This window comes from Lepisosteus platostomus, chromosome 15 (assembly GCF_059453375.1).
Source record: "Lepisosteus platostomus isolate fLepPlt1 chromosome 15, fLepPlt1.hap1, whole genome shotgun sequence".
In the NCBI taxonomy this organism is placed as follows: domain Eukaryota; kingdom Metazoa; phylum Chordata; class Actinopteri; order Semionotiformes; family Lepisosteidae; genus Lepisosteus; species Lepisosteus platostomus.
This window is the reverse complement of record NC_142625.1, coordinates 1,492,911-1,634,775: the sequence shown is the minus strand read 5'-3', so window position 1 is coordinate 1,634,775 and position 141,865 is coordinate 1,492,911. Positions and strand designations below refer to the sequence as shown.

General features: G+C 52.5%; 20 non-coding genes and 4 pseudogenes across 20 annotated transcripts; all 24 read right to left on the bottom strand.

Annotated features, from left to right (window-relative positions):
* Positions 1-1,757: 1,757 nt before the first annotated feature.
* LOC148647608 (U2 spliceosomal RNA) lies at positions 1,758-1,944 on the bottom strand. The gene has a single exon (XR_015926887.1). It is a non-coding gene; the product is annotated as a U2 spliceosomal RNA (small nuclear RNA).
* Positions 1,945-15,598: 13,654 nt separating this feature from the next.
* Positions 15,599-15,782, bottom strand: LOC148647607 (U2 spliceosomal RNA). The gene has a single exon (XR_015927065.1). It is a non-coding gene; the product is annotated as a U2 spliceosomal RNA (small nuclear RNA).
* Positions 15,783-22,093: 6,311 nt separating this feature from the next.
* On the bottom strand, positions 22,094-22,282 carry LOC148647606 (U2 spliceosomal RNA). Its single transcript, XR_015926893.1, has one exon. It is a non-coding gene; the product is annotated as a U2 spliceosomal RNA (small nuclear RNA).
* A 6,026-nt stretch (positions 22,283-28,308) lies between these two features.
* LOC148647605 (U2 spliceosomal RNA) lies at positions 28,309-28,496 on the bottom strand. The gene has a single exon (XR_015926837.1). It is a non-coding gene; the product is annotated as a U2 spliceosomal RNA (small nuclear RNA).
* Positions 28,497-31,627: 3,131 nt separating this feature from the next.
* On the bottom strand, positions 31,628-31,811 carry LOC148647604 (U2 spliceosomal RNA). Its single transcript, XR_015927110.1, has one exon. It is a non-coding gene; the product is annotated as a U2 spliceosomal RNA (small nuclear RNA).
* Positions 31,812-35,870: 4,059 nt separating this feature from the next.
* LOC148647603 (U2 spliceosomal RNA) lies at positions 35,871-36,048 on the bottom strand (annotated as a pseudogene).
* Positions 36,049-42,089: 6,041 nt separating this feature from the next.
* Positions 42,090-42,225, bottom strand: LOC148647602 (U2 spliceosomal RNA; annotated as a pseudogene).
* A 6,088-nt stretch (positions 42,226-48,313) lies between these two features.
* Positions 48,314-48,506, bottom strand: LOC148647601 (U2 spliceosomal RNA). Its single transcript, XR_015926900.1, has one exon. It is a non-coding gene; the product is annotated as a U2 spliceosomal RNA (small nuclear RNA).
* Positions 48,507-54,677: 6,171 nt separating this feature from the next.
* On the bottom strand, positions 54,678-54,865 carry LOC148647600 (U2 spliceosomal RNA). Its single transcript, XR_015926969.1, has one exon. It is a non-coding gene; the product is annotated as a U2 spliceosomal RNA (small nuclear RNA).
* A 6,145-nt stretch (positions 54,866-61,010) lies between these two features.
* On the bottom strand, positions 61,011-61,204 carry LOC148647599 (U2 spliceosomal RNA). The gene has a single exon (XR_015926845.1). It is a non-coding gene; the product is annotated as a U2 spliceosomal RNA (small nuclear RNA).
* A 6,299-nt stretch (positions 61,205-67,503) lies between these two features.
* LOC148647598 (U2 spliceosomal RNA) lies at positions 67,504-67,693 on the bottom strand. The gene has a single exon (XR_015926898.1). It is a non-coding gene; the product is annotated as a U2 spliceosomal RNA (small nuclear RNA).
* A 6,319-nt stretch (positions 67,694-74,012) lies between these two features.
* On the bottom strand, positions 74,013-74,218 carry LOC148647597 (U2 spliceosomal RNA; annotated as a pseudogene).
* Positions 74,219-80,694: 6,476 nt separating this feature from the next.
* LOC148647596 (U2 spliceosomal RNA) lies at positions 80,695-80,887 on the bottom strand. The gene has a single exon (XR_015926832.1). It is a non-coding gene; the product is annotated as a U2 spliceosomal RNA (small nuclear RNA).
* Positions 80,888-84,185: 3,298 nt separating this feature from the next.
* LOC148647595 (U2 spliceosomal RNA) lies at positions 84,186-84,386 on the bottom strand (annotated as a pseudogene).
* Positions 84,387-91,039: 6,653 nt separating this feature from the next.
* LOC148647594 (U2 spliceosomal RNA) lies at positions 91,040-91,223 on the bottom strand. The gene has a single exon (XR_015926895.1). It is a non-coding gene; the product is annotated as a U2 spliceosomal RNA (small nuclear RNA).
* Positions 91,224-97,471: 6,248 nt separating this feature from the next.
* On the bottom strand, positions 97,472-97,659 carry LOC148647593 (U2 spliceosomal RNA). Its single transcript, XR_015927077.1, has one exon. It is a non-coding gene; the product is annotated as a U2 spliceosomal RNA (small nuclear RNA).
* A 6,190-nt stretch (positions 97,660-103,849) lies between these two features.
* LOC148647592 (U2 spliceosomal RNA) lies at positions 103,850-104,040 on the bottom strand. Its single transcript, XR_015926829.1, has one exon. It is a non-coding gene; the product is annotated as a U2 spliceosomal RNA (small nuclear RNA).
* Positions 104,041-110,543: 6,503 nt separating this feature from the next.
* On the bottom strand, positions 110,544-110,736 carry LOC148647591 (U2 spliceosomal RNA). Its single transcript, XR_015927060.1, has one exon. It is a non-coding gene; the product is annotated as a U2 spliceosomal RNA (small nuclear RNA).
* A 6,346-nt stretch (positions 110,737-117,082) lies between these two features.
* LOC148647590 (U2 spliceosomal RNA) lies at positions 117,083-117,273 on the bottom strand. The gene has a single exon (XR_015926928.1). It is a non-coding gene; the product is annotated as a U2 spliceosomal RNA (small nuclear RNA).
* A 6,638-nt stretch (positions 117,274-123,911) lies between these two features.
* LOC148647589 (U2 spliceosomal RNA) lies at positions 123,912-124,106 on the bottom strand. The gene has a single exon (XR_015926892.1). It is a non-coding gene; the product is annotated as a U2 spliceosomal RNA (small nuclear RNA).
* Positions 124,107-127,424: 3,318 nt separating this feature from the next.
* On the bottom strand, positions 127,425-127,617 carry LOC148647588 (U2 spliceosomal RNA). The gene has a single exon (XR_015926903.1). It is a non-coding gene; the product is annotated as a U2 spliceosomal RNA (small nuclear RNA).
* Positions 127,618-130,852: 3,235 nt separating this feature from the next.
* On the bottom strand, positions 130,853-131,040 carry LOC148647587 (U2 spliceosomal RNA). Its single transcript, XR_015926951.1, has one exon. It is a non-coding gene; the product is annotated as a U2 spliceosomal RNA (small nuclear RNA).
* A 6,477-nt stretch (positions 131,041-137,517) lies between these two features.
* Positions 137,518-137,709, bottom strand: LOC148647586 (U2 spliceosomal RNA). Its single transcript, XR_015926997.1, has one exon. It is a non-coding gene; the product is annotated as a U2 spliceosomal RNA (small nuclear RNA).
* Positions 137,710-140,424: 2,715 nt separating this feature from the next.
* Positions 140,425-140,614, bottom strand: LOC148647585 (U2 spliceosomal RNA). The gene has a single exon (XR_015926880.1). It is a non-coding gene; the product is annotated as a U2 spliceosomal RNA (small nuclear RNA).
* Positions 140,615-141,865: the final 1,251 nt, after the last annotated feature.

Sequence of the window (141,865 nt, the reverse complement as noted above, 5' to 3'; positions counted from 1 at the left end):
CCCGCACCTCCTACAGGCTACTTCCCTGCATTCAGACTGAAAAGGTCCATGCCCACCACAGTTCCTACATGTTAATGGTTGACCAGGGTAGTACATATAGCCGCGGTTTGCCCCGATGGAGAAAAAGGCGGGCGGATGCAATAGTCCCCCTTCTGCCCCGGGGTTAGACCTCAGGCGAACTGCATATGATCTTTTCCCTGTCCAGTATCCTTCTGCGTCGATTATCTTCCTGCCTGCACCCTGCACGTCAACAAACCGCCTCAAAAACGTAATAATGTCCTCCTCCAGCACACGAGGATTATACAAATGCACAGTCAGAGTGTGTAGCTCTCTTGCAAACAACGGTTCGATGTGAAACTTATCGAGAGGCACCTGATCTTTTAAACTTTGGGTCTTGGCCAAAAACTCATCACAGAGGTTACTGGAATGCAGAGTGATTTCGTACGTGCCCTTCCAATAAAAGTCCTGCAGGCATAAAATGTTTTCCTTCTTGACGCCCAAGATTTTACCCAAAATGGCTTTCTCAAAGACACTCCTAACCATCCAACCTTCTCTGTCTCCTTCCTCTTTCAGGACAAACCGCATTGTGTCCTTCATCTGTCCCTCACGGGACAATGAAGGTCCGGCCGCCATCCCCGACGCCATCCTACCGGTTCCAGATGTCATCTGGGAGCCCCACCTTCACCCCCTGGGCTCAACCAAGAGCGATGCCAGTGGTGGCTCGACGATGTTCCCCCGCAGATGTTCCTCCAAAGGACTGGACTCCTCCACCGGTAGCATCTCCTTCCCTCCAAGTCGTCTCCCCAGCAACCGTCCACCGCTCCGCCGCCGCCGCCCTTCCCGTACTTTTGGCAAGCCGTCAGACCGCGGTCAAGCCACGTATCCTCAGATCTTGGCCAAAAGGCCGAGAAGCGATGCCCACAAAGGCGCGGACCGACGCGCGGGCGTTCCGCTGGCGCACAGTGCCGCAGGCCGACTCCTCTGGAGCCCAGGACCCGCGCAGCTGCCGGCCTCCCTGCAGCCAGAGGCCTGCCGCGGGACTCTGCTCCCCCTCTCTCTTGCCTGCCTGCCTGCCTTCCTGCCAGTCCCGGGCGGGGGCCCTGCTCTTTGATCTTCTGTCAACGGCCCGACAACGACCGCAGCCGCAGGGGGCGCCAGCCGCCCGGCCTCCTTAGCTTAGGCCCCTCCCACCGGCAGCAGCTGCGCCCAACCGGCTGCAAGCGAAAGCCGAGCACCAGCACCTGCGGGCAGAGGCAAGGGGCAGCTCTCTCTCGGGAGGGAGGGACGGGGACGCGCGCGCGTGCACGCACACACGCCTGGCTGCCTGCCTGCCTGCCTGCCTGCCGAAAAAAAAGAAAGAAAAGGTGGATATACTAAGTTTTTTGGAGGGAAAACGCCCAGCTGTCGAAAGGGGCCCGCCTGCAGGGACGGGGACGGACACACACACACACACGCAAGCAAGCAAGCAAGCCACGCCTGGCTCCCTGGGAAAAGGCTGAAAAAACTAAGTTTTTTGGAGGGAAAACCCACGGGAGCCGAAAAGGGGGCCGGCCTGCTTGCCCAGAGAGTCGAGACGCGGGAAAGCGCACAGAGGGAGCACGGGAACGGAGAGGGCGAGAGAGAGACAGACACAGAGACACACAGATGGACGAGGGACGAGAGACGAGAGACGAGACCCGAGAAGAAGGAGCTCCAGTCCACTTCGCTTGCTTGCTCGCTCGCTAGCTAGCTACGTCTGTCTTTTCACCGCTGAGAGAAGGTGGTGCACCACTCCCGGAGGCGCTGCAATACCGGGCCGATGCGTGGAGAGGACGGAGCAAGCTCCTGATCCAGCTCCCTGTTCCAAAAATCCGTTTAATATGTGGTCCCCCGATGGGGGACGTATCAGATATTAAACTGATAAGAACAGATTTTTTTTTTATTACAAAATTACAAAAAATACATAATACATACAGACACAGTTACCTACAACCCCGACAATACACAGAAATTAACCTAAAGAAAAGAAACCCTTCCAACGTTCCTTTGCTGCTGAAAAACCCCACCGTGAGATATCCCATTTAACCTTTCTCCCAATATCGTGCTGAACTTTCCAAATTATTGTATCTGGTGAATCACCCTTCCCGTGCTCTACTAAGTCTTTACGTGACACCCACAAAAACCATTTAACTAAACTGATGAAAAGCCACAAAAGGAATCCACAGTTCCACTTACGTGGTCCCGGAACCCCTTTCAACACTGTCTGTCCGGTCAAGTTAAAATCCGCACTCACTCTCGCCAGCAACCATTCACTCTTCTTCCATACCTTTTGTGAAAAAGTGCACCCCCAGAAAACATGCATGACTGTCTCGATCTCCGAGCAATCCGGGCGGGGACACCGGTTTTGTCTTGAGAGACCGTGACTATGCAGTGTCTCCCGGACCGGCATGCGACTCCATCTGGCCAGCCAATTGAGGTCTTTTAACCTGTTGTCAAGACCAACAGGCTGGATTTGCCGCCAGCCTTCTTCCGAGACCCCAACCACTGCCGGGCCGGCCTTTGCGACCACTGTCCTGTATAAGGCCTTGTGGTCTAAGGACGCCCGCCCCTCCCTGGCTGCAGGGTATTTCTTCAGCCACTTTACGGCGTGCCTGTAGTGCGGGGGCAGCCTTTCGGCCTTAGGCGTCCTATTGGACCAGGCCACAAGGTGCCTCATCATGACAGCTAACCACAGCTTTACGTAGCACACGCACAGGTGGTCAGGGTCCTCATGGAGGATCTTACACAGGCCGGACACAAACAGGGTATCCAGTTTGGCCGGCAAATCTGGAACGTCCCTTCCCCCATCCTCTACCGGTCTACACATGTGCACTCGGGCGATGTACTCATAACCCGCACCCCAGATGAACCGGAAGACTGCTCTAACGAGATCCCTCCTCATGCTGGCAGGTAAGGGAAACACCCTGGCCAGATGCACTAGCAATGGCAGGATGTCCTCCTTGATTACTAGGACCTTTCCTGTATAGGAAAGTGTCCTATCCTGCCACATACCCAACCTCTGGTTTACCCGCCGTAGCTTGTCTTCCCAATTCAATCTCGCGGAATCGCCCGAGTGAAATCGGATGCCCAAGATCTTTAATGGGCCCGGCTCCAGGGGGAGGCCCGCGACCTCGTCTCTCCTATCCTTCCACTTGCCAAAGTACTTAATGGCACACTTGTCCCTGTTTAGACAGGACCCGGTGCCTGCTGAGAGGTCCTCCATCAACTCAAGTACACGGTACATACTCCTTTCGGATGTAAGGAACAGTGAGATGTCGTCAGCATAAGCCGCGACTTTTACCTGCTCACCCCCACTGCCTGGAACCACCATGCCCTCAATCAGGGGATCCTTGTGAATTGCTAGGAGGAGGGGCTCGGTGTACAGGACGTAAAGGAGGGGAGACAGGGGACAACCCTGCCTCACCCCACAACCGACCGGCACTCCCGCTCCCAACCTCCCGTTGATGCACACACGAGATACCGCACCATTATACAGTGTCCTGATCCACCTGATGAAGGCGTGGCTCAAGCCCAGCCGCGCCAGTACCTCCCAGAGGAAGGCATGATGAACCCTATCAAAAGCCTTACTCTGGTCGAGGCTGACCAGCATGAGCTCTAGGTTCCGATCTTCTACCCAGGCAACTGTGTCTCTGATGAGGTGGAGATTCCAAGCTATTTTCCGGCCCTCTACACTGCAAGTCTGGTCCTTACTAACCAGATCTGGCATAACCTTCCTCAGCCTCCTACCCAGTACTCTTGCCAAGATCTTATAGTCGGTGCAGAGTAACTGGATCGGCCTCCAGTTTTCCAGATCTGCCTTATCACCCTTTTTGAAGATAAGAGACATGACTCCTACCTTCATTGTTGTTCCCATCTCGCCGACTTGCAGTATTTCCCGGAAGACCCCCATGAGCATGGGCTGTAGCGTGTCTCAAAAGGCAACATAGAAATCTATGGGCAGGCCATCGACGCCGGGGGCGGTTCCCTGACGCAGGCCGGCCATGGCCTCCTTCACCTCCGCGGCCGTTAGATCCCCGTCCAAACTCAGAGGAACCTTGGCTCGCCCGTCTAGGCCCGTCAACCACTTCTCCCAACGGCCCGCGTCCACGGGTTTTTCCGCAAACAAGGACCTGTAAAACTCCGAGGCGCACTCCTCCATTTCTAGCCCATCCTGTGTTACTGAGCCGTCCACCTTACGTAGCGCCTCGAAGCTGGTCCTTGCCTGCCGTGCACGGACCGCGCCGAAGAAGTGGGACGAGCACTTCTCATGGCTTTCCAAAAGCTCACCCTTGAGCCTGAACAGGAACTCTCTGGCTCGCGAGGACCAGGTCTCGCTCAAGGCGTGCCTGATTTCTGTGGCTTTTGCTGCGTCGAAGGAACCACCCTCATTAAACGCCACGTATAGGCCTTCTATCTCTTTTTGTAAGTTAGCTAGCGCCACCTTACCCACAGACCTCCTGTGCCTACAGTAGCTCACGAAGGCCTTGGCGATGGCCTTTTTGCAGGCCTCCCACCAGAGGACCGCCTTTGGAAACCTCCACCGTTTCCTCTGGAAGCTGCACAGCAGGTCCACTATCTGAGTAAGATATTTCTCCTCAGACAGGACCTGAGTGTTCAGCTTCCAGTGCTGTGGTCTTGTCCGGAAACCATCAGAGGTCACCGTTGCCGACAGTAAGAGGTGGTCAGAGAACCATACCGGAACCACCTGCCTGGCCCGAGTCACCCCCTTTAGGGTGGTGAATACATAATCTAGCCTTCGGAATATCCCTTGCCCGTTACTCCAGGTATAAGGCTTGGAGGTCGGGCCGAAATCATCAAAACAGTCATGCAGTTTGAAACGTTGTGCAATCTCACGCAGACCACTCACTCCGGAACCACTCACATCACCGAGATCGATGTTAAAATCTCCTCCCATCAGTACCACTCTATTTGTATAGAGGAGAGGCTCTAACTCTCTCAGGAAGGCCCCCTGAAGGCGCCTATCCGCTGGCGCATACACACCAATCACACGCACACGCATACACTCCCACACACCATCCACTACTAACAGCCTCCCTGGAACTACCGAGACAACCTCGCTAGGAGAGAAATTAGGAGTCCCGCAGAGGATCCCCACCCCCGAGGAATGCACACCCCCCACGCTCCACCAAGAGTCCCCAGTACGCCAGTCCTTCCTGAATTCGGACACGTCTCTCTCTGATCCGAGGTGGACTTCTTGTAGGAAACGGAAAGAAAAACGCCTTTCAGCCAGAAATTCAAAGACGCTGTAACGTTTGATCTTATCTCTGAGTCCCCTGGTGTTAATGGAGCAGAGGATGCACTCTGCCTCGGGAGGGGGGGAGGTTCCCATTTTTCTCTCTCACCTTCAGTACGGTGAATCCAGAATGCCCTCCAGGGCATCTTCCAACCCGACTACATTTGGCGACATTGCGTCACTGAGAGAAGGTCGGGGGAGATTCTTCCAGAACCTCCTGAGCCGTTACACCGCTGAGGGGCAGTGAGGCGTGTAAGGCGTGTAAGGCAGTGAGGCGTCCGAGTCCGAATCGGGGGATTTCTCAGGCTGTAGGCAAAGATCGGAGCCAATCGCCACGTCCCCGGGCAGTGCGTCCCGGGGGCGTGCGACAGAATCGAGTATGGTTTCTGCCCCCCCGGCTTCACCTGTGAATTGGGGGGGTTCTCTCTCCACCTCTTCCCCTTCATCTACCGGGCCTGGGTCCTTTGGAGAGTCGTTGTCCTCCTCTTCCGCAGGACTCCCCACTGCCTCTCCCTCAACGCTGGAGTCTTCCTCCATTTCCCGGCTCTCGTCTGGGTTATAGTCTCCCTCCTTTTGGGACTGCGCCTCGGAATCAGTGTAGTCCTCATCCTCCATGCTAGCCTCTTCCTCTGACGGAATGTCGGTCTCTTTGTACTTTGTACTTTTTCTGTGCCACCCCCGTGCTGTCCTCGTCCGAAGCGGTTCTCTCCCTCTTCTTTGACCTTTTTCCCTTCCTTTTTTGTTTCGTCCAGGCAGGTTCTGGGAGTTCTCTTCTCTCTCCGGGTTCCTCATTCACTCCCGTCTCTGGTAGGTCGGTGAAGAGGATCTGCATTTCCGGTCTGAACGCCTGGGGCTCCGAGTCCGAAACCTGCGCCAGAATATTAACATCGGCCTCCTGGAGGGCATGATCTAAGTTCAGGTGAGTGTCCTGTCATGGAAATTTAACTATCAAGGAAGCCACAAGAGAGAGTTCTCACCTGAGTAAGGTCTTTATTTCAATATTGCAATATTGGGAGCCCTGCTGCCACTTCGCAAAGTGCAACCAGAGACTCAATTTGTTACAAGCAGTACAGGGTTTTTATAAGACATTGCGCTGTAAAAAAGTTCAGCACTTGGTCCCTTCTAAAACTTCCCCTTTCTCTAAAAGAAAACAAATTACATCATAGAGCGAGAGAAGAAAAACTAGATTTGTTATTCAAAGCTTATCAGTTACTTTCAGCTAATTCTAATGACCCAGACAGCATATATTGTTTTGGTACATTGTCTTCTAAACTAACCTAAACAGTGTACTTTGTTGACGAACTGTTTTCTAAAATTCTGCACGTACTGTAGCATAGCAGTTATATCCTTGAAATATTATCTAAAAGCACCAATATATTTTTTTGTAAAGCTCTCTACATTTTTAAGAATCAATTAACTCATTAGATTTCCACTACAATTCCCTCCTTTTTATTCTTGAAAATGATTAAAAGTTAGATTCTTCATATGGACTCCCAGGAGGCTCCCATACTTCAGATTCTTCAGTTTTTATCAGAACATACTGATGCGCAAACATATTCATTATCATATTTCGAAGCATTGGAATAATACAAGTCGAACAGCAACACAAAAACAGAAAGACAAGTATCACAGCTACTATAATCGGTGTTAGTAACTTAAAGAAAAATATTCCCCCTGGCCCAAACAGTGATTCTAACCAGGAGAGAAATGGGTGAGGCTGTAGAATGAGGCATTAAAGCACATACATAACAAGATGCATTACATTTCTTTAACTTTACAGTATGATTTATAAATTTGTACCACAAATTACTCATATCCCCCTCATTATCAGTTTCATTCAGCCAGTTTGTATACAAAGAGGCTTCGCGTTTAGATTCTTCCTCTTTCTGGGTGGTGACAGGCTTCCACATAAAAAGGAAAAAGGCTGTGCACATCAGTCCCAAGCATGTGATCCCCATCTATCCCTGTGGAGACATCACTCCTGCTCTTTGCTCAGTTCGTTTGTGACCTTTTTACAGTGGGAAGCATGAATTCAGGGCACCTGGCACGGCCCCCTCCACCTGAGCGAACACCACCTCTTTTTCCTGTCTTTCACCAGAATCCAGTCTCCTTATTCACGCATTAGTTCTTACAGCACAGGTAAATCCCTGTGGGCTGGAGCCCAGCATTTTTCTTAGGGTTTTTTTTACAAGATTGGTCAACAGCTGGGTAATAACTCTTAGAAAAACCTACACATTGTTCCACTGCCTCAGCTGTGCCGTTTTGCAGAACAATTTTAGCTGAAGTTGTAAAATTTCTCTTTGGTCCATTCCTGCAAAACATCTTATTATAAACAAACAAACCATAATAATAATGTGCATCTATGGGAATCACTCCCAAGGGTAACCCCCCTTAAAACTATATTGTTCTACCCATCAGGTTCTGCCACAAGATAAGAGAACCTTTCCCATGAAATCATTTTTTGACCTTCATGATCCCTTCAGGGCGTACAATTAGCACAGAAGCAGCAGCTTTAGTCCACATGTTTTTCAAGCAGGATATTAACAGTATGATCATAACGAATAATACCAGGAACACAAATATGTATTGAACCAGAGACCCTCTCCAGGTTCCTAGCACAGACTGTAGCCATGCACCAATGCCCCAATTATCTGGATTATAATTATGATATATATTTTTCTTCATCATAGATGTGCTTTGCTAAGTCATTCATTTGCTAATAATTGTCTAGAATACAAGTACTGTTTAGTCTTTGCTCACCTAAACAGCTGTCTATCACCCTAATAGAGAATGGCCTAAAACTGTGATTATAGCGAGGAGCATACAGTTATTTCCATTTTAATATATCTGAGTTACACTCAGACTAAAAGCAGGGCTATTTACCCATGCCAATAAACCTAAATAATCACCTCTATCAAAGGGGATTACTCCCATGAGCATCTTCTATAGCAATACAATCCCAACATGAGCTCTGATTATTATTTGTGGCTGACTGATAAAGTATTGATTCCATATCCCCATTTTATCAAAGTAAAACTCATTACACTTAACAGGTACACTGTCGCCCCCCCTCAGGAAGCTCAACAAACACAGAAACAGTTACAATATAATAATTAATGTTCACTCAGTCTCTGGTGCAGTGGTTCGGTGTCGGCGCAATGCGTAGATCCAGCGATCTCGTCCTGTCACTCAGATGGCAGAGTCGGTAGTCAGTTGCACTTGATATGGTCCTTCCCAGCAGGGTTGCAACATCTGGCAGGGTATATCTTCCTCACCACACCCACTCGCCAGGTATCAGGTCGTGTCTTCCCTCTACTGGAGGTCTCCAAGTGTCCAGCACCTGTTCACCAGCCCCATGCACCACTTCAATTAACAACCTACAATACTACAATAGAGAATTAGCAAATTCAACAATCCATTAGCCAAATTCATCCCTCCAGGAAGTTTTGTTGATTGGCTTGTGATGATATCAAACAGGCTCTATTACACAGTTCTGTTTGATCCAGCCCGCATTCCATGGCGTTCCTTCAGTCTGATGTCTAGTCGATCTTTTAGAGTTCTGTTCCTTCATTCCACTGTTCCAGCAGACTGAGGGTGATCTCAGTCCATCTCACCCCGAATAATCCAGCCACAGCCTGTCCCTTGATCATAATACAAGCGGTAGGTCAGTGCCCACAGAGGGCTTATCTCCATCATCAAGTGTTTGGTAGACACAGAGGCAGTGACAGCAACCCACTGGGAAAACAGATTATAAGAGCCAAGGTTTCCCTTTACAAATGTAAATTATAAACATTTGCTACTGCATTAAAGGTTTCTCAGGAGCAGGCCTTTTGAGCTGTAGCACCTGCACCTGAACTGTAGTTGAGTTCCTTTGATAAGCATCACATTGAGATACCAAATAAGTGGCTACTGCTTCAAACACGGTCCCCACCCAGGTGTCCGACAGAGTGCATTTGTCGAGCTATAAAGGGCATTAGGCTGTGAGGGCATGCAGAGCGTCCAGTGTGCTGGCAGCACCACACTCTTTTCTAACCATGTCCTTTTCTCTGCTTTAAAGGCCTCAGCCTGAATATCCTGTAGCTGTCCCCTTTTCACCAACAGAGGTCTCACAGGGGTCTCAGACTCCTGTTCTACAAGTACTGCTCACCTGACAGCTACATCTGCAAAGTTGTTCCCTCGAGTTACTGGAAACATTTCTTTATTATGTGATTTACACTTTACCACAGCTACTTCAGTCAGCAGCTGCAAAGCTTCTAACAGTTCAGAGACAAACCCAGCATTCTTAACTGGAGTCCCTGCCATGTTGGGGAAATCCCTATTCCTTCACTGCCATCCAAAATTGTGGCATTCACCAAATGTATATATACAGTCTATATAAAATTGCTACAATTTTCCATTTAGCATATTTACAAGTTTCAATTAAATCTTTTCATTCGGTCTGCTAGTTCTACACCAGATTATTCACAGTTTATACAGCCAGGCAGGTAGCCTGCACAACACATAAACACGGCCCCTTGGCCACCGCATCAAGGGGTCCTGAATAATAATAACCCACCAGACGATGCCTATCTCCATGCCTCCTGCACCAGCACAACAGCTCACGACCCATTTCTTTCACTTACATACAGATTACATACAGATGATCCGTCTGAGGGAATCCAGTCCAGGGCCAGTGCCTGCAAGAAAGCTTGTTTCAAAACATCAAAAACGGTTTCTGCTGCAGGGGTCAAGGCAATTTTGTCTTTAGACTGCACTACCCCCCTTAAACCAATACGTCACCAGATAAGCTCGTTCTGAGAAGGCATTCACCCTGGCTTTATCATGTAATTGGTTTTATACTCCTTTTTTTTCCTCTCAAGATCCAATACTTGGAGTAGCCCGGCCTTATGGATTCCCTCATTAGGTAAAACAATCACAATATCACATAACTCTAATGAGTTAGTTTACATAAATGCTATTTCATGCAGTAATTCCTTATAAAATGCTGCAGTCTGGGCCTAAAATAGGTCTGGGGTGTCCCCCACCCACATCAGTAGTTGAAACTGTACATCTTTACCCAAGCAGACTGTGACAGCTTATATTTGCTTTAAACACAACCCTTGCACTCCTTCTCCTGTAGCCTCCTGTTACCCGTTAGAAAACGTTATATCACATCTTTATGCTGTTTTAGTCTAAAAACAGGACAGCTGTGCTCCTGTGCCCCACAGTTACTGCACACTGTAAGATTATTTCACTTTTATTTAAATCCTGAGATAAATTTAGGAAGGCTACAGAGGGGTTTACTAGATTAAAACTGTTAGTTCACACACGGCTCTCGTTTCAGCTTCTGACAAATCTTTAATTGTGAAATCAAGCCTCTTTCTTACAATTTCTCCAAAAAACACTTTTTTTTTTAGTAACTGCACACCAGCTTATTAGTAGTTTTGTCTTTGAGGTTTTATATCTTGGTATAGCATTAAAGTCGCACAATAATTTCGACAAACTGGCGGCTCCCTTTTCTCCTCCTTGGGAGTCTTTTTACCTCCCATTTGCAGCGCTCGCACTTCTGCATGCATGCTTCGCGAGTTATTAAATCACATCTGTCTCTGTTCGTAATATCAGGAAAGCATAGTTGCACTATAGTTGGCAACATCAGGTTTTAACCCACTCAAGTAAATTTGTTTTATTACTGTGGAAGTATCTTCATTCACTTCCTTCTCATCGGCTAACCCCGAGTATACTATCCATAAAGCTATAAACCTTTCTGTAAAATCTGAAAACATCCTCACTTCCTTCTGCTGACATGGTGTTACTTTTCTCTAATCAGTTTTCGGTGGGTAATGCTCTTTCAAAAATCTCCACACTAATTCCCACCCTTCTCCCAGATTCTCTCTTAAGGCGTTCTATTTCTTCTTTTGCTTTTTCTTTTTCTACATATACAACTTCGTTTCGTTCAGCCATTGCTTTTAGCTTTTCCATCAGGGATTTTTCCGTCTTATCTATGATATTCTGTTGAATTCTCAAATATTCCTCTAAATATTTTTATCCAAAGGTTCATACACTTTTCTACATTCCTGTTCAGCCTAAATTCCGTCTGACAGTCAATATTTCTTTTAAGTTACACTTTGGATTAATCAAACTTTTTTTTCCCTTCACACCAAACCATTTTCACGTCTCCCACGCGCCCCGCGGAATCCCCCAGTCGAGACAAACTGACGAACTATCACAATATGGGAACACGGACCAGGTTCCAAATCCTGGTTTTAAACACACAGTTGAATCGAGTTACCATTTTCGGCTCTTCTGCGAGTACAGTTCTAGTTACTACCTTCAGCCGTACTGCAGTCGTGTACCAGGATGCAACACCTGGATTTTTTCGCACGGGCAGGGCGAGATGCTATTCCTTCAGCAATCCCTCCTTTTCTACCCCACCTTCACAAAACAGGCATCTAAAACACATACACCATTAACTCATTTTTCTGTTGTACTCGTTTCAGCTTCAGGAAAACCCTGAACCCACCACAGCAACATGGAGAGGACAAGGGACTTTTTAGAAAAGAGGAGTCCTTACCTCTTTTTAGAAGCGGCCGCCTAACTTTTCCTCTCCATGTCCGTGTGGTTTAATTTAGATGGATACTTCTTCATCATTTGGGTCACGTATCCGCCAATCTGCCTCATCCTTTTTTGAGGACGTTGTAAACCTTTAGGAACAATATGATCTAGCAACAAGGTTATGTCACTGTAATTAGGCTTAAGACAATCAAGAACAAGGCGCTTGCCTTTCTTCTAAATTCTTTACGATCATCAGGCAATTAAGGAAAAGACTTAACTAATGCAAATAATTCACTAGGAGACCAATGTCAATGTACATATGCTGGAGTTCCTTCTGGACCTGGAAAAGTGCACATTGGTATTTCACAAACAAGTGGCTCCGGACCGCTTTCTAATTTCGGTGGAGACTTTTTCTTTTTAGTACGCATGGCCATGACTTTAGCTGCAGCTTGCTGTTCTTTAGTTTCAAGACTAGTCTTTTTTTAAGCTTCCCATTATTTCTGTGATTCCTCTTTCCATTAAATAAGTTTTCCAATTCAATTTCTTTCATTTCTTCTCCTTCTCTTCTAAGTTTCCCCTTCTTCAGGAAACTTCTTTTTCCTAATTCAACTTTCCTCTGTCCATTCTGATTCACTTACAAAGATCCTTCATAGTTATGGGCCCCTAATTATCATATATAAATTATGTGCAAGTTCCCTTACACCTATTACCCTAGCTTTACAGTTCATGAACATAATTTTTTTCCCTAACCCAGGCTATAATTGTTTCTCCGAATTTGTCGTACATGTACTTTTGCTGGACTGCTCGGTCCCATTTTCGTCTTTGAATTTTAATTTCCCATTTTTACCGATCGGTGCCTTACTTAGAACCTTATCACATTAACTACTCCGCAGAGCAAAAACCACACGTCTGTGTTAAGATAAGTTCTTTATATGAGTCCCAGACTCATCAAACCCGCGTGAGAACACCCCTGTGGCTCGCTTCTCAAACTATTAATTTTTAAGGATCACTTACTGACGTCAGACAGCTGCCAATTCTCCAGACGCGTCTCTGGAAGGATAAACAGTTTATCCTCCGAGGTTCGTCCAATTTGCTAAAATTGTCCGGGTCCGGATGGAGTTTCAGCAGCCGTTCGCGTTCAGGTTTGTGATCCCGGACGAGCCCCCAAACTGTCATGGAAATTTAACTATCAAGGAAGCCACAAGAGAGAGTTCTCACCTGAGTAAGGTCTTTATTTCAATATTGCAATATTGGGAGCCCTGCTGCCACTTCGCAAAGTGCAACCAGAGACTCAATTTGTTACAAGCAGTACAGGGTTTTTATAAGACATTGCGCTGTAAAAAAGTTCAGCACTTGGTCCCTTCTAAAACTTCCCCTTTCTCTAAAAGAAAACAAATTACATCATAGAGCGAGAGAAGAAAAACTAGATTTGTTATTCAAAGCTTATCAGTTACTTTCAGCTAATTCTAATGACCCAGACAGCATATATTGTTTTGGTACATTGTCTTCTAAACTAACCTAAACAGTGTACTTTGTTGACGAACTGTTTTCTAAAATTCTGCACGTACTGTAGCATAGCAGTTATATCCTTGAAATATTATCTAAAAGCACCAATATATTTTTTTGTAAAGCTCTCTACATTTTTAAGAATCAATTAACTCATTAGATTTCCACTACAGTCCTATTCGTCGTTCCTCCTTGTTCTCGCCGATGGTCCGGCTTGATCCTCTCCCCTGTCTGCAACGACGGACGCAAAGGTCTTGATTTTCTTCGGGCAAGCCCTATACATGTGGCCTTGTTCCCCACACAGGTTGCACGCTGTGGCCTCACGGCAGGACACTGCCAAGTGCCCGACCTGACCGCAGCGCCTACAAAGCTGTTCCGTGCAGTCTGCTACCACATGTCCTTCCTGGCCACACTTCCTACAAGTTTTAGGCTGCCCAGCGTAACTCAGATATCCCTTGTTTGGCCCAATGTAAAAGGATGCCGGAGGGTGTAGCACCCCCCCAGGGGAGGTCTTACACGGCCGGAACCTTGCCATAAACCGTCTCTTAAAAGTCCATATATCTTCCTCGTCCAAGACTTTCTTCCCCTCCCCTTGGATATCAAGGTACCTTCTTAGGAAGATGGCTATATCTATCTCAGGCACGTGGGGGTTAAACATATGCACAATTACGGGTCTCAATTCCCGGGCGAACAGAGGTTCAATAATAAATTTTGCAAGAGGGTCGGTTTCCTTCAAGTCATTAGCCTTATTCAACACCCTTCGGCATTCGTAGTTTGTAGTCAACGTGACATCATAGGTATTCTTAACCTGAAAATCCTGAACTCCCAAAATACTAATCTTCTTAATGTCTAACACATCGAACAAAATCTTCCTCTCAAACTGTCTCCTGACCATCCATAGTCCCGCATCCTCTTTCTTCTTTAAGATAAAGCGCACCGTGCACCTCATCTGTCCCTCACGGGACAGAGGGTTCACGGTCGCTAAAAAAGGATCCCACTCACCCGCAGCCGTCATCTGGGAGCCCCACCTTCACCCCCTGGGCTCAACCCAGAGCGATTCCAGTGGTGGCTCGTGAAACCATTCCCCAAGGTCTTGGTCCGATGACTTCTTCCCAGTCGACTGTGCCTTCGTAGGTTCCTTCCGTGTGGATTCCGCCCTCTCTCCTCTGCCGCCCTTCTCGTCTCTTTTGAAATCGTCCAGCCGCGGTCAGGCCACGCGCCTTCTGATCTTGGCCAAAAGGCCGAGAAGCGATGCCCACAAAGGCGCGGACCGACGCGCGGGCGTTCCGCTGGCGCACAGTGGCGCAGGCCGACTCCTCTGGAGCCCGGGACCCGCGCAGCTGCCGGCCTCCCTGCAGCCAGAGGCCTGCCGCGGGACTCTGCTCCCCCTCTCTCTTGCCTGCCTGCCTGCCTTCCTGCCAGTCCCGGGCGGGGGCCCTGCTCTTTGATCTTCTGTCAACGGCCAGACAACGACCGCAGCTGCAGGGGGCGCCAGCCGCCCGGCCTCCTTAGCTTAGGCCCCTCCCACCGGCAGCAGCTGCGCCCAACCGGCTGCAAGCGAAAGCCGAGCGCCAGCACCTGCGGGCAGAGGCAAGGGGCAGCTCTCTCTCGGGAGGGAGGGACGGGGACGCGCGCGCGCACGCACACACGCCTGCCTGCCTGCCTGCCGAAAAAAAAGAAAGAAAAGGTGGATATACTAAGTTTTTTGGAGGGAAAACGCCCAGCTGTCGAAAGGGGCCCGCCTGCAGGGACGGGGACGGACACACACACACACACACACACACACACACACACACACACACACACACACACACACACACACACACACACACACACACACACACACACACACACACACACACACACACACACACACACACACACACACACACACACACACACACACACACACACACACACACACACACACACACACACACACACACACACACACACACACGCGAGCAAGCGAGCAAGCAAGCAAGCAAGCAAGCCAGCCACGCCTGCCTCCCTGGGAAAAGGCTGAAAAACCTAAGTTTTTTGGAGGGAAAACGCACGGGAGCCGAAAAGGGGGCCGGCCTGCTTGCCTAGAGAGTCGAGACGCGGGAAAGCGCACAGAGGGAGCACGGGAACGGAGAGGGCGAGAGAGAGACGGACACAGAGACACACAGATGGACGAGGGACGAGAGACGGGACCCGAGAAGAAGGAGCTCCAGTCCACTTCACTCGCTTGCTTGCTCGCTAGCTAGCTAGCTAGCTACCTACGTCTGTCTTTTCACCGCTGAGAGAAGGTGGTGCACCGCTCCTGGAGGCGCTGCAATACCGGGCCGATGCGTGGAGAGGACGGAGCAAGCTCCTGATCCAGCTCCCTGTTCCAAAAATCCGTTTAATATGTGGTCCCCTGATGGGGGACGTATCAGATATTAAACTGATAAGAACAGATTTTTTTTTTTATTAGAAACATAAAAAACATCAACAGCACAAATTACCCATCACGCAAAACCATCCCACATATATTACTCAACAAAAACAGAGACGACATTCAAAAACCAACCCCAAACAATTTCCCTAAACCCACCTCAAATGTAAATCCAAAGCCCGCCCCTACCTCCGAAAACACCCAAACAATTACCCAAACAAAAAATACCAACTTTTACTTATACAAACTCTAACACCCTGATAATATCACACCAATGAAAATAACCCCTTCCACCTCTCTTTGGCCGCAGCGAAACCCCACCTCAAAATGTCCCATTTTACCCGACATGCTATATCATATTTCACTTTATGAACAACCGCTGCTGGTGCTCCGCTGACCCCGCGCTCAGTGAGGTCTTTGCGAGAAGTCCAAAGATGGAATTTTACAAAACTAATTACAAACCATAACAAAAAATTGCACCCCCATCTGCGTGTCTTTGGGATTCCCCGCAATATAACTTGTCTGGACACCACAAAATCCGATTTCACCTGCGTTAGGAAACCCCCACACTGGTCCCATACCCTCCGTGCAAACCTGCAATCCCATAAGACATGTGTGATTGACTCTGTTTCTTGACAGTCAGTGCGTGGGCACTTGTCCTGTCTGGAGAGACCGTGTCTGTATAAAGTCTCTCTAACTGGGAGTCTGTCCCATACCACCAACCAATTTAGGTCCTTTAACTTATTCTCCAACCCTACCGATTGCGTTTGCCTCCACACATCCTCTGAAACTCCCACGATCGCCGACTCCTCCTTTGCTGTAACCAGCTGGTATAGTGCCTTATGGTTCAACAAAACTGTACCTTCCTTGACGCCAGGGTGCTTTTTTAGCCATTGTACAGCGTGCTTGTAATGCCAAGGTAATTTTTCGGCTTTGGGCGTTGTGTTTGTCCAAACCACTAGATGCTTCACTGCAGAGGCAAACCACAAGTGTGCAAAGGGGACGCACAGATGTTCCGGACCCTCATGCAGAAGTCTGCACAGCCCTGAGATAAAGAGTGAGTCCAGTTTCACCGGCAGATCCGGCACTGCCCTACCTCCTTCCTCCACTGGCCTGTGCATATCCGCTCTCCTGATGTACTCGTATCCTCCGCCCCAAATGAAGCGGAAGATGGCCCTCACCAGGTCTCTACGAAACCTGGGAGGCAGCGGAAAAACACAAGCCAGATGGATGAGCAACGGCAATATATCCACCTTCACCACCAGAATTTTCCCAATGAGTGTCAAATGTCTTCTCTGCCACAAACCTAACTTCTGATTAACCTTTGCGATCTTACACTTCCAGTTAATTGTGGCAGAGTCACCGGCCTGAAAACAGACCCCCAAGATCTTAACGGGCCCTGTTTCTAATTTGAGGCCTCCCACCACATCCTGCCTGTTTTTCCATCTACCAAAATATTTAACGGTGCACTTGCTACGATTTAGCAGAGCACCTGTTCCTACCGCCATAGTGTCAGCTATCTGCAAAACCCGACAGAGAGACCTGTCAGTGGTAAGGAACAAAGTTACGTCGTCCGCGTAAGCCATCAACTTTGCCTGTGCTCCTCCGCTACCCGAGACTAGTACACCCTCTACCCAGGGGTCGCTCCGTATTTGTTGTAAAAAGGGCTCCAGGTAAAGAACGTAGAGTAAAGGGGACAAGGGACACCCCTGCCTCACCCCACGACTCACCGCGAACCCCATCCCCAAACTTCCGTTCACACAAACCCTGGAGATGACCCCGTTGTATAAAATCCTAAGCCAGCGGATAAAATTTCCACCAATCCCTAATCTCTTTAACACCTCCCAGAGGAAGGGATGACATACTCTGTCAAAGGCTTTACTTTGATCCAGATTTACCATTATTAGCTCCAGGCCCCTTTCCTCTACCCATTCTATAATGTCTCTTGCTAGCTGGAGATTCCAGACTAGTTTCCTGCCTTCTACGCTGCACGTCTGGTCCTTACACACTATGCCCGGCATCACCTTCCTCAGCCTTCTACTCAACACCCTGGCCAAGATCTTATAATCTGTGCAAAGTAGTTGAATAGGCCTCCAGTTTTCCAGGTCCTCTTTATTTCCTTTCTTGTAGATCAAAGACAGAACTCCAGTTTTCATAGTTCCCGGCAATTCCCCAGACTCTAAAATCTCGTGAAAGACTTCTAGCAGCATAGGCTGTAGTTTATCCCAAAACACCACATAAAAATCAATGGGTAAGCCATCAATTCCTGGAGCCGTACCCCTCCGCATCCCCGCCATCGCTTCCTTTAGTTCCTCACCTGATAACTCTCCCTCCAGCTCAGGCATACCATCCGTTTCCTTTGCTATTCCCACTAGCCACTCCTCCCACAAAGCAGTCTCTACTGGATTCCCCGTGAACAGTTCCCTATAAAATTCCGAAGCACGCCTTACCATACCTGCTGTGTCAGAGGTGACAGAACCGTCTTTCTGTTTTAGCCCTTCCACCAAGGTTCTGGCTTGTCTGTTACGCACCGGACTAAAAAACAAGGCAGAACATTTTTCGTCCTTCTCTCTCCAATTTCCTTTTACTCTAAATAGGAAATCGTGCCACCCACCACTCTTTCATCTGGAGCCTGATCTCTGCTGCCCTCGGTGCATCAAAGGAGCCTCCCCGTTAAATTCCTCATAAAGGGTCTGTAATTCCTGTTGGAGCTGATCCACTTCCTCTCTCTCTTTCCTTCTCCTGTCTCTGCAATATTTAATTGATTCCTTACATATTGCTCTTTTACACGTCTCCCACCAATTCAACGCGGACAGATATTTCCATCTCCGACTACAAAAGTTCTCAACTAGGCCAATTATCCTACTTCTATACTCGACCTCAGACAACACCTTTATATTAAGCCTCCAGTAACCTGATCTGGGGCCAGGGTCATCTGAGTTCCAGCAGGCAGACAGCAACATGTGGTCGGAGAACCATACCGTCGCGACTTGTCCTACCATAGGTAATCCATTCAGGGTGGTGAAGATGTAATCCAGTCGCCTGAAAATATCCTTGCCGTTACTCCACGTAAACTGTTTGGAGGCAGAACCCGAGTTGTTCAAGCCATCCTGCAATTTGAAACGACTCACCAACTCTCTCAGGGCTCGTGCCCCTGCCCTATTTGTGTCACCGATATCCACATTAAAATCTCCTCCCATCACCACCGCCCTGTTAGTGAATAAGAGTGGCTCAATCTTTTTTATAAAATCTACCTGAAGGCGCCTTTCCGCCGGTCCGTACACCGCAATCAGGCGCACTTTCAGGCTGTCCCACACCCCATCCACCACTAATAGGCGCCCCGGAACCACCACACAAACCTCTCCTCCCACAAAACTTGTCACCCCACATAAAATCCCAATTCCTGACGAGTGTACCCCCCCTATACTCCACCAAGACTCCCCTTTTTTCCATTCTTTCTTAAATTCAACCACATCTTTCTGTGACCCTAGATGTACTTCCTGAACAAAACAAAAGCCGAACTGGCGACTTGCTAGGTCTTTGAAGACGCCAGCCCGCTTTACTGGGTTTCTCAAACCCCTCACATTTATTGTACAAATCTTACGACTCATGGCGGGTCGTTAAGAGTCTGTACCCTCATCTCATCTTCCTGGCTAGTATCTGAATTGTCTGATTCAGCTGTTACCGAATCACTCTCCTCCTCACCGGAGTGCTGCAGGCTCCCCTCCCCCGAGGAAGATAGATCACTCTCGGGATCCTTGGAGACTTGCGGGTGAGCAGGCTGTTCTATCTCTTTTAGACCCCCTGGCTCAATCTCACTCCCCTCACTAGCCACTACCGGCTCACCTTGTCCTGGAGGAATAGGTTCCTCGCTCACCTCCACCTCCTCCGGTTCCTCGGGGGTGACTGAAATAGCAGAAATATTACTGCCCTCTACCTCCAATCCCTCCCCCGACCTTCTCCCTCTTGCTTTCGCCCTCCCAGCCACTTCTTTACCTTTCTTTCCCGTCGTTCCCCCAGCACTCTCCTTTCCTTCGAGAGCAGCCTCGACCGATTTTCCAGATGCTACCACTTCCCTGCCACTCTCTTCCTCCACTCCATCCGAATCGCTGCCTAACCTCTCGATAGGCAGTCCCTGGAAACGATTTTGCACACTTAACCTGGCGCGGCGCAAATCAGGACCCTTCGACCCTCTCCCTCCCTTTCTCTTTGTAGACCTACTTAATACCGGGGACCAGCTCGGGGACTCTGGTCGTCCCTCTGGGACCATATCGGCCCAGGACCTGGATTTAGGGTGTCCGTCACCCGTTCCGCCCGCCCCCTCTGCTATTTGCCCTGGACCACCCTTGTCTCCCTCCTTGGATTTCCCCACTGTCCCGTAAAAAATCACCGGACCGCCGGAGGGTCCCGGTAAGTCCTGTTTCGGATCCTTAGTAGGAGCCTTCACAATCTCCGCAAAGCTCTTCTGCCTTCGGGGACACGAGCGATATACATGATCCATTGACCCACACAGGTCGCACGTCAGTACCTGTCCGCAGTCTTTCGCCTCGTGTCCCTCCGCGCCGCACCTCCTGCAGAAGCCTCCCGGGCAGTTCGCTGCGATGTGTCCCTGTTGTAAACACTTTTTACAAGTCAGGGGTTGCCCTGGGTAGAGAAGGTAACCCCTGTTTGACCCGATATTAAAATAGGCGGGGGGATGCAAAACCCCCTCTTCTCCAGACGGTTTAGGTCGTAGCCTGACCAGATACCTCCTTCTCCCAGTCCAGACACCCGCCTCATCCACCACCTTGCTCCCAGCCCCTTGTATATCCACGAATCTGGCTAAGAACATCACCACATCTCGCTCCAGTAGGAGCGTATTAAATACATGGACTGTAAGCGTCCGCAATTCCCTCGCAAAAAGCGGCTCCGTCAGAAACACGCTCATCGGAAAAAAGTTTTTCCCAAATTGGGCCTTCTGCCAAACAGTCTCACATAATTTGTCCGACTCCATGGTTAGGTCAAAAATACCTTTATTCGGGAAATCCTGCAAACTACTAATGTCCTTTACCTTGATTCCAAGTGCTTGAAACAAAATGTCCCTTTCGAATTTGTCCCTCTTCATCCAGATGCCCTTATCCTCCGCCTTCTTGACCACAAAGCGCACTGTGCGCCGCATCTGTCCCTCACGGGACAGAGGGTGCCCAGCCGCCCAGTCGCGGGTCCACTCACCCGCCGCCGCCGTCGCTGCCGCCGCCATCCGGAAGCCCCACTTCGCCCCCTGGGCTCAACCCAGAGCGACTACCCGTGGTGGCTTAGGATCCTCGGCCTCCTTCCTCCTCCGGTGGGTTGCTCCTCCTTCCACTGGTTGGTTCTCGATCTCCCTCCTCGCCGCCGCCGCCGCCGCCGTCTTCTCCGTCGTCGTCTTCACGCCCCCCAGCCAAGTCATCAAGCCGCGGGCATGCCACGTACTTTCCGATCTTGGCCAAAAGGCAGAGAAGCGATGCCCACAAAGGCGCGGACCGACGCGCGGACGTTCCGCTGGCGCACAGTGGCGCAGGCCGACTCCTCTGGAGCCCGGGACCCGCGCAGCTGCCGGCCTCCCTGCAGCCAGAGGCCTGCCGCTGGACTCTGCTCCCCCTCTCTCTTGCCTGCCTGCCTGCCTGCCTTCCTGCCAGTCCCGGGCGGGGGCCCTGCTCTTTGATCTTCTGTCAACGGCCCGACAACGACCGCAGCCGCAGGGGGCGCCAGCCGCCCGGCTCCTTAGCTTAGGCCCCTCCCACCGGCAGCAGCTGCGCCCAACCGGCTGCAAGCGAAAGCCGAGCGCCAGCACCTGCGGGCAGAGGCAAGGGGCAGTTCTCTCTCGGGAGGGAGGGACGGGGACGCGCGCACGCACGCACACACGCCTGCCTGCCTGCCTGCCTGCCAAAAAAAAAGAAAGAAAAGGTGGATATACTAAGTTTTTTGGAGGGAAAACGCCCAGCTGTCGAAAGGGGCCCGCCTGCAGGGACGGGGACGGACACACACACACACACACACACACGCAAGCAAGCAAGCAAGCAAGCAAGCAAGCAAGCAAGCAAGCAAGCAAGCAAGCAAGCCACGCCTGCCTCCCTGGGAAAAGGCTGAAAAATCTAAGTTTTTTGGAGGGAAAACGCACGGGAGCCGAAAAGGGGGCCGGCCTGCTTGCCCAGAGTCGAGACGCGGGAAAGCGCACAGAGGGAGCACGGGATCGGAGAGGGCGAGAGAGAGACGGACACAGAGACACACAGATGGACGAGGGACGAGAGACGGGACCCGAGAAGAAGCAGCTCCAGTCCACTTCGCTCGCTTGCTTGCTCGCTAGCTAGCTAGCTACCTACGTCTGTCTTTTCACCGCTGAGAGAAGGTGGTGCACCGCTCCCGGAGGCGCTGCAATACCGGGCCGATGCGTGGAGAGGACGGAGCAAGCTCCTGATCCAGCTCCCTGTTCCAAAAATCCGTTTAATATGTGGTCCCCCGATGGGGGACGTATCAGATATTAAACTGATAAGAACAGATTTTTTATGTTTTATTAGAAATCGGTAAAAAACAGTGCTTTAAAAGTTTACTCTACCCTCCACCTTTACACCCATGTGATCAAGTCCTTCCATCGTTCACGTGCCGCGGCGAATCCCCATCGGAGGACATCCCACCGGATCCTCCGTGAGACGTCCCTCTTAACTTTCTTTAAGATGGCCGGCACTGATCTCTCTACTCCATGTTTGACCAGCTCAGATCTTGCGTCCCAGACGTGGAGCTTGGTCAGGCTGATAAGGAGCCATAGCAGAAATGCCCCATTCCATCTTCGGGAACCAGCCACACCCTTCATTACCATGTTCAGCGTCAGGAGGGACCCCAGACCTACCTGTGCGTACAGGTGCTGGCTGGACCTCCACACCCTCTGCACGAACCCGCACTCCCAAAAGACGTGGTTGACGGTTTCTTCCCCTGTGCAGCCGTGCCTCGGGCACTGGCTCTTCTTTGACAGTCCGTGCGAGTACATGACGGCCCTGACCGCCATTCGACCCCACACACCAAGCCAGTTCAGATCTTTAAGTCTGTTGTCCAGGCCCTTTGGTTGGGCCTGCTGCCAGATGTCACTGGGCACACCCAGGAGCGCTGGCCTGTCCAGTGCTGTGACCACCAGATACATCCTCCTATGGCTCAGCGCTATGTCCTTGTCCCGTACCTCTGGATGTGCCCGCAGCCACTGCACTGCGTGGCGGTAGTGCAGTGGGAGCCGCTCAGCCTTCGGGGTCGTGTTCTTCCAGGCGGCCAGGTGTCTCATACTCGCTGCCAGCCAGAGGCTCACGAACCGGCCGCACAGGTGGGGCGGGTTACCGTGCAGGATGACGCACAGGTTGGCGACCAAGACGCAGTCCAGCTTCACTGGGAAGTTCGGGATCCCTCTGCCTCCTTCCACGATAGGTCTGCACATGTCTATCCGGCGGATCCGTTCGTATGAGTGGCCCCACACGAAGGTAAACACTGTCCTCACCAGTTCCTTCCTCCTCCTTGCGGGTAGGGGGTACACTACTGCCAGGTGGAGAAGCAAGGGCAGGATCTCCACCTTCAGCACCAGCGCCTTCCCTATCCACGTCAGGGATCGTTGCTGCCAAAGGCCCAGCTTCTGCTTGATCTTCCGGAACCTGGCCTCCCAGTTCAGTCCTGAGGGGTCCAAGGTGTGAAATAGGACCCCCAGGATTTTCACCGGGTCCGTTGTTTGTTTCAGTCCTCCGGCGATCTCCGGTACGGCCAGGTTCCAAAAAGCTTCACCAGGCTCTTGGCGCGATTCAGTTAGGCGCCGGTGCCTCTGGAGTAGGCCTCCACGATTTCCAACACTCTCCCCAGACTCCTGTCAGAGCTGAGGAAGAGCGTCACGTCGTCCGCGTAGGCCGCGATTTTAGCTTCCTGCCCACCTCCACCTGGCACTTTAATTCCCTCCACTCCAGGGTCCTTCCGTAAAGGGTCCAGTAGCAGCTCGAGGTAGATAACGTACAGCAGGGGCGAGAGTGGACATCCCTGTCGCACACCACACCTTACCGGAATCCTCCTCCCTACTGCTCCGTTGACTCTTACCCGGGACGCAGCGCCGTTGTAGAGCACTTCTATCCACCTGACGAAACCGTCAGGCAGACCCTTCTTCCTCAGGAGTGCCCACAGGATCCCGTGATGGACCCGGTCGAACGCCTTCGCTTGATCTAGGCTCACCAGCATGAGCGGCAGGCCTCTGTCCTCCACCCAGGCAATAACGTCCCGGATCAGCTGCAGGGTCCAGCTGATCTTCCGGCCTGCCACGCCACATGTCTGGTCCGCCCCGACCAGCGCCGGCATCACCGTTCTCAGACGGCCGCCCAGAACCCTGGCCAAGATCTTATAATCGGTGCACAGGATCTGGATCGGCCTCCAGTTTCCCAGGTCCGCCTTGTCTCCTCCCTTGTAGATCAGAGTCACGACGCCGGTCTTCATAGAGAGGCCCAGTTCATTACTGTCCAGGGCCTCATTGAAGACCTGCACCAGAAAAGGCTCTAGTTGGTCCCAGAAGGTCCGGTAGAATTCCGCTGGTAGGCCGTCGACTCCGGGGACGGTCCCCTTCTTTAATCCGAACAATGCTGTTTTTATTTCCGCCCCCGTCACAGGCCCAACCAGCGAGGCGGGATCGTCTACCGCCTTCTCCACACCCTCCAGGAGCCTCTCCTTGATGCTGGCGTCGATCTCCTTCTCCTGAAACAAGGCTGTATAGAACCCTGTGGCACACTCCAGCATCCCGGGTAAGTCCGTGACTGCAGTCCCATCCTCGCGCCGTATACTTTCGAAGCAGCAGCGCTCCTGCTGCTTTCTCACGGCGCTGAAGAATTGGGGTGAGCACTGTTCTTCTCCCTCCTTCCAAACTCCCCGCAGCCTGAAAAGAAAGTTCTTTGCTCTCTGCAGCCACTTTTCCCTAAGCAGGCTCCTGACGTTGGCGATCTTCTCGCCATTGAAGGCGCCCCCCTGGTTCAGCTGCTCATACAGTGCTTCCAGCTCTTCTTGGAGCTGGGCGCACTGGCGTTCCTCCAGACTCCGCCGGATCCAGCAGTATCGCCTGGTGACCGTTGCGAGAGTCTGTTTGCACGATTCCCACCAGTGCACCGCAGAGCTATAGAGCTCCCTTTTCTTTTCCAGGTCTTTCAGCACTGTCTCGATCTTCCTTCGGTATCTCTCCTCGTGAAGAACTTGTTTGTTCAGCTTCCAGTACCCAGCCTGGAAGCGCGGGTCCTCAACACCGAAGGAGACCGTGAGCAGCCGATGGTCCGAGAACCAGGTAGGGGTCACTTGCCTGCTTAGCGTTGTCCACTTCACAGTAGAGAGGATGTAGTCGAGGCGTCGAAAACTCCCTCTTCCATTGTCCCAGGTGTGGTGTGCAACGTTCTTAAACCCGTCTCGAAGGCCGAAATCCGCGATCAAGGACCTCAACAGATGAACTCCCTGGCCGTGCGGGTCTCCCAGGTCGATGTTGAAGTCGCCGCCTACAATCAGCTCTCTGTTGGTGTACAGCACGGGCTCCAGGTCTTTCAAAAAGGAGCCCTGCTGCCTTCTGTCTGCTGGGGCGTACACGTTTACCAGCCTTATCTTCACTCCCCTCCAGGTTCCGTCCACCACCAGCAGACGTCCGGGAATTACTGAGCTGACTGTTTGGGCGGCGAACCCTGGCAAGCCGCACAAGATACCCACACCAGAGGAGTTCACCCCTCCGACGCTCCACCACGAAGGACCCCTCCTCCACTCCCTCTGAAGGGTCCTCACGTCGTCGAGGTCCTTGAGATGGACTTCCTGCAGAAAGGTCACATCCAGATACCTTCGAGACAGGTAGGAAAACACTGCCACTCTTTTTTCCTGCTTCCTCAGACCCCTCACGTTAGCTGTTGCAACTGTGAGGGTCATGGTGGGTCTTGAGGGAGGCTGTCACTCTCCATTCCTTCCGATCGGCTGGAATCGGGTGAGCTCGCCGTCCCTGCTGTACTCTCCGAGCTGCCATCCTCCGTGTCCATAAACTGGACCAAGCGGCTGTCCGGGGACTCTCGTTCCGGAGTTGGCGTTTCAGGCAGGCAGGCGACTATGGGGCTTCCATCGTCCGTTACGTTGGCCGACACTGAATAGACGGCCAGCATTGCCGCCCCTGACCCCTGCCCTGGGGGGAGAGATTCCGAGGTGCTTTCGGCCTCGGAGTCACTCGAGGCCGACAAAACTCCCTCCTCCTCTTCCATCCCCTCAGAGTCTGCGAAGTCTCCCGGGTCTTCCTCCTGGCCTTCCTCCTCGGCCGTCCTCTTCTTCTTCTCCTGCGTCTCCTGTTGACGCCTTTCCGCCCTCTGCCTCTTCGACCTCCTCTTCTTTCCTGCGCCCTGCAGGATTACCATCCCCTCCTCCTCTGTTGGCGTCGGTGCCGGTGTCGCAGTTCTTCCCCCGCCCTTCAGGGGGCGCCCCTTCTTCACCACCTCCGCCCAGGTTCCGGCCCCTCCGTCTGCTCCTCGTGATGTTCCAGGACGTTCACCGTCCTCTCCCTGCGCTGTCTCCAGTTGCTCCACGTCGGAGCCCCACGACGTTCCTGGCCGCTCTCCGTCCTCTTCTCCCTGGCGCTCCTCTCTCTCCCGTCTTCCTCCCTTCTTCTTCCCCTTACCGGGGGGCCTGCTACCCGTCGGTCGGCCTTCCCCCTCACTGTCTTCATCTGCCTGCCTGACCCATTCTCTGACCGCCTCCTCCATGCTCACCTTCTCCGTGGCCGCCTTCTCCGTGGCCGCCTTCTCCGTGGCCGCCTCCTCCATGGCCGTGCCCCTCTTGTTGCACTGCCGGAACAGGTGGCCTCTATCCCCGCACAAGGAGCACTCTTTCACCTTGCACTCTCGGGTTTGGTGTCCCTGGCAGCCGCACTTCCCACATTTCTCCGCCGTGCATGCCCCCTCTCTGTGCCCGAAGGTCCGGCACCTCCTGCAAAAGTCAGGCTGGTCCCAATAAAACATGTACCCCCTACCTCCTCCTATGGCGAATGTGCCTGGTGGGTGGCTGTATCCGTCCTTTGATGTTTTGTCCTGCCGCAACTCCACCAGATACCGACGTTTTCCCGTCCACACAGTACGTGTGTCCTTGAGCCCCAAGGGACCCGTCTTCACATCCACGTACCTGCTTAGGAAGGTAGTCACGTCTTTCACAAACGGATCAAACATGTGCAAAACCACCCACCTCTTGCTGTCGCTCTGCAGTCCCCCACACTCATACTCCGGAAATCCGCCGTTCTTAATGATCTCGTTGCATTTCCCTACCATTCTCTTGTGGATATCGGCGCTGATAAAGGTGGTGTCGATGAATTTCTGTGGCTGGTTCCCCTGCACACACAAGATCTCTGCTGCCTTCAGCCCCAAAGCTCCAAACAGGACGTCATCCTCAAACTTTTCCCTTCCAGGTGGTGCTGTCTCCGGTTTCCAGCGGAAGCGGAGAGTCCACTTAATGCTGGGGTCCTTCCCAGCCCTCCTCGCCTCTCCAGGCTCTGCAGCCATGGTTGGAGCAGCCTTTCGGCCGCAAAAACAGCCACGAAATGCAAAGCCGGGTGAAAATTCAAAGGTCCGACGTCCAAACGCAAAAAATCGTAGTCCAAAAGCAATCCGGGTCCAAAATCCAGGCAATCCAAACGTGTCTCCGCAAAACGCTGTCCTCTTGATCCTCTCTCCCTCGACCTCTGACCTTAGCCAAAAGGCCGAGAAGCGATGCCCACAAAGGCGCGGACCGACGCGCGGGCGTTCCGCTGGCGCACAGTGGCGCAGGCCGACTCCTCTGGAGCCCGGGACCCACGCAGCTGCCGGCCTCCCTGCAGCCAGAGGCCTGCCGCGGGACTCTGCTCCTCCTCTCTCTTGCCTGCCTGCCTGCCTTCCTGCCAGTCCCGGGCGGGGGCCCTGCTCTTTGATCTTCTGTCAACGGCCCGACAACGACCGCAGCCGCAGGGGGCGCCAGCCGCCCGGCCTCCTTAGCTTAGGCCCCTCCCACCGGCAGCAGCTGTGCCCAACCGGCTGCAAGCGAAAGCCGAGCGCCAGCACCTGCGGGCAGAGGCAAGGGGCAGCTCTCTCTCGGGAGGGAGGGACGGGGACGCGCGCGCGCACGCACACACGCCTGCCTGCCTGCCTGCCTGCCTGCCGAAAAAAAAGAAAGAAAAGGTGGATATACTAAGTTTTTTGGAGGGAAAACACCCAGCTGTCGAAAGGGGCCCGCCTGCAGGGACGGGGACGGACACACACACACGCAAGCAAGCAAGCAAGCAAGCCACGCCTGCCTCCCTGGGAAAAGGCTGAAAAACCTAAGTTTTTTGGAGGGAAAACGCACGGGAGCCGAAAAGGGGGCCGGCCTGCTTGCCCAGAGAGTCGAGACGCGGGAAAGCGCACAGAGGGAGCACGGGAACGGAGAGGGCGAGAGAGAGACGGACACAGAGACACACAGATGGACGAGGGACGAGGGACGAGAGACGGGGACCGAGAAGAAGGAGCTCCAGTCCACTTCGCTCGCTTGCTTGCTCGCTAGCTAGCTAGCTACCTACGTCTGTCTTTTCACCGCTGAGAGAAGGTGGTGCACCGCTCCCGGAGGCGCTGCAATACCGGGCCGATGCGTGGAGAGGACGGAGCAAGCTCCTGATCCAGCTCCCTGTTCCAAAAATCCGTTTAATATGTGGTCCCCCGATGGGGGACGTATCAGATATTAAACTGATAAGAACAGATTTTTTTTTTTTATTATACAAAATACAAAAGAAATTCCAAAAACTCCAAAGAACAAAACACAATCCCAAATACACAATAGTCACAATAACAACCAAAGTCATCTCAACCCATAATTCTGTTAAACACAAAATTCCATTCAGTAGTCAACTAACAAAAACTTCTAAATACTAACAACACTTCTCATTCAATTCCCAACAAATTATTACACAGCAAAATCCATACAAAACACAAATCTGTCTAAATCTATTACATAATCTCAAACCCCACTAATCTCCATAGCCCCGCCCTTTATGCAAATAAAACCAAAACCCCATCCCCAAACTTACAGTACATTCATTCCCTTAACCCCATTATATACAGTCTGCGTCCCATCACAGTTTACAAAACACTTCCCCACCAACATCATCTCATTTACATCCCACCCCATATATAAATTATCTACACAATCCAGTTCCCCTACAAACACACCCCCATCAAACCCACTTAAAACAGAACACATCCACTTAGTCAAAAACAAACATAGCACAAAAGCATCCTAAATACAACTAAACACAGTCATCATCTTCACACAACAGGTTAACAAATTTCTCAGCAGCAGCTTTACACTCCCCTTTAGTTTTCCCCAACACACGAAACCCTTCAAGCATTCTTTTTTCCAGAAACGAGTACTCCAAAAGTAGCTGCGGATATTTCTTTTCCACATACCGTGACACAACCATTACCCGTTTCCTATCAACACTCTCCACAATAATATCCCCCACTTCTGTATCCACCCTCCCTCGAAACCCCCTTTTAATTCTTTTCAAGGCCAGACAGAGAAAATACGACCCTCTCTTTCCTCCCTCCACTGCTTCCACTCAATGTCTCCATCCCAAAAATCCGTCCCACCCTCTACTAACTCTTTCCCTCCCATCTGCACCTCCCCCTTTGGGATCTCGCCCTCCACCTCCAACCCCCTTGAATCATCTTCCTCCTCAGAATCAACATCTTCAGTTAGAACAGCAAAGGGGTTTGCACTCTCCACTGCCTGCCCACCTACTTCCACCTTTTGTCTAACAACACCCTTCCCTTTCCCTTTCCCCTTCTGAACCACTGACCAATCAATACCCTCACCCCCCTCCCACACTTGACCAGGCCCACTTGGATCGTCGTCCTCCACCTCCTCAGGGTCACCAACTGCCGCTTTCTTCCGACGAGGGACTCCCCTCTCCGCCACTTGACCTGTTCCACTTGAGTCGCTGACGCCCTTCACCTCCTCAGGATCACGATCCGCCACCCTCTTCCGACAAGGAACTCCTGAAACAGACATCCCCTGGCTCCCCGAAGGCCCCTCATCACCGTCCATTTCAATGTCAGGCACACTCTCCGCCCATAATACCCTTCCTGAATCTTCAGCCAACGCCTTCACCATTTCGGTAACCTCCTCCAGACCCTCTCCCTGCTCAGGAAACACCAAACCTCCATCCTTCTCCACCTCACCTCCAGCCGCCACCATAGCCTCCGTCTCCTCAGACCTCCGTTCTCCTGAAGCTGCTCCCGTCATTCTTGCAAAGGACTCTCCAGCAGTCGACCGGGCACGAGCTGCACCTGCATAGCTCCTTGATCTTTGAAAACAGTTCCTATACACATGGCTCGCTTCACCACACAGATTACAAGATAAGGGCTTGGCACACTTCTCTGCCCTGTGCCCTTTTTCACCACACCTTCTACAACATAGAACAGAGCATTAAGCCGCCACGTGACCCTCAGCTGCACAATTCCGACATACAAACGGCTGCCCCGGGTAATTCAGGTGACCTCCATTAGAACCGATCATAAAGAAAGCTGGCGGGTGAACATACCCACCTTTCTCAGTCCCCATAGTCCTTAGGCGCACCATGTATCTTCTTTTCCCCGTCCAGAAATTCCGAGAGTCCTTAACCTTTACACCATTCCCCTGAATGTCCACAAATCTTCTCAAAAAACATACAAGCTCAGATTCTGGCACATACGGATTATGCATATGAACAGTCAAAGGCCTTAGCTCTCTGGCAAACAATGGTTCTATAACAAAATTAACAAAAGGCAAATTCTCCTTCTGAGCTTGTAAAACGTTCCACTTCTCCATACAAACTTTCTCAGAAATAAAAGAAACATCAAAAATACCTTTCCCAGGAAAATCTTGAAAGCAAAAGACATCCGAAACCTCCACTCCCAATGCTTGGAACAGCACGATGTCAGAAAAATCTTCCCTCTTCATCCTTTCGGCTCCCGGTCTCTCCTTCCATACGAAACGAACAGAATTCCGCATCCGTCCCTCTCTTCCCAACCGCTCTCCATCTGCCGAAGCCGCAACTCCGCCAATCGCCGCCATCGCTCCATCCTCCGTCCTCCGGCTGACTCTGTCTCCAACAGCCGCCTCCACCGACGTCTCTTCCCCGCCCTCCCGACCCCCCGCGACTAAGACCTCGGAACTGCGGGCATGCCACTTGAACCTTGATCTTAGCCAAAAGGCCGAGAAGCGATGCCCGACGCCGGCCTTGGGCGGGCGCGCGGGCGTCCGGCTGGCACGCAGCGGCGCAGGCCGACGCCTCGGGAGCCCGGTCCGCACGCGGCTGCCGGCCGCCCGGACTCCGCTCTCCCCCTCTCTTGCCTGCCTGCTCGCTCGCCTGCCTGCCTGCCAGTCCCGGGCGGGGGCCCTGCTCTTGGATCTCCTGTCAACGGCCCGACAACGACCGCAGCCGCAGGGGGGCGCCAGCCGGCCGGCCTCCTTAGCTTAGGCCCGTCCCACCAGCAGCAGCTGTGCCGAGCGAGCTGCAAGCTAAAGCGGACCGTCGGCACCTGCGGGCAGAGGCAAGGGGCAGCGCTCTCTCGGGAGGGACGGGGACACACACACACACACACACACACACACACACACACACAAAAGCCACGCCTGCCTCCCTGGGAAAAGGCTGAAAAAACTAAGTTTTTTGGAGGGAAAACGCACGGGAGCCGAAAAGGGGGCCGGCCTGCTTGCCCAGAGAGTCGAGACGCGGGAAAGTGCACAGAGGGAGCACGGGAACGGAGACGGGGAGGGGGAGGGGGAGAGAGAGACACACAGATGGACGAGAGACGAGACCCGAGAAGAAGGAGCTCCAGTCCACCTCGCTAGCTACCTACGTCTGTCTTTTCACCGCTGAGAGAAGGTGGTGCACCGCTCCCGGAGGTGCTGCAATACCGGGCTGATGCGTGGAGAGGACGGAGCAAGCTCCTGATCCAGCTCCCTGTTCCAAAAATCCGTTTAATATGTGGTCCCCCGATGGGGGACGTATCAGATATTAAACTGATAAGAACATATTTTTTTTTTTTATTAAAGTACAAAAGAAACAAGTTAACACAAATCTTCACAACACAAAACAACACCAAACAGCACAGAAACCAAAACCAACGAAGACCAACCCTTCTTCAGTCTAACTCCAAAAGAGTCTTCCACCGCTCTTTAGCCGCATGGAAACCCCATCTCCTATAATCATGTCCCTGTAATTTACACAATTCGTGCCTACTCCGCCCACTTATCCCCTTTACACCCACATCAGCCCCGTATTTCACCAGATGGTTTCTGCAGTCCCATAAGACCATTTTAATTAAACACACCAAAAACCATAGCAAAAAGTTTGTTCGCTCTCTCATACCACATTAACTATCTCCTCCATGTTGTCTGTGTTTGTGACTTCCTCTTGGAAGCAAACTTCATAATACCGCTCCGCAGCCGCCACCATACCTTCTGAAGACTTGACGACAGTATCCGGACTCACCCGGATACCCTCAAAAATCCTCCGCCCTTGCTTTGCCCTCACTGACCGAAACAACTGGCCAGTCACCTCTTCCGACGGTTCCATAACCCTGTCCCTTACACGGAACAGAAAATCCCGTGCCTTTTTAACATAAATCCCCTTTAGTTTAACCTTCAACTCCTGAGCTGCCTGGAAGTCGAAAGCCAGACCGCTGTTCCCGTGCTCATAAATCTTCTGCAGCGCACTCTGCAAAAGCCATACCTCCCTGTTCTCTCTATGCGCACGTAAAGAACAATACTGCTGCGAAACTATTTTAAGCCTGCGCTTTAGGCCTTCCCACCAATCAATCAAGGCTGGCCGAGTACTCTTTTGGGCTAACCATAGCTGCAGCTTGCCTCTAATTAACAAGAGATAATCATACTCCCTCAGAACAGCTGTGTTTAGCTTCCACACACCTTTCCCATAGCAAGCACTCACATCACCCATCTCTACTTGAATACTAACATGGTCCGAAAACCAAACCGGGGTCACCGTGACCTTTCGAACCGGGATGCCTAAAGACACAAACACGTAGTCCAGTCTCCTTCCCACACCCCTAGTATTCCTCCACGTAACCGGAAAGGCAGTGAAGTGCCCTATAAAACTATCCCGTAGCTCAAAATCACGCAACAAATGGCTTATTTCAATTGCCCCCGTGGTCCGGGACAAAATATCCTCGTTGAAATCACCCCCCAAAATAACGCGCCGGTTTGTGGTACACCAGGGTGCCAAGTCAGAAAAGAAGCCTCTTCTTGCACTACGTTCTGCTGGTGCATAAACACAAATCAAACGAACCTTAGTGCCCGCCCATACCCCATCCACCACAATCACTCTCCCTGGACGCACAACAAAGAACTCAGTCTCTTCCACCACTGTGCTCCCAAAAACAATGCCCACCCCTGCCGAATACACTCCCCCCACACTCCACCTCGATTTCAGATTGCCCCAGTCCTTTGTAAAGCGCCGCATGTCTCCTTCTCCCGCCAAGTGCACTTCCTGTAGGAAGCACACATCAAACCTTTGTTCTTTTAGGAACTTAAAGACGGCAGTCCTCTTTACACTGTCCTTTAAGCCTCTCACATTGATCGTTCGAACGAGAAGGCTCATGGCGGATCAAGATCTGTCTCTCTCTCCGAGCCATCGGACTGGCTGGAGGTGGAACTTCCCGAAATGTCTGATACAGGTGAATATCCACCCGTAGTGGGACAGTGCGGAATATCCTCCCCAGAAGTCGACTCAGCAACGTCCGGGGCCACCGACATGGCCCTCAAAGAAGCCCTGCCCCTCCTCCTTACCAGAGCCGGCGACTCCTCCCCAAACGTGTCACCTGACCCTTCCACTTCCATCTCTGGCAGCCGCTGTTCCTCCCTGTCCTCCTCCAGAAACTCCTCCAACGGATCTTCCCTCACCTTCTTCTCCTCCACCGCCCCGGAATCACTCTCGACCTCCTCGTGCCGTTGTTTGGCCAGTACTTTCCCCTGCTCCTGCTCACTTTCCGCCGTCTCCGGAACTGTCGCAATTTCCTCTTCCGTCCCCTGGTCAGCCGGACCTTGCTCCACTTCCTGCGGAAGCACAGCCTCCTGTACATCCACAGTAGCTGGAGCTACTTCCATCTCCCCGCCGGCCACTTCTTCCTCATTCACTGGAGCAGCTTCCTCCTCCTCCTCTCCATCCACCCTCAATGTACCTTCATCATACTCTCTCGCCCTTCGCACATCCCTCCACACACAGTTCTTGAATAAATGTCCTTCCGCCTCACACAAGGTCCACACTTTCTTCCGGCACTCCCTTGCCACGTGCCCGACCGCTCCACACACTGTGCACTCATTCACCCGACACTCAGCTACTTGATGCCCAAAATTCCGGCACCGTCTACAAAACTTGGGCTGGTTCTGATAGTAGAGATACGCCCTACTGGCTCCAAACGAAAAGGATGCCGGTGGGTGATGAAAACCCCCTGCCCCACGTGCGTCTGACTGAAGCTTCACCCTGTACTTCCTTTTCCCGGCCCAGACGTTTCGACTATCAATAATTTTCTCCGGTGGGCTGAGGACCGAGACGTGCCTCAGCAAAAAGGCTGTCACATCATCATCACTCAAGAACGGGTCATACAGATGCACTATCACAACTCTAAAGTTGTCATAATAACAGCCCAGCACTTCAAAATCCCTTAGAAATTGCTCTTCCTTCTTCTCTGCGTACCGTGCAGACACCCTCTTATAGATCTCCTCATCCCTGAAGGTAACATCCATATACTTTAGCGGTCTATTCCCTTGTGCACATAGAATATCTTCCGCTTGTAGGCCCAAACACCCAAACAAGACATAATCTTCAAACTCACGTCTGCCGGGCGGTTCTCCCCCTCGCATCCAGCGAAAACGCAGAGTCCATTTCAGTCTGGGAGCCTCCCCGGGCCGGTCGAAGGAGCCAAACCCTTCCGCCATCCTGGAGGAGGCCTCCAGGCCAGCTCCTCGAAGCGTCCCCTCCGGTCCAAACACAAGGAAAATCCAAGGCAATCCACACGATCAAAACAATCCAAAAGTCAAGATGTAGTCCACAGGCAAATCCTGATCCGCAAGGTCGTCGCTCCGGTCGTAATCCTCCTCCCGATCTTCGCCAAAAGGCCGAGAAGCGATGCCCGACGCCGGCCTTGGGCGGGCGCGCGGGCGTCCGGCTGGCGCGCAGCGGCGCAGGCCGACGCCTCGGGAGCCCGGTCCACACGCGGCTGCCGGCCGCCCGGACTCCGCTCTCCCCCTCTCTTGCCTGCCTGCTCGCTCGCCTGCCTGCCCGCCAGTCCCGGGCGGGGGCCCTGCTCTTGGATCTCCTGTCAACGGCCCGACAACGACCGCAGCCGCAGGGGGGCGCCAGCCGGCCGGCCTCCTTAGCTTAGGCCCCTCCCACCAGCAGCAGCTGTGCCGAGCGAGCTGCAAGCGAAAGCGGACCGTCGGCACCTGCGGGCAGAGGCAAGGGGCAGCGCTCTCTTGGGAGGGACGGACGGACGGACGGACGGACACACACACACACACACACACAGACGCACGCGCCTGCCTGCCTGCCGGAAAAAAAGGAAGAAAAGGTGTATATACTAAGTTTTTTGGAGGGAAACCGCCCCGGCTGTCGAAAGGGGCCCGCCTGCGAGGACGGGGACACACACACACACACACACACACACACACACACACACACACACACACACACACACACACACACACACACACACACACACACACACACACACACACACACACACACACACACACACACACACACACACACACACACACACACACACACACACACACACACACACACACACACACACACACACACACACAAAAGCCACGCCTGCCTCCCTGGGAAAAGGCTGAAAAAACTAAGTTTTTTGGAGGGAAAACGCACGGGAGCCGAAAAGGGGGCCGGCCTGCTTGCCCAGAGAGTCGAGACGCGGGAAAGTGCACAGAGGGAGCACGGGAACGGAGACGGGGAGGGGGAGAGAGAGACACACAGATGGACGAGAGACGAGACCCGAGAAGAAGGAGCTCCAGTCCACCTCGCTTGCTTGCTCGCTCGCTCGCTCGCTCGCTTGCTACGTCTGTCTTTTCACTGCTGAGAGAAGGTGGTGCACCGCTCCCGGAGGCGCTGCAATACCGGGCCGATGCGTGGAGAGGACGGAGCAAGCTCCTGATCCAGCTCCCTGTTCCAAAAATCCGTTTAATATGTGGTCCCCCGATGGGGGACGTATCAGATATTAAACTGATAAGAACAGATTTTTTATTTTTAAATAAAATCTATTTGTTAATCAAAGCCCAATCATACCACACTCACGCTACCCTACACCTAACTCACATCCCTAACACAAACAACTCCTTCCATCGTTCTCTCGCAGCAGCAAACCCCCACTTCTGCACGTCCCACTTCACTCTGTTCGCAATATCGTTTCTCACTCGCCACACCACCATACCCACCGTACCATGCACACCATGTTTCACTAACTCACTCCTGTCTTGCCAAACATACACTTTAACTAAGCTAATCAACAGCCATGCCAAAAACCTTCCATTCCAGCCTTTAGCACCCTTCATCCCCCTTAACACCGTGACATAAGTTAAACGTTCTGTTGTGAAAAAAGAAAGCATCCACCTTGTGCACTCCCCCCACACCTTTTGCGTAAAGTCGCATTCCCAAAACACATGCTTCACCGATTCTTCCGTATTGCACTGCAGACGGGGACAATTCTTTTGCTTTGACAGACCATGCTTATATAAAACCTCCCTAACAGCCATCCTGCCCCAAACACACAGCCAATTCAGATCACACAGTCTGTTATCAAGGTTCTTCGGCTGTATGGACAGCCAGGTCTCCCGGGACACTCCCACCACTGCCACGCTGTTGTCACTCTTCAACATTTTATACATCAGCCGATGGTCCAAAGTGGAGAGTCCCTCCTTAACTTCCGGGTGCACCTTCAGCCAATGCACCGCATGCCTGTAGTGCCATGGCAACTTTTCAGCCTTTGGCGTGGTGTTAGTCCATTTTACCAAGTGTCTCATCGTATGCGAGAACCACAAATGAACAAAAAAAACGCACATATGCACCGGGCCTCCATGTAGCACTGTGTATAAACTGGCAAGAAAAACACAATCCATTTTTACCGGTAGATCTGGAACCCCTCTACCCCCTTCCTCAACTGGCCTGTACATATCAGTTCTCTTTATGTACTCGTATTTTTGCCCCCACACAAAGGCAAACACAGTACGGACCAGTTCCTTCCGCATTCTTGCCGGCAAAGGGTACACCACAGCCAGATGGAGTAGTAGTGACATAACTTCGGTCTTTAGAATCATGACCTTCCCAAGAAAGGATAATGTACGATGTTGCCACAACCCTAATTTTTGCGTCACTTTCTTCATTTTCCTTTCCCAATTTAGACGCGCAGCCTCCTCAGGATGAAACAGTACACCCAAAATCTTGATCGGGTCCTGCACCACTGTCAAGCCACCGATGGCCTCCCTCTTATTCCTCCAACTGCCCCAGTACTTAATGGAGCTCTTGTTCCTATTCAGTATAGCCCCTAATCCCTTTTCGAACTCTTGGGCTATATTCAACACCTGCACCAAGCTGTCCTCCGTGCTTAGGAACAACGTAATGTCATCGGCATACGCAATCACCTTTGCCTGTTTGCCCTTACTTCCAGGTACCAGGATGCCTTCCACTCGCGGGTCTCCTCGAATGCGATCCAGAAAGGGCTCCACATACAAAACGTAAAGCAAAGGGGACAGGGGGCACCCTTGCCTCACGCCACACGTCACCGGGATACCACCTCCTACCCATCCATTAATACTGACTCTTGTCTCCACATTCCTGTACAGTGTTCGGATCCATTCGATGGTCTTCACATTAACACCCATTCTTGCCAGTATCTCCCACAGGGCAGCGTGGTGGACCCTGTCAAAGGCCTTATTCTGATCTAAGTTCACCATCATCAAAGGCAATCGCCTGTCACTCACCCACTCCGTGACATCTCTGATCAGCTGTAGGTTCCAGGCCAGCCTCCTGCCAGCCACTGCACACGTTTGCTCCTCTCGCACCAACAGGCCCATGATGTTCCTAAGCCTCTTACTCACCAATCTAGCAAGAATCTTATAATCCGTGCACAGCAACTGCAAAGGTCTCCAATTGTCGAGACTGGCCTTGTCACCCTTCTTTTTGTATATTAATGTCAGGAGCCCCGTCCTCATTGAGGAACTCATCTCGCCATGTTCTAAAATCTCAACATACACTTGTAATAAAAAGGGTTCCAACTGTGTCCAGAAGATGATATAAAACTCAACAGGCAGGCCATCGATTCCGGGAACAGTCCCCTTCCTCAGGCCTAACATAGCCTCCTTAATTTCCAGAGCTGTAATGGGGCTGTCCAATCCTAGCTCTACTGCGTCCCGGAAACTTACCTGAGCCATTAGTCTACTTCGTACCTCCTTGTTCACTGTTTTTTCCGAAAAAAGGTCTTTATAGTAATCAGTAGCACATTCGAGCAAGTCCGAAATGTCCTCAGCCACATTCCCATTCTTCATCACTAATTTCTCTATGTAGGTCCTTTCCTGCTGTGATCTAACAATACCAAAAAACTGTGACGTACACTGCTCATCCTCCTCCATCTTAGTGCCCCTTAATCTAAATAAAAAATCTTTGGCCCGTTGTAACCATTTAGCCCGCAGCCGTGCACGCACCCTATTGGCAGCCTTCAGGTCGAATGATCTTCCGTGGTTCGCCTCCTCGTAAATGCGCTCCAACTCCATCTGGAGTCGGGTCAGGTCCTCGCGCTCCACTTGACGTCTGAGCAAGCAATAAGCCGTTGACACCTTAGCAATAGCACGTTTGCTATGTTCCCACCACTCAACAGCTGACGGAAACCTACCACGCATCCGTGAAAGGTGTCCTAGCAAACGAAGAATCCTCACGTGATACTCCTTGTCCCCCAGAACCGCTCTGTTTAACTTCCAGTATCCCGGTTTGAAGCCTCTCTGTTTCACTTTAAAGGATACTGTTACCATAGAATGGTCTGAGAACCACGTCGGCTTAACTGACCTGCTTTGGATCACCGATGACAAGGTATAAAAAATGTAGTCCAATCTTCTCAAAACACCTTGATGATTATCCCATGTGTGAATTTTATCCTCTGCAAAACCATCCTTTAATTTAAAATCCTTAATAATTTTTAAAAGAACACTAACCCCACCACCCTGTGTTTCCTCTAAGTCAATATTAAAATCACCACCCACCACCAACCCTCTATTAGTGAAAAGCACTGACTCTAAGTCTTTAAGAAATTCACACTGCATTCTCCTATCTGCTGGCACATACACCCCCACTACCCTCAAGGGCATATCACCCCATCTTCCGTCAACCACTAGGATTCTTCCTGGAACTATCGCCCTAACCTCTTGCGACACAAAAACCGAGGACCCACAAAGAATACCAATCCCAGAAGAATGTATCCCTCCGGCACTCCACCAAGATCTTCCAGCCTTCCATTCTTTCTGAAATGCGGCAGCATCCATGTGTCCCCCTAAATGCACCTCCTGAAGAATACAAAAATCTAACCTGCTGTTTGCTATGTCCTCAAACACAGCAAACCTTTTTCTCTTGTTCCTCAAGCCTCTTACATTAATTGTTCCTACAGAGAGGGTCATGACGCGCTAGATGAGCCCTCACTGTCCATGTCGATTTCCGAGGCAGCCGTCGATGAACTAATGGTCCCAGCAGCGTCTTCTTGCTCCATCCTTGTGTCAGAAGACCTGCCAGGTGTAACCGGCAAGCATACTGCACAAGGGCTCTCACCTTCCGCATCTCCTTCTAAAACCGATATCTTGCCGTAGGACAGAGATGACCGCACCTGCTGCCCCGGGGGCAAGGATCCTTCTGTTCCTTCAGAATCTTCCGGGTCTCCCGGACCTGGGTCCAGAGCTTCCGGATAATCCGCCTCATTCTCGTCACTATCCCCGCTCATCCGTTCACGTAACTCCCCTTCTTTTATTTTAGCTTTCTTACCCTCCAGTCTGGCCCTCTCATCACTATCCACCCGCTGTCTTTTGGGGTGAGATTTTTCCCTTTTCTCGTCCACATTTCCACCCTCCTGACTTCCCTCAGATGTACCTTCCTGTTCCATTTCATCAGTCTCCTCTACTATCATCGCCGATTGTACCTCCGCCTGCTCCTCCACCTGCTCCTCCGCCTGCTCCTCCGCCTGCTCCCGCGATGCACCTGCTGTAGATACTCCTTGAGCTTCCCCACCATCCTCCTTCCTTACCTGCCCCCCGGTCACTGTTGCCTCCTGTGCCTTCAGACCCTGTCTGCGCTTCTTCCTTCTCAGCTTCCGGGCCTCCGCCCTCCCCACCTTCCAGTCAGACTCCTCTTCCTCCTCTACCTCTTCCTCCTCCTCCTCCACCGCGTCCGGAAACGCCCCCTTCTCTGCCGCCACAAAGGTCAAATCTCTTTTTAAACAGGCCCTATATAGATGGTTATCTGCCCCGCACAATGAACACACTTTGATCTTGCATGTCCTCTTGGTGTGACCCTCCTCCCCACATCTTGTGCAACTTGTTGTCCTACAATCCTTTTCCACATGCCCGATCTCGTGACATTTCCTACAAAATGGGGGTTGATCACGATAAAATAGATACCCCCGACTTCCCCCAAGTGCAAATAGTGCCGGGGGGTGCGCAAAACCCCCTTCGTAATTCTTGTTCACTTTTAAAGTTACTTCATATTGTCTTCTCCCGGTCCAATAACCAAACCTATCATAAATTCTCTTAGGTGCACTGGCTGACTCAACGTGCATTTCTAAGAAGGCAGTAATGTCATCATCAGACAGGAACGGGTCATACATATTCACGATAACCCAACGGGTGTCATCTGAAGCCAGACCTAACAGCTCAAATTCCTTCATGAACTCCTCATCCCGATGCTTCACACACACTTCAGACGCCTTTCTATAAATGTGCTCGTTACGGAGTGAGACGTCAAAATACTTCTCTGGCCAGTTCCCCTGCACACATTGCACCTCAAGAGGTCCTACCTTCAAAGTCTTCATCAGTATATGTTCCACGAACAGCTCCCTACCAGGCATCTCGGTATTCCTCCTCCATCCAAAGCATATTGTCCATTTTACGCTCGGCCCTCTCCGCGGCCTCTCCGCAAGGCCCGTCGCCCCGGCCATCCTGAGGGCGACCCGGGCCGGACGCCTCTGCCGCTCTCCGCTCCTCTGCAAAAAGAAAACAAAAATCAAAATCTCCTTCCGTCCGCCGCTCTCCGTTCTCCAAAAAGTTGGAAGATGCGCTCCGCTCCTCTCTCCAGCCGCTCCTCCGTCGCTCTTCTCGTCCCCTGACAAAAGTCTTACAGCTGCGGTCAGGCCACACACTGTAAGATCTTAGGCCAAAAGGCCGAGAAGCGATGCCCGACGCCGGCCTTGGGCGGGCGCGCGGGCGTCCGGCTGGCGCGCAGCGGCGCAGGCCGACGCCTCGGGAGCCCGGTCCGCACGCGGCTGCCGGCCGCCCGGACTCCGCTCTCCCCCTCTCTTGCCTGCCTGCTCGCTCGCCTGCCTGCCCACCAGTCCCGGGCGGGGGCCCTGCTCTTGGATCTCCTGTCAACGGCCCGACAACAACCGCAGCCGCAGGGGGGCGCCAGCCGGCCGGCCTCCTTAGCTTAGGCCCCTCCCACCAGCAGCAGCTGTGCCGAGCGAGCTGCAAGCGAAAGCGGACCGTCGGCACCTGCGGGCAGAGGCAAGGGGCAGCGCTCTCTCGGGAGGGATGGACACACACACACGGACACACACGGACACACACACACACACACACACGCGCCTGCCTGCCTGCCTGCCTGCCTGCCGGAAAAAAAGGAAGAGAAGGTGTATATACTAAGTTTTTTGGAGGGAAACCGCCCCGGCTGTCGAAAGGGGCCCGCCTGCGAGGACGGGGACACACACACACACACACACACACACACACACACACACACACACACACACACACACACACACACACACACACACACACACACACACAAAAGCCACGCCTGCCTCCCTGGGAAAAGGCTGAAAAAACTAAGTTTTTTGGAGGGAAATCGCACGGGAGCCGAAAAGGGGGCCGGCCTGCTTGCCCAGAGAGTCGAGACGCGGGAAAGTGCACAGAGGGAGCACGGGAATGGAGACGGGGAGGGGGAGGGGGAGAGAGAGACACACAGATGGACGAGAGACGAGACCCGAGAAGAAGGAGCTCCAGTCCACCTCGCTTGCTTGCTTGCTTGCTTGCTACGTCTGTCTTTTCACCGCTGAGAGAAGGTGGTGCACCGCTCCCGGAGGCGCTGCAATACCGGGCCGATGCGTGGAGAGGACGGAGCAAGCTCCTGATCCAGCTCCCTGTTCCAAAAATCCGTTTAATATGTTTAATAAATATACAAAACCCAAACAGCAATCAACACCGAAACCCGAGTTATCTCACGACAGCTAAAATAACCCCTTCCATCTTTCTTTCGCAGCGGCAAAACCCCACCTCAGAATGTCCCATTTGACTCTGCAAGATATGTCGTGTTTCACTTTAAATACAACAGTAGATGGCGCCCCACATACTCCATGGTCAGTAAGGTCCTTACGGGAGGCCCAGAGGTGATACTTCACCATACTGATTAAAAACCACAGAAGAAAACTCTGTCCCCATCTTCGAGGCCTTGGGATCCCACGCAGAATCACTTGGCTAGTTGCAATAAAGTCCGGTTTCACACGTGTTAGTATCCCCCCACACAAGTCCCAGACCCTCTTTGCAAAGCCACAATTCCAAAACACATGGTGAATAGATTCAACCTCGCCACACTCGGAGCGAGGACATTTATCTTGTCTCTTCAAACTGTGACGGTGTAACGTCTCCCTAACTGGGAGCCTCTTCCACAAAATTAGCCAATTCAAGTCCTTAAATTTATTCTCCAACCCCACAGGTTGGATCTGTCTCCATACTTCTTCTGTTGTACCCACTACAGCTGGTTCATCTTTAGCAGTTGCTAGCTGGTATAAAGCTTTATGGTTCAAAGACACCAACCCTTCTTTGGCCCCAGGATGCTTCTTTAGCCACAGCACTGCATGCCTGTACCACCCCGGCAAATTCTCTGCTTTAGGAGTCACGTTTGTCCAGACCACCAAGTGCTTCACTACTGGTGAAAACCATAGGTGTGCAAAGTGAACGCACAGGTGGTCCGGACTCTCGTGCAAAAGCCTACACAACCCCGAGACGAAGAGGGAGTCCAATTTTGCGGGCAGATCAGGCACCGCCCGTCCCCCCTCTTCCACTGGCCTGCACATGTCGACTCTCCGAATATATTCGTAACCCCCGCCCCAAATGAAGCGGAAGATTGTCCTCACTAGCTCTTTGCGGAGTCTAGGAGGAAGCGGAAAAACCCAGGCCAGATGGAGGAGCAACGGCAAGACATCCACTTTTATCACTAGTACTTTCCCTATATACGTCAAATGCCTGTTCTGCCACAAACCCAGTTTTTGTTTGACTTTTACTATCTTCTTTTCCCAATTTGTTATGGCAGAACCACTGGACAAAAAATTGACTCCAAGAATCTTAATGGGCCCGGATTCCAAAGTGAGGCCTCCGACCACATCCCGTCTGTCTTTCCATCTACCAAAGAATTTAACGTTGCACTTACTTTTGTTTAGAAGTGCCCCTGTTCCCGCTGTCATTTTGTCTGCTATCTCCAGAACCTGTAGGAGACTCCTGTCCGAAGAGAGGAGCAACGTTACGTCGTCCGCGTAGGCTGTGACTTTTGCTTGCGCCCCCCCGCTACCTGGAACAACCACTCCTTCCACCGCGGGGTCGCTCCGGATCCGGTGCAAAAAAGGCTCCAAATATAAAACATATAATAAAGGGGACAGAGGGCACCCCTGCCTCACACCACAACTCACCACAAACCCCGTCCCCATCTTCCCATTTATGCAGACCCGGGAAACAACCCCGTTATACAGGATTTTAATCCATTGGATGAAGGTCCTGCTAAGACCTAGCCTCTTAAGGACCTCCCACAAAAAGGGGTGATGAACCCTATCAAACGCTTTACTTTGATCTAAGTTGACCAGCATCAACTCCAGACCTCTCTCCTCAACCCATTGGATGGTGTCCCTAACTAACTGGAGGTTCCAGGATAACTTTCTCCCCTCAACACTGCAGGTCTGTTCCCTACCGACCAAGCCTGGCATCACCTTCCTCAGCCGCCTGCTCAGCACTCTGGCCAGGATCTTATATTCAGTGCAGAGCAGCTGAATCGGCCTCCAGTTCTCCAGGTCTTCTTTGTTCCCTTTCTTGTACACCAAGGTCAGGACCCCCGTTTTCATGGTCCCGGCCATTTCCCCTGTTTCCAAGATCTCGTTAAAGACCGCTAGGAGCATAGGCTGCAAATAAACCCAGAAAACCAAGTAAAAATCTATAGACAGACCGTCAATGCCCGGAGCTGTACCCTTACGTAATCCCTCCATTGCCGCTTTTAACTCCTCTCCCGACAAAGCGCCATCCAGCTCATCCAAATTCCCTGCTTTCCCTGTGACCCCTGACAGCAACTCCTCCCATAGAGCCGTTTCTACCGGTTTTTCAGTAAACAACTCCCTGTAGAAACCTGAGGCACACGTCACCATTTCAGACGGGTCAGTAGTAACGGAGCCGTCTTTCCGTCTTAAGCCTTCAATAAGAGTCCGGGCTTGTCTAGAGCGCACCGAACCGAAAAAAAGAGCGGAGCACTTCTCATTCCTTTCCTGCAGCTCCCCCTTGGCTCTGAAAAGGAAGTCTCTTGCTTTTGCCTGCCAGACTTCCTTCATTCTAAGTCTGAGTTCTGCCGCTTTTACACCATCAAAAGACCTGCCCCGGTTGAAATCTTCGTAAAGGCCCTGCAGCTCACATTGCAGCTGCTCCGCCTCTCTCCTTCCTTGATCTTTCCTATGATGACAATATTTTATTGACTCTTTTGCCACCGCTCTTTTGCAAGCCTCCCACCACCGTACAGCAGATGAAAACCTCCACCTACTGTTAAGGTACTTCTCTAATAACTCCGTTATCCGACTCCTATAGTCAGCCTCCGACAACACTTGAGTGTTTAGTCTCCAGAAGCAGGATCTGGTTCCAGAGTTATCCGAAGACATACTGACTGACAACATCATGTGGTCGGAGAACCACACCGGAATTGTCTGTCCGACCTGTGTCACTCCCCTCAGGGTGGTGAAGATATAGTCTAACCTCCGAAAGCGATCCTTGCCGTTGCTCCAGGTGTATTTTTTGGAGATTGGGCCAGAATTACTAAACCCGTCCTGTAACTTAAAATGAGCCACCAAATCTCTTAGGACTCGCGCCCCAGCTCCGTTAGTGTCACTGACATCGACGTTGAAATCCCCGCCCATAATCACAACTCTATTAGTGAAGAGTAAGGGCTCTATTTGTTTAACAAAGTCTGCTTGTAAGCGTCTTTCCGCAGGCCCGTACACTGCAATTAGACGCACTTTTAAACCACCCCACACCCCGTCAACCACCAACAATCGCCCCGGAACAACCGACAAAACCTCACCACACACAAAATTGGATATAGCACACAAAATCCCCACACCTGATGAGTGCACTCCCCCTATGCTCCACCAAGACTGACCGTTCTTCCATTCCTTCCTAAACCCAGAAATATCCTCCTGCGATCCTAAATGGACCTCCTGGAGGAAACAAAAGCCGAACTGATGTCTCGCGAGGTCTTCGAAGACACCAGTCCGCTTCACAGGGCTCCTCAAACCCCGAACATTTACCGAACAAACTATGCGGTTCATGTCGGGTCGTGGGGAGTATGAACCCTTCCCTTGCCATCCTGACTCACCTCAGGATTTTCTATCTCCCCTGATGTCACATCACTCTCTTCCCCACCAGACTGCTGCAAACTCCCCTCCCCCGAGGAAGATAACTCACTCACGGGATCCTTGGAGACTTGCAGGTGAGCAGATTTAACCATCTCCGCTGTACTCCCTGGCTCTGCTTCACTTTCCTCGCTAGTGGCCGGCGGCTCACCTTGTCCTGGAGGGATGGGTTCCTCGCTGACCACCATGTCTTCTGGTCCCTCAGGAGGGGCTGATGTTACCGGTGGTTCACCGCTCCCCACCTCAAGTACCCCCTCAGGGCCCCTCCCTCTAGCAGTTAACCTCCCAACTGCCTTCTTACTTTTCCGCCCTGCCGACCTTCCGGCACCTTCCTGTCGTTCCCCTACTAACACCAGGGGGTCGTCAGTTGCAACCACCTCCTTTCTACCCTCTTCCTCCGCCCCCTCTGAATCGCTGCCTAGTGTTTCTACCGGCAGCCCCTGAAAACGGTTCAGCATGCTTAGCCTAGCACGACGCAGGGTAGGACTCTTCGACCCCCTCCCTCCCTTCCTCTTAGCGGACCTGCTCAATACAGGGGACCAGCTTGGGGACTCGAGACCCCCCTCTGGAACCATATCGGCCCAGGACCTAGCTTCAGGTTGAGCAGTAACCGCCCCACCCGGCACCTCCCCATCTAACTCTGGTTTACCCTTATCTCCCTTTTTTGAAGACGCCTTAGTCCCAAAGAACATTACTGGACCTACAGATGGGCCCGGTACGTCCCGTTTTGGGACCTCTGAAGTGCCCTTCACAATAGCAGCAAAACTCTTCTGCCTCCTTGGGCACGAACGGTACACGTGGTCCATCGACCCGCACAGGTCACAGGTCAAAATCTGACCGCAGGTCTTGGCCTCATGTCCCGCTGCACCACACCTCCTGCACACTCCCCCTGGACAGTTTGCCGCTATATGCCCCACTTGTAGGCACTTTTTACAGGTCAAAGGTTGTCCTGGGTAGAACAAATAACCCCTATTAGATCCAATAGAAAAATAGGCTGGAGGGTGCAAAACGCCCTCTTCCCCCGATGGCTTAGGCCGAAGCCTAACCATATACCTCCTTCTCCCAGTACAGACATTCACAGAGTCTATCTCCTTACTCCCGGCGCCTTGAATGTCCACAAACCTAGATAGGAACGTCACCACATCACGTTCCGGCAACAGAGTATTAAATACGTGAATGGTGAGGGATCGTAACTCTCTCACAAACAAGGGCTCAGTGTAGAAACTGTTCAGAGGGGCATAGTTTTTTCCAAATTGGATCTTCTGCCATACAGACTCACAAAGTTTGTCTGATTCCATTGTCAAATCAAATATTCCTTTAGCAGGAAAGTCTTGTAGACTAGTAATCTCTTTTACTTGGATTCCCAGGGCACGAAACAAGACCTCCTTCTCGAACTTGTCACGGTTCTTCCAACTGGCCTTGTCTTCCGCCGTCTTCGCTACAAAGCGCACTGTACGCCGCATCTGACCCTCACGGGACAGAGGACGTCCAGCCGCCGAGTCGCGGGTCCACTCACCCGCCGCCGCCGTCGCCATCGCCGCCGCCGCCGCCATCCGGAAGCCCCACTTCGCCCTCTGGGCTCAACCCAGAGCGACTACCCGTGGTAGCTTTTGGATCCCCGGCCTCCTTCCTCCTCCGGTAAGGTTCTCCTCCGTCTCTCGGCTGGCTCTCCTTCTCCCTCCTCGCCGTCACCGCCCTCGTCTTCTTCCCCGCCGTCGTCCTCTCTTCCCCTGGCTTAGTCCTCTAGCCGCGGGCATGCCACGTGCTATTAGATCTAAGCCAAAAGGCCGAGAAGCGATGCCCACAAAGGCGCGGACCGACGCGCGGGCGTTCCGCTGGCGCACAGTGGCGCAGGCCGACTCCTCTGGAGCCCGGGACCCGCGCAGCTGCCGGCCTCCCTGCAGCCAGAGGCCTGCCGCGGGACTCTGCTCCCCCTCTCTCTTGCCTGCCTGCCTGCCTGCCTGCCTGCCTTCCTGCCAGTCCCGGGCGGGGGCCCTGCTCTTTGATCTTCTGTCAACGGCCCGACAACGACCGTAGCCGCAGGGGGCGCCAGCCGCCCGGCCTCCTTAGCTTAGGCCCCTCCCACCGGCAGCAGCTGCGCCCAACCGGCTGCAAGCGAAAGCCGAGCGCCAGCACCTGCGGGCAGAGGCAAGGGGCAGCTCTCTCTCGGGAGGGAGGGACGGGGACGCGCGCGCGCCTGCCTGCCTGCCTGCCGAAAAAAAAGAAAGAAAAGGTGGATATACTAAGTTTTTTGGAGGGAAAACGGCCAGCTGTCGAAAGGGGCCCGCCTGCAGGGACAGGGACGGACACGCAAGCAAGCAAGCAAGCAAGCAAGCAAGCAAGCAAGCAAGCAAGCCACGCCTGCCTCCCTGGGAAAAGGCTGAAAAACCTAAGTTTTTTGGAGGGAAAACGCACGGGAGCCGAAAAGGGGGCCGGCCTGCTTGCCCAGAGAGTCGAGACGCGGGAAAGCGCACAGAGGGAGCACGGGAACGGAGACGGGGAGGGGGAGGGGGAGAGAGAGACACACAGATGGACGAGAGACGAGACCCGATAAGAAGGAGCTCCAGTCCACTTCGCTTGCTTGCTCGCTCGCTAGCTAGCTACGTCTGTCTTTTCACCGCTGAGAGAAGGTGGTGCACCGCTCCCGGAGGCGCTGCAATACCGGGCCGATGCGTGGAGAGGACGGAGCAAGCTCCTGATCCAGCTCCCTGTTCCAAAAATCCGTTTAATATGTGGTCCCCCGATGGGGGACGTATCAGATATTAAACTGATAAGAACAGATTTTTTTTTTTTTTTTTTATTACAAAAGTACAAAAGTCAACAGAACAATGAACAGTACAAAATCACAACCCCAAAAGAAACAAACCCTTCCATCTCTCCTTGGCTTCAGCGAAACCCCACCTTGAGATATCCCATTTCACCCGTCTTGTTATATCAAACACAACTTTCCAAATAATAGAATCTGCTGTAACCTCCCTCCCATGTTCAACAAGTTCTTTCCGTGATGCCCAAATTTGAAACTTAACCAAACTAATCAATAACAAAAGTAAAAAATTACAGTTCCATTTCTTTGGCTTCGACACTCCTTTCATGACTGCCTTGCTTGTTGGCTTGAAAGTGTCTAAAACCCGGGCCCCCAACCATTCGCACCGTCCCCACACCTCCTGTGCAAACCAGCACCCCCAAAAGACATGCAGGACTGTTTCTGTTTCTGTACAGCTCGAGCGGGGACACTTGTCTTGCCTGGTCAAACCATGGCTGTGCAGGATCTCCCTCACTGGCAGGCGATTCCAGACGACCATCCAGTTAAGATCTTTGAGTCTGTTGTCGAGGCCTGCGGGCTGGATTTGTCTCCATGCTTCCTCGGTAACCCCGACCACTGCCGAATTCCCTTTCTCCGTTGCCAGCCTGTGTAGGGCCTTATGATCTAGCAACATTTGTCCCTCCCTGGCCTCTGGATGTTTCCTGATCCATTTGCATGCATGCGCGTAGTGTACGGGCAGTCGTTCCGCCTTAGGCGTTGTGTTAGACCATGGCACTAAATGTCTAATTGATGCCGCGAGCCAGAGCCTCATGAAATATACACAAGGATGGTCCGGATCACTACACAGTGTTTTGCACAGTCCTGCCACAAAAAGGGCATCCAGCTTGGCTGGCAGGTTAGGAACTGCCCTTCCGCCTTCTGTTATAGGCCTATACATATCCACACGGGAAATATACTCGTATCTCCCGCCCCAAATGAAGCGGAAGACGGCTCGCACCAAGTCCTGTCGAAGGCAAACTGGTAGTGGGAATACCCCTGCCAGGTGAAGTAACAGGGGTAACACGTCCACCTTAATGACCAGGACCTTTCCCGTATAGGAAAGGGACCTGGTCTGCCACAGTCCTAACTTCTGATTTACCTTCGACAGCTTGTGTTCCCAATTGGCCATAGCCGAATCACCCGTGTGGAAATGAACCCCCAAGATCTTTAAAGGGCCAGTTTCTAGAGGGAGGTCGCCGACTACATCTCGCCTGTCCTTCAAGTTCCCAAAGTATTTCACCGTGCACTTGGTCCTGTTTAAATAGGACCCCGTGCCGGTGGCCAGTTCTTCCAGGATCTGTAATACTCTGTGTAAACTTCTATCCGTGGTCAAAAACAGGGAAATGTCGTCAGCGTAGGCTGCGACCTTCACTTGTTCGCCCTTGCTGCCTGGGACTATTACTCCCTCAATGAGGGGGTCTGTGCGGATGGCGTGTAAGAGGGGCTCGGTGTACAGGACGTACAACAGGGGAGACAGGGGACACCCCTGCCTCACTCCGCGACCGACCGGTACCCCGGGGCCCAGATTCCCATTCACGCGCACCCTCGTTACAACGCCAGTATACAAGATCCTTATCCACCTCACAAACCCCTCACTCACTCCCAGGCTCCTCAGCACTTCCCATAGGAAAGCGTGGTGGACCCTGTCGAAGGCCTTACTTTGGTCGAGGCTTACCAGCATGAATTCCAGCCCTCGGTCCTCTACCCAGGCTATCGTGTCTCTGACGAGGTGGAGATTCCACGATATTCTTCGGCCGACAACACTGGACGTTTGGTCTCTACAGACCAGATCTGGCATAACCTTCCTCAGCCTCATGCCCAGTGCCCTGGCGAGGATCTTATAGTCTTATAGTATATACAGAGCAACTGGATCGGCCTCCAGTTTTCCAGATCTGCCTTGTCCCCTTTCTTATGGATTAGGGACAACACCCCGGTCTTCATTGTTGTCCCTAGTTCTCCGACCTGCAAAATTTCCTCGTAGACAACCATGAGCATAGGCCATAACTGATCCCAAAACACAACAAAGAAGTCTATGGGCAAACCATCAATGCCAGGGGCGGTCCCCCTTCGTAGCCCGACCATAGCCTCCTTCAGTTCTTGGGCCGTCAGAACCCCGTCCAGACCTTGGGCAAACTTGGCTCTTCCCTCAATGCCCTTCAACCAGACCTTCCATCGGCTCGAGTCCACTGGTGTTCACGCGAACAAAGACCTGTAGAAGTCGGAAGCGCACTCCACCATTTCAGGTACATCCGAGGTCACTGAACCATCAGCCCGGCGCAACGCTTCGAAACAGGTCTTAGACTGTCGCGCGCGAACCGAGCCGAAGAAGCGGGATGAGCATTTTTCATCGGTCTCGATAAGTTCACCCTTCAGTCTGAACAGGAAATCTTTGGCCCGTGCAGCCCAGATTTCTTGGAGACTATGCTTGATTTCTGCAGCCCGCTCTGCATTAAAGGTGCCGCCCCTGTTGAAAGCCACGTACAGGCCTTCTAGTTCTTTTTGTAGCCCTTCCAAAGCCTCTCTACCCCTAGACTTCTTCTGTTGACTATAGCTCATGGAGGCCCGAGCTACGGCCTTTTTGCAGGCCTCCCACCAGTGCACGGCCGACGGGAAACTCCACCTGTCCCTTTGGAAACGCTCCAGAACACTCGCTATCCGGGCTCGATATTCGGCCTCGGACAGGATTTGGGTATTAAGTTTCCAATTACTTGGTCTGAAACGGGATCCACCTAGAGACACGGTAGCCGACAACACCAGATGGTCTGAATACCAAACAGGAACCACCTGCCTCGACCGGGTCACCCCTCTTAGGGTGGTGAATATGTAATCGAGTCGCCTGAAGGAGTCCCGCCCATTGCTCCAAGTGTATGCCTTGGAGGCCGGCCCCGCTCCTTCGAAACAGTCCTGCAATTTGAAGTCCTTAATTAGCCCTTTCAGCACACGCACACCCGATCCTCTCACATCACGCACATCTATATTAAAATACCCTCCTAGTATTACCTGCCTGTTGGTAAATAAAAGCGGCTCGAGATCTTTAATAAAGCCCGCCTGTAGTCGTCTTTCGGCAGGCCCATATACTGCTATTAGCCTAACTTTCCTTCCCTCCCACACTCCATCTACCACTAGAATCCGGCCAGGGACCACCGAGTCGACCTCACTTGCTCTAAAGTTTGGGGTGCCGCAAAGTATCCCCACTCCTGAGGAGTGCACGCCTCCCACGCTCCACCAGGAGTCGCCATCTGACCAGTCCTTCTGGAAGTCCGAGACATCTTTCCTCGAACTCAGGTGGGCTTCCTGCACAAAATAAAAACTACAGCAACGTTCGGACAGGTCTTTGAAAACACTGGTTCTTTTGATTCTACTTTTCAGACCCCTGGCATTTATGGTGCAGAGAGTGCACTCCATGCGGATCAGGAAGAATGTTTTTACCTACTCCGGGCAAGTCAGGTAACCTGAAAGTTTTAGCGTCTTGAGTCGATCTACTGTTCAAATCTCATCAGATCTGGACTTCCCAAAGGACTCTCCCCCACCGTCATCTGGAAGTGCGGGGGTGTCGTTGGGGAGACAAAGCCGAGGAGGAACTCCTCTTCAGGGCGGGTCACCCCGCTGCATGGCAGGGACCCGCTTTCCTCTGAACTGCTCGACTCGTCATGTTCTTGCCCTCCAACTTCGCCAATCGCCGCCACCCCGACCGCTGGGTCTTGAGGTTGCGCGACAGAAACGGGGCCTTTACCAGCCCCACCTTCTTCTTCCCCTCCCTCTTCTTCCCTGCCTGCTTCTTCATCCATTAGAGACTCTTCCTGTTCCTCTTTCCCTTCCTCTCCTTCGCTGCTTGAATCTCCGGTGTCGTCATTTGACTCTTCGCTTCCACTTTCTGACCTCTCTTCCACTTCTCCGTTCTCTTCTAGAGCTTCCCCTCCCTCAGATTCCCGATCTGGCTGAATCACATCTTCTCCTTCCATAGCGTCATCATATACATCTTCCGAAGGTACATTTATTTCCCCCTCGGAAGATTGGGAAGTTTCCTTGGTTCGTTTCTCGTCTCCCCCTGCATCGTCCTCGTCTGAAACCTCCAGGTGTCTTTTCTTCTTCTTCTTTTTCCTTTCCACAGCAGTCCAGCCATTGTCCGGGGAACCCTCTTCTGGAACTGTCTTCACCTCCTCTGCCGGATCCTGTGCTCCGGGCACCGGCCCTGGGATTGACTCCCGCCTTTGTGCTGTGTCCTGCGCGCCTCGTCTGTCGTCCCGGTGAGTACTTGGTTCACCTACCCCTTGCTGTTCTTTTGGTACTCTAGGTTGCTCAGGTTTCCCGGACACCATGGATGCAAAACTACGTGTTTTCCTGGGGCATACCCTATACAAATGTCCAGACTCCCCACACAAGTTGCACAGCTGCTGATAAGTGCAAACTACAGCCACATGTCCCGTGCGGCCACACCGTCTGCAGACCTCGGTGCTGCATTCCGCTGCCAGATGACCCTCCTGTCCACACCTCCGACACGTCTGTGGCTGTCCAGAGTATATAAGATAACCCCTATTAGGTCCGATGGTGAAGTTGGCTGGGGGGTGTAGCACACCTCCGGGTGCTGTTGGGCATTGCCGTAACCTCACCAGGTACCTCCTCTTAAAGGTCCAAATTCTTTCTTCATCCACCACCTTCTGGCCGCCTCCCTGAACATCAACATATCTACGAAGGAAGGTGACAATATCGGGCTCCGGTACATGGGGATTATACATGTGAGCAATCATGGAACGTAGTTCTCGTGCGAATAAGGGTTCGATATAAAACTTTGCCAATGGCTCTTCATCCTTCTTCTTTTCAGCCTCGTACCACATCCTAGAGCATTCTTCATCAGAAGTGAGCGTCACATCAAAGGTATACCTAGACTGAAAATCTTGTACTCCTAAAATATTTTTCCACTCAACCTTCAGTGCCTGAAACAAGATCTTTCTTTCGAAGTGCCCTCTATTCATCCATTCAATATGATCTTCTGCATTCTTCAAAACGAAGCGCACCGTGCGGCTCATCTGCCCCTCACGGGACAGAGGCCGCCCGGCCGCCGAATAAGAAGGCAACTCACCCGGAGTCACCGTTGTCGCCATCCGGAGAGTCCCACCTTCACCCCCTGAGCACAACCCAGAGCGGCTCCAGTGGAGCCTCAGGTCTTCCTGGACGCTGCTGTCTTCTCCGGGGCTCCTCTTCTCGCTGCCTTCCTCTGGGAAAAGTTGTTCCTTCCGGTAAGGTTTCCCCCCTCTTCTTCCTCCGCCTTTCTCGTCCTCTGGGAAGTCCTCTGACCGCGGTCATGCCACGCATCAGACGATCTTGGCCAAAAGGCCGAGAAGCGATGCCCACAAAGGCGCGGACCGACGCGCGGGCGTTCCGCTGGCGCACAGTGGCGCAGGCCGACTCCTCTGGAGCCCGGGACCCGCGCAGCTGCCGGCCTCCCTGCAGCCAGAGGCCTGCCGCGGGACTCTGCTCCCCCTCTCTCTTGCCTGCCCGCCTGCCTTCCTGCCAGTCCCGGGCGGGGGCCCTGCTCTTTGATCTTCTGTCAACGGCCCGACAACGACCGCAGCCGCAGGGGGCGCCAGCCGCCCGGCCTCCTTAGCTTAGGCCCCTCCCACCGGCAGCAGCTGCGCCCAACCGGCTGCAAGCGAAAGCCGAGCGCCAGCACCTGCGGGCAGAGGCAAGGGGCAGCTCTCTCTCGGGAGGGAGGGAGGGACGGGGACGCGCGCGCACACACGCCTGCCTGCCTGCCGAAAAAAAAGAAAGAAAATGTGGATATACTAAGTTTTTTGGAGGGAAAACGCCCAGCTGTTGAAAGGGGCCCGCCTGCAGGGACGGGGACGGACACGCACGCACGCACGCAAGCAAGCAAGCAAGCAAGCAAGCAAGCAAGCAAGCCACGCCTGCCTCCCTGGGAAAAGGCTGAAAAACCTAAGTTTTTTGGAGGGAAAACGCACGGGAGCCGAAAAGGGGGCCGGCCTGCTTGCCCAGAGAGTCGAGACGCGGGAAAGCGCACAGAGGGAGCACGGGAACCGAGAGGGCGAGAGAGAGACAGAACACAGAGACACACAGATGGGGGACGAGGGACGAGACCCGAGAAGAAGGAGCTCCAGTCCACTTCGCTTGCTTGCTTGCTCGCTCGCTAGCTAGCTAGCTACCTACGTCTGTCTTTTCACCGCTGAGAGAAGGTGGTGCACCGCTCCCGGAGGCGCTGCAATACCGGGCCGATGCGTGGAGAGGACGGAGCAAGCTCCTGATCCAGCTCCCTGTTCCAAAAATCCGTTTAATATGTGGTCCCCCGATGGGGGACGTATCAGATATTAAACTGATAAGAACAGATTTTTTTTTTTTTTTTTTTTGAGTTAAAAAACAGTCACACCACACCCACAACTACCCAGTCACTACCACCCTACACAAACATTCCTCTAAAGTCCCGTGCACAGTTCCTTCCAACGCTCTTTTGCTGCATCAAATCCCCATTTCAAAATGTCCCATCTCACTCTCCTCGCTATTTCCTCTTCTATTCTCCTCAGAATCCCCGAAGCTGGCTTTTCCACTCCGTGCGTTATCAGCTCTGTCCGCGCATCCCACAAAAAGGCCTTGGCTAGACTGATGAGAAGCCATAGGAGAAATTTCCGGTTCCATGCTCGCACTCCCGGTAGTCCCTTCATGATAGCTGTTCTCGTTACAGGGGAATCGGGGCTTACCTGGGTGAAGAGGGTCCTGCACGAGCTCCAGACTCTCTGGGCGAAACCACACTCCCAAAAAACGTGACTCACTGTCTCCTCCCTCGCACAGCCGTGTCGCGGGCACAGGCTCTGATGTGATAGCCCGTGCGCATGCATCACTGCCCTGACTGTCATACGACCCCATACGCCGAGCCAATTCAAGTCTTTAAGTTTATTGTCCAGCCCTTTTGGCTGGACCTGTTGCCAGATAGTACTGGACACACCCGGGATCGCTGGTTTTTCTGCTGTCATCACGATCTTGTAGCTCAACCTGTGGTTCAGGGAGCACAGTCCCTCCTTTACCTCCGGATGTGCCCGCAGCCACCGTACCGCGTGGCGGTAGTGCAATGGCAGCCGCTCGGCTTTAGGGGTCGTGTTGGACCAGACAGTCAGGTGTCGCATGCTTGCCGTGAGCCAAAGGCTCACAAACCGACTGCACAGATGGGGTGGGTTCTCGTGCAGGACCGTACATAGGCTCGCCACGAAGGCACAGTCCAGCTTCGCCGGGAAATCAAGGATCGCTCGTCCCCCTTCGGCCAGAGGCCTGCACATGTCAGACCTCTTGATCCTCTCATAAGTATGTCCCCAGACGAAGCTGAAAATAGCCCTTACCAGCTCTTTCCTCCGCCTGATAGGTAGGGGGTACACTACCGCCAGGTGGAGTAGCAGAGGCAGGATCTCCGACTTCAGCACCAGCGCTTTCCCAATCCAGGTTAGTGATCTTGATTGCCAAAGGCCTAGCTTCCGGTTGGTCTTCCGGAACCTGGCCTCCCAGTTAAGGCTCACGGGGTCCTCGGTGTAGAAACTGACTCCCAAGATCTTCACCGGTCCATCTGTCAAGGTCAGCCCACCAAAGTCCCTCGGTGCGCTTGGCCAGGTCCCAAATACCTTCACTAGGCTTTTAGCCCTGTTCAGTCGAGCGCCGGTGCCCTTGGAGAAATCCTCCACGATGCTGAGAGCTCTCCCCAAGCCCCTCTCGGAGCTCAGGAAGAGCGTGACGTCGTCAGCATACGCGGCGATCTTCGCCACCTGCCCACTTCCGCCTGGCACTGGGATCCCGTCCACCTCCGGATCTCTCCTCAGCCGGTCTAGGAGGAGCTCTATAAAGATGACATATAACAGAGGCGAAAGGGGACAGCCCTGTCGCACACCACACCGCACTGGAATACGCTCACCTAGGGCTCCATTGACACATACCCGGGATGCCACTCCGTTGTAAAGGGTCTGAATCCAGCCGACAAACTGGTCCGGCAGACCCTTCCTCTTCAGGAGTGCCCACAGAATTCCATGATGAACCCGGTCAAAGGCCTTAGTCTGGTCCAGGCTCACCAGCAGGAGTGGCAGGCCTCTATCTTCCACCCAAGCGATGACATCACGGATCAGCTGCAGGGTCCAGCTGATCTTACGGCCTGCCACACCACACGTCTGGTCAGCCTTCACCAAGGCCGGCATCACTGCTCTCAGGCGGCCGCCCAGCACCCTGGCCAAGAGCTTGTAATCTGTGCACAGGAGCTGAATCGGCCGCCAGTTACCCAGGTCTGTCTTGTCTCCTCCCTTGTGGATCAGGGAGATGATGCCGATCTTCATAGTAGGCCCGAGTCCATCACGGTCCAACACCTCGTTGAACACCTGCACCAGGAACGTCTCCAGATGGTCCCAAAAGGCGAGGTAGAACTCTGTCGGCAGACCGTCAATGCCAGGGACAGTGCCCTTCCTCATACCCAGCAAGGCAGATCTAATCTCTGCCCCTGACACTGCCCCGCACAGTGCAGCGGGGTCGTCTACCGTCCTCTCCACCCCGCCTAGGATCCCATTCCTGATGCTGGGGTCGGTCTCCTTTTCATCAAACAAGGCATTATAGTACTCTGTGGCGCACTCCAACATCCCGGGTATGTCAGTGGCTACAGACCCGTCTGCCTTCCGAACGCCCTCAAAGAAGCTGCGTTCTTGCTGCCTCCTCACAGCGCCGAAGAACTGGGCTGAGCAAGTTTCGTCACTTTCCCTCCAGACTCCCCTCAATCTGAAAAGGAAATCCCTGGCCCACTGCAGCCACTTACCCCTAAGCAGGCTCCTGATCTGAGCGACCCGCTCGCCGTTGAAGGCGCCCCCCTGGTTCAGTTGTGCGTATAGTGCTTCCAGCTCTTCCTGAAGTTTAGTGCACTGGTGTTCGTCTAAGCTTCGGCGGATCTTACAGTACCTCTTCGTCACAACCGAGATGGTACGCTTGCACGACTCCCACCAGTACACTGCCGATCTGAAGGCCTTCCTCCTCTCCTCGTAGTCACTGAGCACTGTAATGATCTTCCTCCGATATCTCGCCTCCTGCAGAACTTGCCTGTTCAGCTTCCAGTAGCCTGCCTGGAAGCGGGGGTCCTCGACACCGAAGGAGACCATTAGCACATGATGATCTGAAAACCAGGTGGGTGTCACTTGCCTGCTTAGGGTTGCCCAGTTTGCTGTGGTGAGAACGTAATCCAGGCGTCTGAAGGTTCCCCTTCCGTTATCCCACGTGTGGTGTGCGACGTCGCGAAACCCATCCCTCAGGCCAAAACTTGTGATCAGAGACTGAAGCAAGTGGACGCCCTCGCCGTGTGCGTCCCCCAGGTCGATGTTAAAGTCTCCGCCAATGATCAGCTCCCTGTTCGTGTACAACAGGGGCTCCAGATCTCTCAGGAAGGCACCCTGCTGCCGTCTGTCTGCCGGGGCATACACTGCAAGCAGTCTGGTCTTAACTCCTCTCCGGGTCCCGTCAACCACCAACAGACGTCCGGGGACCACTGAGCTGACCACCTGAGCGGAGAAACCTGGGGAACCACACACGATGCCCACGCCGGAGGAGTTTACCCCCCCAACGCTCCACCACGAGGGCCCCTGCGTCCACTCCTTCTGGAAGAGCTTCACGTCCTCTTGGTCCTTAAGATGGGCCTCCTGCACGAAACAAATATCAAACCGCCTTTGGGACAGGTCTCGGAAGACTCCAACCCTCTTCACCTGATTCCGCAGTCCCCTCACGTTAGCCGTGGCTACTGTGAAGGTCATTACGGCTCTAGGTTGCTGTCACTCTCCATTCCCCCGTCAGGGCTAGAGCTAGACAGGTGCTCTACCCCTGTTGTACTTCCCAAGCTTTCGCTGTCTGAATCGCCCATAAGGCCGATCGCTGGAACCGGGCTCACGCCTGGCCCCACGCAAAAGCTCGGGTCGGGGTCGGGGTCGGGTCTCAGACTCGGGTCATAAGCAGGCCCAGGGTCTAAATCGGGCCCGGGGTCGGGATCAAGGCCGGTGTCAAGGACAATGCCGGGCGTACTGGGCTGGCAGATCGTCATCGGGCTCCCCTCATCCTCAGTCGTTTGTCGGGCCGGGAGTGAGCCCCAAGCCACTCTCCCGGCTCCCTGCCCCGGGGGGAGAGTACCTGCACTGCTCTCTGGCTCCTGGTCACTCTGAACTGGCTCCGGCTCAGCTTCCTCTTCCATCTCCTCCTGGTCCTCCACAAACTCCTGGTCCACCACCACCTCCGGGCGGCGACCCCCGGACCTCTTCTTCTTCTTGTCCTCCGACTCTGTCTGTCCCTTACCAGCCTGCGCCCGTTTCCTCGATCGAACCATCGCCACAGGCGCCCGATATGTCGTCCCCTCCTCATCTGCCGGCTCCGGTGCTGCAGATGTCTCAGCTTCCGCCGAAACAGGTCCTTCCTTTACGACGTCTGCCCAGGTCCCTGTACCTTGCTCAATGTCCCGCGATGGTCCTTCCTGTGGCTCTTCCTCACTCTCCTGCCGTCGCGCCTTCCCTTTCCCCTTCCGTCTCGGCCTCCCTACCGTCTGCCACTCGTTCTCCTCCACCCCTTTTCCAGGGACTCCTTTGGCTTTGGCCTGGCCGTCCTCTCCACCGTCTCCCGCTTCGCCGTCCTCTGCTCCGCTCTCCCCTGCTGCCAGGCCCACACCTTCATAGAAATCCTTGTTAAAATCGGCATTCCTACGACGGCAGTCCCGGTACAAATGTCCAGTGACGCCACACAGCGAACATTCTTTAATTGGGCAATATCGCGTTTCATGACCCCGTTTGTTGCACTTCCTGCACTCAGTCACCTTACAATCCGCCTCCCGGTGTCCATACTCCCGACACTTGCGACAGAAGACCGGCTGGTTCCCGTAGTACAAGTACCCCCTACCTGTTCCAATTGCGAAGGTGGCAGGCGGGTGGGCGAGTCCTCCCGGGGACCTGGGGTCCTTCCGCAGCTCAACGCGGTATTGCCTCTTCCCTGTCCAGACCCTACGCCGATCTATAATGAGCCTCGGCGGCTCCTGGACTTCCACATAGCGACGGAGAAAGGTGGTGACATCACAATCCGGCATAAAGGGATCAAACATGTGTAGGATCACCATCCTTTCGTTGTCGCTCTGCAACCCCACACACTTATAATTCTTTAGCTTACCATCCCGTTGAGCCGCGATTACCTGCTCCGTAGCATGGTGGTGTCCCTTCTCCGTCACAAAGGAGAGATCCATGAACCGCAGCACCCGATTCCCCTGTAAACATTTAATTTCCGCGACGTCTAGCTGCAGAATACCGAACAGTACCTCTTCCTCGAAGGCATCCCTTCCCGGCATCTCACCATCCGCCGTCCAAATGAAGCGGATGGTTCTACGGATGTTGGGACCCTCCTCCGCCTTCCTCGCTGCCCCAGGGTCCGCAGCCATCACAACGCAGCTTTTTCGGCTGCCGAAGCAGCCTACTCACCACAGCCGGGGTCCAAAAACGTCCAATCCAAATCGCAATCCAACCGTAATCCAAGTGAAATCCAAGGTCCAAAATCCAGGCAATCCAAAGGCGCAGTCCTCTCTGGCAGTCTCCTCTCCGGCGTTCTCTTCACGGTCTTCTGGAGTTCCCTCGGCCGCGGTCAAGCCACGTACCAAGATCGCAGCCAAAAGGCCGAGAAGCGATGCCCACAAAGGCGCGGACCGACGCGCGGGCGTTCCGCTGGCGCACAGTGGCGCAGGCCGACTCCTCTGGAGCCCGGGACCCGCGCAGCTGCCGGCCTCCCTGCAGCCAGAGGCCTGCCGCGGGACTCTGCTCCCCCTCTCTCTTGCCTGCCCGCCTGCCTTCCTGCCAGTCCCGGGCGGGGGCCCTGCTCTTTGATCTTCTGTCAACGGCCCGACAACGACCGCAGCCGCAGGGGGCGCCAGCCGCCCGGCCTCCTTAGCTTAGGCCCCTCCCACCGGCAGCAGCTGCGCCCAACCGGCTGCAAGCCAAAGCCGAGCGCCAGCACCTACGGGCAGAGGCAAGGGGCAGCTCTCTCTCGGGAGGGAGGGAGGGACGGGGACGCGCGCGCACACACGCCTGCCTGCCTGCCTGCCGAAAAAAAAGAAAGAAAAGGTGGATATACTAAGTTTTTTGGAGGGAAAACGCCCAGCTGTCGAAAGGGGCCCGCCTGCAGGGACGGGGACGGACACACACGCAAGCAAGCAAGCAAGCAAGCAAGCAAGCAAGCAAGCAAGCAAGCAAGCCACGCCTGCCTCCCTGGGAAAAGGCTGAAAAACCTAAGTTTTTTGGAGGGAAAACGCACGGGAGCCGAAAAGGGGGCCGGCCTGCTTGCCCAGAGAGTCGAGACGCGGGAAAGCGCACAGAGGGAGCACGGGAACCGAGAGGGCGAGAGAGAGAGACAGAACACAGAGACACACAGATGGGGGACGAGGGACGAGACCCGAGAAGAAGGAGCTCCAGTCCACTTCGCTCGCTCGCTCGCTCGCTCGCTCGCTCGCTAGCTACCTACGTCTGTCTTTTCACCGCTGAGAGAAGGTGGTGCACCGCTCCCGGAGGCGCTGCAATACCGGGCCGATGCGTGGAGAGGACGGAGCAAGCTCCTGATCCAGCTCCCTGTTCCAAAAATCCGTTTAATATGTGGTCCCCCGATGGGGGACGTATCAGATATTAAACTGATAAGAACAGATTTTTTTTTTTTTGTTTTTTATTACAAAGTACAAAAGATACAGAACAAATCCATCACCCCGGTGCACCAATTTACAGTGATAAAGCAATCAATCCCTTCCACCTTTCCTTCGCAGCCGAAAAACCCCAACGCAAAACATCCCGTTTAACCCTCCCTCCAATATCAGACCTAATCCTCCCCACCACCTCTCTACTGGAGGTAAAAACCCCATGCTTGACAATTTCATCCCTGGATGACCAGATCTGAAACTTAATAACACTAATCATTAACCAAAACAGAAAATTCACATTCCATCTCTTCACCCCTGAAACCCCCCTCATAACCAACCTGTAAGACAAGACAAAATCCGTTGAAACCAAAAAACACAAAGAAACACACTGAGACCATACATCCCTAGAAAAAGAACACTCCCAAAGAGCGTGCCTTATGGATTCTCCCTCCGTACAATTAAGCCTGGGACATAAGGGCTGCCTCGAGAGGCCATGCCTACACAAGGTTTCCCGCACTGCCAACCTATCCCACAACCCAAGCCAATTCAAATCACAAAGCCGATTATCTAAGCCGCGCGGTTGAATCCTTGCCCATGTCTCCTGAGAGACCCCCACCACTGCCTGGGTCTCCTTCTGTACAATTAGAGCGTACATGCGACGATGGTCTAAAACAATTTCTCCGCTCTTAACTTCGGGATGCGTCCTCACCCATGTCGCAGCATGCCTATAATGCCCCGGGAGCCTTTCCGCCTTGGGAGTGGTATTAGACCACACCACAAGATGTCGCATTTTCTGTGCAAACCAAAGCATGACAAAGAACCTACACGGATGGGCCTCAGGCGCGCGCAGCAGTGTGCAGAGCCGAGCCACAAACAGGCAATCTAACTTCAGTGGTATATTGGGGACATCCCGGCCACCGTCCTCCACTGCTCTGTACATGTCAGCCCTTTTCACGTATTCATACCTCCCCCCCCACATGAATCTAAACACCGCTCTCACCACCAATCTACGGAAGCACACCGGCAAGGGGAAAACCTCTGCCAGATGCAACAGCAGGGGTAAAATATCAACCTTTAGGACCAGAACTTTCCCTTTAAAAGAAAGTGACCTCCGACTCCATTGACCGAGCTTCTGATTCATCTTCTGCAAACGATGTTCCCAGTTTAGGACTGCGGAGTTCCCTGAATCAAACCAAACTCCCAGTATCTTCACAGGCCCGTTAACCACCGGTAATCCTCCAATCTCATGTCTCCGGTCCGTCCAGGCACCGAAAAGCTTGACAGTACTCTTATTAGTGTTTAGCGCAGCCCCTGTTCCTGCCGCAAAATCCTGAACCACCGATAGAACCCTATCTAAACACCGATCAGAGGTTAAAAACAACGAAACATCATCCGCGTAGGCAGCGACTTTTATGCGCAACCCGTCGCTCCCAGGCACCAACATTCCCTCTATTGCCGAGTCACTGCGAATTTTCCTCAGTAACGGTTCAATGAATAAAACATATAATAAAGGGGACAGGGGGCAGCCCTGCCTCACTCCACGCTGGACCACCAGGTTCTCCCCTAATCTGCCATTAATACACACCCGGGAAATTGCCCCCTTATAGAGCGTCTGCAGCCACGTTACAAAAGTCTTTCCACAGCCCATCTTACTTAACGCCTCCCATAAAAACCCATGATGGACTCTGTCGAATGCTTTATTTTGATCAAGATTGACCAACATGAGGGAAAGGCCCCTGTCTTGCACCCACTCCACCACATCTCTAATCAACGACAAGTTCCATCCGATCTTCCGGCCTTCTACCCCACATGTCTGATCTACACCTACTAGGGACCCCATCGCAGTTCGCAGACGCCTCCCTAAAACCCGAGCTAATATTTTATAATCCGTACACAATAATTGGATCGGTCTCCAGTTTTCAAGGTCCTTTCTGTCGCCCTTTTTATATAGGAGAGTAATGACACCCGTCCTCATAGTCCCGCCTAACCCATTCCCACTGAGCACCTCTTTAAAAACCTCCAACAAAAGCGGCTCTAGTGAAACCCAAAAGGCTCTGTAAAATTCTATTGGCAACCCATCTATCCCGGGAACTGCTCCTTTCTTTAAACCCAACATTGCCTCTCGGAGCTCCATGGCACTTACTTCCTGTTCCAGCTCGGTAGCCTCAGACAGATGTGCAAGATCTTCTAAAAAACTATCTTTCTCCTTCTGTCTCACTTCCTTTTCTGAAAAGAGACTTCTATAAAAATTTGAAGCATAGGCCAGCATCTCCTTTACCTCACTCGTAGTTGTACCGTTGTCTATTTTGAGCTCTGAAAAAAAGACCTTCTCCTGCCTTGACCTGACCGAGCCAAAAAAGTGAGCTGAGCACTTCTCCTCATTCTCTAGAATAACTCCTCTTAGACGAAAAAGGAAGCCCTTGGCCCTTTTTTGCCAAGCCTCCTTTAGTCTCTTCCGCAACTCTGCTGCTCTTTCCGCGCAAAAGGAGCCCCCACGATTAAAATCAACATAGACCAACTCCAATTCCTTCTGCAGGGCATTCAACACCTTCCTCTCCTCCCAGCGCCTTTTCCTGCAGTATTTAATAGAAAGACGCGCTACAGATCGTTTAAAACTCTCCCACGCCTCTATTTTAGAACCAAAAGAAGGAAATGTATTCTTAAAGCTGTCTATGTAATCCAAAATTAAAAGACGGTACCCAATCTCATCCAGAACGGACACATTAAGCTTCCAATAATTTGACCGAAAGCCAGAATCCCCTAATTCAAAGGACGCCGCTAAAACCCAGTGATCAGAAAACCACACAGGAGAGGCTGCCAAACTAACTTTTTTAGCCTTAAGGGAAGAAAAAATATAATCTAATCTTCTGCAGTGCCCCCTGCTGTTCTGCCAAGTAAAGTTTCTAAGACCACTATTAAAATCCTTGAAAACATCCAAAAGATGGAAATTCTCTACCAACTCCTTAAGGCTTCGCACTCCCCCTCCTTGCGGGTCAGATAAATCGATGTTAAAATCCCCCCCCATTACAATCTCTCTATTTGTGAAAAGCCATGGCTCCAGATCTTTTATAAATGTTGCTTGGAGGGCCCTCTCGGCAGGGGCATACACACCGATCAGACGCACCCTAGCAGACCACCAGCTTCCGTCAACCACCAGAAGGCGTCCAGGCACAACCGAGGTTATTTCAGTGGCCTGAAACCCCCGGTCTCCACACAGAATTCCAACACCTGACGAGTGGACACCGCCCACACTCCACCACGACGCACCTTTCTTCCACTCATCTGTAAACTTCGTTACATCACTCGGACCTTGCAAATGTACCTCCTGCAAAAAGCAGAAGGCTGGGTTCAGGTCACTTAAGTAACTAAAAACAGCGTGCCGTTTAACATCACACCTTAACCCACGCACATTACTTGAACAGATTTTTTTAAGCCTCATTTACACAGTTTTGTCATTTCTTCCCCATCAAGTCCGCGAACAAAGCATCATAACCAGGACTCCCCGCCTCACTTTCCCCACTGGGCGTCTGGAACGGCCCAGGTGTCACTGGGGACATAACCTCAAGGTCAAAAAGGCCCTCAGGGTCTGTAACCCCACTGGGGTCCAACGTCCCGCCACTCTCTGAAATGCCTGCACTAGAGTCAATCAAAGCTCCCCCAACACAGCCATCGTTCACTTCCCCTACCGCCTCCGGCGGGTCGGGGGGGACTCGCTCCTTCTCATGCTCCACCACCGCCTCCTCTCTCTCATCACCACCCGAGACCGTCTTCTCCCTCTCTGGCACCTTGGGTTTCGGGTCCTCTGTCACCTCGCTGGACTCCTCACTTTCTTCGGACCTTTCACCATCATTGTCCATGTCATCATCACTCACCACCTCCTCCCTCTCGCCTACCATGGGGACTTCGTTCTCCTCCTCCGAACTCTCAGAGTCTGTCGAGGCCCCACCCTCTTCAGAGTGCACGCCCTCCTCCGAGGATGATGATGCTTCCTTTGACCTCTTCTCCTCGAGCCCAGTGCAGTCCTCTTCGCAGGCCTCCCGATCTCTCTTCTTCTTTCTCCGCTTTCCTGTAACCGTCTCCCAGCCTTGTCCTGACGAACTCTCTCCTTCCGGACTCATAGGTGTCTCAGCAACCGTCTCGGCCTCTAAGGAGGTCCCCTGATGACCCGCCTCCTCCTCTTTCCCGGGCTCCTGCAATGCTTGTTCCTGCCCCAACACGGACGTCCCCTCCCCAGGATCCTCCTCTCTCCGCTGATCAGCCTCTGCCAGGTAAGTTCCACCTTCTCTGGATCCTCCGGAACCACCTACCGGCTCTGTCGAGCGCTCCACTGCCCCTTCGTCAAGGCCCACCTCCTGGATTTTCCGGTACTCCCTCTCTGGGACGCTGCCCTCTACTGGTCTCCCTTGTCCATCAGGAAATGCAGTCGATTCTTCCAGTCCCTTGTCCCTTCGTTCGGTGACAACAGCTGCGAAGCTACGCACCTTTCTGGGGCACGTCCTGTAAGAATGATCCGGAACCCCACACAGATTGCACACCAGAGCATTACGGCAAGCAGCGGCCACATGTCCAAGCTCCCCGCATCTTTTACACATGTCGGTCACACAGTCCACAAAAAAATGCCCTGATTGACCACACCTCCGGCATGTTTTAGGCTGTCCAGGGTAGAGCATGTATCCTCTATACGGCCCAATACTGAAATTGGCTGGTGGAGTTATCAGACCCCCCTCTATCTTATCATTCGGGCGGAATCTTACTGTGTATGACCTTTTTCCAGTCCAAACCTTCTCGTCGTCTATAACCCTTCTCCCTTCTCCTTGCACATCAACATACCTTCGCAAGAAGGTTAGAATATCAGCCTCAGGCACCCTTGGGCTATAAATATGAACCATCAAGGTCTTCACATCTCTTGCAAAAAGAGGCTCTACACGATATTTGCTCAGCGGTTCCTCTTCTTTCAAAAGTTGAGCTTTGCTCCATACCCTGGCGCATTCCACATCCGAAATAAGTGTCAGATCAAAAATACATTTGCCTTGAAAATCTTGTAAGCACAAAATATCCCATCTCTCGATCTCAAGAGCCTTAAATAACACCTCCCTCTCGAATCTGCCTCTTACCATCCACTCCGCTCGCTCTTCCACATTCTTCAATACAAAGCGCACCGTGCCCCTCATTATCCCTTCATGGGACAGAGGGCGCCCAGCCGCCGCCGCCGAAGGCCACTCACCACCAAAAGACGTCATCTGGGAGCCCCACCTTCACCCCCTGGGCTTCACCCAGAGCGATTCCAGTGGTGGCTCTTAGCTGTACTCCCGCCGCTTCCCAGTCGACTGGTCTCCTCCTCTCCCAGTGGTTCCTCCTTCGCCGCTGCTTGCTCCGCTCTCTCGCCACTCGTCTTCTCTCCTCCGCCGCCAATCCCGACCTTCTGACACAGACTTCCAGCCGCGGACAAGCCACGTACTAGTTATCTTGGCCAAAAGGCCGAGAAGCGATGCCCACAAAGGCGCGGACCGACGCGCGGGCGTTCCGCTGGCGCACAGTGGCGCAGGCCGACTCCTCTGGAGCCCGGGACCCGCGCAGCTGCCGGCCTCCCTGCAGCCAGAGGCCTGCCGCGGGACTCTGCTCCCCCTCTCTCTTGCCTGCCCGCCTGCCTTCCTGCCAGTCCCGGGCGGGGGCCCTGCTCTTTGATCTTCTGTCAACGGCCCGACAACGACCGCAGCCGCAGGGGGCGCCAGCCGCCCGGCCTCCTTAGCTTAGGCCCCTCCCACCGGCAGCAGCTGCGCCCAACCGGCTGCAAGCCAAAGCCGAGCGCCAGCACCTGCGGGCAGAGGCAAGGGGCAGCTCTCTCTCGGGAGGGAGGGAGGGACGGGGACGCGCGCGCACACACGCCTGCCTGCCTGCCTGCCGAAAAAAAAGAAAGAAAAGGTGGATATACTAAGTTTTTTGGAGGGAAAACGCCCAGCTGTCGAAAGGGGCCCGCCTGCAGGGACGGGGACGGACACACACGCAAGCAAGCAAGCAAGCAAGCAAGCAAGCAAGCAAGCAAGCAAGCAAGCAAGCAAGCCACGCCTGCCTCCCTGGGAAAAGGCTGAAAAACCTAAGTTTTTTGGAGGGAAAACGCACGGGAGCCGAAAAGGGGGCCGGCCTGCTTGCCCAGAGAGTCGAGACGCGGGAAAGCGCACAGAGGGAGCACGGGAACCGAGAGGGCGAGAGAGAGAGACAGAACACAGAGACACACAGATGGGGGACGAGGGACGAGACCCGAGAAGAAGGAGCTCCAGTCCACTTCGCTCGCTCGCTCGCTCGCTCGCTCGCTCGCTAGCTACCTACGTCTGTCTTTTCACCGCTGAGAGAAGGTGGTGCACCGCTCCCGGAGGCGCTGCAATACCGGGCCGATGCGTGGAGAGGACGGAGCAAGCTCCTGATCCAGCTCCCTGTTCCAAAAATCCGTTTAATATGTGGTCCCCCGATGGGGGACGTATCAGATATTAAACTGATAAGAACAGATTTTTTTTTTTTTTATTACAAAAATAACAAAATCTCAAACTATCTACAGAAAGGAAGAACTAATGGCAACAATGCAACACAAAGCAAAACCAACGGTACCAAAGAAACAAAACAAAATCACAGTTAACCAAATCAAGACATACAATGTACCAGTAACCCCTTCCACCTTTCTTTTGCGGCGTGGAGTCCTCTTTTACGGATGTCTAAGATGATTTCACATTTCACTCGGTACAACAGTCGATTATACAACCCCGTCACACTTAATTGAACCCCATTTTTGACCAGGCCATTCCGCGCCTTCCACAGTTCCAGTTTCACATGACTCATGAGCACCCACAATGCCCAAATCGTCTCCCGGGGATACACGTCTGTCTTTAAACCGTATAAAACCACATTCAAAGTAAGTGCAAAATTCAGAGCAATCATACCAAACAATAAGCTGCATTTTGCCCACACTCTCCCCGCATACACACAGTCCCAAAAAACATGGCGAATGGACTCCAAATGGTTACACGTCGCCCTCGGACAGTGCATCTGCAAAGTCAGTTTGTGGCGATGCAAGACCTCTCGCACAGGGAGCCGCCGCCATGCGATGAACCAGTTCAGATCCATCAGGTCGTGCTGTAAGCCTCTGGGCTGAATCCTGCTCCACACGTCCTTGGGCAGCCCCCCGACCAGGTCCACTGTGCTGCTGGCCATCACCGTCCCGTACAAGGCCCTGTGGTCGGACAACACCCTGCCTTCCAGCCCCTGCGCATACTTGCCGATCCACCGGTAGGCCTGACGATAATGCCAGGGCATGTCCTCTCCATGGGGCGCCTTGTTGTCCCACTCAAAAACCCCCCTCAACCTTCCCGCCAACCAAAACCGAACAAAATACACCCCCACATGTTCCACAGGCTTCTTCGAGGCTGCACACAATGAGGAAACAAAAAAACAGGACAATTTAGTGGGCAAAGATGGAACCCCCCTTCCTCCCTCCTCAATAGGTCGACACATGTCCACACGCCCGATGTATTCGTATTTTTTTCCCCACATAAACCAGAAAACCTCCCTCGTCAAATATCGGTTGAGCCTCAAAGGCATGGGGTAAACTGAGGCCAAGTACCCTAAGAGCGCCAGCACCTCGATCTTAATGATAAGGGCCTTCCCCACGTAAGTCAGACCCTTATTCTTCCAGCTCCCCAAACGTAACCGTGCCTTCTCCAGCTTCTCGAGCCAGTTATAACTGGCCGCGTCTCCCTCTTTAAAATGCACACCCAAGATTTTCAAGGGGCCCCTGCACACTTGTAGTCCCCCCACTCCATCCTGTCGATCTCTCCACCTGCCAAAGAATTTAATGTGGCTCTTCCCTCTGTTCAATTTGGCCCCGGAGGCCTTGGCAAAAACCACCAGATGGTTTAGCGCCCCCTGCAGGTCCACATCGGAAGCCATGAATAGAGTGACATCGTCAGCATATAGGGCAATTCTAGCCCTCTCCCCACCACTCCCAGGCACCAAGACACCCTCTATTTTTGGGTCAGCACACACCAACCGGGCATAGGCCTCGATATACAACACAAAAAGCAGTGGAGAGAGAGGGCACCCCTGTCTCACTCCCGCATCCTGCCACACCATACCTCCGACGTGCCCGTTGAGCAAAATTTTGCTCCCCACCTCCCTATACAAAAGCCGGACCCAACCAATAAAACGAGGACCGAACCCCATACGGTCCATTACCCGCCATAAAAAACCGCGAGACACCCTGTCAAAAGCCTTTTCCAAATCGAGGCTGACTAGCATAAAAGGGACATCTCTCTGCCCCGACCAGGCAATAACATCCCTCACCAGTTGCAGGGGCCAGCTAATCCTCCGCCCTCGGACCCCACAGGTCTGTTCTTTTCCCACAACTGCTGGGAGCACCTGTTTCAGCCTGTTCACCAAAGCCTTCGCCAGAATCTTATAATCGGCGCACAGCAATGTCAAGGGTCTCCAATTTCTCAAGTCCGTAGCCTCTCCCTTTTTATACAGAAGTATTAATAGGCCCGTCCTCATAGAGGTTCCCAGGTAACCTACTTCCAGGGCCTCATTTAAGACTAAAAGCAAGATGTCCTTCAACTCTTCCCAAAAGACAGAATAAAATTCTACAGGCAAGCCGTCCATACCAGGCACCTTACCCTTTTTCAGGCCACGCATTGCTACTGCCAGTTCTCTTACTGTAAAGGCCCCTTCCAAGCCTGCCCGTTCCTCATCCGTGAGCGCAGACGCCACCGACCTTAAAACATGCTCCACGGCTGCGACTTCCGTTTCCTGCTTTGAAAACAGCTCCTGATAAAAGTCCGTTGCGACACGCAACATACCATCCTTATCAGTCACTATTTTGCCCTGTCCATCCCGCAACCCTTCCACCACTCTCTTACACTGCCTTTCCTTCATACTCCGGAATTGAAAGGAGGAGCATGTTTCTTTAAACTGCAGATTGTCTATGTGAGCTTTAAAAAGGTATCTCCGAGCCCTGGTTTCATAAAAGCTCCTCAACTGCTCCTTTTGCCTATTGATGTCCTCAAAGTCCACGGCCATACCTTTATTACAGTTCTCATATAATAAAGTCAGGCGCTCCTGTAGCAATCGCCCCTCCTTCTTTTCCTGCACCTGCCTCTCCGTGCAATAGGCCCTAGTGACCCGTTGGATCCGTCTTTTGACCATATCCCACCATCTTAACAGAGAAGACTGCTCACTCCTTTCCACCCACAACTTCTCCAATTCCCGTTTTATCAAGGTTCTATAAGCTGCCTCTTCTAAAACCTCGGTGTTCAACCTCCAACACCCCTTTCCAAACTTGGAGCCTGAGCCAGCTATTTCGACCCTTACCAGGTCATGGTCAGAATGCCAAAAGGGTGAGATAGATGCACTCTCTACCACCAGCCCCCGGGAGGAAAAGACATAGTCCAACCTCCTGGACTGCCCCCTCGAATTTCTCCAAGTGGGGCCCGTCTTCCCTTTTGTGGCTCTAGCGACACAGTCCACCAAACCATACTGCCCCAACATTCTGTGTATGAACCTAACGTCAGGGTGATCCTTATCTGCCAAGTCGAGATTAAAATCGCCACCTATGATCACCTTCCTGTTAGTCAGACAAAAAGGGGCCAAGTTTGCAAGAAAAGTGGTTCTTTGTGAGGCGACAGCAGGAGCGTACACACCTAAAAACCGAAAACTACACTCACCCATACATACATCCACGCTCATTAGCCTACCGGCCACGCCCACCTCACACCCTTCCACCACCAACTCATGAGTCCCAAACAAGACCCCAACCCCCGAAGAGTGGACTCCGCCCACACTCCATCTAGAAGGGCCTTTGACCCATTCGTTTGCAAAGGATGCCACGTCTCTACTGTCCTTTAGATGCACTTCCTGCAGAAAGCACACCGTGAAATCCTGAGACTTCAAGAAACTAAAAACTGACGTCCTCTTTGCTCTATCTCGCAACCCCCTTACATTGATTGAAAGAACTTTCGCCATAGAGATTTCAGCAAAAACCTTTCTGAGCCCACTTTCGCACTAGACAAGAGAACCGCAAATATACTTCTCTAATATCTCTCTCATCCGCACCACACACCAGTAAGCCACTCAATCTCTCCCTCGACTTTTCTGGTTCCACTCTCACATTCTTATACCTTCGCAACATCTCAGCAATTCCCCCCATCTCAGAAGGAAACACGACGGTCCCATGCACTAATTTACATAAATTCAAAAACTCCCTCGGCACCACCAACTTTGCCCGCAACATGTCCCGTTTCTTAACCCTTTTCTGTTCGAAATTGAATTCGTCCTTCTCAATGGCTTCTATCCACTCCCTCAGCAAATCTTCCAGTTGATACCTCTTCCTTCGCACTTCCGCATTGTTTTCAGCGTAGACGTGGAATGTTGACAGTTCACCCCAAACACCCACCGGCTTCAATCTTATTCCGGTCTTCTCGAAGACAGACCCGTCGAAAAATTCGGGCCATGTCACCGAGTCCGTTTCCATGTCCCACCTACAAAGTCTCACAAACTTGGAAGGTATTCCTGCTTCAACCCAAACTTCCTCAGGCGTTTTACCCACCAAGCTGCAATCTCCCTCTTGCACACTTACAGACGCTTCGTCCACGCTCAGCACCGGCCCTGGAGAACAGGAAGACGCCGCCAGCACATCCTGGAAATTAGGCATGGCGATCACAAGCTCTTTGCGTATAACCGCACCAACGGGCGCTGAACTATCCGGCTCCGATTCCAGTTCCATCTCTTCTGTACTCCGCCCTGCCTTCCTGCTCGAGACCTCTTCCGGCTCCAAATTCTTCCTTTTCGCCTTGTGCTTTGTCAAAACCTGCTCTGTCTCCGCTTCGTCCACCTTCTCAGCCCAGCTGATTCCCCCAACCGCCGCCTTCATCACTTCCAGCCCAACCGGGCCTCCTGCCTCTACGTCTTGCACTCCACTTAAGGTAAGTTCAGACTCTAGCGATGTTTCAGCAACCACCTCTGTCTGAGCCTCCCCCCTTCCAGCCCCTGCACAAGCCTCCGTCTCCATGCTACCCACCTCCTCCAAAACTCCTTGACGACTAGCTTCAGGAGCACATGAAGCTGAACCTGCGTCCAGCACTACTGCTGCGAAACTCTTCTTCCTCTGGGTGCAATCCCTGAACATGTGCCCCACACCCCCACACAGATTACATTTAACGCCTGCAGTGCATTGCGCAGCCAAGTGCCCCACACCCTCGCAGTTCCGGCACACCACCTCACGGCAGTCGACCACATTATGGCCCGGCTGTCCACAACGCCGACACACAGCGGGCTGTCCGTAGTAATAACAATACCCTCTGTTAGAGCCTAACAGAAAGGATGCTGGGGGGTGCAAAAGGCCATCGGGAGCCTTAACATCAGTCCGAAACCTCACCCTGTAGCGCCATTTCCCCGTCCAATACTTCTTCCTGTCAATTATCCTCTCTCCCACGCCTTGTATGTCCACAAAACGCTTCAGATAACAAACGATATCCTCCTCTGGCATATATGGGTTAAACATGGCTACAGTTAAGGTCTTCAACTCCCGGGCAAACAGAGGTTCGATAATGTAGTCAGAAAAAGGCTTCACATTCTGTTTTCCATTAGCCGTGCTCCAAACCCTCCGAACTAAATCCTCAGAAATAAGCGATAAGTCAAAGGTCTTCTTACCCGGGAAGTCCTGCAAACAATAGACGTCCTCGGGTCGCAACTGTAGAGCAGTCTGCATAACCTCTTCCTCGAAGACATCCCGGGAGTCCAAATCCCTCTTCGCTCCACCGTCCCGCAGCACGAACCGCACAGCATACCGAAATCTTCCCTCACGCAGTCTTGCAGCTCCTTCCATTGCAGCAAAAAAAACCTGGCCGGAAAGCTCCGCCAAAAAAGGAAATCCGGGAAAAAACCCCTGGCGCCGATCCCTCCTCTCTCTTGACTGTTCCTCCAGCCGCGGGCCTGCCACGTACTGGAATCGCAGCCAAAAGGCCGAGAAGCGATGCCCACAAAGGCGCGGACCGACGCGCGGGCGTTCCGCTGGCGCACAGTGGCGCAGGCCGACTCCTCTGGAGCCCGGGACCCGCGCAGCTGCCGGCCTCCCTGCAGCCAGAGGCCTGCCGCGGGACTCTGCTCCCCCTCTCTCTTGCCTGCCCGCCTGCCTTCCTGCCAGTCCCGGGCGGGGGCCCTGCTCTTTGATCTTCTGTCAACGGCCCGACAACGACCGCAGCCGCAGGGGGCGCCAGCCGCCCGGCCTCCTTAGCTTAGGCCCCTCCCACCGGCAGCAGCTGCGCCCAACCGGCTGCAAGCCAAAGCCGAGCGCCAGCACCTGCGGGCAGAGGCAAGGGGCAGCTCTCTCTCGGGAGGGAGGGAGGGACGGGGACGCGCGCGCACACACGCCTGCCTGCCTGCCTGCCGAAAAAAAAGAAAGAAAAGGTGGATATACTAAGTTTTTTGGAGGGAAAACGCCCAGCTGTCGAAAGGGGCCCGCCTGCAGGGACGGGGACGGACACACACGCAAGCAAGCAAGCAAGCAAGCAAGCAAGCAAGCAAGCAAGCCACGCCTGCCTCCCTGGGAAAAGGCTGAAAAACCTAAGTTTTTTGGAGGGAAAACGCACGGGAGCCGAAAAGGGGGCCGGCCTGCTTGCCCAGAGAGTCGAGACGCGGGAAAGCGCACAGAGGGAGCACGGGAACCGAGAGGGCGAGAGAGAGAGACAGAACACAGAGACACACAGATGGGGGACGAGGGACGAGACCCGAGAAGAAGGAGCTCCAGTCCACTTCGCTCGCTCGCTCGCTCGCTCGCTCGCTCGCTAGCTACCTACGTCTGTCTTTTCACCGCTGAGAGAAGGTGGTGCACCGCTCCCGGAGGCGCTGCAATACCGGGCCGATGCGTGGAGAGGACGGAGCAAGCTCCTGATCCAGCTCCCTGTTCCAAAAATCCGTTTAATATGTGGTCCCCCGATGGGGGACGTATCAGATATTAAACTGATAAGAACAGATTTTTTTTTTTTTTTTTTTTTTTTTTTATTATTATCAAAGATAACAAAGGAATACTAAATCACAATTATACCATCAATTCCGATGAACACATCCAAAAAGCAAAAATAACAAAGCAGACAAAAATCTTAACAAAAACAAATCACTACTGGGTATCAATCAACCAATCCTTTTAAATATCTGCTAAAGACTTCCATTTTTCTTTTACAGCGTGATAACTTAACTTTTCTTTATCTACAGCCACCATGCATTTAATGTCCCCCACAATTTTGTTGTAAACCCCACCCACACTCCATAACACCCCTTTTTTGACCAAAGTGTTCCTAGCGGCCCACAAATACAATTTAACACAACTCATAACAAACCATAATATGAAAGCCACACCTCTCGTTCTTCCACATCCTCTTACCCCAAACATTACAGTGGCCAAATTTACCTTAAACCCAGCTTCTATCGATTCCAATAAAGGTGTACATTTATCCCATACTTGCTGAGCAAAAACACAGAACCAAAAAACATGTTCAATTGTCTCTCTAGCTCGGCAGTCTGCCCGAGGACACTCAGTTTGTCTGGACAGCTTATGCCTGTGCAAGACGTCTCGCACGGGAAGTCTCTTCCAAACCAGCTGCCAATTCAGGTCCATCATGTCTGGCCGCAAACCTTTGGGTTGAACCTTCCTCCAGGTCTCGGCGGCCACATTCCCAACAATTCTGTCCTCCTCTTGTCCCATTACAGCGCTATACAGTGCCCTGTGGTTCCTCAGAGTCAGCACATCCTCTGCCACCCGATGTTTCCGGACCCAGGACACCGCATGCCTATAATGCCACGGTAAGTCCTCTCCGTGCGGGACGTCGTTCCTCCAACAGGTGAGATGTCGGAAACTGTTGGCAAGCCAAAACTTTACAAAAAACTGGTAATTATGCACTACAGATTGGCTTAAAGCAACACATAACCCCGACACATATATACAATTTAACTTGATTGGTATATTCGGCACTCCTCTACCTCCCATATCAATTGACCTATACATATCCTGGCGCTTGATATACTCGTATCTTCCGTTCCAAAGAAACCTAAAAGTTTCTCTAGTGAGATACCTATTATATCTTGCTGGCATTGGGTAAATATTCGCCAAATATATCAAGGCTGGTAAAATGTCCGTCTTTAAAACTGTTACCTTTTCTACGAATGTTAAGCGTTTGTCACCCCATCTTAACAATCGGACCCTTATTACCTCCAAAGCCTGAAGCCAGTTATAATGCACCGTTCCCTGCTTTTGGAAAGAAATACCCAAAACCTTTAAAGGGCCCCTACAAAAATCCAGGCCATATATGCCTTCCTCTCTGTCTCTCCATAATCCAAAAAACTTAACTTTACTTTTATTTCTGTTTAGTCTGGCCCCTGATACCCTGGCAAATTCCTCGAAGATGACCAAGGACCTCTGCAAACTGTGATCGGCGGTCAGCACCAAGGTAACATCATCGGCGTACAGTGTCATCTTAACTTGCTCTCCACCACTCCCAGGCAGTATTAATCCCTCTATGCCTGGGTCCCCGTTTACCATCCTTGCAAATGGTTCCATGTAAAGGACAAATAACAAAGGGGACAGCGGGCAACCTTGTCTTACCCCAGAAAGCTGCTTCACCAGTTTGCCAACAAAACCATTAACCACTACTCTACTACCCACCTGTGTATACAAGGTCTTCAACCATCCAATAAAAATTGGCCCAAAACCCATCTTTTCCAGCACACACCACAAAAAGTTGTGCGACACTTTGTCGAAAGCTTTCTCTAAATCTAAATTAGCTAATACTAACGGAATATTCCGATGTTCAGACCACGCTATTGCGTCTCTGACTAATTGGAGAGACCAGTCAATTCTCCTTCCCCGTACGCCACAAGTCTGATCGCTCCCTACTACTGTCCCCATCACTTCCTTCATACGATTAACCAAAACTTTAGCAATTAACTTGTAATCTGTACATAACATCGTGAGTGGCCTCCAATTGCCTAGATCAGTTGCCTGCCCTTTTTTAAACAACAAGGTCAGCACCCCTTCTCGCATCGAGTCTCCTAACATTTTCCTGTTGAAAACCTCGTGCGCTATTTCTAACATTATGGGCCCTATTAAATCCCAAAAGGTTTTATAAAATTCTGCAGGAAGACCATCTAATCCAGGCGCCTTCCCATTCTTCATCCCTGCCAAGGCTCCCCTAAGTTCATCTATAGTAATAGGCTTCTCTAAGAGACGCCTGCTACTCTCGGGCACCCGTGAGGAGATGCATCCAAGAGCAGCGGATTCCAAACCTCCTTCTAAGGCTCGTGCTGAAAAGAGGTTCTTGTAAAAGGAGTAGACCGCTTCTAACATCTCATCAGGGTGCTCTACAATCTTGCCTTGATCTACTCGAACCCCATCCATTCGCCTTTTCCTTTGCTGTCGTCTCACTTGCCTGAATAGAAAAGAAGCACACATCTGTTGCTGTAACAAAAGATCTATTCGGGCCTTGAACAAAAAACTCTTAGCTCTCTGTTTGTAATAAGCCTGGAGTCTAGCTCTAGAAGCCGCCACCTCATCCGGACTCACTACCTTCCCCTCATTAAGTTGCATGTAGAGATTATTCAATTCTTCTTGCAACAATCTCCCTTCCTTAGCCTCCCTTCTCCTTCGGTTAAGACTATATTCTCTAGTCTCCCTTCTAATTTTCTTTTTCATTATCTCCCACCAATCCATAGCAGAGATGTGCTCCTTCTTCGCACACCACCACTCATTTAATTTTAACCTCATGTGTTCAACATACTTTTCCTCCTTCAAGATCTCAACATTCATTCTCCAAATACCTCGACCATACATCCTCTGCGGCAGGCTCAGCTTAACCTCCACTAACGTGTGGTCAGAGTACCACATCGGACGCGCCGCCGTTGTCTCCACTCTCACCTCTCCTGAAGCAAAAATGTAATCGAGACGCCTCGCGACTCCCGCTGCATTCCTCCAGGTGGGCGCCACAGCACCTGCCGTGACTCGTAAAACACAATCCACTAGGTTGAAACGGGTTAGGAGCACACGTAACTGCTTAGCTCCCACATCTTCCTGTTTACTAAGATCAACATTAAAATCACCACCAATGACAAGCATCCTATTAGTAGCACATATCGGGTAGAGCTCTTTATAAAAATCTGCTCTCAGTGAACTTATTGCGGGCGCATACACACATACAAACCTAAAGTTATTATTCCCATAACACACATCCACACTCAGGGCTCTTCCCGGCACTATTATATTACAATTCTCCACAATCATTCCACAGTTACCAAACAGAATGCCCACCCCCGACGAGTGAACCCCACCCACACTCCATTTGGATCCTCCCTTATCCCATTCCCGTGAAAAAAGCACTGCATCCTTCTCATTCTTCAAGTGCACCTCCTGTAGAAAGCACACCTCAAAATTCAGGTCTTTTAGGGACTGAAAGACAGCAGTTCTCTTAACTCTATCTCTAAGCCCTCTTGTATTAAGTGTCACAACCTTCATTTAAAGATTAACAGTTTCTCTCTTCCCATCTTCTAATGATATTCATTGCTGCAATATATGCATCTCTCACCTCACTCTCCTTAGGCCCGTGCACATATAACCTAATGACTCTCTTCGATCTTCCTTCACTTTCTAAACTAACACCTGGAAAAGCTCTAAGAATGCTTTTAAGACCACCTGCTCGCACCGGAAATCGCACATTTCCATTCGTCCATTCACATTGCCTAAGAAAACTAGCAGACGCATCCAAATCTTTCATTATTCTACCCTCTGTTCTAACTACCCCAGCTGCGAAAGCCTCCTTAGCCATACCCCCATTGTTTCTCCACCGTTTCACAATATCTGAAAAGAGGATTTTCTTGGAACCTATTTCAGCATGTGTTTTCCCAAACACCCGAAACCGCTGAATATCCCCCCCTACAAGTACACACTCATAATTAATCTCCTTTTTTTGAATCTCCTGCTCCTCAAAACCAGCAGGCCACTTGACCCTATTATTCTTCTCGTCCCATTTACAGATTTTCACAAAGTCCCGAGGCAACTCCGAATCCAGCCAGAGGCCTTCCTCTTCTCCTTGCTGTGGATCTACTCCGGACTCCAAACCTTGGGTGAGTATTAAACCACCGCTTTCGTGTGTGTCTGCCGTTTCAGGAACACACGGTGTCTCAACAAACTCTGAGGAAGCACTACCGCGGAGCTCCACTGCCTCTTCTTCTCGAATCTCCCCTTCTTCTTCCCCCTCGGCTAAAGGTAAGTTGTCTCCTCGGGTCACAGACTCAGGCCTGTCACTTTGTGTTGAATCCTCCCGTTCTCTGCCCGCTTTCTTTGCGGAGAGCTCTTCTGACTCCACAGATTTCCTTTTCACAGTTCTTCGAGCCATGGCTGCGCCCTCTTCCTCCTCCTCCTCCTCCTCCTCCATCCGTTCTCCCCAACTCTTCCTTCTAGCCTGTGGGCCCACGTGCGCCACCTCCTCGGCCGCTTGTATTAAAAAAGCCAGCCCAGGCGTTCCGGCACTGATCTCACCACTTAATTGACCTATCTCCATTTCTTCATTCTGCACCTGCACATCATTGACTCCGGAAACCCCTTCTTCTGCTGCTTCTTGTTCTGTTGGCGTGTTCACAACCGAAACCGCCACCCCGCCTCCATCTTCTGCCCCGCCTCCATCTTCTGCCCCACCTCTTTCACCTTCACGATCAGCAGGCTTGGTCTTCTCAACCCTCAAGGACTTACTAATGGCGGCTGAGTAGCTGCCAGCCTTCCTGGGGCACTCCTTAAAAACATGGCCCCGCTTTCCACAGAGGTTACACTTGATTTCCTCCGTGCACATAGACGAAATATGGCCAATCCCATCACACCGCCTACATATTTGAGTCTCACAGTTGAGGGCCACATGTCCTTCCTGCCCACATCGCCTACAAGTGAGGGGCTGTCCCGGGTAAAACAGGTACCCCCGGTCTGAACCGATTGCAAAGTTCGCCGGCGGATGCGCCAAACCGTCCACTGCTTGTTCGCTGAACCTAAACCTCACTCGGTATCTCCAGTTCCCGGTCCAGTATTTTTTCTTATCTATTTGCTTAACCCCTTCACCTTGCACATCCACAAAGCGTTTAAGAAAGTTCAAAATGTCTCCTTCCGCAACATAGGGGTTAAACATATGAACAGTCAGCCACCGCACTTCCCTTGCAAACAATGGCTCCACATAAAAGTCTTTTAACGGCTCCTCATTCCGATGCGCATTTATAATTGCCCATACTTCCTTGCATCGTACATCAGAAATTAGTGAAAGGTCAAATACCTTCTTCCCGGGGAAATTCTGCAAGCAGAAGGTGTCCTCCCATCGCACTCCCAAAGCCGTTTCAAGGACCAATTCTTCAAAAACATCCCGGTAGATGAACTCCTGGTTTCCGCAATCCTCCTTCAAGACAAATCGAATGGTATTCCGCATCTTCGCCTCCCTGCCGCTCGGTCCTCTCTCCATCCCTCCGATTATGGCCGGATCCGCCTCCGCCACAAGAAAAAAAGCTCCTGCCTAGCCTATAGGCAGGCTCAGAAAAAAAACCTTCACCTTCCTTCCTCTTGACTGTTCCTCCAGCCGCGGTCAGGCCACGTACTGGGATCGCAGCCAAAAGGCCGAGAAGCGATGCCCACAAAGGCGCGGACCGACGCGCGGGCGTTCCGCTGGCGCACAGTGGCGCAGGCCGACTCCTCTGGAGCCCGGGACCCGCGCAGCTGCCGGCCTCCCTGCAGCCAGAGGCCTGCCGCGGGACTCTGCTCCCCCTCTCTCTTGCCTGCCCGCCTGCCTTCCTGCCAGTCCCGGGCGGGGGCCCTGCTCTTTGATCTTCTGTCAACGGCCCGACAACGACCGCAGCCGCAGGGGGCGCCAGCCGCCCGGCCTCCTTAGCTTAGGCCCCTCCCACCGGCAGCAGCTGCGCCCAACCGGCTGCAAGCCAAAGCCGAGCGCCAGCACCTGCGGGCAGAGGCAAGGGGCAGCTCTCTCTCGGGAGGGAGGGAGGGACGGGGACGCGCGCGCACACACGCCTGCCTGCCTGCCTGCCGAAAAAAAAGAAAGAAAAGGTGGATATACTAAGTTTTTTGGAGGGAAAACGCCCAGCTGTCGAAAGGGGCCCGCCTGCAGGGACGGGGACGGACACACACGCAAGCAAGCAAGCAAGCAAGCAAGCAAGCAAGCAAGCAAGCAAGCCACGCCTGCCTCCCTGGGAAAAGGCTGAAAAACCTAAGTTTTTTGGAGGGAAAACGCACGGGAGCCGAAAAGGGGGCCGGCCTGCTTGCCCAGAGAGTCGAGACGCGGGAAAGCGCACAGAGGGAGCACGGGAACCGAGAGGGCGAGAGAGAGAGACAGAACACAGAGACACACAGATGGGGGACGAGGGACGAGACCCGAGAAGAAGGAGCTCCAGTCCACTTCGCTCGCTCGCTCGCTCGCTCGCTCGCTCGCTCGCTCGCTAGCTACCTACGTCTGTCTTTTCACCGCTGAGAGAAGGTGGTGCACCGCTCCCGGAGGCGCTGCAATACCGGGCCGATGCGTGGAGAGGACGGAGCAAGCTCCTGATCCAGCTCCCTGTTCCAAAAATCCGTTTAATATGTGGTCCCCCGATGGGGGACGTATCAGATATTAAACTGATAAGAACAGATTTTTTTTTTTTTTTTTATTATACAAAATACAAAAGAAATTCCAAGAAACTCCAAAAAACAAATCACAATCCCAAAAACACAGTAATCACAATAACAACCAAAGTCATATCAACCAATAATTCTGTTAAACACAAAATTCCATTCAATAGTCAACTAACAAAAACTTCTGCATACTAACAACACTTCCCATTCAATTCTCAACAAATTATTACACAGAAAAATAAATACACAACACAAATCTGTTCATATCCCATTACATAACCTCAAACCCCACTAATCTCCATAATCCCGCCCCCTATGCAAATTAAACAAGATCCCTTTCCCAAACTTACAATACATTCATTTTCTCAACCTCATTATATACAATCAACGCCCCATCCCATTTTTCAAAAACAATTCACCCCACAACATCATCTCATTTACATCCCACCCCATACACAAACCATCTACACAATCCAGTTCCCCCACAAACATTCCCCCATCACTCCCACTTAAAACAGAACACATCCACTTAATCAAAAACAAACATAGCACAAAAACAACCTAAATACAACTAAACACAGTCATCATCACTCACACTCTCCTCTTCACACAACAGGCTAACAAATTTCTCAGCAGCAGCTTTACACTCCCCTTTAGTTTTCCCCAACACACGAAACCCTTCAAGCATTCTTTTTCCCGGAAACGAGTACTCCAAAAGAAGCTGCGGATATTTCTTTTCCACATACCGTGACACAACCATTACCCGTTTCCTATCAACCCTCTCCACAATAACATCCCCCACTTCTGTATCCACCCTCCCTCGAAACCCCCTTTTAATTCTTTTCAAAGGCCAGACAGAGAAAATACGACCCTCTCTTTCCTCCCTCCACTGCTTCCACTCAATGTCTCCATCCCAAAACTCCGTCCCACTCCCAGAACCCTCTACTTCCACCTCCAACCCCCTTGAATCATCTTCCTCCTCAGAATCAAACTCTTCAGTTAGAACAGCAAAGGGGTTTGTACACTCCACTGCCTGCCCACCCACTTCCACCTTTTGTCTAACAACACCCTTCCCTTTCCCTTTCCCCTTCTGAACCACTGACCAATCAATACCCTCGCCCCCCTCCGACACTTGACCAGGTCCACTTGAAACGTCGTCCTCCACCTCCTCAGGGTCACCAACCGCCGCTTTCTTCCGACGAGGGACTCCCCTCTCCGCCACTTGGCCTGTTCCACTTGAGTCGCTGACGCCCTTCACCTCCTCAGGATCACGATCCGCCATCCTCTTCCGACAAGGAACTCCTGAAACAAACATCCCCTGGCTCCCCGAAGGCCCCACATCCCCGTCCATTTCAATGTCAGGCACACTCCCTGCCCATAATACCCTTCCTGAATCTTCAGCCAACGCCTTCACCATCTCGGTGACCTCCTCCAGACCCTCTCCCTGCTTAGGGAACACCAAACCTCCATCTTCCTCCGCCACTCCTCCAGCCGCCACCATAGACTCCTTCTCCGCAGACCTCTGTTCTCCTGGAGCCGCTCCCGTCCTCCTTGCAAAAGACTCTCCAGCAGTCGACCGAGCCCGGGCTGCACCTGCATAGCTCCTTGACCTTTGAAAACAGTTCTTATACACATGGCTGGCTTCGCCACACAAATTACAAGATAAGGGCTTGGCACACTTCTCTGCCCTATGCCCTATTTCCCCACACCTTCTGCAACAAATAACAGTGCATTCAGCTGCCACGTGACCCTCCGTTGCACAGTTCCGACACACAAATGGCTGCCCAGGGTAATTCAGGTGACCTCCATTCGAACCAATCGTAAAGAAAGCTGGTGGGTGAACATACCCACCTTTCTCAGACGCAATAGTCCTTAAGCGCACCATGTACCTTCTTTTCCCCGTCCAGAAATTCCTAGAGTCCATAACCTTTACACCATTCCCCTGAATGTCCACAAATCTTCTCAAAAAACATACAAGCTCAGCTTCTGGCACATACGGATTATGCATATGAACAGTCAAAGGCCTTAGCTCTCTGGCAAACAATGGCTCTATAACAAAATTAACAAAGGGCAAGTTCTCCTTCTGAGCTTGAAGAACATTCCATTTCTCCATACAAACTTTCTCAGAAATAAAAGAAACATCAAAAATACCTTTCCCAGGAAAATCTTGATAGCAAAAAACATCCGGAACCTCCACGCCCAAAGCTTGGAACAGCACAATGTCCGAAAACTCATCTCTCTTCATCCTCTCGGTTCCCGGTCTCTCCTTCCATACGAAACGAACGGAATTCCGCATCCGTCCCTCTCTGCCCAACCACTCTCCGCCTGCCGAAGCCGCAACTCCGCCAATCGCCTCCATCGCTCCGTCCTCTCCCCTCCGGTTGACTCTGCCTCCAACAGCTGCCTCCACCGTCGCCTCCTCCGCCGCCCTCCCGACCCTCTGACTAAGACCTCGGAACTGCGGTCAAGCCACTTGAACCTTGATCTTAGCCAAAAGGCCGAGAAGCGATGCCCACAAAGGCGCGGACCGACGCGCGGGCGTTCCGCTGGCGCACAGTGGCGCAGGCCGACTCCTCTGGAGCCCGGGACCCGCGCAGCTGCCGGCCTCCCTGCAGCCAGAGGCCTGCCGCGGGACTCTGCTCCCCCTCTCTCTTGCCTGCCCGCCTGCCTTCCTGCCAGTCCCGGGCGGGGGCCCTGCTCTTTGATCTTCTGTCAACGGCCCGACAACGACCGCAGCCGCAGGGGGCGCCAGCCGCCCGGCCTCCTTAGCTTAGGCCCCTCCCACCGGCAGCAGCTGCGCCCAACCGGCTGCAAGCCAAAGCCGAGCGCCAGCACCTGCGGGCAGAGGCAAGGGGCAGCTCTCTCTCGGGAGGGAGGGAGGGACGGGGACGCGCGCGCACACACGCCTGCCTGCCTGCCGAAAAAAAAGAAAGAAAAGGTGGATATACTAAGTTTTTTGGAGGGAAAACGCCCAGCTGTCGAAAGGGGCCCGCCTGCAGGGACGGGGACGGACACACACGCAAGCAAGCAAGCAAGCAAGCAAGCAAGCAAGCAAGCAAGCAAGCAAGCAAGCCACGCCTGCCTCCCTGGGAAAAGGCTGAAAAACCTAAGTTTTTTGGAGGGAAAACGCACGGGAGCCGAAAAGGGGGCCGGCCTGCTTGCCCAGAGAGTCGAGACGCGGGAAAGCGCACAGAGGGAGCACGGGAACCGAGAGGGCGAGAGAGAGAGACAGAACACAGAGACACACAGATGGGGGACGAGGGACGAGACCCGAGAAGAAGGAGCTCCAGTCCACTTCGCTCGCTCGCTCGCTCGCTCGCTAGCTACCTACGTCTGTCTTTTCACCGCTGAGAGAAGGTGGTGCACCGCTCCCGGAGGCGCTGCAATACCGGGCCGATGCGTGGAGAGGACGGAGCAAGCTCCTGATCCAGCTCCCTGTTCCAAAAATCCGTTTAATATGTGGTCCCCCGATGGGGGACGTATCAGATATTAAACTGATAAGAACAGATTTTTTTTTTTTTTTTTTTTTTTTTATTATACAAAATACAAAATAAAACACCAAAAACTACAAATACATAAGTCCAAAAACACAATCAAAAACAAAAAACAATTACACAGCTAAATCAAAGATATCATAATCTCATCCCTTATATAGACACAACCCACCCCAATACAATTCCCCTGCTCAAAAACAAACCCACAATTAACATGAAGCAGATATGCGTACATAAAATAAACAACTTACTTGAAAAACACAGTACATGATTTCCAACCCCAACCCTATTTACCATAATCCCGCCCCTTATGCAAATTACCTTCCACCCCCAAATTCACCCAACAGTCTTATTTACAAATTACAGGAACATTAAAGGACCTAGACTATTTCCAATCCCAGATATCCACTATGGATTTCCATTTCTCCTTTGCGGCATGAAAACCCCATCTTTTTATGTCCCCTTCTACCAACCCTCTCAAATTCCATAAAAGCCTTCTATATAACCCATCTACTGTACAAACAATTCCCCTCTTGACTAACAAATTCCTGGAATTCCATAACTCAAACTTAATTAAACTAACTAGCAACCATAACACAAAGCTCTTAGCGTTTGCCCCACCTCCCACCTTCAACCCATATAACACAACTGCAGGAAGTACACAGAAAGTGGAGGACAGGCTACTAAACAAAGTTTCACATTTGTTCCAGGTCCGCTGAGCAAAATTACAGTCCCAAAACACGTGGCTGATCGACTCCACCGCATGACACCCGGCTCTAGGACACTCCTGCTGCTTTGTCAACTTATGTTTGAACAAAACCTCACGAACTGCCAAACGACCCCAAGCGGATAGCCAGTTCAAATCCATTAGATGGTGCTGTAGCCCTCTGGGCTGGACTCGCCGCCAGACCACGTTGGGGACGCCACCTACGAGGCTGGCCTCTTCAGCTTGAGTTACTGCAGAATAGAGCCGTCTGTGGTTAAGCAGGACCTGGTGATCTTTAAGCTCAGGGTGCTGTTTCAGCCAGTGTGTCGCATGCCGATAGTGCCATGGCAGATCGTTCCCATGAGGCAAACTGTTGGACCACTGAGCCAGGGCGCGCACGTGGCTAGATAGCCAGAACCTGACAAAATACTGAAAGGGATGTGAGACTGGGGAATGCAGAGCTATACACAGGCCAGACACATATATACAGTTTAGCTTTACAGGGAAGTTGGGAACTCCCCGTCCGCCTTCTTCCACTGGGCGATACATATCGACTCTGCGCACATACTCATATTTTCCCCCCCACATGAACATAAAAACCTCCCTTACCAGATATCTGTTGAAGCGCGCAGGCATGGGATACACCGATGCTAGATAAACCAGCACAGGCAGAAACACCACTTTCAGGATCAGGACTTTACCTACAAAGGACAGCTGCTTGTTCTTCCAGTGCGTCAGCTGCAGCCTAGCCTTCTCCAGCCTCTGGGACCAATTGCACCAAGCAGCATCCTGTGCCGTGAATAACACCCCTAGAATCTTAAGGGGCCCTTGACAGATGTCCAATCCATGCGCTGGTCCCAGCTGTTCTTTCCAAGGCCCGAAGAACTTGATCTGACTTTTCCCCCTGTTTAGCTTTGCACCTGACGCGAGGGAGAAGTTCTCGAAGACGTCCAAGGCCGCCTGTAGGCTAAGGTAAGAGCTGAGAAATAAGGTAACATCGTCAGCATATAATGCCACCTTAACTCTTTTTCCTCCACTCCCAGGTACGAGGATCCCGTCAATGGATGGCTCCTTCTGGACTGCCCGCGCATAAGGTTCCATATATAGTGCAAAAAGTAATGGGGACAGGGGGCAGCCCTGACGCACACCAGACTCTTGGAGAACCAGTCCTCCCAGGTGCCCGTTCACCAGAACTCTACTGCCAACCTGTGAGTACAGTATTTTTAACCAGCCCAGCATGACAGGGCCGAATCCCATCTTCTCCATCACTTGCCAGACAAAGGTGTGTGAGACATTGTCAAAAGCTTTTTCTAGGTCCAAGCTGGCGATCAGCAACGGGACGTTCCTGTTCTCGGACCACGCTATCACATCCCGTACTAGTTGGAGGGTCCAGCTGGCACGCCGACCTCGAACCCCGCAGGTTTGGTCCCAACCGATCACATGAGCTAGGACCCCCTTCAAGCGGTTTACCAGCACTTTAGCGATCAGCTTATAGTCCACGCACAACATCTGCAGCGGCCTCCAGTTCTTAAGGTCCTTTGCAGGTCCTTTTTTATACAACAGTGTGAGGATTCCCTCCCTCATAGACTCACACATAGCCTTCCTACGAAAGATTTCCTCCGTCACCTGAAGTAAGATTGGCCCTAAGATATCCCAGAACGTCCGATAAAATTCGGCTGGTAGTCCGTCTTTACCTGGTACCTTACCAGCCTTCATGCCGAGCAGAGCGTCGCCAAGTTCCTGCAAGCTTATAGGAGCCTCCAACTGTTCTTGGGCTTTGACAGGAACCTGCGCTGTAATACCGCTCAGCAGCTTTGCACCCATGGCCTCGTCCACCGTCTTTAGGGAAAAAAGACATTGGTAAAAGTGCCTCACCACTTCCAGCATCTCCTCACTACTAGTAACTATTTTCCCCTCCGAAGTCTGAATGCCAGTCATCACACTGCGCTTCTGTCTCTGACGAATTTGCCGGAAGAAAAAACTGGAACATGTTTCGTGAGATTGTATGAACTGCACGTGGGCTCTGAACAGGTAACTCCTTGCCTTTTGCTCGTGATAAGTGCGCAGTTCAGCTTTAGCTGCTGCAATATCTTCAGGGCACACTGACATATCCTTATTACACTGGGAAAACAAGGTGTTTAATCTTTCCTGCAGCGCCCTGCCCTTCTGCCGCTCACGCTTGAGCCTTGCTCTGCCATAAATTCTGGTCTCCTTTCTAATTTTCTTTTTTAAGTGTTCCCACCAATCAATCAGGGGAGTCCCCAGATTCCTCTCCTTCCACCATGTTTGCAATTTGTACCTCATTACCTTGACATATTCGTCTTCTCTTAGGTTCTCCGTATTTAACTTCCACACCCCACGCCCAAACTGGTTCCTTAAATGTGGAAAATGGGCCTCTACTAGGGCATGGTCAGAAAAACCTACCGGCAGCACCACCACCTTCTCCACAGGTACGTCCAGTGAGGCGAATACATAATCAAGGCGCTTCACAGTACCTTGAGCGTTCCTCCACGTGGCCTCTGCTTTCTCCTTTCGGATCCGGTAGGCGCAGTCGTAAAGTCCAAACTGTGCTAGAAGAAGATTGAGCTGCTTTGCCCCTGGATCCCTCTTATCTTGGAGGTCCACGTTAAAGTCTCCTCCCATGATGATCCATTTGTTGGTAAGGCAAACAGGATAAAGTTCCTTAAAGAAATCTGCCCGTAAAGCCATCATTGCCGGGGCATACACACACACACACCGAAAGCAATTCTCACCCGAACAAATATCCAAATATAAGGCTCTCCCAGGCACTACATTCACACATTTCTCCACTATAAAATTGCGATTGCCAAATAAAACTCCAACTCCCGAGGAGTGGACACCTCCGATATTCCATCTAGAATCTCCTCTGTCCCACTCACGAGTGAACTGTATGACGTCTCTTTCATCTTTTAGATGGACTTCCTGCACCAAACAAATATCAAAAACCATGGTTTTCAGGTAAGAAAAAAAGTCCGTCCTCTTTACTAAGTTCCTTAAACCCCGAATATTTAAAGTTAATATTTTCAACATTAGGGGGCAGTAAAAAGGCTCATCAGCTCCATGTAGGCTTGACGCACTGACGCCTCCCTTTGTCCCTGCAAATATAGTTTATCTATTTTACCTCCTGATCGCGTACAGCCAACTGACACTCCTTCATGCAACCTCAGCACACGTCGGAAGTTTGACGGCCGGGGCGGGTACTGCACGTTTCCGTTCTTCCAGGCACAGGTCTCCAAAAACTGCAGCGGGACCTCCAGAATCTTCAGCACTTTGTCTGGGCGCCTTTCCACCCCCACCTCGTACATCTCCTTCAGTTCTCCCTTGTCCCTTATCCATTTCTTTACCAAGTCACCCAACAACATCCTCTTGTTGGTCGCATCTATCTGGTTGCGGCCCTTTACTTCGAGGGTTGAAATCTCCTCACCAGAGTGCTCACAACGCACCACGATCCCTGCCGGAGATAGCCCTTGCTCATTGAAGGTCCTAGGCCAGACTATTTTGCTGGCCTTTTCGTCCCATTTACAGAACTTCTTGAACCTCATAGGTACCTCAGCGAATATAAAGACATCTCGTTCTTCTCTCTGCAGGGCGACGCGTGGCTGCATGTGTTCTTCTGAGGCTTCTGCCGAGGTCGGGGTCATCTCCGTTTCTGGAATGACAAAGCCTGAGGACATACCCGACTCTGCCGTAAGGGGGGGGTCACCCACACCACTTACCTCGCCCTCCGACCCTAGTGGAGTAGATTCGGCCTGGGCCAACGAATCTGTGGCCATCGACTCAAGGTATTCCATGGGATCTACACCCGATTTCTTCACCAAGGGCGGCACATCATTTTCCGCCTTTCTTTTCACAACTTTCCTGGCCTGGACGGTGTCCATGGCCTCCTCTTCATCCACTCTGTCCCCCCAGTCTGCCCCTACTTCCTCCGCAGAGGGCAGGCTTGATTCCTCAGCCAACGCTCTTATATGCTCTAGCGCGGCGAGCGAGACCCCACCTTCCTCCTCTGCGCTCCCCAGGACCTCCTCAGCACTCACCGGAGCCTCCGTCTCTTCTTCGCCGCTGCGATCTTCTGCTGAGGTAAGTGCTGTTGCCGTCTGCCTGTGGTCCGTTACCTCCTGCCCTTGATCCACACCCTCAGGTTCCATCACCTCCTCGCCAGCGTCAGGGACCAGCGACGCCGGTGCCGGGCCCTCTGCTGCATCTTCTGCCTGGTGAACTGAGGTAACACTTGCTGCCGATGTGCCACCCGCCACGGCTGCGAAACTCATACCTTTCTTTGGGCACGCCCTGTAAATGTGCCCAGAGACCCCGCACAAATTACATTTCGGCTCAGCCCTGCACATGAAGGTGCTGTGCCCCACAGTATCACACCTTCGACAGACCTCCACATCACAGTCAGCAGCATAATGGCCCTTCTGCCTGCATCGTCTACACGCCAAGGGTTGATCAGGGTAGTACAGATAACCTGTATAAGTTCCAATTGAGAAGTTAGCAGGAGGGTGCAAGAGCCCATCTTCAGCACTAGGGTCCGCTCTGAAACGCACCAGAAATTTCCTTTTCCCGTTCCAGACTCTCTTCCTATCCATCTCCTTGATACCCGTGCCCTGAACGTCAACAAATCTTTTAAGAAAATTAACAATGTCTGCGTCTGGGGTAAAAGGGTTGTTCATATGGACCCATATGGGTCTCGCCTCCCGTGCAAACAAAGGTTCAAGGAAAAAATGAACAAAAGGTTCCTCCAGTCTGCGAGCAGTCAAAACAGACCAAACTTTCGTGCACTGTTCAGCAGAGTAAAGTGACAAATCAAAAATCTTTTTACCTGGAAAGTCCTGGAGGCAATAGATCTCTTCAGGCTGTAAGGACAAATGCTTGAAAAGGACTTCATCCTCGAAAGCATCCCTCTTGGCAAAATCCTTGTCAGAAGCCTCCACTCGCAGCACAAAACGCACAGTATGCCTTGGTCTTGCATTCTTGCTTGAAGTCCTCTCCATCTTGTGTAGAGTGGCCGGAATCCTATCCGCCACAAAGAAAAAATCGCCGTCGCCTGGAAAAAGCCGCGCCGTCCACCCCTTCCCGCCTTTGACTCAGAGCCCAAGCCGCGGTCAGGCCACGCACTCAGGATCTTCGCCAAAAGGCCGAGAAGCGATGCCCACAAAGGCGCGGACCGACGCGCGGGCGTTCCGCTGGCGCACAGTGGCGCAGGCCGACTCCTCTGGAGCCCGGGACCCGCGCAGCTGCCGGCCTCCCTGCAGCCAGAGGCCTGCCGCGGGACTCTGCTCCCCCTCTCTCTTGCCTGCCCGCCTGCCTTCCTGCCAGTCCCGGGCGGGGGCCCTGCTCTTTGATCTTCTGTCAACGGCCCGACAACGACCGCAGCCGCAGGGGGCGCCAGCCGCCCGGCCTCCTTAGCTTAGGCCCCTCCCACCGGCAGCAGCTGCGCCCAACCGGCTGCAAGCCAAAGCCGAGCGCCAGCACCTGCGGGCAGAGGCAAGGGGCAGCTCTCTCTCGGGAGGGAGGGAGGGACGGGGACGCGCGCGCACACACGCCTGCCTGCCTGCCGAAAAAAAAGAAAGAAAAGGTGGATATACTAAGTTTTTTGGAGGGAAAACGCCCAGCTGTCGAAAGGGGCCCGCCTGCAGGGACGGGGACGGACACACACGCAAGCAAGCAAGCAAGCAAGCAAGCAAGCAAGCAAGCAAGCAAGCAAGCCACGCCTGCCTCCCTGGGAAAAGGCTGAAAAACCTAAGTTTTTTGGAGGGAAAACGCACGGGAGCCGAAAAGGGGGCCGGCCTGCTTGCCCAGAGAGTCGAGACGCGGGAAAGCGCACAGAGGGAGCACGGGAACCGAGAGGGCGAGAGAGAGAGACAGAACACAGAGACACACAGATGGGGGACGAGGGACGAGACCCGAGAAGAAGGAGCTCCAGTCCACTTCGCTCGCTCGCTCGCTCGCTCGCTAGCTACCTACGTCTGTCTTTTCACCGCTGAGAGAAGGTGGTGCACCGCTCCCGGAGGCGCTGCAATACCGGGCCGATGCGTGGAGAGGACGGAGCAAGCTCCTGATCCAGCTCCCTGTTCCAAAAATCCGTTTAATATGTGGTCCCCCGATGGGGGACGTATCAGATATTAAACTGATAAGAACAGATTTTTTTTTTTTTTTTTATTAGAAAAAAGTTCAAAACATAGTGTCATAAAAAAACAGTCCTACACTAACACCCCCCTAATGTCCCGTGCACAAGTCCTTCCACCGCTCTCTTGCGGCATCAAACCCCCACTTCTGAATGTCCCATTTGACCCTCCTGGCCACCTCTTCCTTCACCCTCCTCAAGATCCCAGACGCAGATTTCTCCACTCCATGCTTCACTAAATCCGTCCGGGCGTCCCACAGGAAGGCCTTGACCAGGCTAATCAGTAGCCACAAAAGGAACTTCCGATTTCTGGCTCGGATGCCAGATATCCCTTTCAGGATGACCGCTTGCGAGATCGGGGAATCGGGGCTTACCTGCGCAAAAAAGGTCCCGCACAATCTCCACACCCTCTGGGCGAAGGCACACTCCCAGAAAACGTGGCTCACCGTCTCCTCACCTGCACAGCCATGTCGCGGGCACAAACTCTGTTTAGAGAGCCCGTGCGCATGCATAACGGCCCTGACTGACATACGACCCCACACGCAGAGCCAGTTCAAGTCTTTGAGCTTATTGTCCAGCCCTTTCGGCTGGACCCGCTGCCAGATGTTCCTGGACACACCCGGGATTGCCGACTTTCCCTCTGTCTTCACCATCACATACATCGTCCGATGGTTCAAGGACCGTGTTCCCTCTCTTACCTCCGGGTGTGCCCGCAGCCACCGCACCGCGTGGCGGTAGTGCAGCGGGAGCCGCTCCGCTTTAGGGGTCGTGTTGGTCCACACCGTCAGGTGCCGCATGCTGGCCGCCAGCCACAGACTCACAAACCGGCTGCACAGGTGGGCCGGGTTGTCGTGCAGGACCGTGCACAGGCTTGCTACAAAGGCACAGTCCAACTTCGCCGGGAAGTCCAGAATCTCCCTGCCCCCTTCGGCCAGGGGCCTGTACATGTCACACCTTTTGACCCGCTCATAGGTGTGACCCCAGACGAAGTTGAAAATGCTCCTTACCAGATCTCTCCTCCTCCGGACCGGTAGGGGGTACACTACCGCCAGGTGGAGAAGCAGAGGCAGGATTTCTATCTTCAGGACCAGCGCCTTCCCAATCCAGGTCAGCGATCTTTGCTGCCAAAGGCCCAGCTTCCGGTTGACTTTCCGGAACCTGGCCTCCCAGTTGAGACTTCCTGGATCTGTAGAATGGAAGCTCACGCCTAAGATCTTCAGCGGCCCAGTCGTGTGTGACAGACCGCCGAAGTCCCTCGGCTCGCTCGGCCAGGTCCCAAATACTTTTACCAGGCTCTTGGCCCTGTTCAGTCGGGCGCCGGTACCTTTAGAGAAATCCTCGACAATGCTGAGAGCCCTTCCCAGGCCGCCTTCAGAGCCCAGGAAGAGCGTGACGTCATCTGCATATGCCGCGATCTTCGCCATCTGCCCTCCTCCACCTGGCACCGGGATCCCATCCACCTCCGGGTCCCTCCTGAGCTGGTCCAGGAGGATCTCGATGAAGATTACGTACAACAGGGGCGAGAGAGGACAGCCTTGTCGCACACCACACCGCACTGGAATACGCTTACCCAACGCTCCATTGACGCATACCCGGGACGTCGCTCCGTTGTACAGGGTCTGGATCCAGCCGACAAATCTGTCCGGCAGACCCTTCCTCTTCAGGAGTGCCCACAGAATCTCATGATGAACCCGGTCAAAGGCCTTGGTCTGGTCCAGGCTCACCAGCATGAGCGGCAGGCCCCTATCTTCTACCCATGCTATGACATCGCGGATCAGCTGCAGGGTCCAGCTGATCTTACGGCCTGCCACGCCACATGTCTGGTCAGCCTTCACCAAGGCCGGCATCACTGCTCTCAGGCGGCCGCCCAGCACCCTGGCCAAGATCTTGTAGTCAGTACACAGGAGCTGAATTGGCCGCCAATTGCCCAGGTCTGCCTTGTCACCTCCCTTATGGATGAGGGAGATGACACCGATCTTCATGGTGGAACCGAGCCCATCACGATCCAGCACCTCGTTAAACACCCGCACCAGAAACGGCTCTAACTGGTCAAAAAAGGTAAGATAGAACTCGGTCGGTAGACCGTCTATGCCAGGGACAGTGCCCTTCTTCATACCCAACAGGGCAGATCTGATTTCTGCCCCTGACACTGCCCCGCCCAATGCAGCGGGGTCGTCTACCACCGTCTCCACTCCATCCAGGAGCCTGTTCCTGACACCGGCGTCGGTCTCCTTTTCCTCAAACAAGGTGCTGTAGTATTCTGTGGCACACTCCAACATCCCGGGTATGGAAGTGGCTACAGACCCGTCCGTTCTCCGAACGCCTTCAAAGGATCCTCGTTCTTGTTGCCTCCTCACGGCGCCGAAGAAATGGGACGAGCAGCTTTCCTCATTCTCCCTCCAAACTCCCCGCAACCTGAAGAGAAAATCCTTAGCTCCCTGCAGCCACTTACCCCTAAGCAGGCTCTTGATCTGGGCGATCTTCATGCCATCGTAAGCGCCCCCTTGGTTCAGCTGAGCATACAGTGCCTCGAGCTCCTCCTGGAGCTTGGCGCACTGGCGTTCCTCCAAGCTTCGGCGGACCCTGCAATACTTCTTTGTCACCACCGAGATGGTGCGCTTGCAGGACTCCCACCAGTGCACCGCCGAACTGAAGGCTTCCCTCCTCTCCGCACATTCTCTCAGCACTGTAACGACCTTCCTCCGGTATCTCGCCTCTTGCAAGACTTGCCTATTCAATTTCCAGTAACCAGTCTGGAAACGAGGGTCCTCAACACCAAAGGAAACCGTCAGCATGTGGTGATCTGAGAACCAAGTAGGGGTCACTTGCCTGCTTAGGGTCGTCCAGCTCGCCGAAGTAAGGACGTAGTCCAGCCTCCTGAAGGTTCCCCTTCCGTTGTCCCAGGTGTGGTGTGCAACATTCTGGAATCCATCCCGCAAGCCGAAATCTGCAATCATGGACCGGAAGACGTGGGCACCCTCACCTTGTGAGTCCCCCAGGTCGATGTTGAAATCCCCGCCAATAATCAGCTCCCTGTTCGTATACAGCAGGGGCTCCAGATCTTTAAGGAAGGAGCCCTGCTGTCGCCTGTCCGCCGGGACGTACACGCCAATCAGTCTAGTCCGCACTCCATGCCGGGTCCCATCGACCACTAGCAGGCGCCCGGGGACCACAGAACTGACCACCTGTGCCACAAAACCTGGGGAACCACACAAAATGCCCACGCCAGAGGAGTTCACCCCTCCAACGCTCCACCATGAGGGCCCCTTTGTCCACTCCTTCTTGTACGCAATCACATCTTCGCGGTCCTTCAAATGGGTCTCCTGCAAAAAACAAATGTCTACAGATCTTTGGGATAAAAACCGAAAAACTCCTGTTCGTTTTTCCCGGTTTCGCAGACCTCTCACATTAGCCGTGGCCACTGCGAGAGTCATGGCTGCTCCGGGGAACTGTCACTCTCCATGCCCTCGCTGGAGCTAGAGCCAGATGGATGCTCTGCCCCTGCTGTACTGACCGAACTCTCGGTGTCTGTCTCCTCCACGCAGGCGGCCGACGAGACTGGACTCAGAGCCACCTCCATTTCCGAGACGAGGTCGGGCCCGGGATCGGGAATAAATCCTGGGCTGGAAATAAGGCCGGGCCCAAAACCAGGCCCACGGTCAGGGTTGGGGTCGGGGTCAGGGTCGGGGGGAGGGGGGGCGGGATTAAGGTTGGGGCTAAAGCCCTGATCAGGGTCAGACCGGAGCGAATAATCGCGGTCCGGGGTAATGACCTGGCATGTTACCACGGGGCTCCCATCACCTGAAAGGTTCTGCACAACAGAGTAGGGACCCCGTACCACAACTCTGTCTCCCTGCCCAGGGGGAAGGGAACCTGCGGTGCCTCCCAGCTCCTGGTCGTCCCGCGTCGCCTCCGGAACTGCTCCCTCCTCCATCTCTTCCTGGTCTGCCATCTCCTCCTGCTCTGGCGTCGTCGCCTGGCCTGCCTCCGTCTCTGGGACCAGCTCTGCCTCCTCATAATACACCCTGGACGTCTTCTTCTTCTTATCGCCCATCTCCGTCTGTCCCTTGCCCGCCTGCGACCTCTTCCTGTTCTTCTTCACCGTCACCGGCATGTGGAGGATCCCCCCCTCCTCCTCACCTTGCCCTGGATCTGCGGGTGGTCCTGCATCTGCTGCAGCGGGTGTAACTTTTACGGCCTCCGCCCAGCTCCTTACATCCCCTTCTCCTACCCATGATGGCCCTTCCTGTGGGTCGGCGACTCCCTCCTCTTGTTGCCTCCCCTTCCCCTTCCCCTTCCCTTTCCGTTTCTGCCTTACCACCACCGTCCACTCGGTGTCCTTCTTGGCTTCTCCAGGGCCTCCTCCACCGCCATCCCGATGTCCTTCCTCGTTGTCCCCCGCCTCACTGCCCTCTGACTCCGTCTCTTCCCCTGCCAGCCCCGCTGGGTCATGGATGGCTCTAGCAAACTCAGCGTTCCTAAGAAGGCAGCTGCGGTACAAGTGGCCGGTGTTGCCACACAAGGAACACTCCTTAACAGGACAGTTACGCGCCTGATGACCTCGCTTATGGCACTTCCTGCATTCTGTTGCATTGCACTCAGCTTCCCGATGCCCGGACTCCCGACACTTGCGACAAAACGACGGCTGATTCCCGTAAAAGAGGTACCCCCTACCTGGACCGATCGCGAAAGTGGCGGGTGGGTGGGCAAAACCATCCCTGCTTCTCCCGTCCGGCCGCAACTCGACGTGATACTGCCTCTTCCCCGTCCAAACCTTATACGGGTCCATGATCACCCGCGGAGGCTCCAAGACGTCGACATACCGGCGAAGAAAAGTCGTGACATCGCTGTCGGGGACAAAGGGGTCAAACATGTGCAGGATCACTGACCTTTCATTGTTGCTTTGCAAACCCACGCACTTATAATTTGCAAGCCCGCCACTTTCCATTGCCTTCGCGATCTTTTCCGAAGCGCTGCGATGTCCTTTCTCCTCCACAAACGAGAGATCCATATAGCGTTGCACCCGATTCCCCTGCAAGCACTTAATCTCCGTTACTTCCAGATCCAAGATCCCAAAGAGGATCTCCCCTTCAAAAACATCCCTTCCCGGCATCTCCCCATCCGCCTTCCAAATGAAGCGGATGGTCTTCCGGATAAGGGGACCCTCCTCCGCCTTCCTTGCTGCCCCGGGATCTGCAGCCATGGTTGCGCAGCTTTTTCGGCTGCCGAAGCAGCCTACTCACCGAACCCGGGGTCCGCAAGAGTCCAAACGTCCAATCCAAAAAACGAAATCCAGAAACCGTCGTCCAGGCACAAATCCGAGGTCCAAATCCAGCAAATCCAACAGCGCAGTCTCCTCCAAGCGGTCTCCTCTTCGGTCTTCCCTTCACGGTCTCTTGGTGTTTCCCCCAGCCGCGGTCAAGCCACGTACTAGGGATCGCAGCCAAAAGGCCGAGAAGCGATGCCCACAAAGGCGCGGACCGACGCGCGGGCGTTCCGCTGGCGCACAGTGGCGCAGGCCGACTCCTCTGGAGCCCGGGACCCGCGCAGCTGCCGGCCTCCCTGCAGCCAGAGGCCTGCCGCGGGACTCTGCTCCCCCTCTCTCTTGCCTGCCCGCCTGCCTTCCTGCCAGTCCCGGGCGGGGGCCCTGCTCTTTGATCTTCTGTCAACGGCCCGACAACGACCGCAGCCGCAGGGGGCGCCAGCCGCCCGGCCTCCTTAGCTTAGGCCCCTCCCACCGGCAGCAGCTGCGCCCAACCGGCTGCAAGCCAAAGCCGAGCGCCAGCACCTGCGGGCAGAGGCAAGGGGCAGCTCTCTCTCGGGAGGGAGGGAGGGACGGGGACGCGCGCGCACACACGCCTGCCTGCCTGCCGAAAAAAAAGAAAGAAAAGGTGGATATACTAAGTTTTTTGGAGGGAAAACGCCCAGCTGTCGAAAGGGGCCCGCCTGCAGGGACGGGGACGGACACACACGCAAGCAAGCAAGCAAGCAAGCAAGCAAGCAAGCAAGCAAGCCACGCCTGCCTCCCTGGGAAAAGGCTGAAAAACCTAAGTTTTTTGGAGGGAAAACGCACGGGAGCCGAAAAGGGGGCCGGCCTGCTTGCCCAGAGAGTCGAGACGCGGGAAAGCGCACAGAGGGAGCACGGGAACCGAGAGGGCGAGAGAGAGAGACAGAACACAGAGACACACAGATGGGGGACGAGGGACGAGACCCGAGAAGAAGGAGCTCCAGTCCACTTCGCTCGCTCGCTCGCTCGCTCGCTAGCTACCTACGTCTGTCTTTTCACCGCTGAGAGAAGGTGGTGCACCGCTCCCGGAGGCGCTGCAATACCGGGCCGATGCGTGGAGAGGACGGAGCAAGCTCCTGATCCAGCTCCCTGTTCCAAAAATCCGTTTAATATGTGGTCCCCCGATGGGGGACGTATCAGATATTAAACTGATAAGAACAGATTTTTTTTTTTTTTTTTATGTTTTATTATAAATATACAAAACCAGTCCAACACACTATTTACAGAACATCATAACCAAAATCAAACCCCCAAAGAAAACAACCCCTTCCAACGCTCTTTTGCAGCAGCAAACCCCCAACGCAAAATATCCCACTTTACTCTTCTTGCAATGTCAAGCTTTACTTTTAACATTACTGAATTTGCTGAGCCCCCACCATTGTGTTTCACCTGCTCTTCCCGAGACGCCCATAAATATGACTTTACCAAACTAATAAGGAACCATAGTAAAAAGGTTCTACTCCACTTGCGGGGACTCGCTATTCCGCGCAATATCACCCGGTTAGACATGACAAATCCGGGTGCTATCTGACCGCAAAGCCTCCCGCACAGACCCCACACGCGTTGCGCAAAGTCACAACCCCAGAATACGTGAGACACAGTTTCAGATTCAGAGCAATCGGGTCGCGGACATTTGTCCTGTCTTGCCAGACCATGTCTATGTAGGACTTCTCTGACTGACAACCTATCCCACATAGCCAGCCAATTTAAATCCTTCAGTCGGTTTTCAAGCCCTGCCGGCTGTATCTATCTCCACTCTGCCTCCGATACCCCAACCACTGCAGACCCACCTTTCTCTATTATGGACCTGTACACGGCCCTGTGGTCCAGAGACTCCGTTCCCTTCTTCACCTCCGGATGTTTCCTCAGCCATGTAACCGCGTGTCTATAATGCCAGGGCAACTGCGAAGCCTTAGGTGTGGTATTTGTCCAATCTACCAGATGTTTCATTGTGGCGGCAAACCACAGCTGCACGAAACATACACACAGATGATCTGGGTTCTCATATAGGGTTTTACACAAGCTCGAAATGAACACCGAATCTAGTCGGAGTGGAAGGTCAGGAACCTCCCTGCCCCCCTCCTCCACCGGCCTGCACATGTCCACGCGCCTGATGTGTTCATATCCTCCGCCCCAAACGAAGCGGAAGATAATTCTCACCAGGTCTCTACGAAACCTGGCGGGCAGCGGGTATACACAGGCCAGATGGAGAAGCAATGGCAACACATCCACTTTGAGCACCAGTACCTTTCCGACATATGATAGGGACCTGCTCCGCCAGAGACCTAACTTTTGGCTCACCTTCCTAATTTTGATCTCCCAATTCAGACCCCCCGAGTCGTGATTGTGGAACAATACGCCCAAGATTTTGACCGGGCCTACCGCTAGTGTAAGGCCTCCGGTTACATCCTGCCTATCCCTCCATCTGCCAAAGTATTTAATTGTGCATTTATCTTTATTCAGGAATGCGCCGGTGCTGACTGCTAGGTCCTCCGCAAGTCTCAAAACTCTATCTAGACTTCTGTCCGTGGTGAGGAACAGGGTTACATCCTCAGCGTAGGCTGTGACTTTCGCCTGCATTCCACCACTGCCTGGGACCACCACCCCTTCCACTAGGGGGTCACTGCAGATCCGATGCAAAAAGGGTTCTACATACAAGACATACAATAGCGGAGACAAGGGGCACCCCTGTCTCACACCACACGCAATTGGTATTCCAATACCCAGCCGACCATTGATACAGACCCTTGTGATGACTCCATTATATAAAACCCGGATCCACCTTATAAAGATCTTTCCTAGGCCCATTCTCTCCAAAACTGCCCAGAGAAATGAATGGTTAACCCTGTCAAATGCCTTATTTTGATCTAAGCTTACGAGCATCAGCTCTAAACCCCTATCTTCCACCCACTCAATGACGTCCCTAATAAGCTGGAGGTTCCACGAGATCTTTCTGCCCTCCACACTACATGTCTGGTCACGGCCTACCAGATCAGGCATCACCTTCCTCAGCCGTCTACCCAACGCTCTAGCCAAGATCTTATAATCCGTGCAGAGCAGTTGGATCGGCCTCCAGTTATCCAGATCCTCCTTCTCACCCTTCTTATAGATCAGGGACAAAACCCCCGTCCTCATTGTCCTGCCCAAGTCCCCAACCCTCAGGATTTCCTCATAGACCTCTATCAGCATGGGCTGTAGAAGGTCCCAGAAAGTTATATAAAACTCTATTGGTAGCCCATCAAATCCTGGAGCTGTACCTTTCCGTAGTCCCGCCATCGCTTCTCTAATCTCTACAGCTGTCAGACGTGCCTCCAAGCTGACTATATCGACGGTCTTCCTCTCTAAACCGGCTAACCATTCTTCCCACCGTCCCTTGTCCACCGGTTTTTCAGAGAACAGAGCTCTGTAGAACTCTGAGGCACACCTCAACATCCCTTCGTTGTCTCTCGTTATCACCCCATCTTTTTGCCTTAGGCCCTCGAAATGGGTTCTTGTCTGCCTCGCGCGAACAGATCCGAAAAACTGAGCTGTGCATTTCTCTTCCCCTTCCAACAAAGTGCCCTTCAGCCGGAAGAGAAAATCCTTCGCCCGCTCAGACCAGAAATTTTCCAGTCTGAGCTTTATCGCGGCCGCCCGTTCAGCGTCAAAGGATCCCCCCCGGTTGAAAATCACATATAGTTCCTCTAACTCTCTTTGCCATTCGCTTAGCTCCCTTCTTTCCGCCACCCTTCTATGCCGACAATACCTAATCGAGCCCCTAGCCACAGCCTTCTTGCAGGCTTCCCACCAGCTCACTGCAGTCGGGAACCTCCACCTTCTTGTTTGGAAACTCTCAAGCAGCGCGACTATCAAACTTCGATAGTCCGCCTCCAACAACACTTTCGTGTTAAGTTTCCAATAGTTTGCTCTGGAACCCAAAGCATCCGATATCAACTCAACGGAAATCAACAAGTGGTCCGAGAACCACACCGGAGTTATCTTCTCGGCACGTACCGATCCCTGTAGGATGGTAAAAATATAATCTAGGCGTCTAAAAACGCCCCTTCCATTGCTCCACGTATGGAACCTGGGAGCCTGGCTAGAGTCCTTATGGCAGTCCTTCAGCTGAAAACGGCTGACCATGTCCTTCAAACCACGCACTCCAGCCCCACTTGCATCGCTCAGATCCATATTCAAATCACCCCCTAACACCACAGCCCTATTGGTGAATAAGTGTGGCTCTAAATCTTTTAAAAAGGCTGCCTGCAGCCGCCTCTCAGCGGGTGCGTAGACAGCTATCAGCCGCACCTTAAGGCCTTCCCACACACCATCTACTATTAACAGTCGCCCGGGAACAACGGAGTTGACCTCACTCGCCGAGAAATTCGGGGTCCCACATAGGATCCCCACACCCGACGAGTGCACGCCACCCACACTCCACCAAGACTCCCCCTTCACCCATTCATTTTTAAACACTCTCACATCTTCCTTCGAACCCAGGTGAACCTCCTGCAAAAAACAAAAGCCGAATTGGCGCTCAGAGAGGTCTTTAAAGACGCCAATTCGCTTCGATTTTTCTTTTAGCCCTCTGGCATTTACTGTACATACCACACGACTCATGTTGGATCAAAGGGGGTCTGCAGCGGCGATTCCTCACCCACACTAAACTCTGACCTTTCCGTGCCTACAGAATCTGGAGCGCTCTCCGCCTCCCCGGAGAACTGCGAGGACCCCTCCCCCGAGGATGACGATTTTACCTCGGGATCCTCGGAGTCAGAGAGGTGAGCCTCCCTTTCCTCCCCAGTCTGTTCTAGACCTCCGGTGCTTCCTTCCTCAGGATCGCCACCAGCCATACCTTGACCTGGAGGAATGGGGTCCTCGGAAACCGTCACCCCAGTAGATTCCTCCATCAAAACAGACTCCCTCTGTTGGCCCTCTCCCTCCCCTCCCTCTGCCTCCCCCACCCCACTCTCCCCCACTACCCCTCCCTCGCCCTCCCCCTCCCCCCACCCCTTCTCCACACTCACTGATTCTTTCACAACATTTCTCTTTTTCTTTTTCCTCTTTTTTTCAACACCTTTCACACCACCCTCACTCTCAACCTCCTCCGAGTCCGCCACACTGTTGTCATCCTCTCTTGGGTCTTCTGTGGCCAACAGCTCGAAAATGTTCACCCTGTGTTTTGCTGGCGGCGAGTCTGGTCCTTTTACAAACGACCCAAGCGTAGGCTTCCTCTTTGCCGCTCTGCTAAGTCGCTTGGACCAGCCCAGGGAGTCCGAGCTCACCCTCGCCACCTCCGCTGCCCGGGACGAGACACTTGGCCCCTCCTCTGCCGGTCTCGATGTCGCCGCTGCTGCCCTCTCCGGTTCGCCGCCTCTCTCGGGCACGCCGCCTCTTACCGGTTCGCTGCCTCTCTCAGGTACGCCGCCTCTCTCCTTCCCAGTCCACGCTCGGGAACCCCGGTAGATCCTCGGGTCTCTGGACGGTCCAGGGAGGGCGTCTCTGGGACCAGCTACAGGTGCTCTGACCGCTTCCGCAAAGCTGCGACATTTCTTCGGGCAAGATCTGTACATATGACCAAATGCTCCACAAAGATTACAAGTTGCCAATTTTCCACAATTGGCCGTCTCATGGTCTGCTGCTTTGCATTTTCTGCAGAAGGCCCTAGTACAGTCCACCGCCTTATGCCCTCTCTGAAAACATTTCTTACATGACAAGGGCTGCCCCGGATAAAACAAGTATCCCCTGCTCGGACCGATGGAGAAATACGCTGGGGGGTGCGATACTCCATCTTCCTCAAGTGAGTTAGACCGCAGCCTGACTAAATACCTCCTTTTACAAGTCCATATGTTCAGACCGTCAGTAACTTTTTGCCCTGCACTTTGCACATCTACGAACCTTGTAAGGAACGTGAGGATGTCCTGTTCCGGGACACGCGGGTTAAACACATGTACAGTCAAAGGCCTCACTTCTCTCACAAACAAAGGCTCTAGCAAAAAAGCGTTTAGGGGTGCCTGATCTTTCTTGGACATAGCCTTCTGCCAAACTGCTTCGCACAAATTGTCCGATTCCATAGTCAGATCAAAAATTCCCTTGGATATGAAATCCTGCACGCAAGTGATGTCCTCCTTCCTTATCTCAAGCGCTTTGAGCAAAACTTCCATTTCAAACCTCTCTCTGTTCGCCCATTCCGCCTTCTGTGCAGCCTCTTTAACTACAAAGCGCACTGAGCACCGCATCTGTCCCTCACGGGACAGAGGGTGCCCAGCCGCTGCGTCGCGGGTCCACTCACCAGCCGGAGTTGCTGCCATCTGGAAGCCCCACTTCGCCCTCTGGGCTCAACCCAGAGCGACTACCCGTGGTGGCTTTTGATGATCTCCGGCTCCCGCCCTCCGTCGTTGAGTCGTCTTCCTCGTCTGTACTGGTTCTTCCTCCTCCTCCAGCGCAGAAGAAATCTTCGTCGTCGTCGTCTTCACACCCCCCCAGCCAAGTCCTCAGACCGCGGTCATGCCACGTATCTTTAGATCTTGGCCAAAAGGCCGAGAAGCGATGCCCACAAAGGCGCGGACCGACGCGCGGGCGTTCCGCTGGCGCACAGTGGCGCAGGCCGACTCCTCTGGAGCCCGGGACCCGCGCAGCTGCCGGCCTCCCTGCAGCCAGAGGCCTGCCGCGGGACTCTGCTCCCCCTCTCTCTTGCCTGCCCGCCTGCCTTCCTGCCAGTCCCGGGCGGGGGCCCTGCTCTTTGATCTTCTGTCAACGGCCCGACAACGACCGCAGCCGCAGGGGGCGCCAGCCGCCCGGCCTCCTTAGCTTAGGCCCCTCCCACCGGCAGCAGCTGCGCCCAACCGGCTGCAAGCCAAAGCCGAGCGCCAGCACCTGCGGGCAGAGGCAAGGGGCAGCTCTCTCTCGGGAGGGAGGGAGGGACGGGGACGCGCGCGCACACACGCCTGCCTGCCTGCCGAAAAAAAAGAAAGAAAAGGTGGATATACTAAGTTTTTTGGAGGGAAAACGCCCAGCTGTCGAAAGGGGCCCGCCTGCAGGGACGGGGACGGACACACACGCAAGCAAGCAAGCAAGCAAGCAAGCAAGCAAGCAAGCAAGCAAGCAAGCAAGCAAGCAAGCAAGCAAGCAAGCCACGCCTGCCTCCCTGGGAAAAGGCTGAAAAACCTAAGTTTTTTGGAGGGAAAACGCACGGGAGCCGAAAAGGGGGCCGGCCTGCTTGCCCAGAGAGTCGAGACGCGGGAAAGCGCACAGAGGGAGCACGGGAACCGAGAGGGCGAGAGAGAGAGACAGAACACAGAGACACACAGATGGGGGACGAGGGACGAGACCCGAGAAGAAGGAGCTCCAGTCCACTTCGCTCGCTCGCTCGCTAGCTACCTACGTCTGTCTTTTCACCGCTGAGAGAAGGTGGTGCACCGCTCCCGGAGGCGCTGCAATACCGGGCCGATGCGTGGAGAGGACGGAGCAAGCTCCTGATCCAGCTCCCTGTTCCAAAAATCCGTTTAATATGTGGTCCCCCGATGGGGGACGTATCAGATATTAAACTGATAAGAACAGATTTTTTTGTTTTTAAATATATTTTATTACAAAAGACATCACAAACAATCATAATCAAACCTTAATCACAACGACAACACTGTACATAACAGAAAACAAAGCCCTGAAACAGAAAAAAAAACAAAAACCCCAAACACTCCTCATTACCATAACCCCACCCCTTATTCTAATGAACACACACCCTCTAAAGAAACAAAAACTCTCTCAAAAACTCAGAATCATCCCTTCTACTCTAAATATCTACTAGAGATTTCCACTTTTCCTTGACCGCATGGTAGCTCCAATTTCTCAGGTCGGCTGCTATCATGCATTTGACGTCCCACTTTACTTTGTCCCAAACTCCCCTCACACTCCGCAACACACCTTTTTTAACTAGGACATTTCTGGCAGCCCATAATTCAAACTTAACGCAACTGATCAAAAACCATAAAACAAAAACAGTCCCTTTTGTCCTCCCCCTCCCCCCGACGCCATACATCAAGGTCGCTAGATTTATTTTAAAACCGGACTCTAGCGTTCCTAAAAAAGGCGCACACTTCCCCCACACGCGCTGTGCAAAAGAACAAAACCAAAACACATGTTCGATCGTCTCAACAGCTTGGCAGTCCGCCCGCGGGCACCTGGCCTGCCTAGTGAGCTTGTGCTTGTACAAGACATCCCGCACCGGAAGCCTTTTCCACGCCGCCAGCCAGTTCAGATCCTGCATGTCAAGTCGTAGGCCTCTGGGCTGTACCCTCTTCCAGATCTTTGTGGCGACACCCCCGACGATAGTGGCTTCCCCCTGCTCCATTACTGCGCGGTACAGTGCCTTGTGGTCCGCCAGAGGAGGATCTCCCCCGGCCAGATGAGTTCTCACCCAGGCTACTGCGTGCCTGTAATGCCACGGTAAGTCTTCCCCGTGCGGGACGTCGTTCCTCCAGCCTGTAAGGTGCCTCATACTGCTGGCCAGCCAGAACCTTGCAAAAAACTGAGAGCAGTGCGTTACTGGTTGACCTAAAGTAGCGCACAACCCCGACACATACAGGCAATTCAGTTTGACGGGGATGTTTGGAACCCCCCTACCTCCCTTCTCGATTGGACGGTACATATCGATGCGCTTGATGTACTCATATTTCTTGCTCCACAAGAAATCAAAGGTGACTTTAACAAGATATCTATTGTATCTTGCAGGCATTGGGAAGACATAAGCGAGATGAATCAGCGCAGGCAAGACTTCTGTTTTCAATACTACGACCTTCTCCGTGAAAGTTAAAAGTCTATCGCTCCATCGCTGCAATCTCACCCTTGTGACTTCTAAAGTCTGCAGCCAGTTGTGATGCACCATCCCCTGGTCTTGGAAGGAGATGCCCAACACTTTCAAGGGGCCCTTACAAAAGTCCAGCCCACATATCCCTCCCTCCCTCTCTCTCCATGACCCGAAAAACTTAACCTTACTTTTTTGCTTGTTCAGCCTGGCCCCTGACACCTTAGCAAAGTCCTCAAAAAGGACCAGAGCTTTATGCAGGCCATGGTCAGAGGTCAGCATCAGCGTTACGTCGTCCGCATACGCAGACAACTTGACCCGCTCTCCGCCACTCCCAGGCACTAACAGCCCGTCCACCTCTGGGGACATGTTCACCATCCTCACAAACGGTTCCATGTAGAGGATGAACAGCAACGGGGACAGGGGGCAACCTTGCCTCACTCCCGAGTTTTGCTTCACGATCTTCCCAGTGAAACCATTGACCACGACTCTGCTGCCCACCTGTGCATACAAAGTCCTCAGCCAGCCAATAAAAGTGCGTCCGAAGCCCATTCGTTCCATCACCTGCCACAGGAACGCGTGCGATACCTTGTCAAACGCCTTCTCCAGGTCTAGGTTGGCTAAAACTAGTGGCAGGTTCCTTTGTTCAGACCATGCAACTGCATCCCTAATGAGCTGCAGAGACCAGCTGATCCTTCTCCCTTTCACGCCACAAGTCTGATCTTTGCCCACCACCGACCCTATTACCTCCTTCAACCGATTGACCAGTACCTTGGCAATGAGCTTGTAATCGGCACACAACATAGTGAGTGGCCTCCAATTCCCTAAGTCTGTTGTCTGTCCTTTCTTAAATAATAAGGTCAGGACCCCCTCACGCATCGAGTCCCCTAGTCTCCCCTTAGTGACGACCTCAATTGTTATTTTGAGCATTATAGGCCCTAGTATGCCCCAAAAAGCCTTGTAGAATTCTGCAGGCAAGCCGTCCAAGCCTGGTGCCTTCCTGTTTTTCATCCCGGCCAGCGCTCCTTTAAGTTCTTCTATACTGATAGGCCTTTCCAAAAAAAGCCTGCCACTCTCCGGCACCCGTGCAGTGATGCACTCCAACACAGCGGACCCCGATGCTTCTCCTACAAGTTCACCCGAGAAGAGTTCTTTATAGTATGCATGGACCGCCTTCAGCATACCATCAGTGTCTTCCACTATTTTGTCGGCACTAACGCGGACCCCACTCATACTTCTCCTGTTCTGAAGTCTCCTCACCTGCCGGAACAGAGAAGAGGCGCATGTCCGTTGCTGCAACAGGGAATCGATCCGGGCTTTAAACAGAAAGCTTCTAGCTCTTTGCTGGTGATAAGTTTTCAACCTGGCCCTGACAGCTGCTATTTCCTCCATGTCAACTGCCACCCCCTCATTAAGCAGAGAATAAAGGTTATGCAACTCCCGTTGCAGGGTCCTCCCCTCCCTTACTTCACTCCTCCGGCGATTTAAACTATACTCCTTAGTGAACTTTCTGATCCGCTTCTTCACTACCTCCCACCAGTCCAGAGCCGAAATATGGCTCCTCTTTGCGCCCCACCATTCATTCAGCTTGGATGCCATACACTTAAGGTAAGGCTCCTCACTCAATACCCCCACATTCATTCGCCAATAACCCCTGCCATACAATCTGTGCTGAAGACGCAATTCAACCTCGACGATGGTGTGGTCGGAGCACCACGTTGGCTGGACAGCAGCTCTCTCCACTTTCACTTCCCTTGAGGCGAAAAAGTAATCTAGGCGTCTTGCAACTCCTGCTGAGTTCCTCCAAGTCATCGCCACTGCTCCGGGTGCGACTCGGGAAAAGCAATCCACCAGGTTAAAACGCGTCAAGAGCCCTCGCAGCTGTCTCCCCCCCGCATCCTCCCGGCTGCTGAGGTCCACATTGAAATCTCCACCTATGACGAGGGTTTTATTTGTGGCACAAAGCGGGTAGAGCTCTTTAAAAAAATCTGCCCTCAAGGAGCCTACTGCAGGGGCATACACTGAAATAAACCTAAAATTATCATTGCCAAAACACACATCCACACACAAGGCCCTCCCAGGCACTATTACGTTGCACTCTTCCACACTCATTTCACGGTTACCAAATAAAATCCCCACACCCGACGAGTGAACCCCTCCCACACTCCACCGAGACCCCCCCTTGTCCCAGTCCCTCGTAAAAGCCACAACGTCCTCGCCGTTCTTCAGGTGCACTTCCTGCAAAAAGCACACATCAAAGCTCAGGCTTTTCAAAGAAAGAAACACTGCTGTCCTCTTCACCCTGTCTCTCAGCCCCCTCACATTGAGAGTAGCTAGCTTCATCTCAGATGCTGGTTAGAGCCTTCCTTCCCATTTCCTAATGATCTTCATGGCCGCAATGTACACATCCCTAACCTCCGACTCCTTCTGCCCATACACGTACAATCCAGTGACCTTCCTAGTTTTCCCGTTACTTTCGATCTTAACTCCCGGGAAGGACCTCAAAACATTTTTAAGCCCCCCGGCTCGATTAGGAAACTTTATGCTCCCCTCCATCCATTCACACCGTTTCAGGAAACTGGAAGATGCGTCGAGATACTTCACTATTCCGCCATCTCTTTTGAATGCACCGGCCGCAAAGGCCGCCTTTGCCAAGCCGTCATTGTTTCGCCACTTCCTCTCCATGTCCTGCAAAAGAATCTTTTTAGGGACGATTTCCGTGTGCGTCTCCCCATACAGCTCAAAACGCCGGATCTCACTCCCTTCGCGCACGCAGCCGAAACGAATGTCCCTCTGCGATATCTGCTGTTCCTCAAAATCGGCGGGCCATATAACCTTATCGCTCCTCTCGTCCCATTTGCAGAGTTCTACAAAGTCTCGGGGAAGTTCAGAGTCCAGCCAGAGGCCTCCCCCCTCTCCTTGTCTTTGGACTGCACCGGCCTGCGCGTCTTGGGTGAGTACATTACCGCTTCCGTCAATAGTGCCTTCAGTTTCGGGGACAAAAGGTGTTCCAGTGCGTTCCGAGGAGCCGCTGCCACCAAGCTCCTCATGCTCCACGTCCCGGATCTCTCCTTCCTCTTCCTCCACCCGGCACAGTAAGGGGGCTGAAGCCTCAGACACCTGTCTGCCACCCGGGGCCAGTTCCTCTGGATCCCTGCCCGCTTTTTTTGCAGAAAGCTCATCGGATTCGGCAGCCTTCCTCTTGACTGACTTTTTGGAGGAAGAAACCCCATCTTCCTCCTCCTCCTCCACTCTATCCTCCCAGTCCCTTGGTGGGGCTATGCCCTCCATCTCACTCACCGCGTCCTTTAAGAAAGGTAGCCCGGGTGTATCATAGCTGATGGCATCTCCGGAGTGGCCCGTTTCCATCTCCTCATTTGCCATCTGCTCCTCACTGTCTCCTGGGACACCTTCCCCAGCTGCCTCCTGTTCCGCTGGTGGATCTTCTGCCGAGCTTCCCAGCACGCCCGTGTCAGCTGCCTCGCTCCCGGAGTCCCTCTGGCCTGCAGACACAGCTTCCTCATCCTTCCGTGGCCTGCTCATGGCTGCGGAATAGCTCCTAGCCTTTATAGGGCACTCCCTATAGGCATGCCCCGGCTTTCCACATAAATTGCACTTGATGTCTTCTGTGCAAGCGGACCCAACATGCCCGATACCACCGCACCTTCTGCATATCTGCACTCTACAGTTCAGAGCAATATGGCCCTCTTGTCCACAGCGCCTGCACGTGAGGGGCTGGCCCGGATAGAACAAGTACCCATTGCTCGAACCGATAGTAAAGGAAGCTGGCGGGTGTAGTAAACCGTCGCTTGCCTGCGTACTAAACCGGAATCGGACTCGGTACCGTCTTTTCCCACTCCAGTATTTCTTTCTGTCCAGCAATTTGACTCCCTCATCCTGCACATCCACAAAGCGCTTGAGGTAGCTCACAATGTCCTCCTCCGCCATGTAAGGGTTGAATACATGCACTGTTAAAGGCCTCAGTTCTCGTGCAAATAAAGGTTCAATATAAAACCGTTTGAGTGGCTCTTCATTCCTGTGCTCACTAGCAAGTGACCAAACCTCATTGCATTTAGTGTCAGTGATTAAAGTGAGGTCAAATACCTTCCTCCCGGGAAAGTCTTGTAGGCAGTAAGTGTCCTCCGGGTGCACTCCCAAGGTCTTCTCCAGCACCACTTCCTCAAAAGTATCTCTGTAGATCAACTCCTGGGCTTCTTCCTCCTCCTTCAAAACGAACCGGATCGTGTTCCTCAGCCTCGCCTCTCTGGTGCTCGATCTTCTCTCCATCCTTCCGAAATGGCCGGATCCTCCTCCGCCACGTAGAAAAAAGAAAAATGCTCCCGCCTAGCCTGTAGACAGGTCCGGGGAAAAAAGCCCCCTCACCTTCTCTCCTTCTGACTGCTCCTACAGCCGCGGTCAAGCCACGTACTGTGATCGCAGCCAAAAGGCCGAGAAGCGATGCCCACAAAGGCGCGGACCGACGCGCGGGCGTTCCGCTGGCGCACAGTGGCGCAGGCCGACTCCTCTGGAGCCCGGGACCCGCGCAGCTGCCGGCCTCCCTGCAGCCAGAGGCCTGCCGCGGGACTCTGCTCCCCCTCTCTCTTGCCTGCCCGCCTGCCTTCCTGCCAGTCCCGGGCGGGGGCCCTGCTCTTTGATCTTCTGTCAACGGCCCGACAACGACCGCAGCCGCAGGGGGCGCCAGCCGCCCGGCCTCCTTAGCTTAGGCCCCTCCCACCGGCAGCAGCTGCGCCCAACCGGCTGCAAGCCAAAGCCGAGCGCCAGCACCTGCGGGCAGAGGCAAGGGGCAGCTCTCTCTCGGGAGGGAGGGAGGGACGGGGACGCGCGCGCACACACGCCTGCCTGCCTGCCGAAAAAAAAGAAAGAAAAGGTGGATATACTAAGTTTTTTGGAGGGAAAACGCCCAGCTGTCGAAAGGGGCCCGCCTGCAGGGACGGGGACGGACACACACGCAAGCAAGCAAGCAAGCAAGCAAGCAAGCAAGCAAGCAAGCAAGCAAGCAAGCAAGCCACGCCTGCCTCCCTGGGAAAAGGCTGAAAAACCTAAGTTTTTTGGAGGGAAAACGCACGGGAGCCGAAAAGGGGGCCGGCCTGCTTGCCCAGAGAGTCGAGACGCGGGAAAGCGCACAGAGGGAGCACGGGAACCGAGAGGGCGAGAGAGAGACAGAACACAGAGACACACAGATGGGGGACGAGGGACGAGACCCGAGAAGAAGGAGCTCCAGTCCACTTCGCTTGCTCGCTCGCTACCTACCTACGTCTGTCTTTTCACCGCTGAGAGAAGGTGGTGCACCGCTCCCGGAGGCGCTGCAATACCGGGCCGATGCGTGGAGAGGACGGAGCAAGCTCCTGATCCAGCTCCCTGTTCCAAAAATCCGTTTAATATGTGGTCCCCCGATGGGGGACGTATCAGATATTAAACTGATAAGAACAGATTTTTTTTTTTTTTTTTTTTTTTTTTTTATTAAAACAAATCATAACAAGTCATACACTGAATCACAATCGACAACAAAAAACCATCATTTAGACAACCTAGGGTAACAGACTAACAAAATCAAATCATCACATTATACAAAGAAACTTTTCCAGATTTAACAGAAAAAATTACATAGCAAACACAAAGTCTTGACACATTCATACTTAGGTACAGTTGTTCATCACTTCCCACCCCCGTCACTCTGCTATCCGATATACATCTCATTTCCATAGCTCCACCCCTTATGCAAACTACCCATTTAAGCCCCACATTTACTCTTTCTTATTTCTACTTTAAACCCCTAACACAAACAAATCTTTCCATCTTTCTTTTGCCGCAGAAAATCCCCACTTCCTTATGTCCCACTTCACCCGGTTCCCAATGTCATGTCTCACTCTCCATACCACAGCTCCCACTGACCCTTGCACCCCATGTTTCACTAAATTACTTCTGTCTTGCCACACATACAATTTCACCAAACTAATCAACAACCACACCAAAAACTTCTCATTCCACTTCTTTACCCCAGCCAAACCTTTTATCACCATCTCGTAGCTTAGCCGTTCCTGTGAAAAAAAAGATGGCACCCACCCTGTGCACTCCCTCCACACCTGCTGTGTAAAGTCACATTCCCAAAAAACATGTTTAACTGTTTCCTCCCTGGTACACATCAAACGGGGACATTCTTTCTGTCTGGATAAGCCATGTTTATTCAGAACCTCCCTCACCGCCAGCCTACCCCATACACACAACCAGTTCAGATCACACATCCTGTTGTCCAAGGGCTTGGGTTGTATGCGTGTCCAGGTTCCGCGGGACACTCCCACCACTGCTGCACTGTTGTCCTCTCTCAGCTCCTTGTACATTGCCCGGTGGCTAAGGGAAGTTAACCCTGCCTTTACCGCCTGATGATTCCTCAGCCAATGCACCGCGTGCCGATAGTGCCACGGTAGTCGCTCTGCTTTTGGCGTAGTATTTGTCCACTGTACCAGGTGTTTCATTACAGGGGCGAACCACAGATGAACAAAAAACTTGCAGAAATGCGCCGGATTGCCATGCAGGACTTCACAAAGGCTGGAGACAAAAGCACAGTCAATCTTCAAAGGTAAGTCTGGGACCCCCCTCCCTCCTTCCTCCACTGACCTGTACATATCTGTGCGCCTGATGTATTCATATTTTTGCCCCCACATGAAAGCAAAAACCGTGCGTACTAGTTCCTTCCGCAACCTGGCCGGCATAGGATAAACCACTGCCAGGTGGAAAAGCAGCGGCATTACCTCAACTTTCAAAACCAATACCTTCCCAAGAAAAGACAGAGACCTATGCTGCCACAATCCCAGCTTTGTGTTCACTTTCTTTATTTTCTCCTCCCAGTTCAGCCGGGCGGCACCTTCAGAGTGGAACTGGACTCCGAGGATCTTGACTGGGGACTGCAACACTGAGAGCCCTCCAATCTCGTCCTTTTTCTCTCTCCAGGTACCCCAGTACTTGATCGTGCTCTTACTCTTGTTTAGCCTTGCCCCCGTACCGACCTCAAATTCCTGAGCAATGCTGAGTACACGGTGCAGACTCTCCTCTGAGCTCAAGAACAGGGTGATGTCATCTGCGTATGCAATGGCCTTCACCTGCCTTCCTTTGCTTCCCGGCACCATGACGCCTCTCACTCCTGGGTCTTCCCGGATCCTGTCCAAAAAAGGCTCCAAATACAAAATATAAAGCAGAGGGGACAGGGGGCACCCCTGTCGCACACCACAGGAAACGGGGATTCCTCCACCTACCGCACCATTAATGCGCACTCTTGTCTCCACCGACCTGTACAGTGTTCTTATCCACTCAATGAACTTCGCGCTCACTCCCATCTTTGCTAGAATCTCCCATAAGACTGCATGATGGACTCTGTCAAACGCCTTGTTTTGGTCGAGATTGACTAGCATCAAAGGAAGCTTTCTGTCGTCCACCCACTCCACCACATCTCTCACAAGTTGTAAATTCCAAGAGATCTTCCTCCCAGCCACTGCACAAGTCTGATCTTCACTTACCAAGTGCGGCATGATGTCTCTTAGCCTCCTTACCAAGACTCTTGCGAGGATCTTATAGTCCGTGCATAACAATTGGATAGGCCTCCAGTTGTCCAGCTCAGACTTTTCCCCCTTCTTCTTATATATCAGGGCCAAGATCCCGGTCTTCATGGAAGGTCCCAACTCCCCGATCTCTAAGATTTCGGTAAAAACCTGTAGTAGAAAGGGCTCCACCTGTTCCCAAAAAACATCATAAAAATCGGTAGGCAAGCCATCCACACCGGGAGCAGTACCTTTACGCAGGCCTCTCATGGCCTCTCTTATTTCCCCAGCTGTTATGGGGGCCGTCAAACCAGCATCATCCTGGATCTTGTTTTGCACTCTGGCCATCAACCTGCTCCGCACTTCTCCATCCACCTGTTTTTCTGCAAAAAGAGCTCCGTAATAGTTCATAGCACATTCCAACATCTCGTCAGTGCTTTCCGCCACATCCCCGTTTCCACTCACCAGCTTCTCCATCCAGGTTTCCTCCTGCTGTGTTCTCACTGAGCTAAAAAACTGAGATGAGCATTGTTCTTCCCCCTCCAGCTGGGTACCTCTAAGCCGAAACAGATACTCCTTGGCTCTTCGCAGCCATTTTGCCCGGAGCAAAGCTTTCACCCTAGTGACGGCTTCCACATTAAAATCCCGCCCTTGGTTAGCTTCAGTGTAAAGCCTCTCTAGCTCCCTTTGGAGGCCAGTCAGTTCTTCCCTCTCACTCTGTCGGCGCGCTGCACAGTAGGTCTTAGTGATCTTGGCAATTATTCGCTTACAAGTCTCCCACCACTCTGTTGCCGTCGCAAACCTTTGCCGCATCTCCGCAAAGTGTTTGAGCAGGCGAATAACACTGGCCTGATACTCCTTATCCTCTAGCACCATTCGGTTTAGCCTCCAATATCTCGTCTGAAAGCCCGCTTTCCCAGCATTAAAAGTCACAAACAAACAGGCGTGGTCTGAAAACCATAAGGGTACTACTGCCTTTTCCCTTATGTCCAAACCTAGATTATGAAAAATATAATCCAAACGTCTTCGTATTCCACGGCTGTTGTCCCAAGTGTAATGGTTTAGGTCTTTAAACCCGTCTTTTAGCTTAAACCCATTTATAATCTTCCCTAGTGCAGCATTCCCTTCCCCTTGTGTGTCCGTCAGATCAGTGTTAAAATCCCCAACTAACAACACGCCTCTATTTGTAAAAAGCGCGGGTTCCAAGTCTTTCAGAAAATCACTTTGCATCCTCCTGTCTGCAGGCGCATACACTCCAATCACTCTTAAAGGCACATCCCTCCACCGCCCATCTACTACCAGCAATCTGCCAGGAACTATTGATCTAACATCCTGTGGCATGAAATCTCTAGTACCACAAAGTATACCTATTCCGGAGGAATGGACTCCTCCTATGCTCCACCAAGATCTTCCGCCACTCCACTCCTTCCGGAATTGATCTGCGTCCTTGTGTCCAGCTAAATGTACTTCCTGCAATACACAAATATCAAACCGCCGCGCCTTTACCTCATCGAAGACAGCTGTCCTTTTTTCTTTATTTTTCAGTCCTCTCACATTGATAGTTGCAACAGTGAGGGTCATGGCATGTCGCTAGAGCTCTCACTGTCCATCCCGTCCTCTGAGAGCCCTGTCGAGGGGCTGATCGTCCCAATAAGACTGGCCGCCCTCTCCGGTTCCACATACCCCCTCTCGTTGAAATCTCCTACCTCCATCTCCACATCCATTCCTTCTGCCCGGCCCGGTGTGTCGGGTAGGCATGAGGCACATGGACTCTCGTCCCCCTGCAGACCAGCCATTACGGAGAACGGGTTGCAAGACCCAGTCGCCCGCACCGGCTGCCCCGGCGGCAAAGACCCCTCCATGTCCTCCGATCCTCCCGGATCTTCCTGGCGATGCTCCAGGACCTCCTGGCCGCCTTCTCCTTCTCCTTGACTCCGCTCGCCTCCTTCTGCCACCCCAGCACCTGCTTTAATTTTGGCCTTCTTACCTTCGGACGAAACTTGTTCGTCATTGTCCCCTCGGTGCCTCTTAGGGTTCACCTTTCCACCTGTGCTCTCCTCCTCTCGCCCGCTTTCCGGCTCCGTTTCTTGCACTGTTTCCTGCGCCATTTCCTGCGCCGTTTCCTGCACCACTTCCCGCTCCACTCCCTGCGCTGCCTCCTGCGCCGCCTCCTGCGCTGTTTCCTGCGCTGTTTCCGTAGGACTCTGGACTGTCTCCTCCGGCTGCTCTGCTGGACGAACACCTGCTGATCCCGCCCCACCACTGCTCTCTCGGGGCCCCCGGCCTTCCTCCGCAACCTTTACCTTCCCTCCTCCAGCAGGCAAATTCTTCCCACGTCTCCTCCTCCTCTCCTTGGAACGTACGCGCTGCCCGCTCCACTCCTCCTCCTCCTCCTCCTCGTCCTCCGCCTCGATGGCACTCTCCAGAAGTCCCTTTTTCGCTGCAACATAGCTCAGATCTCTCCAAAGACAACTCCTATACCCGTGGGTATCAGCCCCACACAAAGAACACAATTTGATACGACAGTTCTTTTTCATGTGTCCCCTTTCATGGCATCTTGTGCACTCTGTTGCTTTACAGTCCTTTTCAAAATGTCCAATTTCATAACAGCGGCGACAAAAAGGGGGCTGATCACGGTAGAAAAGGTACCCACGACTCGAACCCAACGAAAACAGGGCTGGGGGGTGTGAAAACCCTCCTATATAATTCGGATTGGCCCTCAGCGTAACATTATACTGCCACCTCCCGGTCCAATAACCAAACCTGCCGTTAATTTTCTTTGGTTTCCCCGCAGATTCGGTATGTGCTTCTAAAAAAGCCGTGACATCATCCTCCTCCACAAACGGATCATACATGTGCACAATAATTGACCTGGTGTCATCTGTAGCCAATCCCAAACACTTAAAATCTCTCAGCCATTGCCTCTCCGCCTTTTCCACACACAACTCCGATACCTTCTTGTATGTTGCTTCATCCCGCAAAGACATGTCGAAATATCTTCCTGGTCGGTTCTGCTGTATACACTTAGCATCATAAGTTCCTACCTGTAGGGTCTTCATCACAACCTTCTCCACAAATTCCTCTCTTCCCGGCATCTCTCTCTCCAGGTTCCACTCAAACCGAATCGTCCACTTCACACTCGGCCCATTCCCCTGCTTTTCAGCAGGATCCATAGCCCAGGCCATCGCAAGGATGACCAGGGCCCGACGCTCCTCCGCTCCTTCCTCGGCTCTCTCTCTCTGCCAACAAAAAAAGATCCGGGATCTCCTCCTGTCTGTCCGCACTTCAGTCCTCCAGGTAAGTTTGGCCGCACCGCTCCGCTCCGCTCTCCAGCCGCTCCTCCGCCGCCCTTCTCGTCCCCCAGCCCAGTCGTCAAGCCGCGGTCAGGCCACGTACTTTTCAGATCTGAGCCAAAAGGCCGAGAAGCGATGCCCACAAAGGCGCGGACCGACGCGCGGGCGTTCCGCTGGCGCACAGTGGCGCAGGCCGACTCCTCTGGAGCCCGGGACCCGCGCAGCTGCCGGCCTCCCTGCAGCCAGAGGCCTGCCGCGGGACTCTGCTCCCCCTCTCTCTTGCCTGCCCGCCTGCCTTCCTGCCAGTCCCGGGCGGGGGCCCTGCTCTTTGATCTTCTGTCAACGGCCCGACAACGACCGCAGCCGCAGGGGGCGCCAGCCGCCCGGCCTCCTTAGCTTAGGCCCCTCCCACCGGCAGCAGCTGCGCCCAACCGGCTGCAAGCCAAAGCCGAGCGCCAGCACCTGCGGGCAGAGGCAAGGGGCAGCTCTCTCTCGGGAGGGAGGGAGGGACGGGGACGCGCGCGCACACACACACGCCTGCCTGCCTGCCTGCCTGCCTGCCGAAAAAAAAGAAAGAAAAGGTGGATATACTAAGTTTTTGGGAGGGAAAACGCCCAGCTGTCGAAAGGGGCCCGCCTGCAGGGACGGGGACGGACACACACGCAAGCAAGCAAGCAAGCAAGCAAGCAAGCAAGCAAGCAAGCCACGCCTGCCTCCCTGGGAAAAGGCTGAAAAACCTAAGTTTTTTGGAGGGAAAACGCACGGGAGCCGAAAAGGGGGCCGGCCTGCTTGCCCAGAGAGTCGAGACGCGGGAAAGCGCACAGAGGGAGCACGGGAACCGAGAGGGCGAGAGAGAGACAGAACACAGAGACACACAGATGGGGGACGAGGGACGAGACCCGAGAAGAAGGAGCTCCAGTCCACTTCGCTTGCTCGCTCGCTCGCTCGCTAGCTAGCTAGCTACCTACGTCTGTCTTTTCACCGCTGAGAGAAGGTGGTGCACCGCTCCCGGAGGCGCTGCAATACCGGGCCGATGCGTGGAGAGGACGGAGCAAGCTCCTGATCCAGCTCCCTGTTCCAAAAATCCGTTTAATATGTGGTCCCCCGATGGGGGACGTATCAGATATTAAACTGATAAGAACAGATTTTTTTTTTTTTTTATTATACAAAATACAAAATAAAACACCAAAACTACAAATACATAAGTCCAAAAACACAATCAAAAACAAAAACAATTACACAGCTAAATCAAAGGTATCATAATCTCATCCCTTATATAGACACAACCCACCCCAATACAATTCCCTTGCTCAAAAACAAACCCACAATTAACATGAAGCAGATATGCGTACATAAAATAAACAACTTACTTGAAAAACACAGTACATGATTTCCAACCCCAACCCTATTTACATAATCCCGCCCCTTATGCAAATTACCTACCACCCCCAAATTCACCCAACAGCCTTATTTACAAATTACAGGAACATTAAAGGACCTAGACTATTTCCAATCCCAGATATCCACTATTGATTTCCATTTCTCCTTTGCGGCATGAAAACCCCATCTTTTTATGTCCCCTTCTACCAACCCTCTCAAATTCCATAAAAGCCTTCTATATAACCCATCTACTGTACAAACCGTTCCCCTCTTGACTAACAAATTCCTGGAATTCCATAACTCAAACTTAATTAAACTAACTAGCAACCATAACACAAAGCTCCTAGCGTTTGCCCCACCTCCCACCTTCAGCCCATATAACACAACTGCAGGAAGTACACAGAAAGTGGAGGACAGGCTACTAAACAAAGTTTCACATTTGTTCCAGGTTCGCTGAGCAAAATTACAGTCCCAAAACACGTGGCTGATCGACTCTACCGCATGACACCCGGCTCTTGGACACTCCTGCTGCTTTGTCAGTTTATGCTTAAACAAAACCTCACGAACTGCCAAACGACCCCAAGCGGATAGCCAGTTCAAATCCATTAGGTGGTGCTGTAGACCTCTGGGCTGGACTCGCCGCCAGACCACGTTGGGGACGCCTCCTACAAGGCTGGCCTCTTCAGCTTGAGTTACTGCAGAATAGAGCCGTCTGTGGTTAAGCAGGACCTGGTGATCTTTAAGCTCAGGGTGTTGTTTCAGCCAGTGTGTCGCATGTCGATAGTGCCATGGCAGATCGTTCCCATGAGGCAAACTGTTGGACCACTGAGCCAGGGCGCGCACGTGGCTAGATAGCCAGAACCTGACAAAATACTGAAAGGGATGTGAGACTGGGGAATGCAGAGCTATACACAGGCCAGACACATATATACAGTTTAGCTTTACAGGGAAGTTGGGAACTCCCCGTCCGCCTTCTTCCACTGGGCGATACATATCAACTCTGCGCACATACTCATATTTTCCCCCCCACATGAACATAAAAACCTCCCTTACCAGATATCTGTTGAAGCGCGCAGGCATGGGATACACCGATGCTAGGTAAACCAGCACAGGCAGAAACACCACTTTCAGGATCAGGACTTTACCTACAAAGGACAGCTGCTTGTTCTTCCAGTGCGTCAGCTGCAGCCTAGCCTTCTCCAGCCTCTGGGACCAATTGCACCAAGCAGCATCCTGTGCCGTGAATAACACCCCTAGGATCTTAAGGGGGCCTTGACAGACGTCCAGTCCATGTGCTGGTCCCAGTTGTTCTTTCCAAGGCCCGAAGAACTTGATCTGGCTTTTCCCCCTGTTTAGCTTTGCACCTGACGCGAGGGAGAAGATCTCGAAGACGTCCAAGGCCGCCTGTAGGCTAAGGTAAGAGCTGAGGAATAAGGTAACATCGTCAGCATATAATGCCACCTTAACTCTTTTTCCTCCACTCCCAGGTACGAGGATCCCGTCAATGGATGGCTCCTTCTGGACTGCCCGCGCATAAGGTTCCATATATAGTGCAAAAAGTAAAGGGGACAGGGGGCAGCCCTGACGCACACCAGACTCTTGGTGAACCAGTCCTCCCAGGTGCCCGTTCACCAGTACTCTACTGCCAACCTGTGAGTACAGTATTTTTAACCAGCCCAGCATGACAGGGCCGAATCCCATCTTCTCCATCACCCGCCAGACAAAGGCGTGTGAGACATTGTCAAATGCTTTTTCTAGGTCCAAGCTGGCGATCAGCAACGGGACGTTCCTGTTCTCGGACCACGCTATCACATCCCGTACTAGTTGGAGGGTCCAGCTGGCACGCCGACCTCGAACCCCGCAGGTTTGGTCCCAACCGATCACATGAGCTAGGACCCCCTTCAAGCGGTTTACCAGCACTTTAGCGATCAGCTTATAGTCCACGCACAACATCTGCAGCGGCCTCCAGTTCTTAAGGTCCTTTGCAGGTCCTTTTTTATACAACAGTGTGAGGATTCCCTCCCTCATAGACTCACACATAGCCTTCCTACGAAAGATTTCCTCCGTCACCTGAAGTAAGATTGGCCCTAAGATATCCCAGAACGTCCGATAAAATTCGGCTGGTAGTCCGTCTTTACCTGGTACCTTACCAGCCTTCATGCCGAGCAGAGCGTCGCCAAGTTCCTGCAAGCTTATAGGAGCCTCCAACTGTTCTTGGGCTTTGACAGGAACCTGCGCTGTAATACCGCTCAGCAGCTTTGCACCCATGGCCTCGTCCACCGTCTTTAGGGAAAAAAGACATTGGTAAAAGTGCCTCACCACTTCCAGCATCTCCTCACTACTAGTAACTATTTTCCCCTCCGAAGTCTGAATGCCAGTCATCACACTGCGCTTCTGTCTCTGACGAATTTGCCGGAAGAAAAAACTGGAACATGTTTCGTGAGATTGTATGAACTGCACGTGGGCTCTGAACAGGTAACTCCTTGCCTTTTGCTCGTGATAAGTGCGCAGTTCAGCTTTAGCTGCTGCAATATCTTCAGGGCACACTGACATATCCTTATTACACTGGGAAAACAAGGTGTTTAATCTTTCCTGCAGCGCCCTGCCCTTCTGCCGCTCACGCTTGAGCCTTGCTCTGCCATAAATTCTGGTCTCCTTTCTAATTTTCTTTTTTAAGTGTTCCCACCAATCAATCAGGGGAGTCCCCAGATTCCTCTCCTTCCACCATGTTTGCAATTTGTACCTCATTACCTTGACATATTCGTCTTCTCTTAGGTTCTCCGTATTTAACTTCCACACCCCACGCCCAAACTGGTTCCTTAAATGTGGAAAATGGGCCTCTACTAGGGCATGGTCAGAAAAACCTACCGGCAGCACCACCACCTTCTCCACAGGTACGTCCAGTGAGGCGAATACATAATCAAGGCGCTTCACAGTACCTTGAGCGTTCCTCCACGTGGCCTCTGCTTTCTCCTTTCGGATCCGGTAGGCGCAGTCGTAAAGTCCAAACTGTGCTAGAAGAAGATTGAGCTGCTTTGCCCCTGGATCCCTCTTATCTTGGAGGTCCACGTTAAAGTCTCCTCCCATGATGATCCATTTGTTGGTAAGGCAAACAGGATAAAGTTCCTTAACGAAATCTGCCCGTAAAGCCATCATTGCCGGGGCATACACACACACACACCGAAAGCAATTCTCACCCGAACAAATATCCAAATATAAGGCTCTCCCAGGCACTACATTCACACATTTCTCCACTATAAAATTGCGATTGCCAAATAAAACTCCAACTCCCGAGGAGTGGACACCTCCGATATTCCATCTAGAATCTCCTCTGTCCCACTCACGAGTGAACTGTATGACGTCTCTTTCATCTTTTAGATGGACTTCCTGCACCAAACAAATATCAAAAACCATGGTTTTCAGGTAAGAAAAAAAGGCCGTCCTCTTTACTAAGTTCCTTAAACCCCGAATATTTAAAGTTAATATTTTCAACATTAGGGGGCAGTAAAAAGGCTCATCAGCTCCATGTAGGCTTGACGCACTGACGCCTCCCTTTGTCCCTGCAAATATAGTTTATCTATTTTACCTCCTGATCGCGTACAGCCAACTGACACTCCTTCATGCAACCTCAGCACACGTCGGAAGTTTGACGGCCGGGGCGGGTACTGCACGTTTCCGTTCTTCCAGGCACAGGCCTCCAAAAACTGCAGCGGGACCTCCAGAATCTTCAGCACTTTGTCAGGGCGCCTTTCCACCCCCACCTCGTACATCTCCTTCAGTTCTCCCTTGTCCCTTATCCATTTCTTTACAAAGTCACCCAACAACATCTTCTTATTGGTCGCATCTATCTGGTTGCGGCCCTTTACTTCGAGGGTTGAAATCTCCTCACCAGAGTGCTCACAACGCACGACAATCCCTGCCGGAGATAGCCCTTGCTCATTGAAGGTCCTAGGCCAGACTATTTTGCTGGCCTTTTCGTCCCATTTACAGAACTTCTTGAACCTCATAGGTACCTCAGCGAATATAAAGACATCTCGTTCTTCTCTCTGCAGGGCGACGCGTGGCTGCATGTGTTCTTCTGAGGCTTCTGCCGAGGTCGGGGTCATCTCCGTTTCTGGAATGACAAAGCCTGAGGACATACCCGACTCTGCCGTAAGGGGGGGGTCACCCACACCACTTACCTCGCCCTCCGACCCTAGTGGAGTAGATTCGGCCTGGGCCAACGAATCTGTGGCCATCGACTCAAGGTATTCCATGGGATCTACACCCGATTTCTTCACCAAGGGCGGCACATCATTTTCCGCCTTTCTTTTCACAACTTTCCTGGCCTGGACGGTGTCCATGGCCTCCTCTTCATCCACTCTGTCCCCCCAGTCTGACCCTACTTCCTCCGCAGAGGGCAGGCTTGATTCCTCAGCCAACGCTCTTATATGCTCTAGCGCGGCGAGCGAGACCCCACCTTCCTCCTCTGCGCTCCCCGGGACCTCCTCAGCACTCACCGGAGCCTCCGTCTCTTCTTCGCCGCTGCGATCTTCTGCTGAGGTAAGTGCTGTTGCCGTCTGCCTGTGGTCCGTTACCTCCTGCCCTTGATCCACACCCTCAGGTTCCATCACCTCCTCGCCAGCGTCAGGGACCAGCGACGCCGGTGCCGGGCCCTCTGCTGCATCTTCTGCCTGGTGAACTGAGGTAACACTTGCTGCCGATGTGCCACCCGCCACGGCTGCGAAACTCATACCTTTCTTTGGGCACGCCCTGTAAATGTGCCCAGAGACCCCGCACAAATTACATTTCGGCTCAGCCCTGCACATGAAGGTGCTGTGCCCCACAGTATCACACCTTCGACAGACCTCCACATCACAGTCAGCAGCATAATGGCCCTTCTGCCTGCATCGTCTACACGCCAAGGGTTGATCAGGGTAGTACAGATAACCTGTATAAGTTCCAATTGAGAAGTTAGCAGGAGGGTGCAAGAGCCCATCTTCAGCACTAGGGTCCGCTCTGAAACGCACCAGAAATTTCCTTTTCCCGTTCCAGACTCTCTTCCTATCCATCTCCTTGATACCCGTGCCCTGAACGTCAACAAATCTTTTAAGAAAATTAACAATGTCTGCGTCTGGGGTAAAAGGGTTGTTCATATGGACCCATATGGGTCTCGCCTCCCGTGCAAACAAAGGTTCAAGGAAAAAATGAACAAAAGGTTCCTCCAGTCTGCGAGCAGTCAAAACAGACCAAACTTTCGTGCACTGTTCAGCAGAGTAAAGTGACAAATCAAAAATCTTTTTACCTGGAAAGTCCTGGAGGCAATAGATCTCTTCAGGCTGTAAGGACAAATGCTTGAAAAGGACTTCATCCTCGAAAGCATCCCTCTTGGCAAAATCCTTGTCAGAAGCCTCCACTCGCAGCACAAAACGCACAGTATGCCTTGGTCTTGCATTCTTGCTTGAAGTCCTCTCCATCTTGTGTAGAGTGGCCGGAATCCTATCCGCCACAAAGAAAAAAACGCCGTCGCCTGGAAAAAGCCGCGCCGTCCACCCCTTCCCGCCTTTGACTCAGAGCCCAAGCCGCGGTCAGGCCACGCACTCAGGATCTTAGCCAAAAGGCCGAGAAGCGATGCCCACAAAGGCGCGGACCGACGCGCGGGCGTTCCGCTGGCGCACAGTGGCGCAGGCCGACTCCTCTGGAGCCCGGGACCCGCGCAGCTGCCGGCCTCCCTGCAGCCAGAGGCCTGCCGCGGGACTCTGCTCCCCCTCTCTCTTGCCTGCCCGCCTGCCTTCCTGCCAGTCCCGGGCGGGGGCCCTGCTCTTTGATCTTCTGTCAACGGCCCGACAACGACCGCAGCCGCAGGGGGCGCCAGCCGCCCGGCCTCCTTAGCTTAGGCCCCTCCCACCGGCAGCAGCTGCGCCCAACCGGCTGCAAGCCAAAGCCGAGCGCCAGCACCTGCGGGCAGAGGCAAGGGGCAGCTCTCTCTCGGGAGGGAGGGAGGGACGGGGACGCGCGCGCACACACGCCTGCCTGCCTGCCGAAAAAAAAGAAAGAAAAGGTGGATATACTAAGTTTTTTGGAGGGAAAACGCCCAGCTGTCGAAAGGGGCCCGCCTGCAGGGACGGGGACGGACACACACGCAAGCAAGCAAGCAAGCAAGCAAGCAAGCAAGCCACGCCTGCCTCCCTGGGAAAAGGCTGAAAAACCTAAGTTTTTTGGAGGGAAAACGCACGGGAGCCGAAAAGGGGGCCGGCCTGCTTGCCCAGAGAGTCGAGACGCGGGAAAGCGCACAGAGGGAGCACGGGAACCGAGAGGGCGAGAGAGAGAGACAGAACACAGAGACACACAGATGGGGGACGAGGGACGAGACCCGAGAAGAAGGAGCTCCAGTCCACTTCGCTCGCTCGCTCGCTCGCTCGCTCGCTAGCTACCTACGTCTGTCTTTTCACCGCTGAGAGAAGGTGGTGCACCGCTCCCGGAGGCGCTGCAATACCGGGCCGATGCGTGGAGAGGACGGAGCAAGCTCCTGATCCAGCTCCCTGTTCCAAAAATCCGTTTAATATGTGGTCCCCCGATGGGGGACGTATCAGATATTAAACTGATAAGAACAGATTTTTTTTTTTTTTTTTTTATTATACAAAATACAAAAGAAATTCCAAAAACTCCAAAGAACAAAACACAATCCCAAATACACAATAGTCACAATAACAACCAAAGTCATCTCGACCCATAATCCTGTTAAACACAAAATTCCATTCAATAGTCAACTAACAAAAACTTCTGCATACTAACAACACTTCCCATTCCATTCTCAACAAATTATTACACAGAAAAATCAATACACAACACAAATCTGTTCATATCCCATTACATAACCTCAAACCCCACTAATCTCCATAATCCCGCCCCCTATGCAAATTAAACAAGATCCCTTTCCCAAACTTACAATACATTCATTTTCTTAACCTCATTATATACAATCAACGCCCCATCCCAGTTTTCAAAAACAATTCACCCCACAACATCATCTCATTTACATTTTTCACCCCTTATACAAACTATTCCAATAATCAAAAATCATTTAACAACCAATACAATAACTTTCTTATACTAATACATATTCAGGTCAATTAATAACAAAAACAATACACAGCAAAAACAATATCACAGCTCATCATTATTCAGTTCCACCATTTCTAAGCAACCCACCCTATAACCCAAAACTCCACAAAAACAATTTATCATAATCCCACCCCTTATGCAAATATAACCCCGACCACTAAAAAACTGTAACTTAAATCTCCATCTTCTCAAACCCCACATTAACCTATCCCCTCCCCTTATGCAAATCGCTAATACATCCCCAAACTCAATTCTGCTAGTCCCATAAACTCGAAAATCCAAAATCCCCCCAAAAAAAACTATTACACAACAAAATCAACCATCACTCTTCTCAAAACCCCACATTAACTTATCCCCTCCCCTTATACAAATCGATACTACATCCCCAGACTCAATTCACCTCCTCAAAAACATTCATTTCCGAATCTTCCGATATGTCACTCAGACTTTCATCTTCAAACATCGTATCACAGAATTCACGGAAAGGACCATTGCAATCCGTTTTCGGTTTCCCCAGCACACGAAACCCAATAAATTCCTTGTCCTGAATTGCATACTCAAATCGGAATTGCTTATATTTTGTCTCCACATGACGAGTCACAGCCATCATTCGCTTTTTGTACATACTCTGCCCAAAATCTCCTGACAGCTTAACATTTGTACATTTCTCCACTTTAAACCCCTTCCTCTTCCCTTCCTGTGGCCAAGTAGAGTAGATACACCTCTCTCTTTCCTTCCACCACTGATTCCACTCCTTCTCAAGTTCTGCATCCTGAATACTTATTTCACAATCAGTTTCCCCCTTCTTTTCGTCAACCTTCAAACTCTCTACCACTTCCTCCCCTCCCGTCTGCTCCACTTTCCTACTCTCCCCAAAATTCCCATCCTCCCGTCTACACTCTTCCTCAAAAACTAAATACTGTCTCTCATCATCACTATCTATAAAATCCTCCCTACACAATACCACACCTTCAGAAACAGAAATTCCTCCTTCCCCTACACCACTTGTATTAACCCTCTTCTTCACATTTTTCGTACAAAACCGATGTCCATGTCCAGGCTCATCACACAGATAACACTTCTTCTCTTGAACACAGTTCCTAGCCACATGACCCGTTTTCCCACACCGTTTACAGAGCACTGACGCACACTGTGCAGCAAAATGTCCACGTTCTCCACATAACATGCAAGCAAGGGGCTGCCCAGAATACACCAGGTAACCCCTGTGAGTCCCGATCTCGAAGAAAGCAGGGGGATGTATCACCCCCTCCTCCGCCGTGTTCCCCAGTCGCAGTCTCATCAGATACGTCCGCTTCCCGTTCCACACGCCATCGGAATCCAAGTGCCTCTTCCCTGCTCCTTGCAGATCCACAAACTGCTGTAAGAAAGACACAATATCCTCCTCCGGAACAAATGAGTCGAAAACATGCACCATCATTACGGTAAGCTCCCCAGCAAACATTGGCTCAACACGAAAAAACTTAACAGGATCTTCATTTTTCCTCTCCTGAACTTTTCTCCATACTTCAAAACACAAGGCTTCTGTCGCAAGAGTTAGTTCAAACACTCCCCGAGCAACATAATCCTGGAGACAAAATACGTCTGCCAAATCAACACCCAAGCATTGAATCAAAACCAAATTCTTGAACTTATCTCTGTTCCAAAAAGCAGGTCCATCGCGGCTCCTCAACGAGAAACAAAGGGAGTTCTTCCTCCGCTCCTTCCTCGCCCAGGGATGCCCAGCCATCACTCCAGCAACGCTCCTCAGCTCTCCTTCCGAAACCTCCAGGCAAGCAAAACGCCGTCGTCCAGCACCGACCACCGCCTCAGCAAACTCCTCGTCCACACCGCTCCGGTCTTCCAGGTTCCACCATCAGCAATCCACTCCTTCCGGTCCGTCCGATCCTCCCCTCGCCTTCCCGACCCCCTGGACTAAGACCTCGGAATTGCGGGCTTGCCGGCTTAAACCTTGATCTTAGCCAAAAGGCCGAGAAGCGATGCCCACAAAGGCGCGGACCGACGCGCGGGCGTTCCGCTGGCGCACAGTGGCGCAGGCCGACTCCTCTGGAGCCCGGGACCCGCGCAGCTGCCGGCCTCCCTGCAGCCAGAGGCCTGCCGCGGGACTCTGCTCCCCCACTCTCTTGCCTGCCCGCCTGCCTTCCTGCCAGTCCCGGGCGGGGGCCCTGCTCTTTGATCTTCTGTCAACGGCCCGACAACGACCGCAGCCGCAGGGGGCGCCAGCCGCCCGGCCTCCTTAGCTTAGGCCCCTCCCACCGGCAGCAGCTGCGCCCAACCGGCTGCAAGCGAAAGCCGAGCGCCAGCACCTGCGGGCAGAGGCAAGGGGCAGCTCTCTCTCGGGAGGGAGGGAGGGACGGGGACGCGCGCGCACACACGCCTGCCTGCCTGCCTGCCTGCCTGCCGAAACAAAAGAAAGAAAAGGTGGATATACTAAGTTTTTTGGAGGGAAAACGCCCAGCTGTCGAAAGGGGCCCGCCTGCAGGGACGGGGACGGACACACACGCAAGCAAGCAAGCAAGCAAGCAAGCAAGCAAGCAAGCAAGCAAGCAAGCAAGCAAGCCACGCCTGCCTCCCTGGGAAAAGGCTGAAAAACCTAAGTTTTTTGGAGGGAAAACGCACGGGAGCCGAAAAGGGGGCCGGCCTGCTTGCCCAGAGAGTCGAGACGCGGGAAAGCGCACAGAGGGAGCACGGGAACCGAGAGGGCGAGAGAGAGACAGAACACAGAGACACACAGATGGGGGACGAGGGACGAGACCCGAGAAGAAGGAGCTCCAGTCCACTTCGCTTGCTCGCTCGCTACCTACCTACGTCTGTCTTTTCACCGCTGAGAGAAGGTGGTGCACCGCTCCCGGAGGCGCTGCAATACCGGGCCGATGCGTGGAGAGGACGGAGCAAGCTCCTGATCCAGCTCCCTGTTCCAAAAATCCGTTTAATATGTGGTCCCCCGATGGGGGACGTATCAGATATTAAACTGATAAGAACAGATTTTTTTTTTTTTTTTTTATTACAAAAATACAAAATACAACAAACCAATACCCATGTAATCCCAAAACCCAAACTTATAAACCACTTCACAAAATACCATAAACTCACATCCACCTGTCCATTTCCATGTTCCCACCCCTTATGCAAAAAAACAGGCTCTCCTCAGATTCCCAAATCATATCCATATTCTTTGACTTACACACACAAAATCAAACCCAAATGCCATTACGCAAAAACTCCCCTTACTTTCTATAAGACCCCTTATACCAAAACCTGACCCAGAATCCTAATTCACAGATACCCCAAACTTACACACACTATCTATTAACACAATCCCACCCCTTATACAAGAGCCGACCCTCCTCAAAACCCAAATTATTCTTAAACATAAATCACGACCCCAAACTCGAAAAAACCTTCCTCAATTCCATTCCTAATTCTGCCGCTATCTGCGAATACTCCTCCTTGCTCCTTCCCACTATCAAAATCTCAACCGGAGTATCCTCTTTCTTTTTATACTTTATAGAACTCCCTGGAAACCTCTGTTCCATTACTCTTACTACGGCCTCAAATTCTATTTCTCTGCCCTTTAATCGTTCCAGCCAGTGTGGGGGAAAAACAGCCTTCTCCCACATTCTGCCAGTAACATCCACAATCTCAAGTCCTTCCTTGTACTTTCCTTTCCCCTCTTTCACACTCTCTCCCAAGCTTACAACACCTTCACCTGTACACACCCTCCCCACATCCTCTACATTTCTCGACCCCTCTACCGACTCACAATTACTCTTCCCAACCCCCCTTCCCGTCCCCCCTTTATCTAAGTCCCTAAAATTACCCTCATCACTCCTCTCCTTCACTTCCTCCCCTCCCTCTCCAGATTCCACTCTTTCTTTACCTTTCTTCTTTCCTTCCTTTTCACACCCCGCCTTTCTCTCCACACATTCATCTTTGTACATCCTTCCCACTTCCCCTACTTTCAACCTCTCCGCTTGTACGTCATCATTCGCCGCCACCACACACATACTCTCACATTCCACCAAACTCTCAGACACATTCCCCAAACTTTTGCTCCCCCTATCATCACAAATGTCACCCCTCTTACGTTCCAACTCCTCTCTCTCATCCACCACCCCTTCCTTTTCGTTCCTCCCCATACTCCCCTCACATTCTCTTTCTCCTTCTTCTACCTTCAAAGTCTCAACATCTTTCGCCCTCTCCACCACCTCACAAATATCTCTATCCGCTCTCCCGTCCATACCCTCCCTATCTAATTCTTTAACAACATACTCTGTTATATCCACTACACCTGACCCTGTCCCCTTCTGTTCCGTCAACACATCTACCTGCTCACACCCCACCTTCTTTTCAACCACTCTGCCCCTTTCACACTCCCCAGCCCTCCCTATCCCACCGTTCAAACACACTCGAGACACATGCCCTAATCCTTTACATAAAAAACACCTCTTCCCCTGCATACATTCCTTTGCCCAGTGACCTGTTGTCCCACACCGCCTACACCGCACTGACATACACTGCCTAGCGAAATGTCCTCGTTCGCCACATTTCCAGCACTCCAGGGGCTGCCCCGAATACACTAGGTACCCCCTGTGTGTCCCAATCTCAAAAAAAGCAGGAGGGTGTATCACCCCCTCTGCTGCTGTCTTCCCCAGACGTAACCTCATCCGGTAAACTCTTTTCCCAGTCCATACTCCATCCTCTTCCAGATCTTTTCTCCCTGTTCCTTGTAGATCCACAAATTGCTGTAGGAAGGAGACTATATCCTCCTCCGGAACAAAGGGATCACCCATATGAACAGTCAAAGTCTTAAGCTCCCCGGCAAACATTGGCTCAACTCGGAAAAAACAAATTGGCGCCTCATCCTTCCGCTCTTGTACCTTCCTCCATACGTCAAAACATAAGACATCCGACACTAAGGTCAACTCAAAAATTCCTTGAACACAAAAGTCCTGTAAACACAGAACATCCTCTAAACATATATCCAAGCAGTCAATCAAAACAAATTTCTTGAACTTAACTCTGTCCCAGGTCTCCAGTCCTTCGCGGCTCCTCAGTGAAAACCGGAGAGAGTCCTTCCTCCTCTCCTCCTTCAGCCAAGGAAACAGCGCCGACTTCCTTCCATTCTGCTCCATCTCCCCCGTCGCTATCCTCGAAACCACAAAGCCGGACTCCCGTCAGCTCCGCTCCAACACCGCACAACGCCGTCCTTCACCGCCAATCTCCTTCATCCACCGCACCAGCAATCCTCCTTGTCGTCCTCGCCGCCACACACAGGTTCTCCAAATCCAACACTTCCGGACACCACTCCTTCCAGCTCTTCCAATCCTCCCTCCGCCTTCCCAACCCTCTGACTAAGACCTCGGAATTGCGGGCTTGCCGGCTTAAACCTTGATCTTAGCCAAAAGGCCGAGAAGCGATGCCCACAAAGGCGCGGACCGACGCGCGGGCGTTCCGCTGGCGCACAGTGGCGCAGGCCGACTCCTCTGGAGCCCGGGACCCGCGCAGCTGCCGGCCTCCCTGCAGCCAGAGGCCTGCCGCGGGACTCTGCTCCCCCACTCTCTTGCCTGCCCGCCTGCCTTCCTGCCAGTCCCGGGCGGGGGCCCTGCTCTTTGATCTTCTGTCAACGGCCCGACAACGACCGCAGCCGCAGGGGGCGCCAGCCGCCCGGCCTCCTTAGCTTAGGCCCCTCCCACCGGCAGCAGCTGCGCCCAACCGGCTGCAAGCGAAAGCCGAGCGCCAGCACCTGCGGGCAGAGGCAAGGGGCAGCTCTCTCTCGGGAGGGAGGGAGGGACGGGGACGCGCGCGCACACACGCCTGCCTGCCTGCCTGCCTGCCTGCCGAAACAAAAGAAAGAAAAGGTGGATATACTAAGTTTTTTGGAGGGAAAACGCCCAGCTGTCGAAAGGGGCCCGCCTGCAGGGACGGGGACGGACACACACGCAAGCAAGCAAGCAAGCAAGCAAGCAAGCAAGCAAGCAAGCAAGCCACGCCTGCCTCCCTGGGAAAAGGCTGAAAAACCTAAGTTTTTTGGAGGGAAAACGCACGGGAGCCGAAAAGGGGGCCGGCCTGCTTGCCCAGAGAGTCGAGACGCGGGAAAGCGCACAGAGGGAGCACGGGAACCGAGAGGGCGAGAGAGAGACAGAACACAGAGACACACAGATGGGGGACGAGGGACGAGACCCGAGAAGAAGGAGCTCCAGTCCACTTCGCTTGCTCGCTCGCTACCTACCTACGTCTGTCTTTTCACCGCTGAGAGAAGGTGGTGCACCGCTCCCGGAGGCGCTGCAATACCGGGCCGATGCGTGGAGAGGACGGAGCAAGCTCCTGATCCAGCTCCCTGTTCCAAAAATCCGTTTAATATGTGGTCCCCCGATGGGGGACGTATCAGATATTAAACTGATAAGAACAGATTTTTTTTTTTTTTTTTTTATTATCAAAAAGTAACAACAAACAAGTTCACAGAAACCTCATTAATCACCAAAATCAAACATATAGACACACAAATAACTCAAACAAAACACTGCATAAACCAATCAAAACATGGGATTACAATAAACAAGACCATCAATAGTTAGACATTGGCCAATACTTTCCACTTTTCTTTAACAGCGTGAAAACTCAACTTCCTTTTATCATTGGCCACCATACATCTGACATCCCACAATACCTTTTTCCACACCCCTCCCACATCACATGTCACTCCCTTCTTCACCAACAAATTTCTTGCAGCCCACAGTTCTATTTTCACAAAGCTAATTAAAAACCATAACAAAAAACACATTTCTTTCGTTCTCCCCCCCCTCCTTATACCAAACATTATTGTTGCAAGGTTTATCGTAAAGGTGCTATCTATAGCTTCCAAAACAATTTTACTCTTTTCCCACACTTTTTGCGCAAAATTACAGAACCAAAATACATGTTCGATGCTTTCCTCGCCACAACATCCCGTTCGAGGGCACCCGACTTGTTTAGTCAACTTATGTTTATATAATACGGATCTTACTGGAAGTCTCTTCCATACCGTTAACCAATTGAGGTCTAGACAGTCCAAACGCAAACCCTTGGGCTGCACTCTTCCCCAGATCTCATTTGCAACGCCCCCCACAACCCTGGCTTCTTCTCTTTCTGTTATAGCGCAATACAGTGCCCTGTGATCCAGCATCTCCAACTCGTCCACCGACTCCAGATGTTTCCTTGTCCAGGACACTGCATGCCTGTAATGCCAGGGCAGATCTTCACCGTGAGGGACGTCGTTCTTCCAGTTGGTGAGTCTGCGCATGCTGTTTGATAACCAAAATCTTACAAAATACTGATGATCATGAGACACCGGCTGTTTCAAAGCTTTACACAAACCAGACACAAATAAACAATTTAACTTGATCGGCATGTTCGGTACTGACCTACCCCCCTTTTCTATGGATCTATACATATCTACACGTTTTACATATTCATATTTTTTATTCCACAAAAAACTAAAAACTTCTCTGACCAGATACCTGTTATACCTAGCCGGCATAGGATACACATTTGCTAAAAACGTGAGGGCGGGTAACACGTCTGTTTTTAATATGATTACCTTTTCGATGAAAGAAAACCTTCTGTCGCCCCATCGGAGTAGCCTTTTCCTGACCACCTCCAATGCCTCTTGCCAGCTGTTATGAATCGTACTCAGGTCATTAAAAGAAACCCCCAAAACTTTCAAAGGACCCCTGCAGTAATTCAGGTCGCAGAGACTCCCCTTTTCGTCCCTCCAACACCCAAAATATTTAACTTTGCTTTTTTGTCTATTTAACTTTGCCCCAGATATCCGGGCGAAGCTATCGAAAATCCCCAGAGCCTCCTGCAGACTTTCCTTCGACCCTACCATCAAAGTGATATCGTCAGCATACAAAGTCATCTTCACCCTCCCCCCACCACTCCCAGGCAGCATTATTCCTTCTACACGTGGGCTCGCGTTAACCATCCTAACAAAAGGCTCCAAATAGATTACAAACAATAGAGGCGATAAAGGACAACCTTGTCTCACGCCCACCTTCTGTTCTACCAATTTCCCAAGATACCCATTCACCACCACTCTACTCCCTACGTGCTTATACAGAGTCTTTAGCCACCTAATAAAAAGTGTGCCAAAACCCATCCTCTCCATCACGGCCCACAAAAACTTATGTGACACTCTATCAAAGGCCTTCTCCAAATCAAGGCTCACCAGTGCAAGGGGGATATTCCTCTGCTCGGACCACGCTATTATGTCCCTAACCAACTGCAATGACCAGGTAATTTTCCTTCCCTGGACCCCACACGTCTGATCTTTCCCAATCACTTTGTCCAACACCCCTTTCATCCTATTAACTAACACCTTTGCGAACAGTTTATAGTCTGAGCAAAGCATAGTTAAAGGCCTCCAATTCGCTAACTCTGTCGGTTGGCCTTTTTTATACAGCAGAGTCAAAACCCCCTCACGCATCGATCTTCCCAAAACGTCCTTGCAAAAAACCTCCTTCATTACCTCCAGCAAGATCGGCCCCAATATACCCCAGAAGGTCCTGTAGAATTCTGATGGCAAACCATCAATTCCAGGCACCTTTCCATTTTTTGAGCCAGCTAAGGCCACCCTGAGCTCTTCTAATGTAAACGGCCTTTCTAAGAGGGCCCTACTCTCCTCTGGCAGCTTTGAGACAATACAATCCAGGGAGGCAAAATCTGTCTCCCTTCCCATCTCCTTTTCAGAAAAGAGATTCTGATAATAACCAAACACTGCCTCCAACATGCCTTCTTTATCTGCTACTACTGTGCTCTCATCCACTTGTATCCCGTCCAGCCTTCTTTTAACCTGTTGCTTTCTCACCTGTCTAAAAAGATAAGAAACACAGGTCCCTTGCTGCAGGGATGAGTCAACTCGGGCCTTAAAAATAAAATTCTTTGCCCTCTCCTCGTGATATGCCCTTAATTTCCTTTTTGAGGCTGCCACCTCAGCCATGTCCACTTGCACTCCTTCGTTAAGGAGAGCGTAGAGCTTATTCAGCTCTTCCTGGAGCAGTCTCCCCTCTCTCCTCACCTTTTTCTGACGCTCACGACAATATGACCTCGTTTCTTTTTTGATTTTCTTTTTGATCTGCTCCCACCATTCCAACGTGGGAACATGCTGTCGCCTTTCTTCCCGCCACCTGTTCAAATACAAACTCATACAATCTACATACTCTCTCTCTTCCAACACCTCAACATTCATTCTCCATACACCCTTCCCATACATTCCTCTTGCCAGGCTCAAATCCACTTCTACAATATCGTGATCTGAAAGCCAGGCCGGATGAGTGTTTACTCCACCAACTGCCACCTCCCTGGATACAAAAACATAATCAAGGCGCTTCGCTACACCCGCTGTGTTTCTCCAGGTAGGTACCACCCCTTTTGCTCGGAAACGCACTGCACTATCAACTAAATTAAAGCGCGTCAATAGTGTGCGCAGCTGCTTTGCCCCTGCCTCTTCCTTATTAAAGAGGTCAACATTAAAATCTCCACCAATAACCAGGAACCTATTCGTGGCACACAAAGGGAACAGTTCTTTAAAAAAATCTGCCCTCATTGACCCTACAGCAGGAGCATAGACACACACTATTCTAAAGTTACACTCACCAATGCACAAATCAACACTTAAGACTCTTCCCGGTACCACTGCAACACTCCCTTCGACTAAAACATCCCGATTTCCAATCAACACACCCACACCCGATGAGTGAACCCCACCCACACTCCACCTAGAATCACCTCTATCCCACTCACGCGCAAAACCGACCACATCATTATCATTTTTCAAATGAACCTCCTGCAAAAGACAGACATCGAAATTAAAAATCCTCAAAGACTGAAAGACTGCTGTCCTTTTCACTTTGTCCCTCAGCCCCCTGGTGTTTAACGTGAGGACTTTTATGGTCATGAAAAATTATTTTACATTTTCTCTTCCCATTTATCTATAATGGCCATCACCGCTATGTAAGCGTCCCGCACTTCCGATTCTTGATGACCACTCACAGTCAATCTTGTGATTCTCCTAGCCGCTCCTTCGTTCTCGAGTTTCACTCCCGGAAATCTTCTGAGTACGTTTTTGATTCCACCCGCCTTGTTCGGGAACCTCACATTTCCGTTCTGCCATTCACACTTCTTTAAAAAACCTGATGAGGCATCCAACTTTTTCACATACCTTCCTTCCTTTCTGTACACCCCTGAAGCAAAGGCTTCCTTTGCCTTCCCAGCACTGTTCCTCCACTGCTTTACTAAATCCGAGAAAAGGCACTTTTTTGAACCTATCTCTGAGTGGGTTCTTCCATATATTTGAATGCGTCTCACTTCTTTACCAAGGTACTCACACTTGTACTTAATCCCTTTCTTCTGCAGATCCTGTTCTTCAAACCCGGCTGGCCAATGAACATCTCTATTCTTTTCGTTCCATTTGCACAGGTCGATGAAATCTCTGGGGAGGTCCGAATCGAGCCAAAGGCCCTCCTCACTCCTCAGCTTCTGCTCAGCCTGGACACCCCCACCACCGGTAAGTACCTGGTTGCCCTCATCCGTTTCAGGTATGCAAGAAGCTCCTGATAATACTGAGCAATCTCTGGACTGGGACAGAACAAGTCCCTCATCATGGACTTCACCCTCTCCAGGTGTGTAAACTGCCACCAGGACCTCTGAGACAGGTGTATCACTCAGTGACAAATCCTCAGTACCTCTATCTGCCTTTTTGGCCACTAGAGCATCTGAGCCTTGTGCCTTCCTCTTTATGGATCTTTTAGACACCGACGGCCCTTCTCCCTCCTCTTCCTCCATCCTCTCTCCCCAACTCCCTTCCTGGACACTTTGCACCTCCTGTCCCACTTCCATCGCAGCTGCTTTCAAAAAGTCTAGTCCTGGCGTCTCTGAAACCTCTGAAAAGCTGTCCTTATCAGAAAAACTTCCATCTGTGAGCTCACTTTGCATATGCAAATTGAGCTCCGCCCCTTCTTCTGCCCCTCTCACCACTTCTCCGGTTTCCTCTTCTTCTACCGTTAAGAAGCTTCCATCTTTTGAAAACCTTCGGTTTCCCTTTTTTCCAGGTTCCCTATTGTCAGCCTCCCCACCTTCATCCACCTCTCTTCGTCTCTCCTCTTCATTTGCAGCACCTGGTCTTTCACCTGCAACTCCACTCACGACTTCTGAAAAAGTCCTTTTCCGTAAAGCACAGTCTTTAAATATATGCCCTGCACCTCCGCACAGATTACACCTCCTCTCTTCCTTGCATTCTGAAGATAGGTGACCAACCCCCTCACATCTTCTGCAGATTCGCTCCCTGCAATCCACCACATGATGTCCCTCCTTCCTACATCTCCTGCAAACCGAGGGCTGTCCGTAATAGAACAAGTACCCCCTGTTGGAGCCTATCTCAAATGATGCAGGCGGGTGCAAAAGACCGTCCGGTGCTGACCCATTCGCTCTGAAACGCACCCTGTAACGCCACTTCCCTGTCCAATAGTTTTTCCTGTCTATTATCTTCACCCCTATGCCCTGAATATCCACGAAGCGCTTCAAAAAACAGACTATGTTTTCTTCAGGCATATAGGGGTTAAACATTGCCACTGTCAAGGTTCTTAACTCCCTGGCAAACAAGGGCTCCACATAGTAGTCCACGAAAGGTTTCTCTCCTTTCCTTCTGTTCACCTCTGCCCAAACGCCCCTGACAAGATTCTCTGAGTTGAGCGAAAGGTCAAAACACCTCTTACCCGGGAAGTCTTGTAGGCAGAACACGTCCTCAGGCTCCAGGTGCAGGGCATCTCTGATCACCTCGTCCTCGAAACTGTCCCTTGAAGTGAACTCCGTCTTCTCCCCGTTGTCTCGTAACACAAAACGCACAGCATGTCGCACTCTTCCTTCTCTTGAAAAGGCTCCTCCCTCCATCGTCAAAAAATGGCCGGAAAAAAACCGCCACGCAAAAAAAGGCTTCGAGTCTCCCCGAAACAAGCGATCCGTCTCTCCCTTTCTCCTGGCTAAGATGCAAGCTGCGGTCAGGCCACACACTTGATCTTAGCCAAAAGGCCGAGAAGCGATGCCCACAAAGGCGCGGACCGACGCGCGGGCGTTCCGCTGGCGCACAGTGGCGCAGGCCGACTCCTCTGGAGCCCGGGACCCGCGCAGCTGCCGGCCTCCCTGCAGCCAGAGGCCTGCCGCGGGACTCTGCTCCCCCACTCTCTTGCCTGCCCGCCTGCCTTCCTGCCAGTCCCGGGCGGGGGCCCTGCTCTTTGATCTTCTGTCAACGGCCCGACAACGACCGCAGCCGCAGGGGGCGCCAGCCGCCCGGCCTCCTTAGCTTAGGCCCCTCCCACCGGCAGCAGCTGCGCCCAACCGGCTGCAAGCGAAAGCCGAGCGCCAGCACCTGCGGGCAGAGGCAAGGGGCAGCTCTCTCTCGGGAGGGAGGGAGGGACGGGGACGCGCGCGCACACACGCCTGCCTGCCTGCCTGCCTGCCTGCCGAAACAAAAGAAAGAAAAGGTGGATATACTAAGTTTTTTGGAGGGAAAACGCCCAGCTGTCGAAAGGGGCCCGCCTGCAGGGACGGGGACGGACACACACGCAAGCAAGCAAGCAAGCAAGCAAGCAAGCAAGCAAGCAAGCAAGCAAGCAAGCCACGCCTGCCTCCCTGGGAAAAGGCTGAAAAACCTAAGTTTTTTGGAGGGAAAACGCACGGGAGCCGAAAAGGGGGCCGGCCTGCTTGCCCAGAGAGTCGAGACGCGGGAAAGCGCACAGAGGGAGCACGGGAACCGAGAGGGCGAGAGAGAGACAGAACACAGAGACACACAGATGGGGGACGAGGGACGAGACCCGAGAAGAAGGAGCTCCAGTCCACTTCGCTTGCTCGCTCGCTAGCTACCTACGTCTGTCTTTTCACCGCTGAGAGAAGGTGGTGCACCGCTCCCGGAGGCGCTGCAATACCGGGCCGATGCGTGGAGAGGACGGAGCAAGCTCCTGATCCAGCTCCCTGTTCCAAAAATCCGTTTAATATGTGGTCCCCCGATGGGGGACGTATCAGATATTAAACTGATAAGAACAGATTTTTTTTTTTTTTTTTTTTTTTTTTATTGAAAAACAGTTCGTTAAAGTTCATTAATTCACATTCACATAAATTCAACCATAATTACAAACACAACAACCTGAATTCTAATAAAACATAAACAATACGAACCAACCCAAAATTATAGACCTGTACAACAACTCATGGTAACATAACATACATAAAACTATCCTCTTATTCCAAACAACTCAGCCTAATTCAAACTTAAATTCTTACACGACAAACCAAACCTCACCCTGTCCTTCCCCATACACAATAATCCATTCCCTCCCAAAACCATAATTCTCCACAATCCAAATAGACTTAATTTCCATATTCCCTCCCCTTATGCAAATACCATCATCTTACTTCAACTACCTTCCTTCCACCATCTTCCTCCCCTCACTTCCCTTCAAGTAACATTTCCCATAAACATACACATCGGATACGTACATTGCTTCTTTTCTTCTTCAACATACTTATCCATACACTGAACAATCGGAACCACCCACTGCTCACTCTCTCTTTCTTCACCCCGTCTGCTATCATCCCCATTCGTACTCCGCTGCCCATTCTCATCACCTTTCACACCCGCCTTAACTATTCCATCCACACTACCATCACTATCTCCATCCATCTCACTCGTCAGTTCACTTACCACATCTGACAATTCATCCAAACCACTGTCTCCATCTATATTACTCAACCGTACACTCTCCACACTCCGACTATTCACAGCATCATCCTCTCTCCGCCCTCCTCCCACAACTTCACCTTTCTTTTCCATGTTCTTCTCTACTCTCCATACCCTCTTCCATCCCACACACCCCTCCTTCTTTTCAACAACTCTGTCCCCTTCCCGCTCACCACCATTCCCGGTCCCCTTCTGATCCATCAACTTATCTTTCTGTTCAGTAACTCTTCTCTTTTCCCTCAAACAATCCCTTTGCAAATGACCACTTTCCCCACATACAAAACACCTTACACAATCTTTTGCCCTATGATTTCTTGATCCGCACCGACTGCAACTCATACTCTTACACTGTATTGCATAATGACCCAGTTCAAAACATGTCCAACACACACGGGGCTGGCCTGGATAAACCAGGTATGCCCTGTCTGTCCCCATTTCAAAAACCGCCGGGGGGTGAAGCACCCCCTCCTCCGCCATCGAACACTGCCGTAGACTCATCCAATACTTCCTCTTCCCGGTCCATACGCCATCTTCATCCCGTTCCTTCTTCCCTTTCCCATGCAGTATCACATGCTTCCTCAAAAAACCCTCAATGTCCTCCTCCGAAACGAAGGGATCCAACACAAAAACTGTCATGCACTTCAAGTTCCCCGCAAACCACGGTTCCACTTTGAAGAGGTTCAAAGGAGCCTCTTCCTTCCGTGCCTGTATCACCTCCCATAGTTCACAAACCAAAGACTCCGAAATCAAAGTCAAGTCAAAAATCCCCCGCTCACAAAAATCTTGCAAAACCACCAAATCCGTCATCTTTACTTTCAAAAATTGTTTCAAAATCAAGTCCTTAAACTTCCCTCTGTTCCATGTTCCCAGGCCTTCTCGTCCTCGCACCACGAAACGAAGGGAGTTCTTCCTCCGCTCCTTCCTCGGTCCAAACGCTCCTGCCATCGCTCCAATCAACACCGGCCAACCGTCGCTCCTGCTCCTTCCGCAACCTCCAGATGACCACCGTCCAAATCTTCACCTCTCAGCAATCCTCCTCGTCGTCCTCCTCCTCCTCGTCGTCTCCGTCACTCCAACCTTCTTGCTCCAAACCTTCAGCCGTCCTTCTTTCCCATCAGCATCCGTCCTCGCCTTCCCGACCCCCTGGACTAAGATCTTGGAACTGCGGTCAGGCCACTTGAACCTTGATCTTAGCCAAAAGGCCGAGAAGCGATGCCCACAAAGGCGCGGACCGACGCGCGGGCGTTCCGCTGGCGCACAGTGGCGCAGGCCGACTCCTCTGGAGCCCGGGACCCGCGCAGCTGCCGGCCTCCCTGCAGCCAGAGGCCTGCCGCGGGACTCTGCTCCCCCACTCTCTTGCCTGCCCGCCTGCCTTCCTGCCAGTCCCGGGCGGGGGCCCTGCTCTTTGATCTTCTGTCAACGGCCCGACAACGACCGCAGCCGCAGGGGGCGCCAGCCGCCCGGCCTCCTTAGCTTAGGCCCCTCCCACCGGCAGCAGCTGCGCCCAACCGGCTGCAAGCGAAAGCCGAGCGCCAGCACCTGCGGGCAGAGGCAAGGGGCAGCTCTCTCTCGGGAGGGAGGGAGGGACGGGGACGCGCGCGCACACACGCCTGCCTGCCTGCCTGCCTGCCTGCCGAAACAAAAGAAAGAAAAGGTGGATATACTAAGTTTTTTGGAGGGAAAACGCCCAGCTGTCGAAAGGGGCCCGCCTGCAGGGACGGGGACGGACACACACGCAAGCAAGCAAGCAAGCAAGCAAGCAAGCAAGCAAGCAAGCAAGCAAGCAAGCCACGCCTGCCTCCCTGGGAAAAGGCTGAAAAACCTAAGTTTTTTGGAGGGAAAACGCACGGGAGCCGAAAAGGGGGCCGGCCTGCTTGCCCAGAGAGTCGAGACGCGGGAAAGCGCACAGAGGGAGCACGGGAACCGAGAGGGCGAGAGAGAGACAGAACACAGAGACACACAGATGGGGGACGAGGGACGAGACCCGAGAAGAAGGAGCTCCAGTCCACTTCGCTTGCTCGCTCGCTACCTACCTACGTCTGTCTTTTCACCGCTGAGAGAAGGTGGTGCACCGCTCCCGGAGGCGCTGCAATACCGGGCCGATGCGTGGAGAGGACGGAGCAAGCTCCTGATCCAGCTCCCTGTTCCAAAAATCCGTTTAATATGTGGTCCCCCGATGGGGGACGTATCAGATATTAAACTGATAAGAACAGATTTTTTTTATGTTTTATTAGAAATCAGTAAAAACAGTGCTTTAAAAGTTTACACTACCCTCCACCTTTACACCCATGTGATCAAGTCCTTCCAACGTTCACGTGCCGCGGCGAATCCCCATCGGAGGACGTCCCACCGAATCCTCCGTGAGACGTCCCTCTTAACTTTCTTTAAGATGGCCGGCACTGATCTCTCTACTCCGTGTTTGACCAGCTCAGATCTTGCGTCCCAGACGTGGAGCTTGGTCAGGCTGATAAGGAGCCATAGCAGAAACGCCGCGTTCCATCTTCGGGAACCAGCCACACCCTTCATTACCGTGTTCAGCGTCAAGAGGGACCCCAGGCCTACCTGTGCGTACAGGTGCTGACTAGACCTCCACACCCTCTGCACGAACCCGCACTCCCAAAAGACGTGGTTAACGGTTTCTTCCCCTGTGCAGCCGTGCCTCGGGCACTGGCTCTTCTTTGACAGTCCGTGCGAGTACATGACGGCCCTGACCGCCATTCGACCCCACACACCAAGCCAGTTCAGGTCTTTGAGCCTGTTGTCCAGGCCCTTTGGTTGGACCTGCTGCCAGATGTCACTGGGCACACCCAGGAGCGCTGGCCTGTCCAGTGCTGTGACCACCAAGTACATCCTCCTATGGCTCAGCGCTACGTCCTTGTCCCGTACCTCTGGATGTGCCCGCAGCCACTGCACTGCGTGGCGATAGTGCAGTGGGAGCCGCTCAGCCTTCGGGGTCGTGTTCTTCCAGGCGGCCAGGTGTCTCATACTCGCTGCCAGCCAGAGGCTCACGAACCGGCCGCACAGGTGGGGCGGGTTACCGTGCAGGATGACGCACAGGTTGGCGACGAACACGCAGTCCAACTTCACTGGGAAGTTCGGGATCCCTCTGCCTCCTTCCACGGTAGGTCTGCACATGTCTGTCCGGCGGATCCGTTCGTATGAGTGGCCCCACACGAAGGTAAACACTGTTCTTACCAGTTCCTTCCTCCTCCTTGCTGGTAGGGGGTACACTACTGCCAGGTGGAGAAGCAAGGGCAGGATCTCCACCTTCAGCACCAGCGCCTTCCCTATCCACGTCAGGGATCGTTGCTGCCAAAGGCCCAGCTTCTGCTTGATCTTCCGGAACCTGGCCTCCCAGTTCAGTCCTGAGGGGTCCAAGGTGTGAAATAGGACCCCCAGGATTTTCACCGGGTCCGTTGTTTGTTTCAGTCCTCCGGCGACCTCCGGTACGTACGGCCAGGTTCCAAAAAGCTTCACCAGGCTCTTGGCGCGATTCAGTTGG